We start from the raw sequence: 121,896 nt of genomic DNA, 5'->3' as shown, positions 1-121,896 counted from the left end.
AACATTTGTTTTCCCAAAAAGTCCCTACTAATGTCTCTTGGTGGATAGTTAGCAGTCTCTTTGAAGTCTGGTCTCCAGTGTCTTTTCTCCCATTTCTTCCTCCTCCCACCTTTCCTTTGGTCTTTTATTCCCTTCTATTCTTCCTTGCTTCATCACCTAATCCACAGTCTCATTTCTGTCCTGGAGAGGAGCTCCATCTTAGATGGTAGGTTTTACTTTCCACCTAGGAGTAGATTCAAGTGTTCAAAGTCTTAAGGGAGGAACATCTATAAGAAAAGCAACTCTTGCTAAATTAATTATACTTCCATAGCAGAGTTTCCATAGCATATTATGCTAGTGAAGTCTCTATTGCTTTCGTTTTCCTGTCATAGATGAGGAAGACAAGGGAAAAAAGACAAGGCTAGAAACTAGTGCAGAAAATTCCATTGTGCAACAAGAGCTCACCTTATGGAGATGGCAACTCAAGAACTCTACAAAGTTTTCTAAAACTGCTTCTCAAAGTTTAATGCACACAACAATTACCTGAGATCTTGTTAGCAAATTTTGTTTCAGTAGTTCTGGGGTGAAGCTTCAAGTTCTGCATTTCTAATAAACAACCAGGTGGTCCATGGGTCCACACCTTGAGTAGTCAATCTCTAAAAGAAAACGTTTCATTTTGGACCTCTACTTTACAGTCTACTGAAAGTAGTCTACTTTGCATTATGGTCTACTGAAAATACACTGTGTAAGGGAAAGAGCAAGAGGATTTGGGTTCATCTAGGACTGGGTTTGAAATCTGGCTCCGCTATTCCTTAAGAGACACTGGGCAAGGATTATTTTTAAAAATATAAATTTCCTAAGCTTCAGTATCATCTGGAATATGGGTATAATAATATCTGTCTTATAGGATTGCTATAAAAATTAACTTCTTTTAAGGAACTTTAGCATGGGGCAAAGCTTGATCCCTTCCCCTTTCTTTTCCCATTTCAAATTCTTCAAAATGGCCCGATTCAGCTTCAAATTCTGTTTCAAATTTTGTCTATTTCTATTCTTGAAAACTGAAAGCATATACACCCAGACAGCTTACTGTCTATATTAACACAATTTAACTTTTCAACCTGTGCATTAACCTGACTTAATTATTCCAGGAAATCCTTGCCCAGGAAGATGGAGTTGCAAATAACTGCTTATTTCAGAATCTTCAAAATTTATTTATCTGAAAAATCAATTCATTCTCTTTAAGTAAATAGCCTCTTCTCGAAACAATAGATTATTAAGCTGGGCCCAACAAATGATTATTTACTCTTAAAGACTCTTCAGTGTACTCCCTTTACTGTGTCCATTAATTATACATTATTATATTATAACATCTTTCAGTACCAATCAGACCACTTCACTGAAAGACATGCCTTAAAGTAGACTCTAAATCTTTACAAATGCCAGTTTTGATTCTTCCCTTGCAAAACACCACTAAGACTCCACCAAGGTAGTCAGTGGATTCCCTTACTACAGTAAGAAATAAACTTCTCTTTGCTTGATCAAACATGTGATTTTGCTGGTGTCTTGAGAGTTGGCAGTTGACAATCTCTTCTAATAAAACTATCATCCAGACAAACATACTTAATTACTTATTTCCTGGAGGTGGCATGCTTTTTAATATTCCATGCTTTTGCACAATCAATTTCTTTTTTCCTGGAATATCATCTTTTATTTAACCTTCAAGACTCATACTAAATGTTAGTCTCTCTGTGAAATATTTATTGAAACCCTTTAGCAATATAGATTTTTTCATGCTTCTGTTCTCCCATAGCATTGAGTAGGCCTTTTCCATCATACCCTATTATTTCCTGATTGCTTGGTTACACATTTTTCTTTCCCAAACACAATGTGCTCTTTAAAAATAGGGACTATGCCTTATCCACCTTTGTCACCAATGTCTTAAAGAATTTTAAAAAAAACTATTAGTTGATCAATAAATATTTGTTGAATGTTGAATGAAACACAGTTAGCCTGGATATTTAGAGGAAGAAAAATGGGTAAATAAATATTTGTTAAGAGAAACTTGAGCTTCTTTTCATAAGGATTTCCTTTGCATCTTCTTACCCTTTTTGTTTTAGGTAATCCTGAGAAATGTTACCTCTGAAGTCTACTACCCCTGAAATAGTAGCTCTCTGAGCCAGCAAAATAGGACCTTTTTGATGTCTCAAATCCTGTCAAAAAGGTGATTTCTCATTTCTTTCTCATCTAGTAATTATTGATGGCAAGTATGAGCATGCAGTTGGGTCAGTCCTTCTATCAGGGTAGCAGATAACTTTTATTCCCCCTTCAGGGAAATTTTACCTCCTCTGGCATCAGTCTGGATATAAATGTTGCTGGTTTCATGATCTGAAATTAAGAGTGAACATTTTGTTTAGCCCAATCAAGGCTGGTAGAAGGACAAACTTTTATAATGTGAAATTTATGACCCTGTGATGGCTGATAAAAACAATCCCTGGCATAGTTATGCTTCTATTTAAGTGTTAATTATCCCCTATGCACAGTGTGTACTCTTTTTGATAGCCACAATTCAACACTTAGGCTATTAAAGGCAGATTTATGCTATAGCAATAGAATATTTTTTATTTCCATCTAAACTGAAATCTAGAAGTTCCATAAAAGTGTAAGAGCTCATGTCATGGCTAACAGGTTTTGACAAGAGCTAAGTTAATATTTGTAGCAGTAAACCATCTCCTGGTTGACAGTTTGTTGAGACATCAGAGAAGTCTCTGAGGAGAAAAATTAAGTAAATCTAAATGGTACATTTGACCAACTATAAGCCTGGACTGACATTTTGCTCTAGCAAAAGTAAGCTGTTTGGAAAAGAGTGCAAAATTATATGTATCATATCTCAGTTTCTGATCATTTTAGATCATTTGAGGTATAAATATTTAATAAATATGTTTAATGTTCAGCAGTATGTGAACACTACTTTCATATCTCTCTCTTTTTGGCTGTCATCAAAAAATGAAAGAAATAACCTTCATTATAACATAAGCTAGTTAGCCCTCTGAGTACTCCATGTAACATTCGCTTCATACCATAATAACAATAAGCATTGTAACATATTTGTGTGAAGTCCCAATGATCTTGATATCTGGGAGGCTTGTGTTAATCAGATTTTTTCAGGAATGTAGGTAGCAACCATAATATTTCATTGTAAGTTTATTGTAATTTTTGCCATTATCATGCTTGACGTGTGTGATCCTTAAGTACTCCTGTGAAGTATTAATGTACCCATCTTACAGAGGAGAAGGGGACTCAAACAGAAGACGTGCCTTTTCGTAGGTCACACAGAACATGGCAGAGCTAGAGCCAGAACTCAGAACTCCTGTCTCCCAGAAACAGTCCCCTTTGTTCTACAATACACAGATCTCTGTTAATATATTTTAAAATGATTATAGAAGAGATGTTACAGACCCTTCACATAGAATTTGATCAATGTTTATTTTGAGGCAAGTGAACTAAGACAGCATTAATTTTAATTGCATTCTCCATTTGAGAACAGTAATCATGAAAAGAAATTAAAAGGCTGAGTTCAAGATCGATTTTCCAGTCTTTGTAGCAATCCCTGAAGCTTCAAAAAGCTTGCAGAAAGACTTTTTCCAGAGACTGTTTTGACTTCCTCATATTAGACTATTAACGACCATACTTAGTACTCAGTAGAATATTAATAATACTGTGCTTGAACTGAGACAATTTTTCTGTGGGTACTTCTACATTTTGAAGAGTATCAGGACAAATATGTGCCCATGCAGGGCATAACACAAATTGATGAAGTTGATTGGTAGTTTTCAAGCACTAGTATGTGCCAGGAACTATGCTGGACACTTATTTTATATATAATTTTTCAATTAATGTTCATAACAATCCTACATCCATTTCATGGGTATAAAAACAGACTCAGTGGAGTTAAGGAACCTGTCAAAATTCACAAGATGTTACATAACTGAGTCAACATTTGAACCTGGGTCTATCCAATTTCAATAATTCCACTTCAGTATGATGTTTAGTTCTTTTCAAACTCACAACAAAGGAAAAAATCTTTGCCTAGTCAGGTGGGGCCTACATTTAACCCGGATAACCTACATTTGGAACGTGGGAGAAATGCAATTTCTGTTTCCCCGTTCTCTCTTCCACATCTCTTTCTACACTTGCTGGCTACTATTTCTCACTCTTTCACCCCTTCCAGAGACTGACCAGAAGAAAGAAGCCATTAGAGAAAAAGAACACCATTGTACATGCCCAACACAATTGCAATCCAGTATAAGAGGCTCCCCTGGATTTGAATGATGTCCAGAGCTGACCTGTTCTACCATGAGACTCTTTAGTTGTTCTTTGTAGATCTGTCCAGTGGGGGTCTTTTCTATACCATCCTAGATACAGAAAATGTCTCCCTGCTGCCGGCCACTTACCCTGCCCCACCATCAGCCCTTAGGTTTTCAGTGGTCCAGAAGCTAATGGATCTTCTTTGACTCTCCAGCCAGTCCTCTTAAAAGCTTCTATTCTTGGAGTCCTCTTTTGATTTCCAAGAAACACATTAGCTCCCAGTTTGCTCTGCCTGGTGAAAATGCAGCTCACTCTCAATGCAACCATTTTTATCCTGTTGTCAGCAGACACAGCTGCAGCCACAGCCTCTTGTCTTTCATTTTCCTCTCAGGCTTCAGATGTTATTGAATTGGTTTTGTAGCTTTCTTCCTTTGACCTATTGTTAAATACATTACATAAGTAGAATTCATAATACTAATTTTTTTGTATATGAGGAATAAATTCTACCTGTTTTTCATGTAGTTTTTTTTAAGAATCTATTTGCTAATATCTCCTTTTGTAGCTTTGTGTCTCTGCTCATAATTAGAGAATAATTGATTAGTACTATTTTTTGGTTAGATTTTGCTAACTTTCTAAAATTATGTAGAAATGATCCCATCTGATTCCATGCTCTGGAAAATTTCTATAAAATGGAAGGCAACATCTCCTTGGATATTTTAAACACTTTCTCATAAAACTCACTATGTTAAGTGTGATCAATAGTCATTAATAGTATAATTCTTAGTGTTTCTCTTTGTATTATTATATTTAATTTCTATTGCTTGATTTATCAGTTTTTAAAGATACATGTGATTCCCAGTTATTGCAACAGATGAGGCAACAATAACAATAATGGAGTGTAATCTATTGTTATGTACTCTGATAATGCAATAATGTCAAACTAACAAGTAAATGGAAGCAGAGGGGGGAGACAAAAGGAAAAGTAGAGAAAATAGGAATTAGCCAAACACACACAAAAAAAAACATGTCCAACATCATTAGTAATCTGAAAAGTACAAAACAAACTCACAATGAGATAGTATTTTATATGCACCAAATTGGAAAATCTGAAAATATCTGATAATATTATGTTAGGCCAGGCACAGTGGCATGCACCTGTAGTTCCAGCTGCTTCAGAGGCTAAAGCAAGAAAATCATTTGAGCCCAGGAGTTCAAGGCTATTGTGCACTATGATCATGTGTATGAGTAGTCACTGCACTCTAGCCTGGACAACATAATGAGACTGTCTCTAAAAAAAATTAAAAATAAAAATAAAAATACTCAGTGTTGGCATGGATATGAAACAACTAGACATCTATGTCTTTGGGTAAAAATGTAAATTGGTACGCTTTGTAACAATACTTAAGTCTTTTTATGGGGATGTAAATCAATATAAAATGATAACAACAACTTATTTTTTAAATCACAAATGCACTCATTCTATGACACAGGGATTAAGCTCCCACAACTATTCCATAGAGAAACCCTTGCACATATAAATGGATAGAAATGCCATACAAAATACTCAAAGCAACATACTTTGTAATATCACAAAACTAGTGATATAGTTTGGATGTCTGTCTCCTCCAAATCACACGTTGAAATGTGACTCCTAATGTTGAAGGTGGGGCCCAGTAGGAGGTGTTTGGGTGATGGGAGTGGATCCCTCATGAATTGCTTAGTGCCCTCCCTGCAGTAATGTGTGAGTTTTCACTCTATTCACAAGAGCTGGTTGTTTAAAATGAGACTGGCACCTCCTCCTCTCTCTCGTGCTTTCTTTCTTGCCATGTGACACACCTGCTCCCCCTTCACCTTCTGCTATGATTGGAAGCTTCCTGAGGCTCTTATCAGAAGCAGATTCTGGGGCCATGTTTCTTGTACAGTCTGCAGAACCATGAGCCAAATAAACATATTTTCTTTAGAAATTACCCAGCCTCAGGTATTCCTGTATAGCAATGCAAAATGGACTAATATAACTAGAAACAACTCAAATGTTAATTAATGGAAGAAAGACTAAAAAATATTGTATATAACACTATATATTATACGTTGTACTTTAACAGTGAAAATGAATGAAATACAACCATATGAAAAAACAGGCTTACATCTCTTAATGTTGAGTACAAAGGAGATTTGGGGTATGTGTGAAAGTTTGTGTACAGTATGAGACCACTCATACCGCTTTTTAAAATACAAAAATAAGCACTATGTCATTTGACATAGAAATGTATGTGGTAAAATGCTAAAGTAAGAAAATTATAAACTCGGCTGGGGGCAGTGACTCACGCCCGTAATCCCAGTGCTCTGGGAGGTCGAGGTGGGCAGATCACCTGAAGTTGGGAGTTCAAGACCAGCCTGGCCAACATGGTGAAACCCTGTCCCTACTAAAAAATACAAAATTAGCTGGGCATGGTGGTGGGTGCCTGTAATCCCAGCTACTCAGGGGACTGGGGCAGGTGAATCATTTGAACCTGGGAGGGGGAGGCTGCAGTGAGCTGCGATTGTGCCACTGCACTCCAGCCTGGGTGACAGACTGAGACTCCATCACAAAAAAAAAAAAAAAAAAGAAAAGAAAATGATAAACTCAAAGTTGAGAATAGTACTTTCTTTGGAGGGGGAAGGATATACTAAAGTGTACAGAGGTTTGAAAGGTAATAAAAGTATTTATTTTCTTAAGATGGGTGATGGGCATTTGGAGCTTATTTTCTCTTTATTCTTTATAAATATTTTATACATTATTTAAATTTACTTAACTGTCTTAGTCCTTTGAGCTGCTATAACAGAGTACCATAGATTGGGTGGTTTATAAGCAACAGCAATTTATTTTCACATTTCTGGAGGCTAGGAAGTTCAAGACCAAGGTGCCAGCAGATTCAGTGTCTGCTGAGAACCTGTACCCTGGTTCATAGACAGTGTCTTCTTGCTGCATCCTCACATGGTGGAAGGGACAAGGGCACATCTGTCATCTCTTTTATAAAGGTGCTAATGCCATTTATGAGGGCTTCACTTTCATGACCTAATCACCTTCCAAAAGCCTCAACTTCAAATACCATCACACTGGGGATTAGGTCACAACACATGAATTTGGTGGGATATAAACTTTCAGTCTACATTCAACTTTAAATGTAAATGATATACTAATTCACTAAAAACACAAAAATTTTCAATCTTATTGGTAAAAAAAATGCAAATTAAATATATGTGTTTTAACTTTCATCAGCACAGATTAACCAAAAATATGATGTTTGTAAGTGCAGTTGAAAATAATTCTTTTCTACACTGCTAATGAAAAAGTATATCAATCATTTGGGAGGAAGCAATTTCAGAATATCTTTTGACTCAGAAAGTCTACTTTAAGAATATTAACTAAACAAATAATCAGAGCCACACATACAAATTTATATTAAAGATATTCAGTATAGTAGAAAGATAGTGAACCCAACCTAAATGTCCTATAGTAGAGAATTGCATCAATTACAGGACTGCCTAAAGGAGCATCTGGAACATAATAGGTGCTTAGTAAACGATTACTGAATGAACCAGTGAATAAACATATGTACATATTTATATGTATGTGCACAAAATATTAACAGTGATTATCTTTGGGAGAAGAGCTTATGAGTGATTTTTAAAATTTTACTTTTCTACATTTTTCAAAAATTTTTGCTATGAAGATATATTACTCTAAGAAGCCGAAAAAAAAATGTTAAGCTCTTGCTTACTTCAAAGCAAAATTTGCCCCTATATCTTCTATCTTCTGGAAATGTACCACATCTAACACCACCCTTCTGACATAAATTTATTTTAATACATTGAATAGCTATTCTTTCTCTTCCTGACATTCTCTTCCCCACCATAGTCCCAACACCATTGCTTGAATATTTAAAATTCATGTTTCTTCACTATCTTGATTGCTTTTGTTAATCTCTTTTGTTTCTATGATGAAGTTAAGGTCACTAGGCAATGGTTCTCTCATCTTAATAGCAAGTTCAAAACCAGGGAACAACTTAGTTCTTTCCATTTCAAACTACTTAGTATCAGTTAAACGGGATCTTCATAAGTTAAATCCTTCCTGGATTCAAAATATCTTTTCTAATGAAAGAAATGCGGTTGGGGTGGGAGACAGGGTTTATATATCCTTTCTACATATGAATTTATATCTCTATAGATGTTTCCTATGAATTCTGTATTTATATGTCCATCTACATACTTAACATATTTTCTTCGATGTCTCAGGCATCACACACTCATATATTCAAAACCAAATTCATGATTTCCACCCAAAACCACTTGGTTCCTCCTCTTGTGCTTAGTACAAATTGAGAAATAGAATAAAGAAAGGATAGATGGAAACCAAATACGGCTGCTTGGCATTCTGAGGAATCCAAGCTGCCAGTCTTCCATATCTTGTTATGGTGCCGTCTGTGTCCTTCTCAGCTGCCTAGCAGAAAACAGCCTGCAGAATCTTGTGTGTTTGGTGCTTCTACTAAGAGGTAAAAAGCATCACTTCTGCTCACATGTTATTGTCCAAAGTGAAGTCCCATGGCCATGCCTAATTTCAGGGAGCCATATGCCCAGAAAGAAGGATGAATGGGGACTCTTGATGATCACTTCCATAAGCAGCAACTTAGATAATCTCATTCTGTTTACTTGGTTTGGTCCAACGTACTTTCATTCTCCCCACACTTACTATCTTCTTCCTGATTCCCACTCTGAGTCAAGGCCTAGGAGATGATGTATGTTGAGGCAAGACGAGGCCCAGGTAGCATCTTCACCTGGTTTTACCCTTTTTCAATCTTTCTCCAGTTCCTCACACAGCACTGAAAGGACTTTTTTGTCTTCTTCATGGGGCTGGAACTTCAGTGATTCCATTGAGGAATACAGTCCTCCCTGTTCTATAGTTTATGCTCTCGTCAATCCTCTAAGCTTTAGTGTCTGATATTTAAAGGAATATTTTTAGGATTCAGAAAATCTATTTCTTAAGTAAAACTAGCTTTCAGGACTACTGCTCTAAATGTACTTAAAAGTCTAATTTGAAACCCAAACTCAAGTAATATCCCTTTCTTCTAGGCAAGAACTGCATTCTTTCTGAATAAAATGAATGTAATTCGTTTAATGTGTGAGAAGTTTTAGGACAACAAAATTTAGAGAGAATTGAGAAGACAACAGATACTGTTTTTTTTTAAATGATATTTCTGCTGCCCCTGTGTCTGCTACTGAGCTACAAGATTCATGAGGGCAGAAATCAAATTGTTTGGCTTGAAATTGTTTAGCCAAAATATTATTTGAATAAATAGAGCGATGAATGAACAAAACAGTAGATCCAGAAGATTGTTACTTACATAAGTACGTAATTTTGGATAAAACAGAGAAGAAAACACTTAAACTTACAATATAATCTAAGGTTCTAAAGTGAGTCACAATATATAAAAGACTGACAAAGTTCCCTGGATAAGTAGGAAACTCACTGTAGTGAAGAAAAGAATGGAGATGCACAGAAGCACAGTTGGGACACTGGGTGCAAGATCAGAGGAGAGGGATTCTTTTCAATGAGACACAGTAAGAACCATTGAAATATTTTCTGACCCAGCACGGGGGATTCGTCGCAGGCTCCTTGAGAGGGATGCTGCAAAATATAAAACAGCAGCTTGCTTACCAGGATCCACCTAGAGAGATGCACTCTCTGCAACCAATCATGCGGACCCTGGCTTAGAGATGCTTCCTCAGTTTTAGGGCCGTGAGTCATTGGCAGCAGAGCACAACAGTCATGGATGGAGAATGGTGATGACCAAGACCACAGCCATATTGTTCCTACCACACTTTTGAGGTCAAGAATTGAGTCTTACTCGTTTTGAATCAATGAGTAAGTCCCACTAGGGACTGCACAGGAAATGCAGAGAGATTTGGAATCTTTCTGTGGGGAGTTTAGGGGCCAGAGATCATCAAGATTATTATCTACACTTTAAATTGTCCCCAAGGCTTGAGAGACCTCAGCAAGCAAAGGTCACATGTTGAAGCGAATTGCTACATCTTAGCAAATCTTCTCTCACACACTGCATAATTCAGATGAACAAATAGTTCCCCTTGTGAGAGGGAAATTTTATAGAACTTTTTCAGACTGTCCTGAGAAAGGGCCGTATGACTGCTCACTGGGATTTGGAATGAATTTCTCAGGTTTCATCTCTTATCAGCTACCCGAAGATCATCTGGTAAGATAAGTATTAAAACTTTAATAGTATAAATCTGGCACTGTCTAAAATCAGCATGGGTGAAATTTCAAATTTCGATCTATCCCTACATGATAAAGATTTCATTTGAAGCCCCAAATATTAGTACTCTGTTGTGACATCATTGGTAAAAACTGTCCAGGATTTGAAATTGGAAGATTCTTTGTGTCTAAATGGTCATGGCCATTAAAATTTTTAAAAATGTCCAGCTGGTTCCAATCATGAAGTTAGAATTTCTCTCTCTGGTTCCCAGAAGCCTATACTGGCATATTTATTTCATGCTTGCCTATGAAGAATTCAGCTTTATTTTTATGCAAGTTAATTTTCTCCTTATGGAGTCATCATTAATATAAATAGCAATATAAATGGCAATTTATGTTAATGATGACTCCATAAGGAGAGAAAGTATACATTCAGTAACTTTCTAATCTACAAATTTGTCATCTCTTTAAAATAATAACAAGTACCAGAAGATATCTGAAAGGTGTCCCAGAATATAATTTTTTAAAGGGTAATTAAGTATGACAAGTAACTATAAAGGCGATTATAATTCAGTTCATTTGGATTTGAGTTGCCAGATTTAACAAATAAAAATATACGATGTCCAGTTAAATGTGTATGTTGTACATGTACATCCAACATGGAGCCTGGTCATTGGAGGTGCCCTGGCAATTTTTCTAAGTCCACCTACAAGGGTCAAGACTGACTAAGAACATCCTTTCACTTAAAAAAAATTATAGTTTATCTTAAAATCACATTTAACTGAGTATCTTCTACTTTTATCTGGCATTTCTAATTTGGAGGAACTGGCTGCTTGCCATGATGCTAAAAATATTACTGTAATTTTTCCATCTTGAATTATCTTTATGTCATTCAGCTTATTTATAAGAGAAAAAAGTAAATTTACTTGTACCAGAAAATATCAGTTGAATAAGATCACCCTGGATTTTACTCTCCTGGCATTTTCCTTCACATAATTTTGAAATCAGTGTTGGTTGGAGAAGAGGATTTGTTTTGGAGTATTTTGGGGTGGGAGAGTTCAGGATGCAGTCAATGGAACCATTTAGGAAAAATTTCCCAGCATATTACAGGGCCATATTCTTGCCAGCACACAGCTCTTCACTCTAGTCATCGAATGTTCCCAGCAAGAGGAGTCATAATTTAGGTTCACTGACTTACTTCCACTTACATCCTGGAAATTCAGAGCTTTGTGTCTTTACAGTGGCCTAGGCCTGTACTTGATTGAGGACAGGATTAAATGTTTTCATTTCATCAATAGGTTCAGAGGGTTAGATCAATTTAATAATATGTCACATAGTTATAGGGGAGATATGAACAAATTGCAAACCTGTTGAATTCTTAAAGAGCAGGGAGTACTGTTTAGAGAATGTGGTGCCTTCAGTTAGTTTCATTATTTGTAATAATAAAAGCCACAGTTTATTCAGCTATTAGTATGTTATGGGCACAGGATAAATGATCTAGAGTAATTATTTCCCTTACCCACACAACATTCTCCTCAGATAGGTCTTATCATCTCCATTTTATAAGTGAGGATTAATCTGTCATCCCTGAGTCATGCAATTGTCAAAAACATAACTGAATTTTAAACCAAGCTCTGATGCTAAAGCTTATATCTTAACCACTATGTTGTATTTCTCACCAATTATGTTTGTGCGTTGATTTTGTCTTAAAGAATGAGATGTCTGCTAGCAAAGCTCTCATAATAAATCCCTCTACCTTCACTCCAAGTTACAACTTCTTCCCCAAAATGGCAGACACATTGAAGGTTTGCTCACTTGAAACTCAAAACACATTTGTCCAAGGAGCTAGGGAAAATGAAACAGAGTAAATATTTTTCTGCCTGAAATAAATCACATTTCATATCAATTGATGGGTCCGACACAAGACAGGTGAGCCCCAGCATTGGGGCTTAGCCCAGAAGCGTTCTTGGTTTCACTCAGAAAAGAATTCCAGGGAAAACTGGTGTTGTTATATAGCAATCTTTTATTAAAGGGTACTGCTCCTTGTGAAGTAGGGCTAACTCATAGGCAGTGCACCCAGGGGCTGCAATGTATGGGTTGTTGGCAACTGTATGGTTACTCACCTCTACTCGCTTTCAATTACATGCAAATTAAGGGGCAGGTTAATGCAAATTGAGGGACGGGTTATTTAGAACTTTCTAGGAAAGGGGCAGTAATTTCCAGGCCATTGCTATGGAATAAAGTCATAGCTTCTGGGTCACTGTCATGGCATTTTTTATTTATTTATTTATTTATTTATTTATTTATTTATTTATTTTTTGAGATGGAGTCTCACTCTGTCGCCCAGGCTGGAGTGCAGTGGTGCAGTGCCGGCTCAGTGCAACCTCTGCCTCCTGGGTTCAAGCGATTGTCCTGCCTCAGCCTTCTGAGTAGCTGGGACTACAGGCGCATGCCATCACACCCAGCTAATTTTTGCATTTTTAGTAGGGACAGGGTTTCACCGTGTTAGCCAGGATGGTCTCGATCTCCTGACCTCATGATCCACCCACCTCGGCCTCCCAAAGTGCTGGGATTACAGGTGTGAGCCACCACCTCCGGCCTGTCATGGCATTTATAAACCGTCATGGTGCTGGTGGGAATGTCTTATGCTAACGAGCAATGAGGGCAGCTAGGGATTGCTTTTATCGCCATCTGCTCGTTCCTGCCACTTTTTTCACTTCATCCTTTATGGGTGAGATCCTGTTTTGGTCAGCAGGGTTGTGACCAGAAAACAAGTCCTGCTGGTCTCCTTCATTCTTCTCTCAGAGATTAGAGACTCCTTAATCTTAAGGGGACCGCAGAAGGGAAGACGTCCGTCTTCTGTAACTGCTTCTTGCTGATTCTATGGGCATAGACTCTTACTCCTTCTATTGGAGGAGTAAAAAATCTCTGGATACCTGATGTAAGGGGCCCAACACCAGGATGTTTTTGTTTTCTGGGTAAGAAGACAGAATGGGTTGGAAGCTTTGTGCCAGCATCATCTTCATGTGGAATTGTTGTAGTCTAGAAGATACAAACTTAACTGAGAGGTTAAACAAGCAAGGGCCAAAAATTAGTAATAATAAAGTAGTTATCAAAGGTCTTAGGAAAGATAAAAACCAGATGAGAATAATAGATGTGGTTTATTGTTGCATATGCTCTTCCTTGTCATGTTATTTATTTGTGTGTTTGCAAAACAATAGCTTTAAGTCTTCTAGGGGTTCACAAATGTAGGGTGTGGGGTCTTCCTCTTATACCTGTGGGGAGTCACAAGAAACAGGTTTAATCCTGGACAGGTGTCCCCAGCTAGTGATTTGCTGAAGCTTAACAGCAGTGGGGGTATTTAACAATAGCTGATAGGGGTGTTTTGGTTGTAATTGATTTTCAAGGGTTTCTTTTTTTTTTTTTAATGAAGTCTTGCTCTGTCGCGCAGGCTGGAGTGCAGTGGCACCATCTCGGCTCACTACAGCCTTCGCCTCCTGGGTTCAAGTGATTCTCCTGCCTCAGCCTCCTGAGTAGCTGGGACTACAGGCATTCACCACCACGCCTGGCTAATTTTTTTGTATTTTTAGTAGAGATGAGGTTTCACCATATTGTTCAGGCTGGTATCGAACTCCTGACCTCGTGATTCACCTGCCTCAGCCTCCCAAAGTGCTGGGATTACAGGCGTGAGCCACCGTGCCAGGCCTGGAATTTTTTTTTTTTTAAGTCTTTAGTAAGACTAAGTCTTCCAGTTAAACAAGGGAGTTTTTTGTTTTTGTTTTTGTTTTTCATTTGGAAGAAAGGGCAATATTTTATTTTAATTTCGAAAGGCCTTTTGATCCTGGCCTAAATTTAAATTTGGGGAGTAAGCATGGCGAAGCATGTCTGACCCCCTATTTCCTGTCATGGTTTGAGTTAGTTTTTCAGGTTTCTTTGGGATTTCCTTTGGCCACGGGACTTAGAGCCAAAAGACTGATAGCCAATTAAACTTTTTTAGACCATATGGAAATGGACGTGGGCAGGCACTCATTAGCCCTTAAAATTTGTTATGCAATATAAGAGTCAAAAACTAAAAGCCAAAAATAAGGTTCTATATTAAGAAAAACGAATAGGCGGGTGGCCAAGATAGCCAAGTAGAAGCAGCTAGTGTGCATGTCTCTCATGGAAAGGTACAAAGGGGTAAACAGCACCTTCAACTGAAACATCCAAATATTCACATTGGGACTAATCAAGGAAACAACTTGACCCACGGAGAATGAAGAAAAGCAAGACAGGATGATGCCCCATTTGGGAGCAACACGAAACCAGAGGACCCTCCCCACTCCCAGGGAAGCAGTGAGTGAATGTACTACCTCAGGAAACCATGCTTCTCCCATGGATCTTTGCAACACTCAGGTCAGGAGATCTCCCTGTGAACCCACTCCACCAGGGCCTTCCGACTGAGAGACTTACATGGAGTCTCAGCATAGCAGCCGCTCAGGTATACATGGAGACTCAGGAGCCTTAGACACTCAGGCTTTCCAGCAAAGTAGCTGCAGCCCAGCCAAGTGGGCTCCCATACATACCCCTAGGAAAGATGCTGAATCCGGGGGGCTGAGCAGCGACAGTCTGCAGACCCCACTTCCATGGCACCTCACAGGATAAGACCCACTGGCTTGGAATTCCAGCCAGCCACCAGTAGGCAGGGTTACTCCTCCCTGAGATGGAACTCCCAGGAGAAGGAGTGGACTGCCCTCTTTGCCATTTGGGTGACTTAGCTCTCTAGTTTTTGGGCTTTGGAGAGTCTGAGCTGACCAGGGGCAGAAGTGGTCCTCCAGCACAGCACAACTGCTCTACCAAAATGTGGCCAGACTGCTTTGTTAAGCAGGTCCCTGATCCCATTCCTCCTCACTGGGTGGGCCCTCTAGTCACCCCTGCCTGTGTTCTCCAGCCAAGAGAGATTTGAAAACTCTCTGGGACAGAGCTCCCAGAGGAATGGGCAGGCCGCCATCTTTGCTGTTTGGGTGACTTAGCTGTTCTAGCCTTTGAGCTTTGGAGTGTTCGAGGTGACCAGGGATTGAGGCAGACTCCAGCACAGCAGAACTGCTCTACCAAAATGTGACCAGACTTCTCTTTGGGTGGGTCTCCGATCTCATTCCTCCTCACTGGATGGGACTTCCCAACCAGTCTTCAGCCACATCCTACAGGTGTGTTTGGCTGGCAACAGACCTGTACCTCCCTAGGATGAAGCTCCCAGAGGGAGAAGCAGGCTGCCCTCTTTTCTATTTCTCAGCCTTTACAGGTGAACCCTCCAGGAACTGGAAAATATGAGATGACTAGAGACTGCAACAGGCCCCAAGCATACTGCAGCAGCCCTATAGAAAAGGGGCCAGGGTGTTACATGGGTGCCTGTTCCCTTATCTCCTCAATAGGCAGGTGTTCCAGGCCTAGGCCTCCAGCCACATGCTGTCAGAGCTATCAAGCCAGTGGTAACTCAGCAACTCCCTGGACAGAGCCTCCAGGGGCAACTGAATGCCTTTCTACCACTGTCTCCGCAGTGGAACTGCCCTTGCCACCATCAGACTAATGAAGGAGAAAAGACCCTAAGTGCCTTATCCACACCTCCAACAAGCTGCAGCTGACCCAAGGAGATGAGGCCAATCTGTCTCCCCTGGGTCCCAAACACCTCCCACTGCTCATCACCGGACAGGAAACCTGTGACTTGGGCCCACAGCACAGACCCTCCATTCTGGGCTGATTGCACTGAGTGATTGCCGACCTGCATCTCTCTGGGGTGGAGCCTCCAAGAAACAAGCAAATGACCCTTGGTTATAGCCACTACTAAGGTCCCTTCCTCTGCTGCCTCAGAGTTGAGGAAGAAACACTGAGATCACCCCAGAGCTGCAGTGGGCAGCACAGGAGTCCCAAGCCACAATCTACAGCCAGCACTCAAGGGGGAAAGAAACCCACACTTTCAGAGCATTGAGAGAGAACATGGCTGCAACTGTCAGGAAACATAGAGGAGCTACACAACTGAGCTAGAGTCTACCAACTGACCAGTCAGCCTAAGTGCCACCTGCTGGATCATTCCCCAAAGCTTCAATACCAAAAATACCTTGCTAACGTACCAGCCTCTGAAACCAGAGACAAGAAGTCAGTTTCAAGTGAAGACCCTGCACAAAGCCTCAGCCCAGTGAAAACATTTAGAACAGAAGTCTGTTGACAGTACTCAATCTACACTGCACTTAAAGGAACACCCACATGCAGAGATTAGAAAAAAAAAAAAAAAAAAAAACCTCAAAAGACCAGAGTGTTTTATATGTTCTCCAACTGATTGCATCCATTCTCTAGGAGTTCTTAACCAGGCTGAACTAGCTGGAATGACAGAAGTAAAATTCAGAATATGAATAGAAACAAAGATCATTGAGATAGAGGAAGATGGCAAAACCCAATCCAGAAAAAAATAAGAATTTCAATAAAGCTATACAGGAGCTGAAGGATGAAATAGCCAGTATAAACGAAAACCTAACAGGTCTGACAGAGCTAGCTAACACAATACAAAAATTTCACAATGCAATCACAAGCATTAACAGCAGAATAAACCAAGCTGAGGAAAGAATCTCAGAACTTGAAGACTGGGTCTCAAAATAAGATAGTCAGGCAAAAATAAAAACACAATAAAAAGAAATGAACAAAACCTCCAAGATGTATGGGTTTACGTAAAGAGGCAAATTCTATGAATCACTGGCATCCCTGAAAGGGACAGGGAGAAAGCAAACAACTTGGAAAACATATTTCAGGATATCATTCATAAAAACTTCCCCAACCTTGCTAGAGAGGCCAAGAGTCAAATTCAGGAAATACAGAGAACTCCTGCAAGATTCTACACAAGATTATCCCAAGACACATAATCATCAGATTTTCCAAGGTCAAAATGCAAGAAAGAATGTTAAAGGCAACTAGAGAGAAAGAGCAAGTCACCTACAAGGGGACCCCATCAGGCTAACAGTGGGCCTCTCTGATGAAACCCTATAAGCTAGAAGGGACTGGGGGCCTATATCAAACATTCTTTAAAAAAAAAAAAGTTTAACCAAGAATTTCATATCCATCTACACTAAGCTTCCTAAGTGAAGGAGAAATAAGATCCTTTTCAGATGAGCAAATATTGAGGGAATTCATTACCACTGGACCTGCTGTACAAGAGATCTTGAAAGGAGCACTAAATGTAGAAAAAAAAGACTGCTACCAGTGAGACAGGAAAATAGGGTTTGGAGGCAGAGAACATAAGGCTGATTCACACTTCAGCTATGATATGAAATATCCTCTCCATAGGGCATAGACCAAGTAAATGACTTTGTAATTTTACTTCATCCTCTCCATTTACATAGGGCATATCCCAAGTAGAGGGCGTTTAAACTCACAAAAACTGTAACAGGGCCTTTGTGCTCCCATGCTTGGGTCCACTCCCACACTGTGGAGTGTACTTTCATTTTTTATAAATCCCTTCATCTCTTCCTTGCTTTGTTTGTGTGTTTTGTGCAATTCTTTGTTCAAGACACCAAGAACCTGGAGACCCTCCACCATTAACACCAGCTAATACAAACACACACTTAAACACACAGACCAATGTCACTAGAAAGCAACCATACAAACAAGCCAGCATAATAACCAGCTAACAGCACAATGACAGGATCAAATCCACATATAAATACTAACCTTGAATATAAATAGGATAAATGCCCCACTTAAAAGGCACAGAGTGACAAACTGGATTCAAACAAAAGCAAGACCCAATGGTATGCTGTCTTCAAGAGACCTATCTCACACATAATGAAACCTATAGGCTCAAAATAAAGGAATGAAGGAAAATCTACCAAGCACATGGAAAAAAGCAAAAAGCAGAGGTTGCAATTCTAATTTCAGACAAAACAGATTTCAAACCAACAAAGATAAAAAAAGACCAGGACATTACATAATGGTAAAGGGTTCAATTCAACAAGAAGACCTAACTATCCTAAATATATATATGCGCCCAACACAGGAGCACCCAGTTTCATAAAGAAAGATCTTAGAGAATTACAAAGAGACACAGACTCCCACACAGTAGTAGTGGGAAACTTCAACACTCCACTGACAGTATTAGAGAGGTCATCAAGGCAGAAAATTAACACAGATATTCAGGACCTGAACTCAAAATTGGATCAAATGAATCTGATAAACCTTTACAGAACTCTCCACTCAAAACCAACAGAATTTACATTTTTCTCATTATCACATGACACATACTCTAAAATTGGCCACATAATTGAACATAAAACAATCTTCAACAAATGCAAAAGAACCGAAATCATACCAAACACACTCTTGAACCACAGCACAATAAAAACAGAAGTTAAGACTATGAAAATCACTCAAAACCATGCAATTACATGGTAATTAAATAACATGCTCCTGAATGACTTTTGGGTAAATAGTGAAATTAAGGCAGAAATCAAGAAGTCCTTTAAAAATAATGAGAACAAAGATACAACATACCAGTATCTCTGGGACACCACTAAGGCAGTGTTAAGAGGGATATTCGTAGCACTAAATGCCCACATCGAAAAGTTAGAAATCTCTCATATTAACAACACAACTGAAAGAATTAGAGAAGCTAGAATAAATGAACCCCAAAGCTAAAAGAAGACAAGAAATAACCAAAATCAGAGCTGAACTGAAGGAGGTTGAGACACAAAAAACCATTCAAAAGATCAACGAATTCAGGAGTTTGTTTTATGAAAAAATTAATAAGATATATTAATTTCTTTCTAATAAAGAAAATATAGAAGATTCAAATAAACACAATTAGAAATGATGAAGGGAATGTTACTGCTGACCCCACAGAAATAAAAACAACCATCAGAAATTACCATGAACACCTCTATGCACAAAAACTAGAAAACCTAGAAGAGATAGATATATCTCTGGACACATACACCCTCCCAAGACTGAGCCAGGAAGAAATTGATGCCCTGAACAGACATATAATAAGCTCTGAAATCGAATCAGTAACAAATAGCCTACCAACCAAAAAAAAAGCCCAGGACCTAATGGATTCACAGCCGAATTCTATCATATGTACAAAGAAGAGCTGGTACCATTCCTCCCAAAAAGTTTAGAAGGGATTTCTTGCCAACTCCTTCTATGAGCCTAGTGTCATCTTGATACCAAAACCTGACAGAGACACAACAGAAATAGTAAACTTCAGGCAATATCCTTGATAAACACTGATGCAAAAATCCTCAACAAAATACTAGCAAAAATTCAGCAGCACATCAAAAAGCTAATCCACCATGATTAAGTGGGCTTCATCCCCAGGATGCAAGGTTTGTTCAACATATATAAATCAAGAAATACGATTCATCATATAAAAGGAACTAAAGACAAAATAGACATGATTATCTCAATAGATGCAGGAAAGGCTTTTGATAAAATTCAACATCACTTCATGCTAAAAGCTCTCAATAAAGTAGGTATTGAAGGAATATACCTCAAAATAACAAGAGCCATCTATGACAAATCCACAGTCAACCTTATACTAAAGGGGCAAAATCTGGAAGCATTCCCCTTGAAAACCAGCACAAGACAAGGATGCTGTCTCTCACCACTTCTATTCAACATAGTATTAGAAGTCTTAGCCAGAACATTCAGGCAAGAGAAAGAAATAAAGGGACTCCAAATAGGAAAAGAGGCATCCAAATTTGCAGGACACATGATTCTATATCTAGAAAGCCCCACAGTCTCAGGCCAAAAGCTCCTTTAGCTGATAAACAACTTCAGCAAAGTTGCAGGATGGCACTCTTATACACCAACAACACCCAAACTGAGAGCCAAATCAGAAAGGCAATCTTATTCACAAATGCCACAAAAAGAACAAAGTACTTAGGAATACAGCTAACAAATGAGATGAAAGATCTCTACAACAAGAATTACAAAACACTGCTAGAAGAAATCAGAGAAGACACAAACAAATGGAAATACAGCCCATGCTCATGGACAGGAAGAACCAATATTGTTAAAATGGCCATTCTGCCCAAAGAAATTTACAGATTCAATAAAAACAACCATTATGAGTTATTCCTATCAAACTACCAATGACATTCTCACACAACTAGAAGAAACTATTTTAAAATTCATATGAAACCAAAAAGTAGCCTAAATAGGCAAGGCAACCCTAAGCAAAAAGAACAAAGCTGGAGGCATCACGTTTCCCAACTTCAAACTATGCTACAGGACTACAGTAGCTAAAACAGCCTGGTACTGGGACAAAAATAGACACAATGGAACAGAATAAAGAGCCCAGAAATAATGCCACAGAGCTACAACCATCTGATTTTCAATAAGGTCAACAAAAAAAAAAAAGCGAGGAAAAAAGACTCCCTATTCAATAAATGGTGCTGGGATAACTGGCTAACCACACGCAGAAGATTGAAGCTGGACACCTTCGTTACATCATATACAAAAATCAGCTCAAGTTGGACTAAAGATTTAAATGTAAAACCCAAAACTATAAAAACCCTGGAAGACAACCTAGGCAATACCATCCTGGACATAGGAATAGACAAAGATTTCATGACAAAGACATCAAAAGCAATCACAACAAAAGCAAAAATTGAGAAGTGTCGCCTAATTAAACTTAAGAGCTTCTACACAGTAAAAGAAACCATAAACAAAGTAAACATACAACCTACAGAATGGGAGAAAATATTTGCAAACTATGCATCCAACAGAGGTCTAATATCCAGCATCTATAAGGAACTTAAACAAATTTACAAGAGAAAAACAAAAAAAAAGTTAAAAAATGGGCAAAGGACATGAACAGACAGACACTTCTCAAAAGAAGATACACATGCAGCCCAGAAGCATACAAAAAAAAAAGCTCAATATCACTGATCACTAGAGGAATGAAAGTCAAAACCACAATGAGATGCCATCTCACACCAGTCAGAATGGCTACTATTAAAAAGTCAAATAATAGCATGCTGACGAGGTTGCAGAGGAAAGGGAACACTTACATACTGTTGGTGGGAGTGTAAATTAGTTTAACCATTGTGGAAAGCAGTATGCTGATTCCTCAAAGAGCTAAAAGCAGAATTACCATTTGACCCAGCAATCCAATTACTGAGTATATACCCAGAAGAATATAAATAATTCTACCATAAAGACACATGCATGTGAATGTTTATTGCAGCACTATTCACAATAGCAAAGACATGAAATCAATCTAAATGCCATCAGTGACAGACTGGATAAAGAAAATGTGGTACATATGCACCATGGAATACTATGCAGCCATTAAAAAAGAAAAAATTCATGTCCTTTGCAGGAACATGGATGGAGCTGGGGGCTATTATCCTTAGCAAACCAATTCAGCAACAGAAAACCAAATACTGCATGTTCTCACTTATAAGTGGGAGCTAAATGATAAGAACTTATGAACACAAAGAAGGAAACAACGGACCCTGCTGTCTACTTGAGGGTGGGGGGTGGGAGGATGGAGAGAAGCAGAAAAGATAACTATTGGGTACTGGACTTAATACCTGGGTAATGAAATAATCTGTACAATAAACCCCTGTGACATGAGTTTACCTATGTAACAAACTTTCACATGTACCCCCAAACCTAAAATAAAAGTTAAAAAAAAAGAACAGCCAAAAGTATGTAATCAAGTTATATTGGTTAAGCATGTCATAATTGACTGGCTTAACCACACACTTTTTATAGACCTCTAAGATAAAATATTTTAGCATGAGGTCATAACAACAGTTAGAACTGGAGGAGAAAATATTATAGGAGCTGACTAAAAACCTAAAGCAGAGTTATTATCTCAAGTCTTCTCAAAGGGAGTGAGTCACAATAACAGCTGAATATCTATGATATGAATCTGAGAAGTTTTAAAAGAAACCAGTTATAGCATTAAAAGAAACCAGTTATAGCATTAAAAGAAAAATTTCCTGTAACACAAATCAATATCTTAAGAAAACCCAGTTCCAATATGGAGATTATTTTCTAGAAAGTCTATCACAAAGAATTTTTCTTCAATCACAGCCAGCTTAATAATATACAAAATCCCCCTGACAACTTTCCCTTTACAAACCCCATCACTCTTTTGCAATGCTTGGACTCTCTGACCTATCCTATGCCACCTCTCTTCCAAATAACCTGTCACTTTATTCTAGGAAAAGAATCTACCACACAAAATCCCTCCTCATACAAAATCACTCTTTCTTTATATCCCTCCCCACATAAAAAAAATGTATCTTCTATCCATAACTCTCCTCATATCTTTCTTTTTATTCACTTGTTCCTTCATGTGTTGAACCAGCCTTTTAATAAGTTCCAGATCGGAAAAAAAAAAATTCTTTTTTCCAATTAAAACTATGTTTCCCCTGGCACATTTCATATAAACTTAGGAGGCAGAAAATTCTGAACTGCCTACCAGATATTGGGATTTTATAGATGAGAACCATTCTATAATTTTTAAGAATTTAAACCATACAAAAAGCTACCCATTCAAAGCTTTTTAAAATATTCTAAAGCCTAAAAACATCAGTGGTTTACCTAGGTAAAAATCTTGAAGTTAAATTTTAGAAGACACAACATTCTCTTCCAACTATCAAGTTTAGCCTATTCTTGTTTAATTCATGAGCACTCTTTTATTTATAAGCCAATTTGATAGCATGCTGGACACAACACACATCACACAAATGAAGTGACCTATATACAAGACAGCTGGATCCAAGTTATTTACAAAATTGGAACGTATCCACCTGACCAAATTGTGTTTGCCCCAATAGGTATGGAAGACAGGCTGAGGCAGGGAAGGGGACGCTATAGAAGGGAATGGATGAACCACATTGCTCCAGAGGAGACCTCAGAGTCCCCAGTCCACCAGAAAACTTACCCAGATGTGGAGACATCAAAGAATAATGTTCAGATGCCTGCTTCACTGCCACTGTGGGAAGCTGCCCATCAGAAGAAGGGTCCAGGACCCCCAGTAGTTTTACTTAAGCAAGGCAGCTTGCTGCAACTAGTGCAAGAAAGCTAGTTCTAGTATCAGAAAGCCTATGAGTCTCCTTCCCACAGCAATTATTACCCAGAATTTTTAGAACATGGAGGAAGCCCTGGGTTTCATTTCTGGCTGGACAGATTGATGAAGAGTCTTTTTTTCCATGCACCAGGGACAGTTAGAACATTCTCATGACCAATGGCCCTCATTCCTGAAGAAGGCACAGTGATTTTGTCTCAGGGGCTGGCAAGTCAAGGGCTGTCATCTGGGCATCCCAGATGCTGATCTCATGACACTTTCTTGGGATGGGTAATTCTGAGTTGACAGAAGGCCTAAGACAACTGCTAACAATTACACTTTTTTACTATTTATTTTGGTTCTCTCTCTCTCTCTTTTGCCCTGTGCCTATTGTTGTAAACCTTAAAGGTCATGTTTAAGAGCTGGCTCGTAGGGGTTTAAAGTCCCACTGCTGCTTTTTGTAGCTTCCTCCTAATGTCAGGGGCATATTGAGTAATAATATTCATACCCAGGAGAGTTTGCCTTTCTGGGGAGTCTGGTCTGCATTAGTATATGTCTTAAGTGCCTCAACCAAACAAACTGAAACAGAGTGGCTGTTTTGTCTTTTCCCCGAGTTACTTTTCTAACCATGTCATAATTGACTGGCTTAACCACACACTTCTTCCTCCACTTCTCCATGGCACAGCAAATAGATGATAATACTTTCAAGTCATGCCAAGTTAAATCAAAGAACATGATCAACTTAACAAATTCCTGGATTCTCTGAAAACTAGCCACATTTCTCCTTGCATAAAGCCAAAACAGACATAGAAAATGGCACATGTACCCTAAGAGTTCCCCTATTTCCGACAACTATTTCCCACAATGGACACAGGTTTGACTTTAGGGGCTGATATGTATTTCTTTGAAGAAGTTTATTAGGTAAATCAGTGTTATTTTTTCTTCATTATTCAAATGCAAAGCTAATTATATTAATAATCTCTCAAAGTAGAGTCCAATATTTTGAGAGAAACGCACAAAATGAGGAGCAGAATGCTGAGAGAGAACGCACAATGCTGAGAGAAATGCTGAGAGAGAATGCAAATGAGAGAAATGCACAAAATAAGGAGTCAGAACATTTCTTAGAGTTTAAACTCTGCTATTTCATGCCTATATAAGCTTGGAACTTATTGACCTTACTGAGCTTCTATTACTTCCTTTGCAAAATCAGGAAGCTAGATTAGCCATCCAGTCCAGATGTAGCATCTGATGATTCTTATATAAGAGATAGTCATTTGTTTAATTCCTTTAACGAACAATGAGCACTTGCTGAATGCCAGGCACCAACACTTTCTGCTCTTAGAGGAGAGCCAATGTTGCTGCAGGAGCAGGGGCCACCAGACTTCTGATTCAGGAAATGACTAAGGCCTCTAGCTCACCGTTTGCACTGCTGTTTTAGTAACCTTCCTCTGTCATTTTAAAAGTGTTGATTCTTACCAGTGAATTTATAAGAGCTTTGTATAAAAAGATTTTGAAAACTTTGCAGGATCCTGGACTTAACTGAAGACACTGAGGTGTCTGAACACAGGGGCTGTGTCTTGAATATGCATATGGTAGGAGTTAATCAATATTAAATGAATGAATGACCTTGGAACTTACTGATTATCAGTGGAATAACGGTTTCACCTTTGATTAAATTCCTGAAAATTGAAGCATCTTCTTCATGTTTGGCAATATCACCTATGCTCTATAAAAATTTGAGAAATAATAATATTAACATACTTGTATAATATGTATAGTTTGTATCTCTCTTTCATTTACATTGTCTTATTTGCTCCTCACTAAAACAATGTGAAGTTGGTAAGGCAATTATTATTATATTCTTTCATGTTTTTAGGAGAAAACTAAGGTTCTTAGAGTCTTAATTAGCTGCCCAAGACTCTGCAGCAGTAAGTAGCAAGAGAGTATAAAAGCACAATTATTTATCCTTTCCTACCATATGATTATGCTTCTATCAAAGTTTCAGTCTGTCACTAAATAAGATAATGTATACAGATTGCAAGGCACAACAGGGAGTGCACCATACAATTTATTTCTACCCCTCTCCTTCTCTGCTTATCATGTGGTAAGGCAGAAAAGGTGCCTCGTTGAGTGGCATGATTTGTTTTTCCATGAACATTGGTTGAAAGCCTACCAAAGGCCAAGCACTGTGCCAGGCTTGGAGATACAAATGTAGTAAGACACAATCTTTGCCTTCAAGTTGCTTATTCTATAGTACAGAAGACAGACTAGTAAAGAGGAAATACTTTGAAAAATGTAATGCCTACTAGACAAAGTACCTCCTGAGAACTAACAAGAGATACCAATCCAGTTTTAAGACAGCCTCAAAAACTAACCAAGGAAGTAACCATTCAGGCTGAAACTTGGTTTAGCAAGGCTATGGCCATTTAAAATGTGTCCACAAATTTCTTGAAATTCCTTTAAAGAGGTGAAGCTTAATTTGCTTCCTTTTGGGTGTAGGCTGGACTTAATAAATAAGATATAGCCAAAGTGATGGTATTTTACATCCAAGACTAGGTCATAAAAAAATGTGTTGCTTCTGCCTTGCTCTTTCTTTGGTCACTTCCTTTGGAAAACATCAACTGTCATGTTGTCAAGACAGACAGACATATGAAAAGGCCCACATGATGATAAGCCAGGGTCTTTGTCAATAGGTGTCGAGGAACTGAGACCCACTGCCTACAGCCGTAGAAGTGAGCCATCTTGGAAGTAGAATCTCCATCTCCAGGCAAGCCTTCAGATGACAGCAGCCCTGTCCTATGGCTTGATTGTAACCACATGAGAGAACCTGAGCCAGATCTCTCAGCTAAGCTGCTTCCAGATTTCTGGTCAGCTAAGCTGCTTCCAGATTTCTGGTCAGCTAAGCTGCTTCCAGATTTCTGGTCCACAAAAATTGTGAAATGATAAATATTTGTTTTTTTCAAGCTGCCAAGTTTGATTAACTTGTTATTCAGCATAGATAACTAATACATGGAGAATGGAAGAAGTGGTTGTGAAAACATTGTAGAGATGTAAAAGGAAAAAGAGTCAAATTAAAATGCTAGGGGGAAGAATCATAGTAATGGAGATGAAGAATACCTTTAACTTGTCTATCAGTAGACTTGAGACAGCCAAGGAAAGAATAAGTGACCTGAAGAAAGGTCCATAGAAATAATCCAAACTAAAACTTGGGTAGTGGGTGGGGGAGACATCATTGAAGAAATATTTGAAGAGAGTGGCTAAAAAGTCTCCAAAAATACTAAAAACATAAAATCACAGGTCCTAGAGGCTCAGAGAAGCTCAAACAGGACAAAATAGCCAGGTGTGTGGCTCACACCTGTAATCCCAACTCAGAAGACTGAGGCGGAAGAACTGTTTGAGGCTAGGAGTTCCAGACCAGCCTGGGATGTAAAATGAGATTCCATCTCCAAAAATGAAAATACAAAAATTAGCCAGGCATGGTGGTGCACACCTGTGGTCCTGGCTACTTGAGAGGCTGAAATGGGAGGATCACTTAAGCCCAGAAGTTCGAGGCTGCAGTGAGGTATGATCCCACCACTATACTCCAGCATCTGCAATAGAGTGAAACCCTATTTTTCCAAAATAATAATAATGATAATAAATATCTAGAAACATGATATTCAAAATGCTGACCACAAAAGATAAAAAGAAAATCTCAAAGTCATCCAGAGAAAGAGTCACATTACATAGAAAAAAAACACAGAGAACAAATACAGCAGACTTCTTGCCAGAAATTGTGCATGCTAGAAAAAATAGAGTGACATTTTCAAAGTGCCGAAAGAAAAATACTATTGACACTATACATAATAAAGATATCATTTAAAACTGAGAGATAAATACTTTTTCTAACAAAGAAAAACTAGGAGCATTCTTTAACAGCAGATATGAACTATAAGAAATGTGAAAGGACGTTCTTTAGGAAAAAAGATTATGACATCACACAGAAACTTGAATATACATAAAGAAATGAGGATTCCTAGAAATGGTTAAAAAAATAAAAGAATTATTTTTCTTATTTTTAATATCTCTAAAAAATCATTTTCTACTTTTTTTTTTTTTTTTTTTGAGTCGGAGTCTCTCTGTCGCCCAGGCTGGAGTGCAGTGGCGTGATCTCGGCTCACTGCAGGCTCTGCCCCCTAGGGTTCACGCCATTCTCCTGCCTCGGCCTCCCGAGTAGCTGGGACTACAGGCGCCCGCCACCTTGCCCGGCTAATTTTTTGTATTTTTAGTGGAGAGGGGGTTTCACCGTGTTAGCCAGGATGGTCTTGATCTCCTGACCTCGTGATCTGCCCGCCTCAGCCTCCCAAAGTGCTGGGATTACAGGCGTGAGCTACTGTGCCCGGCCCATTTTCTACTCTTAAAATAAGCAATGATTTGTGGGTTGGGCACATAAGTGAAACTAAAACATAAAACAATAGCCAAAAAACATAGACTAGAGATATTGTTGAGTACACAGTCATAAATTCCCATACCATGTTTGAAGTGGAATAATACTATTTGAAGATAGGCTTTGATTAATTAAAGATGTATATTGCAAGCCCAAGGTCAAGAATTAAAATAAATTAAAATGAGGGTAGAAATAATAAGCCAATAATAGAGATAAAATATAATAAAAAATACTCGTTAAGATGTAATCTAAAACAGAAGGAAAAAAACAGAAAAAGAAAAACTACCAAGATGATAGATATTAACCAAGCCATAAAAATACTTACTGTCTATGTATATTATCAAAACACAAAAATTAAAGCCATACTTCATCAGATCATATTAAAATGAATAACCATAATCATGTCTATAAGAAACATACTTTTAAATATAAACATTTAGATTGGTTTACAAGTAAAAATGTATTAAAAGACAAAGCATGCATACATTAATTAAGAGACATAGCATGCATACATTAATTAAAAGAAAAGAGTAACTATGTTAATACCTAATAATTCAAAATTCAAAACAAAGAATAGTACTAGAGATAAAGAAGGGTGTTACCTATTGATAAAGGGCTCAATTCACCAAAAAGACATGCTTATGTTCCTAACAGTAGGGCTTCAAAATACATGATGCAGACTAAAAGAAGGGAAGGAGAAATAGGTAAGTCTACACTTAAAGTTGAGGACTTCAGCATTTTTCTCTAAATAAATTGATAAAACAGAAAGATGGAAAAATCAGAAAGGATATGGAACATCTGAATAACATTAAAAACTACTCTGACTTAATTGCCACCCAAAAGCATCAGAGTACACAGTTTTGCAAGTACACATAGACTATTCACCATGGTAGATCATATTTTGGGGGAAAAAATCAAAGCTTAACAAAATAGAAGGATTTAAATCTTATAAAATATGACCTATGATCATAATGGAATTAAACTAGAAATCAATAAAAGAAAGATAGCTGGAAAACTTTCAGATAATTATAAATTAAATAACACTCTTTTAAATAAGACACACCATGTTTCAAGGAGGAATTAGAAAGAAAACTGGAAAACATTTTGAAACAAATGAGAATAAAACTCAGTAATAACAATCTATGAGAGACGGCCAAAGCAGTACTGGAGGCAGTTATAGCATTCAATTATGAAATTAAAAATAGGAAGGGTCTCATCTCAATGATATGTGCTTCCACTAAGAAATCATAAAAGGAGTTAGTATAAACCCCAAGTAAACAGAAGAAAATAAGCAATGAAGAGCAAAAGTGAATAAAACTGAAAATGAAAACAATGAAGAAAATTAAAGTAACCAGACTCTGATTCCTAAAAAAGTGAATAAATTAATATACATCTAACCAGACCAACAAAGAAAAATATAAAACGTAAATCTTACTTGCATTTGATGCCTTCTATTTTTGTTTAATTTGACTTGAGTTGTTTCCCATTCCTTGTAACCAAATATCCGTAAGGCTAGACACATAAGACAACCAACTCTGGAAAGACAGAATCCCACAGGAATGTCAGATCTCATGCTTAGTTGAAATGATGCAGCAAGAATACATATTCAGTCAATTTATCTCATTTAAAACAATATTTATCCTCACTGGGAAAATGTGCATAGAAGAATATACTTCTTAATGACTTTATATTACATTTTAAATCAATCTTGCTTAAGGTAATGTTACTAGAGATTTGATTCTATTAACATCATTCGAATTCATTTTCATTTTCACTGAGGATTTTTATTCCTCTCCATCTATAACTCTTGATAATAATTGAAATGGAAGAAGCCATTATCTTTATTTTATAAACTCTTTAAGTGAAATTATTTGTATACAAAATATGTATTTATTTAATTTGGAGTATTACAATCTTTTAAATTATTTAACTGTTTAAGGAGAGAAATGCCCAGAGACATGAAAATAAAATGAGTCTGTTGCTTTGAAACATGACAGAGAAAACTAAAATAATTCTAATACTAATCAGGCATTAAGGTGTGGCAGTCATTGTACCATGTCTTAGCAAGGCATATGAACAAGTTTAAAAAACAGTTTCTTCAAATCTAGAGATTCCAGTGCAATTAAGAAGACAAAAATGTTTCATGCATGTAAAACCAGAGTGTAAGACAGAAAAAATTTTTTCAGAGAACAGAGACAATTTTAGTAGTGTTTTTTGGAGAAAAAAAAAGCATAGAGAAAAACTTGCTTGCAGAGAATGAGAATCAATATTCAAGAGAAATTACAGAAACTTTTCCAAATTTATAGTAGACATAAATTCTCAGGTTGAAAATGCACATTAGATCAGGCAGGATAAATAAAATGAAATCCAGACTGAGACACAGTGTAGTGAAACTGAAAAACATTAAAGAAAAAAACAGACATCATCCACAAATGAGCAATAACTAAAACTGATAGCCAACTTTACAACAGCTACAGAAGAAGACAAAAGATAATGTTAAATATGTAATAAGTAGAATGTTAGATATAGCTTAATGTGAACTTTTTTCATATTAGAAAATCCAGCGTTCCACAATGGCTAACATTGGTTAATTCCTCAACAAAGCCATAATGTCTCAGGGTCTTAGTTTTCCTACTCTTTCATTTTCATGTTTGGATTTCATGCCTGGAAAATGGGTTACTGCAGTTTCCAAGATCTAGTTCATGATTTGTATCTCATGTCTGAAAAATGGTTATTGCAGCTCCAGACATCTAATCAATGTTCAAGGCAGGAAGAAGAAGGAAGGGGAATGTCTGTCTAATTTTAAAAGAAAACCTTTCCCATAAATGCCCCTTCAAAGAATTCTACTTATATAGAATGTAGAGTAAATAGGATTACTACAATAACCCTTCTTATTTAAAAAAAAAAAAAAGAATTAAGAAAACCAATCGTCTACAGGGCATATTAAGTCCCAAGGTACAATAATCATAAGGATTCTTTATCCAAGCAGAGGAAATACTTCCACTTTAGTCAACTTGATATATGCATAGGGTGATGCTTTCTGCCAAGACTCTGTCTTCCTCACTTCTCTCTGGTTTTGTACTCTGGAAGATTCTTCTGTCTATTTGATCACAGCTGAGATGAATGTTAAAGAGGATGTATTAATACCTAGGTGTTGCATGTTTTCCAATAAACTTGATGTTGACGTGAGTTTGGAGGTGGGCCAAGGGGATTGTTTTAGAAGTTAAACAGTCACAGGCTGTGTCTAGATGGGCATGTTATTTTTGACATAGAGAAATTTCTCAAAGCTTTCCCATCTATTGGTTTCTAGTCACGTCAGTGAGCAAGTAATGACAGCCAAAGATCTTATCTAGAGACGTACAGTCTTCAGAGCAGTGCTACTCAGTGTGGCCCAAGGACCAGTGACAGCCAGTGAACAGTTTTTTAATTGTTCCATGACAAGAACAGAAATAGATAATAAAATTGAGAAATTGTTATAGCATTTTGAAAGAGTAATTCTATCTGTTACATATGATAATTAAAAATGTGTTTATTTTTATGTCTTTATTTTTCTTTTATATGTCGTTTTCATAGTAATTTATTTTCATTGTATTTTACAAAGAATTGGTCTGCAATGAAGCGGTGGGGGAGATGAGTCCTTCACACAGATAGTTTGAGAAGCACTCTTTTAGACTAAAAGTTTTAGTCATTTAGTCATTTATTTGTGGGCCTCTTTGCCCCATTTGCTTCATCTTTTTTTTTTTTTTTTTTGAGACGGAGTCTCACTTTGTCGCCCAGGCTGGAGTGCAGCAGCGCAATCTAGGCTCACTGCAAGCTCCACCTCCCAGGTTCACTCCATTCTCCTGCCTCAGCCTCCTGAGTAGCTGGGACTACAGGCGCCCGCCACCACGCCTAGGTAATTTTTTTTTTTTTTTGTATTTTTAGTAGAGACGGGGTTTCACTGTGTTAGCCAGGATGGTCTCGATCTCCTGACCTCGTGATCCGCCCGCCTCGACCTCCCAAAGTGCTGGCATTTGCTTCATCTTAATGGTTGCTCCTTTGAGTAAATTTGAAACAATAGCCTCAGGAGGAAATAAACTACCTCTTAATCCAGTTTTTTCTGAGGTTCACTTCTATGACTAAGAGAGAACATTTAAATAAGATTTCTTGGAAAGACCTAGCACTTCAATATTCTCAGCTTCAAGGCTGTATCTTAAATTGTCCTGGCTTCAAGTTGGATTCTGAAATAAGTCAACATTTCCATTTCATCAAGGCTCCAAATTATGAGGTTCAATTCATTTAAATTTCAGGCCTACTGGCAGAGAGCACCTCTCTTAGCAAAACTGTATATGGAGTAGACAGAATGCAAAAAAATGCATCTCATATATTCGTGAATTTCTTTATTATAAGGCTAATGAATATTTGGTTTGAGCCTATGGAGCTAGTCAGCTGGAAGTTCTAGGACCCAGCTGCATGATACAGATCTGTCTCAGTCCTGGAGATGATCTGGTGTCTTGGTTCAGTGGCCAGTTGTGATTTCTACAACAGCAGTGGTCTGGTAAGAGTAGGCTTGGAGAATACCAAGATGTGGGGATCCACTTTCCAGCTCTCTGTTTCCCAAAGAAGAGCTATTCACTAATATTCCATTTTTCTTTGCCCTCTTTTCTATGCCACTCATTCCTTAATGAAGACAAGTACTTTGTTCCACCATCGTTTGAAAACATTTGTGAAAGACAGGAGCCAATTGCCAAAAGTCTTATTTCTGAATTTGTGTCATGTGACATATAAATCATGATATATGCATCACACGCAGGGTGGATTTAACCCAGTAATACAAGAATGGTTTAATATTGGGGAAAAAACCTGGTAACATACTTATTACATTAACAGTTTAAAATAAAATAAAACACGTGATGTAAAATGCCAAAGGCCTTCAATAAAATTAAATACTTACTCATGATAAAACTCATGTTAAACTTGGAATAGAAGTATCTTTCATTACCTGAGAAAAAGAATTCCAAAAATACAGAACAAACATCGTATTTTATTTTAAAATTTGAAAGAATACTCCTTAGTAATAGTAGCAAGAGTGGTATTTGTCCCACCACTATTAAAGATTGAATAGGATCTAAGAAAATACCTGTAATTTATTAATGGAGAAAGTTATAAAGATTTTATGGAGTATATAAAAGTCACCATAAATAAATGGTGATCTATATGCATAGGTACAAAAAAATTGATATGTTAAAAAAGTCAAATCTTTCTAAAATCACAATATTTTTAGCAAAATTATCATGCTGATAATAAAATGATAAGACGAGAGAAAGACAAAAACAGACAAAAAATTTTGAACAAGACAATGAACAGGGAGGAGGTAGCAGAATTATAAAATATCAAGAAATATAATTACTATGGTAATTACACCATAATTATAATTACTTGGTATAATTACCATAATTATACCAAGTTGCCTTGGTAAAAGGATAGAAATACAGAATAGAGATACTCAAACAGAATCAAGTTTCTATGAACACTTGTAAGAGATACAAGATTACAATTAAGAGGAGGGAAAGATGCATATATGCGGGGGGGGGAATGTCATAAATGGGAAAAATAAGGTCAAAGCATTACTTAATATCTTACTTGAAAATAAAAGTCAGCTGGAATAAATAATTACATACAGAAAGGCAAATCTTTAAAATTATTAGGAAGAAATGTAGGGAAGAGTTCAAAGAAATATTTTAGAATGCAGCACAGTTTTTGACTTTTCCAATTTCCCCTACAAAACAGGCAATGCAACTGGAATACAAAACATGCTGCCAAAATCTACAACAAAAGTGAACAACAAAGTATCTCCATGAACTCTAAAATGTGAGAAATTGAGGTCAAACTAACTAGAATAAATTTCACATAGTAATGGTAACTGTGAAGGGTGAAGCAGGGAGTAGGTAAAAGGATTACTGATAGCTGGGAAAGCTGCAGGACCCTAAAATTGAATTGCTCAAGGACTTAAAATGGAGACATCTATTTTGGAAAGTTCAGTGAGCCATTCTTAAAACAGCACCAAAACTGGAACTGGTTTCATGGGCTGTAATTTGCAAGTGCAAAAGTACAGCAAAAGTCAGATGGTGCAAGTCAGTTTGTATCATATGAAAACTTGAAATATGATAGTTCCTTTTTAGGTCAAAGACCAGAATTGAGAAGAATCTACTATGAGTAGAATTTAAATTTAGCAGGATAGAGACATGTAGGACCAAAGAAAAGATCCAGATAAAAGTAGGGGAAGAGAACAGAGAAAGTAGGTCACAGAAAGAAGGAGATATATATAATTTTTATTTTTTTTTTTGAGACGGAGTCTCACTCTGTCACCCAGGCTGGAGTGCAGTGGCACGAGGAGATCATATATCTAACCACTTCACAACAATAAGAAAAGAGACCTCTACATCTGTGAAGCAATGTGAACCCCAGATATTTGAGACAAGTCTCGGTTAATTTAGAAAGTTTATTTTGCTAAGGTTGAGAATGTGCACCCATAGCCTTAGGAGGTCTTGACAACATGTGCCCAAGGTTGTCAGAGCACAGCTTGCTTTCATACATTTTAGGGATACATGAGACATTAATCAACATATGTAAAATGAACACTGGTTTGGTCCAAAAGGTGGGACAACTCCAAGTGGGGAGGGGGCTTCCGGGTCATAGATAGATAAGAGACAAATGGTTGTATTCTTTCGAATTTCTGATTAGCCTCTCCAAAGGAGGCAATCACATATGCATTTATCTCAGTGAGCAGAGGGGTGACTTTGAATAGAATGGGGGGCAAGTTTGCCTTAAGGGATTCCAAGCTTGACTTTTCTTTTTAGTCTAGTGATTTGGGGGCCCCAGGATTTATTTTATTTCACAGCAGGAATGCTCTGAAGGCCTACACTCCTCTTCTGAAACTGTGAAAAACCCATCTCACTGAAACAAGAACAAAAGACTGTGGTCAATACACATACAAAGTTGTTGTAAGATAAAAGAAAATAATGGGAGGAGACAAGATAGCCTGCCAGATGCAGATGGGAAGCACTTCGCCGACTGAGAGATACCAAAATATCAAGTAAACTATCACACTTCAAACAGATCTTTTGAGAAAAAAAATATACTGGAAGTCTACTGTGGTAGAACAGGGCAAAAGCCTGGAACCCTGCACAGAGTTGCTGAGTGCCGGCGCAGCTCCTGGCCTTGAAGGGAACCTAAGGAAGGGATGAGAAAAGAAACTGCAGGGAAACATGCTCCTGCCGTGGACCTCTGGGATCCTAGCTACAAGAGATCCCATGACCCCATAGACATCTGAATTTGCAAGAGAAACTGCCTGAAGAGTAGGCAAACCCAAAGCTCAAGCCTGCTTGGAGCTCAGAAGGTTTTGCATGCAGGGAAGCTACAGCAAAATGCGACCATAGATGCCTATTCCCCAAGGCTTTCCATCTTGCTCCCAGTTGCTCTAGCTCCTGCTGACGGCCAGGCTGGGAGAGAGAAGGGTGGTCTTTCCTGATGGACTTGGGCATGTCTGATCTGCACACCCCGCTGTCTGCTGGCCCCTCCCAAGACCCCTGCCTGGCCACTCCCATGAGAGCATGCACACTGCACAGCCTCCACTGCCCCACCTGGGTACTTTGCCAGTGGCCTAGGACACTATGGTCACCTCAGCACAGCCAGGGCTCAACTCTGAGGGGCCAGAGGACAAAGCCAATCCCAACCTCCCAGGGTTCAAGCACACAGCTCAGGAATATCAAGCTGAGATCTGTAGCCAGAGCATGAGTTGGATAGGAGCCCCCACTCTCTGAACACTGAGTAGGGTGAGATGTGGGTTTCAGGGATGGCACAGGAGCTGCGAGTACCTCCCTCCACAAGACTGGTCCAGGAAGGGTGTAGCCTGTTTGCCAGCTGCAGCTTCTACTTGAAGGAGCCCCATGGCCAACAGTAACTAACAGTCCAGTGACCTGGGTGCAGAGAGGTTGAGACAAAATTAACTGGCTTGGAAACTGAGATGGGGGGGCAAGAAGACTGACTAGATGCAGACAAGTGGAGTGGCTCCCACAGAGGGATTGAGAATACTGGCGTGCTTTTAACAGATCTTCAGAGGGAAGGCGCTGAGAGTGGAGAGAGGGAAGACACAGAAGTTGATCTGAAGGGTAAAAAACTGAGAACCTTGAAAGGGCTACTGCACACTGGGGCTCATTATTGAACCACAACAGCTCTGGGGGAATGGGTTAGTTGAACTGGCAAGGAGCAACCCACTCTTGTCATGGGCCTCTGGATTCCTGACAGGAGGGAACCCTTCGACCACCATGGACAATTGAGGTGGCAGGAGGAGCTGCTTAGAGAAGTGGTGGGGCAGCAGGCGAGCTGATGTGAAGCGCAGAGTGGCTGCGGTGTGGTGGTGGGAGTGGCTGTAGTGGAGAAGGGCCAGGGAAGAACATCCCTCTAGGCTCAACTTGCTGCCATAGGAGACTTTAGCCCTAAGGGAACTGACAGATTTGACCTCTGAAGGGCGGTGGAGCACCTCAGATGGGGCTGGTTCAACCTGAGCACTCCTTGGTCTGCTGACCTCTCTAGGGGCCCCAGCCTGGCCATGACTTCTTATAGGGCAGTCTTGGGTTCCCTGAGAATCCACACCATGGCTTCTGTGCCAGCAGACCATCCCTGAGCAGTGAAGAGCTCCAGAGAGGCAGCTTCTAAGGCTGCATACCAACCCACATGCACCCTCCCCATAGTGCAGCTTCCCCTAATCCCATGGCAACTCCCCACATCACTTTACTGATGCATGTCTGCATGGGCAGGTTTTGCTTTACTTGCTCCACCAGCATGTGTGAGTGCAGTACACCTCTCAACCCCACCAGACTGCCACTGCAGAGGGAGCCTTGATGGGAACAGAGCCAGCAAACCCCACCTCAGCCAGTGCCCTGCTCTTGCTCTAACACTGGGAAGAGAACAAGGTATCCTCCCTGAGCCATCACTCCAGCTTGCAGAGCACAGAGAAGGTACCCAGACCTGCACTGGCCAGCACCTTGTCCAAGCCAACTCCACTTCCATGCAACAGCACACACAGTCTTCAGCAGGCCCCCCCGACCTCCGCTTTCCTCCTAAGCTGCCTTGCCTCCCTCACTGTGATTAACATCCACAGGGAGCCAGCCACCACTGCATCCACTAGCACTCTGCTGCAGCTACTGCATCTTGCCACCACCCCCACCCCGAGTGGTGGACTCCAAACCTCAAGGAGCCAGACAACAAAGTCAGGACCCAATACAAGTCCTCCAGAGTTACAGCATGTAGCCCAGGAGTTGGGGGCTGAGCATTGGCCACTTAAAATTTCCCAGAAATGAAGCCAGACAACTGAATCCACCTTATACTACAATCACACCCTCAAGGTCATCAAATAGGATAAAAGAAAAAACATTCAAAGATTAGTAACTATTGCAGGATCTGGCCAGCAGCCCACAATGCAACAGGGCTCTTTCTTTGTTCCCAGGCGGATCGGCAGGTCAAGAAATAATAGACACACACAAGATAGTGAAAGCTGGGTCCAGGGGGGTCACCGCCTTCTAGTCCCGTGATGCCGCCAATGCACTGGATATACCAGCATTTATTATTGAGTTTAGTGAGGGCAGGGGTAGGTTAGTGAGGGATTTAGGGTTGTTTGATTATGAGGTGAGATGGTCACATGAGGATGAAGAAATTCTTTAACATAACATCTGTATGCAGAAGTACAGTATACAGAGATAAGAATTTACAATATAGTGTGTGCATCAGTAATTTCTAACAGAGTCTTAAAATAGAAACACAGTCTTCTCGTAACCTATGACTAGCAAGATATTAATCAGCAGTAACAGTTGCAGCAAAAGCTGGTTACAAACAATCCATAGAAACAGGATGTGAAGCTAGACAACCGGTTAGACCAGAAATTCTCAGAAGGGAGTATGCCTTAACCCTAAAGAGGCCTCGAAGAGCCATGGCAAGATGAGGGCGTTTATAGCCTTATCTTATCCATATGAACAGGCGCCCCTCATGCATCCAATTCTAGGCTCTCCACAAGGGTCACTTTCCATCCCCAGAGCTACAAACATCTGCTTTTCTGGGATAGGAATCTTGGTGATGTGAAACCTCCCTGACTGCAAGTCCGTTCATAGGCTCTCTGCAGGGGGAAGCACATCACATGCTGTTGGCTCATTCTGGCAGTCCAACCTGGCATTGTCTTAACACAATCTTGCATGCGATTTTGTATTTACAATAATCAGGAGCATTTCCTCTTTTATTCCATAGCAATAGTTTCAGGGGGTCTCCCTACAAGTTACCTCAAAGATTGAAGGTAGATAAACCCACAAAGATGAGAAAGAATCAGCAAAAAATTGCTCAAAAAGCCAGAGTGCCTTCTTTCCTCCAAATGACCACATTACCTCTCCAGCAAGTGTTTGGAACTATGCAGAGGCTGAGATGGCTGAAATGACGGAAATAAAATTCAGAATATGGATAGGAATGAAGTTCATTGAGCTCCATGAGTACATTGAAACCCAATGCAAGGAAACTAAAAATCATGATAAAACGTTGCAGGAGTTGACAGACAAAATATCCAGTAAAGAAAAGACAAAATATCCAGTAAAGCTCTGTAACTGACCTGACAGAGCTGAAAAAACACACTACAGGAATATAATAATGTTATCACAAGAATTAATAGCAGAATAGACCAAGCAGAGGAAATAATCTCAGAACTTGAAGACTGGCTTTCTGAAACAAAAGACAGGGAACAAGAATAGAGGAAAAAAGAATGGAAAGGAATGAACAAAATCTCTGAGAAATAACAGGATTATGTACAAAGATTGAATCTATGACCGAATAGACCAAGCAGAGGAAATAATATCAGAGCTTGAAGCCTGGCTTTCTGAAATAAAAGGCAACAATAATAGAGGATAAAAGAATGAAAAGGAATGAACAAAATCTCTGAGAAATAAAGGATTATGTACAAAGATTGAATCTATGACTGATTGGTGTACCTGGAAGAAATGTTGAGAATGGAACCAACTTGGAAAATATATTTCAGGATATCATCCATGAAAACTTCCCCAGCCTAACTAGAGAGGCCAACATTCAAATTCAGGAAATGCCAAGAACCCTGGTCAGATACTTCAAAAGATCATTCTCAAGACACATAATCATCAGATTCTCCAAGGTCTAAATGAAAGAAAAAATTTTAAGGCACCTAGGGAGAATGGTCAGGTCACCTACAAGAGAAGCCCATCAGACTAACAGTGGAACACTTAGCTGAAACCTACAAGCCAGAAGAGACTGGGCACCAGTATTCAACATTCTTAAAGGATGGAAATTCTAAGCCAGAATTTAATGTCTGGCCAAACTAAGCTTCATAAGCAAAGGAGAAATAAAATCCTTTTCAGACAAGCAAATGCTGAGGGAATATGGGAATTTGTTACTTCTAGACCTGCCTTACAAGAGCTCCTGAGGAAGCACTAAATATGGAAAGGAAAAACTGTTACCAGGCATAACAGAAACACACTGAAGTACACAGACCAGTGACACTATAAAGCAACCACACTAAAAAGTCTGCAAAATAACCAGCTAACATCATGATGACAGAATCAAATCCACACATATCAATACTAATCTAAAATATACATGGGCTTAATGACCCAATTAAAAGACACAGAATGGCAGCCTGGGTAAAAAACCAAGACCCACTTGTATGCTGTTGGATTAGTCCATTCTCACACTGGTATAAAGACATATATGAGACTGGGTAATTTATGGAGAAAATAGGCCTAATTTACTCACAGTTCTGCATGTTGTACAGGAGGCATGGCTGGGGAAGCCTTGGAAAACTTACAATCATGGCAGAAGACAAAGGGGAAGTAAGGAACGTCTTCACATGGTGGCAGGAGAGAGAGCAAAGGAAGAAGTGCTACACACTTTTAAACAACCAGATCTCATGAGAACTCACTCATTATCATGAGAACAACAAGAGAACAACCCCCATGATCCCATCACTTCCTACCAGGTCCCTCCTCCAACATTGGAAATTACAATTTGACATGAGATTTGGGTGGGGACACAGAGACAAACCATATCAGCTGTCTTCAAGAGACCCATCTCACATGTAATGACAAATATATGGTAAAAACAAACGGATGGAGAAATAATGTACAAAGCAAATGGAAATCAGAATCAGGAATTGCAATCCTAGTTTCTGGCAAAACAGACTTCAAACAAACAAAGATCAAAAAAGACAAACAGGGCATTATATAATGGTAAAGGGTTCAATTCAACAAGAAGATCTAACTATCCTAAATATATGAGCACCCAATACAGGAGTACCCAGATTCATAAAGCAAGTTTTTAGAGACCTGCAAAGAAACTTAGATTCCCACACAATAATAGTGAGAGACTTAAACACCCCACTAACAATATTAGACAGATCACTGAGACAGAAAATTAACAAACGTATTTAGGACCTTAACTCAGCACAGGCTCAAATGGGCCTGATAGATATCTACAGAACTCTCCACCTAAAAACAACAGAATATAGATTCTTCTCCTCATCGTATGGCACATACTCTAAAATTGATCACATACTTGGAAGTAAAAAACTCCTCAACAAATGCAAAAGAAATGAAATTATAACAAACATTCTCTTGGACTGCAGCACAATCAAATTAGAAATCAAGACTAAGAAATCCACTCAAAATCGTATGATTACATGGAAGTGGAATAGCCTGCACCTGAAAGACTTTTGGGTAAATAATGAAATTAAGGCAGAAATCAAGAAGTTCTTTGAAAAATGAGAACAGAGAGACAGTGTACCAAAATCTCTGGGATGTAACTAAAGCAGTGTTAAGAGGGAAATTTATATCACTAAATGCCCACATCAAAAAGCTAGGAAGATCTCAAATTAAGAAGCTAACAACAAAACTAAATAACTAGAGAACCAATAGCAAACAAACACCATAGCTAGAATAAGACAAAAGATAACCAAGATCAGAGTGGAACTAAAGGAGATAGAGAGACAAAAAAAAAAAAAAACAAACAAAAAAAAAACCCTTCAAAACAATCAACAAATCTGGGGTTGTTTTTTTTTTGAAAAAATTAAGAAAGTAGACTACTAGCTAGACTAATAAAAAAGACAACAGAGAACAATCAAATAGCAATAATCAGAAATGATAAGGGGTATATTACCACTGACCCCACAGAAATACAAACAACCATCAGAGAGTACTATACACACCTCTATGCACATATACTAGAAAATCTACAGAAATAAATAAATTCCTGGACACACACTCTCTCCCAAGACTGAACCAGGAAGAAATTGAATTCCTGAACCGACCAATAATGAGCCCTGAAATTGAGGCAATATTAAATAGCCTACTGACCCAAAAAAGCCCAGGAACCAGATGGGTTCACAGCTGAATTCTACCAAGTGTACAAAAAAGAGCTGGTACTTTTCCTACTGAAACTATTCAAAAAAATAAAAATGGACCCCTCCCTAACTCAGCATCATCCTAATATCAAAATCTGGGAGAGATACAACATAAAAAGAAAACTTCAGGTCCATATTTTTTATGAACATCAATGTAAAAATTCTCAACAAAATATTGGCAAACCAAATCCAGCAGCACATCAAAAGGCTTATCCATCATGATCAAGTAGGCTTTAACTCTGGGATGCAAGGTCATCACATAAACAGAACTAAAGACAAAACCAAATTATTATCTCAATGGATGCAGAAAAGGCTTTTGATAAAATTAAACATCAATTCATGTTAAAAACTCTCAATAAACTAGGTATTGAAGGAACATACCTCAAAATAATAAGAGCCATCTATGAAAAACCCAGAGCCAACATCATATGGAGTGGGCAAAAACTGAAACAACTTCAACAAAATTTCAGGATTCAAAATCAATTCATGAGGTCAGGAGATCGAGACCATTCTGGCTAATATGGTGAAACCCTGTCTCTACTAAAAATACAAAAAAATTAGCCAGGCGTGGTGTCGGGTGCCTCTAGCCCCAGATACTAGGGAGGCTGAGGCGGGAGAATGGCATGAACCTGGGAGGCAGAGCTTGCAGTGAGCTGAGATTGCACCACTGCATTCCAGCCTAGGCGACAGAGCGAGACTCCATCAATAAAAAAAAAGAAAAAAGTCATTCGCATTCCTATACACCAACAACAGTTAAGCTAAGAGTAAAATCAAGAATGTACTCCCATTTACAATTGCCACAAAAAGAATAAAATACCTAGGAACATAACTTACTAGGGAAGTGAAAGATCTCTACAAGGGAAACTACAAACCACTGCTCAAATAAATCAGAGATGACACAAAAAAATGCAAAAACATCCATGCTCATGAACAAAAAGAATCAATATTAAAATGGCCTTACTGTCCAAAGCAATTTACAAATTCAATGCTATTTCTATTAACTACCATGGAAATTCTTCATAGAACTAGAAAAACACTATTTTAAAATTCATATGGAACCAAAAAAGGGTCAAATAGCCAAAACAATCCTAAGCAAAAAGAACAAAGCTGGAGGTATCATGCTACCCGACTTCAAACTATATTACAGAGCTACAGTAACTAAAACAGCATGGTACTGGTACAAAAACAGGCACATAGACCCATGAAACAGAATAGAGAACCCAGAAGTAAGGCAACATACCTACAACTAACTATCTGATCTCAACAAGCCTGACAAAAGCAAGCAATGGGGAAAGGATTCCCTATTTAATAAATGATGCTGGGATAACTGGCTAGCCATATGCAGAAGATAAAAACTGGATACCCTCCTTATTCCTTATACAAAAATCAACTCATGGTGAATTTAAAGACTTAAATGTAATATCCAAAACGATAGCAATTCTGGAAGACAACCTAGGTAATACCATTCAGGACATAGACATGGGCAAAGATTTTATAATGAAGACGCCAAAAGCAATTGCAACAAAAGCAAAAATTGATAAATGGGATCTAATTAAATTAAAGAGCTTCTGCACAGCAAGAGAAATTATCATCTTACTCAAAAGACAACCTACAGAATGGGAGAAAAATTTTTGCAGACTATGCATCTGACAAAGGTCTAATATCCAGCATCTATAAGGAACTTAAACAAATTTACAAGAAAAAAACAAGCAGCCCCCCCAAAAAAGTGGGCAAAGGACATGAACAGACACTTTTCAAAAGAAGACATACATGTAGCCAACAAGCATATGAAAAAAAGTTCCACATCACTGATTATTAGAGAAATGCAAGTCAAAACCACAATATGATACAATCTCACACCAGTCAAAATGGCTACTATTAAAAAGTCAAAAAAAAAAAAAAAAAAACAGGTGCTGGTGAGGTTGTGGAGAAAGCAGAATGCTTATACACTGTTGTTGGGAGTGCAAATTATTTCAGCTATTGTGAAAGATAGTGTGGTGATTCCTCAAAGATCTAAATTTAGAAATACCATTTGACCCAGCAATCCCATTACTGGGTATATACCCAAAAGAATAAATCATTCTGTTATAAAGACACATGCACACATATGTTCACTGCAGCACTATTCACAATAGCAAAGTCATGGAATCAACCTAAATGCCTATAAATGATAGATTGTATAAAGAAAATGTGGTACGTATATGCCATGGAATATTATGCAGTCATAAAAAAAGAATGAGATCATGTTCTTTGCAGGAACATGGATGGACCTGGAGGCCATTATCCTTAGCAAACTAGCACAGGAACAAACAACTAAATACTGCCTGTTTTCTCTTATAGGCAAGAGCTAAGTATTGAGAACACATAAACACATAGAGGGGAACAATACACACTGGGGCCTATTGGAGGGTGGAGGATGGGAGTAGGGAGAGAATCAGGAAAAATAACTAATGGGTACTAGGCTTAATACCTGGGTGATGAAGTAATCTGTACAACAAACTCCCATGGTACATGTGTACCTATATAACAAACCTTCATATGCACCCCTGAACTTAAAAAAGTTAAAAACAACAACAACAACAAAAAAAAACTACCTGGTTGGGCCAGCTACTGGGGCAGACACTAGAAGGAGCCCAGTCAGTGGACTGTGCACTGGGCAGTTCCCACAGCCATCAGCTGTGCAAAAAACCATGTGCCACAGATACCACACCAGTTGCACATCCATGACAACACTGCCCTGCCTGATGATCCCCATCCTCGACCTACTGCATCAACAGAAGCCCACAGCCACACCCTACAACACACCTGGTCTCTGCCAAACACAGAGGGACAGTGGGCACCCAGGGAGCTGTAGGTCACCAGGCGACCAACCTGGCCTAACCTTTGTCTCATGCCACCCCTAAGAGAGGAGAAAGTGTGGCCTGCCAGGCTCCCCTGTGGGGCTAAGGAAACACAAGCCCGATATCAGTGATTGGAAGGGGCTGCCTCAAGACATGGGAATGGATCTGGCAAGGGGGTTTTCTCTCACCCTCCACCTCCCCCAACCCCAGAGCACAGCTGCAAACATGCTGAAATACCAAGAGAGGCACATGGCTGAGCAAAAGCCTATCTGCAAGCCATCTACTGGATGATAGCCTGAATTACACCACCAAACAAAAATTCGTTCGGCACATATTGTCAGTGAAACCCAATGCAGGAATCAAGCCACAAAAAAAATAAATAAATAAATCCCGCACACAGCTTTGGCCCTCAGAAAGAACCAGAAATGAAGCCAATCAACTATATTCAACATGAAGAATATAAATACAAAAAGTCCCATCCAAATGATAGCAACTTCAAAAATATAAAGAAATACCAGCCCTCTCAGTTGATAAATAATTAGCTCAACAACTCTGGCAATTCAAAAAGTCAGGGTGTCCCCTTACCCCTAAATGATCACACTCATTCCCCAGCAATGGCTTCCAACAAGATTGAAATGACAGACATAGAATTCAGAATCTGGATGACAAGAAAGCTCAATGAGATTCAGGAGGAAGTTGAAGCCCAATCCAAAAAAGCCACTAAAATAATCCAAGAGTTGAAAGCTGACATAGCCATTTTAAGAAAGAACCAAATGGAACTTCTAGAATTAAAAAATTCACTACATGAATTTCATAATACGGTAGAAAGCATTAATAACAGAATAGATCAAGCTGGGGAAATAATCTCAGAACTCAAAGACCAGTCCTTTAAATCAACCCAGTCAGGCAAAAATAAAGTAAAAAGAATTTTTAAAAATGAACAAAATATCAGAGAAATACGGATTATGTAAAGAGACCAAACCAACAACTCTTTGGCATTCCTGAGAGAGAAGGCAAGAGAGTAAACAACTTGAAAATCATCTGCGTGGATATAGTCTATGAGAATTTCTTCACCTCACTAGAAAGTCAACATGCAAATTCAAGAAATTCAGAAAACTTTTGAGAGAACCCCATATACAAGATGACTATGCACAAGGCACATAGTAATCAGATTCATCAAGGTCAACACAAAAGCAAAAATATTAAAGGCAGTTAGAGAAAAGGGTTAGGTCACTACAAAGAAAGTCCCACCAGGCTAACAGCATATCTCTCAGCAGAAACCTTACAAGCCAGAAAAGTTAGAAAGCTATTTTTAACATCCTTAAAGAAAATAAATGTCAACCAAGAATTTCATATCCCACCAAACTAAGCATCATAAACAAAAGAGAAATAAAATCCTTTCCAGACAAGCTGAGGTCCTTAAGATCCAGAGAGGTCTTTAAGAGGGTTCTAAACATGGAAATGAAAGAATAGTAACTACTACCACAACAAAAACTTAAGCACATAGCCCAAAGACCCTATAAAGCAATGACACAATTGAGTTTACAAAACAACTAACAACATGATAACAGTATCAAAACCCCACATGTCAATATTAATCTTAAAAATAAATGGTCTAAATGCCCCACTTAAAAGGCATAGAGTAGTTAATTAGATTTTAGAAAAAAGACCCAACCATCTGCTGTCTTCAAGAGACCCATCTCACATGTAACAGCAACCTCAGGCTCAAAATAAAAGGATAAAGAAAGATATATCATGCAAATAGAAAACAAAAAAAAAAAGTGTGGGGCACTATTCTTATATCAGATTAAAGAGATGTTAAGCCAGCAGCAGTCAAAAAGCACAAAGAAGGGCGTTACATAATGATAAAAGGTGTAATTCAACAAGAAGACTTAACTATCCTAAATGTTTATGCACCCAACATTGTAGCACCTAAATGCGTAAAAACAAGTGCTTCTAGAGCTACAAGTACTTCTAGAACTAGTGCTATTGTGTGGTCTTAGGCAGTCACACAATAACAGCAGGGAACTTCAACACTCCACTGACAAAATTAGACAGATCATCAAGGCAGAAAACTAACAAAGAAGTTCTGGACTTAAATTAAACACTTGACCAAAGTAATAGACATCTACAGATACTCCACCCAACAACCATAGAATATACATTCTTCTCATCTCTACATGGAAAATACTCTAAGATTAACCATGTGTTTGGCCATTAAGCAAGTCTCAATAAATTCAAAAAATCAGAATCATACCAACCATACTCTTGGTCCACAGTGCAATAAAAAATAGAAATCCATACCAAGAAGATCTTGCAAAACTACACAGTTACATGGATATCAAATAACTTACTTCTGAATGACTTTTGGATAAACAATGAAATTAAAGCAGAAATAAGAAAATTCTTTGAAATGAATAGAGACGCAACACACCAAAATCTCTGAAACTGAGTGAAAGCCGTGTTAAAAGGAAAGTTTATAGCGCTAATTGCCTTCATCAAGAAGGTAGAAAGATCTCAAACTAACAATCTAACATTATACCTACAGAAACTAGAAAAAAAAAGAACAAACTAACCCCAAAGTTAGCAGGAGAAATGAAGTAACTAAAATAATAGCAGAACTAAATGAAATTAAGATGCAAAACTCCACACAAAATATCAACAAAAGCAGAGATTGGTTCTTTGAAAGGATAAACAAGATTGATAAACTGCTGGTTAGATTAACAAAGAAAAAAAAAAGAGATCCAAATAAGCACAATCAGAAATGACAAAGATGATATTGCAACCAATCCCAGAAATATAAAAGATCCTCAGAGACTATTGTGAACATTCCTATGCATATAAACTAGGAAATCTAAAGTAAGTGAATCAATTCTTGGTCACATACAACTTCTCAAAATTCATTCAGGGAGAAATTGAAACCCTGAATCAACCAATAATGAGTTCCAAAATCAAAGCAGTAGTAAAAATCCTGCCAGCTGAAAAAGCTTGCAACCAGATGGATTCACAGCCAAATTCTACCAGACATACAAAGAAGAGCTAGTACCAATCCTATGAAACTATTCCAAAAAATTGAGAAGGAGGGAATCCTCCTGAACTCATTCTACAAAGCCAACATCATTCTGATACTAAAACCTGGCAGAGACACAGTGAAAAAAGAAAAATTCAGGCCACTATCCCTGATGAGCATAGACACAAAACTCCTCAACCATATTAGCAAATTGAATTCAGCAGCACATAAAAAAGTTAATACAGCATCATCAAGTAGGCTTTATTGCTGGGATGCAAGGTTGGTTCAACATAAGCAGATTAATAAATGCGATTCACCACATAAACATAATTATTTTTTAAACCATATGATTATCTTAGTAGAAGCAGAAAAAGCCTTCAATAAAACTCAACATCGCTGTATGATAAAAACCCTCAACAGATTAGGCACCAAAGAAACATACCTCAAAATAATAACAACCATCTCTAACAAACCCCCAGCCAACATCATACTGAATGGGCAAAACCTAGAACCATTCGCCTGGAGAAATGGAATAAGAAAAGTATACCCAATCTCACCCCTCTTATTCAACCTAGTACTGGAAATCCTAGCCAGAGCAATCAGACAGGTGAAAGAAATGAAAGGCATACAATAGGAAAAAAAGAAATCAAACTATTTCTCTTTGCTAATGATACTCTATATCTAGAAAACCCTAAAGACTCTGCCAAAAGGCTCCTAAAACTGATAATTTTAGTAAAGTTTCAGGACACAAAATCAATGTACAAAAATCAGTAGCATTTCTATATACCAATAATGTGCAGACTGAGAGTCAAATCAAGAATGCAAAGCCATTTTCAATAGCCACAAAGTAAATAAAATACCTCAGAATAAATCCAGCCCAGGAATGAAAGACCTCTATAAGGAGAGCTGCAAAATATTTGTGAAAAAATATCAGAGGTGATGCAAACAAATGAAAAAACATACTATGCTCATGGATTGGAAGAATCAATATCATTACAATGGTCATACTGCCCAAAGCAGTCTACAGATTTAATGCTAGTTCTATCAAACTACCAACATCTTGTTTTTACAGAATTGGAAAAAAACTCTTCTAAAATTCACATGGAACCAAAAAAGATTCTGAATAGCCAAGACAGTACTAAACAAAATGAACAAAGCAAGAAGCATCACATTACCTGACTTTAAACTATACTACAAGGCTACAGTAACCAAAACAGTATGGTACTCACGCAAAAACAGACACATAGACCAATGGAATAGAATAGGTAACTCAGAAATAAAGCCACACAACTGCAACCATCTTATCTTTGACAACGCCAACAAAAACAAGCAATGAGGAAAGGAGTCCCTATTCAATAAATGGTGTTGGGATAACTGACTAACTCTATGCAGAAGATTGAAGCTGGACCCATACCTTTCAGCATATATAAAAATTAATTTGAGATAGATTAAAGATTTAAATATATGACCTCAAACTATAAAAATCCTATAAGAAAATCTAGAAAATACCCTTCTCAACATCAACCCAAATATGTGAAAGAATTTATGGCTAAGTCCCCAAAAGCAATTACAACAAAGACAAAAATTGACAAGTTGGACCTAATTAAACCTAAGAGGTTCTACACAGCAAGGGAAACTATCAACATAATAAACAAAACCTATAGAACAGGAGAAAATAGTCACAAACTATGCACCTGACAAAGGCCTAATATCCATCATCTATAAGGAACTTAAATCAACAAGCAAAAAACAACCTCATTAAAAAGTGGGCAAAGGACATGAACAAATACTTCTGAAAAGAATACATGTAAGCAGCCAACAAATATATGAAAAAAAAAGCTCAACATCACTAATCATCAGAGAAATGCAAATCAAAACCACAGTGAGATACCATCTCACACCAGTCAGAATGGCTATTATTAAAAAGTCAAAAAATAATACATGCTGGTGAGGTTGTGGAGAAAAAGGAATGCTTATACACTGTTGGTTGGAGTGTAAATTAGGTCAGCCATTGTGGAAGACAGTGTGATGATTCCTCAAAGACTTAAAGAGAGAAATACCATTCCACCTAGCAATCCTATTACTGGGTATATACCCAAAGGAATAGACATTGTTCTATTATAAAGACACATGCGTGTGCATGTTCACTGAAGCACTATTCACAATAGCAAAGAGACATGGAGCAAATCCAGGTGCCCATCAGTGGTGAAGTGGTTCCTCCATGTATACATCACAGAATACTACACAGCCATAAAAAAGAACAAAATCATTTCATTTGCAGTAAAATGAATGCAGCTGGAGGCCATTTACCTAGGCAAACTAAACAAAAAATGAAATATTCCATGTTCACACTTACAAATGGGAGCTACACATTGGGTACACATGGACATATTTATAAAAATAGGAACAATAGACACTGGAAAATTCAAGAGTAGGGGAAGACAAAGTTTGAAAAACTACTTATTGGATACTATGCCTACTTCCTGAGTGATAAGTTCAATCGTACTCCAAACTCCAGCATCATGCAACATATCTTCATAACAAAACTACATATGTACCCCTGGAATCTAAAATAAAAGTTGAAAATTAAAATAAAAATTTACAGAACCATGTAGTACAATATATTTAATATTATGAGCAAGTTATAACTAAATAGCATGGCATTCACATGTGAATAGGCAGAATAATTAAATAATCTAAAATAGACCCAATTTTATATGAAAATGTAGTATATGCTAAGGCAGCACCTCAAATAAGTGAAAAAGTTGTAGACTTTTTAATAAGTGATGTGAGAATAACTAGAGATATCTATGTGGCAAAAAATAATGTTATCATTCTTCTTGCTTACCCAAGGATAAATTCCAAATGAAAAAGAGATTTTAATTTTAGAAAATGAAACGACACAAATACTAAAGGAAATTATGAGAGGAGCATGCAAACTTTAAAAACTTTGAAAACCTCCAGATAGCTGAGTCATATTAAACTAAATTACATACAACTTTATTATTAAAATGATCTAAAATTTGTTTTGTACTATGTTGGGAACAGGCCCCCCAAAATCTGGCCATAAACTGGCCCCAAAACTGGCCATAAACAAAATCTCTGCAGCACTGTGACATGTTCATGTTGGCCATAACACCCACGCTGGAAGGTTGTCGGTTTACCGGAATGAGGGCAAGAAACACCTGGCCCGTCAACAAGTCCTGTTCCATCACTAAAGTGTCTAGGAAGGTAACAACCAGAGCAAGCTTTTTGTGCATTCTCCACATCACCTTCACACTTCCAAAATCCGTCCAGAAATTCTGGTCAGAGAAGAAAATAGCATTTTGCAAACAATAACGATATTACATTATGGCTGTTGGCTTTGTTGGAAAACATAAAATAACAATACTTATTTTTTATTATTCTATGTCTGCTGTTCTTTGTTATAGTCAAACTGTCACAGTTAATGAAGCATGACTCTGGCCCCCCACTTGACAAGAGGCTGGGATGATTTGCTAGCTGGGGTGTGAACTGTAGATAATTGTTTCTGGCAATGCCATGTTATTGACCATTTACTGCCCAAAGTGATTTGCCATTTGCTGGAGTTTCCAGGAATGATTTGTTCTCACTAACAAATTTTGTGAAACATTGTGATTCTTTGGTCTTGGCCTCTTCAGATAATATGTTTTATCTGTTGTTATTACAAGGATCATTTTGAAAAACTCATTGAGAGCTTCACACACAATTTCAATAACCATCAAAGTTGGCAGAATGCCTGTGCCTGCCAGCCTGATAATCCCACACCTATTTCCTGTGGCCTGCCGGGGAAGAAGATGGCCTTTATTCACTCAAATTATCAAAAATTACCTCTGTTAATCACATTTTGAGTCATTAACAGATGCTGATTATCATTGCAGAGCAGTTATTTCTCTGCATAATTGCCAAATTACCGTTTCTCCAATACTGAGGATAAAATATGACCTCCAGCCAGCATTGTTAAGATTCGTCTATGCCACTGGAAAGCTGAGACAGTTCCTTTATAAAGTGACTCTCCGAGTTTGTGGATAGCCTCAGTCATTCATCAGTCAAATTTTACCAAGTTTATACTACTGTAATACTATGAAGAGGGGGTCAGAATACTGAGCTCTAATTTTTATGCTCCTATATTGTGGAAGTATCTAAACAATGAAGTAAAGCTAAATAGCTAAAAAAATTTATCTGTCAAAAGAGTGAAGAAACACCAGATTTCTTTTCACCCATGAACAAAACTTCAGACTGAAAGTAAATAGGGTAATTTTCAGCAAACTTTATTTCTTTTATCGCTTAAACCCACAATGACTAGGAGAATTTGAAAATAAATAGAGGAAAATTCATAGTACACAGCATCTAGAATTTCAATAGTTTTTGTTAGATAATGCAAAAACATTTTTATAGAGGAAAAAAATAGCTTTTATAAGCCTCAGCATCAGTCACTGGCTATTAACTCTAACCCTGATACTAGTCATATATTATTTCTTTTATTGATAAATGTGCAGAAATTTTATTATTAATCAGTTAGTTGGTCAGTAAGTCAGTCATTTAGGCAGTCTGTGATCCTCACAATTGCAAAATAAGATGGACGGCTGGAGCTTAAAATAACGTTATATTTCCTTTATCTCATAAATGTGTTTGGATTACCAAAGATCCTTTTAAAATACTATATTCTCTGGGAGTTCTACTTCTGGGAAAATAGACTGTCTATACTTTTCCCTATTCCTCCCACTGAGCACAACTGGACATTATATGTAAAATGAAGATTGTAAGACTGAAAAGCAAAAAGAAGGCTAAGGACATCTGGACCCAAGAAAGAGTGTCTTGGTGAATTCCTTGAGTGTTGTTTTTGCCTCATATGTCCCAGACCTGGAGGTGAAAAAGACCACAACCTGGAAATGCCAATGTGTCATAACAACAATCAAAAAAAGTCCCAACAAAAATCTTCTCCCTCAAGCCAAGGGACCAGAAAAGAAGCAACCAAGTAAGACAGAAAACTTTCAGACAATAACTTTTCTACTCTAGCCAAACACCACAGGAAATTGTGATCCCATCTATACCCACACCAGCAAAAGGTGAAAGGAAAGCCTAAACTTCCATCCTCACTAGGGTATAATGAGATGTCCCACCATTTCCACAGCAGTGGTGTCAAAGAGGACCAAGTAGGAACCAGAAACTTTATTTCTACTGACCAGTAATAAGCATGTTTCTTTTTCCCTCCTCCTGCAGTGTCATTAGGAACCATGTGGGGAGCCAGAACTCCTACCTCTACCCAGCAGTCATGAGAAGCTCCACTTTTGGTTTAATTTGAGGCCAGTGGGGAACTTCCATGTGATAGTAATGAGGAAGCACGCTCCCTTCCATTGTTGGAGCAATGCCAGAGAAAGCATGCTAAAACTAAAGGTTTAAATAAGATCCAGAGTCTTGGAGCAAAATACAAAAATATTCAGTTTCCAATAAAAAAAATCACACCAAAAAAAAAAAAAAAAGAAAAGAAAGAAAAGGAAGCAGATCTTTTTTCTTTTTTTTTTAATTATACTTTAAGTTTTAGGGTACATGTGCACAACCTTACATATGTATACATGTGCCATGTTGGTGCACTGCACCCATTAACCCGTCATTTAACATTAGGTATATCTCCTAATGCTATCCCTCCCCGCTCCCTCCACCCCACAACAGGCCCCGGTGTGTGATGTTCCCCTTCCTGTGTCCATGTGTTCTCATTGTTCAATTCCCACCTATGAGTGAGAACATGCAGTGTTTGGTTTTTTGTCCTTGCGATAGTTTGCTGAAAATGATGGTTCCCAGCTTCATCCATGTCCCTACAAAGGACATGAACTCATCCTTTTTTATGGCTGCATAGTATTCCATGGTGTATATGTGCCACATTTCCTTAATCCAGTCTATCATTGTTGGACATTTGGCTTGGTTCCAAGTCTTTGCTATTGTGAATAGTGCCGCAATAAACATACGTGTGCATGTGTCTTTATAGCAGCATGATTTATAGTCCTTTGGGTATATACCCAGCAATGGGATGGCTGGGTCAAACGGTATTTCTAGTTCTAGATCCCTGAGGAATCGCCACACTGACTTCCACAATGGTTGAACTAGTTTACAGTCCCACCAACAGTGTAAAAGTGTTCCTATTTCTCCACATCCTCTCCAGCACCTGTTGTTTCCTGACTTTTTAATGATGGCCATTCTAACTGGTGTGAGATGGTAGCTCATTGTGGTTTTGATTTGCATTTCTCTGATGGCCAGTGATGATGAGCATTTTTTCATGTGTCTTTTGGCTGCATAAATGTCTTCTTTTGAGAAGTGTCTGTTTATATCCTTTGCCCACTTGTTGATCGGGTTGTTTGTTTTTTTCTTGTAAATTTGTTTGAGTTCTTTGTAGATTCTGGATATTAGCCCTTTGTCAGATGAGTAGATTGCAAAGATTTTCTCCCATTCTGTAGGTTGCCTGTTCACTCTGACGGTAGTTTCTTTTGCTGTGCAGAAGCTCTTTAGTTTAATTACATCCCATTTGTCAATTTTGGCTTTTGTTGCCATTACTTTTGGTGTTTCTGACATGAAGTCCTTGCCCATGCCTATGTCCTGAATGGTATTGCCTAGGTTTTCTTCTAGGGTTTTTATGGTTTTAGGTCTAACATTTAAGTCTTTAATCCATCTTGAATGAATTTTTGTATAAGGTGTAAGGAAGGGATCCAGTTTTAGCTTTCTATATATGGCTAGCCAGTTTTCCCAGCATCCTTTATTAAATAGGGAATCCTTTCCCCATTGCTTGTTTTTGTCAGGTTTGTCAAAGATCAGACAGTTGTAGATATGCAGCATTATTTCTGAGGGCTCTGTTCTGTTCCATTGGTCTGTATCTCTGTTTTGGTACAAGTACCATGCTGTTTTGGTTATGGTAGCCTTGTAGTATAGTTTGAAGTCAGGTAGTGTGATGCCTCCAGCTTTGTTCTTTTGGCTTAGGATTGACTTGGCAATGCGGGCTCTTTTCTGGTTCCACATGAACTTTAAAGTAGTTTTTTCCAATTCTGTGAAGAAAGTCATTGGTAGCTTGATGGGCATGGCACTGAATCTATAAATTACCTTGGGCAGTATGGCCATTTTCATGATATTGATCCTTCCTACCCATGAGCATGGAATGTTCTTCCATTTGTTTGTATCCTCTTTTATTTCATTGAGCAGTGGTTTGTAGTTCTCCTTGAAGAGGTCCTTCACATCCCTTGTAAGTTGTATTCCTAGGTATTTTATTCTCTTTGAAGCAATTGTAAATGGGAGTTCACTCATGATTTTAAACTGAATGAAAAAAGGTCATCCCTAAATGCCAACACCAAGATGACAGAGAAGGTAGAATTATCTGACAAAGGATTTAAAGCAGAATGATAAAAACATATTAGTAAGTATGAACAAATTTGAAATGAATGAAAAAAAATAGCCACATCAAAGAAATAAAAGATGTAAAGAAGAACCAAATGGAAATTTTAGAACTGAAAAATACAATAGCTAAAATACAAAGCTGGACAGGCACGGTGGCTCACACCTATAATTCCAGCATTTTGGGAGGCTGAGAAGGGCAGATTACCTGAGGTCAGGAGTTTAAGACCACCCTGGCCAACATGGTGAAACCCCATCTCTACTAAAAATACAAAAATTAGCCAGGCATGGTGGTGCACGCCTTTAATTCCAGCTGTTTGGGAGGCTGAGGCAGGAGAATTGCTTGAACCTGGGAGGCAAAGGTTACAGTAAGCCAAGATCACACCACTGCACTCCAGCCTGGGCAACAGATCGAGATTATGTCAAAAAAAAAAAAAAAATACAAACTCAGTGGATGCAATCAACAACAGAATGGAGAGAACAGAGGATCTGTAAACTAAATCTGTAAACTGAAAGATAAAACAATAGAAATTGTGCAATTTGAACAAGAGAAAAAATACTTTATTTTTTTTAAAGTAGCAGAGCCAAGAGACTAGTAGGACTATAAGATCCAACATTTGTGTTATTGGAATCCTGAAAGGAGAGAAGAAAGAGTACAACAGGGCTGAAAAGCATTTGAAGAAATAGTAGCTAAAAGCATGCCAAATTTAGTAAGGAACATAAACGTATCCACTCAAGAAGCAGAATAAATCCAAATAGGATAAATTCAAAGAAGTTAAAGCCAAGACACAACATAATCAAATTTCTGAATACTAAGCAAAGGAAAAAAAAAAAAACCTTGAAAGCAGCCAGAAAAAAAAAAATGATACCTTCCCTGTAAGAGAAAACCAATTAGAATGACAATTAATTTTTCATTAGAAACCAGAGTGGTGAAAGCAAAAGTATCAACCCAGAATTCTAAATCTAAGGAGACTGTCCTTCAGGAATGAAGGAGAAATCAAGACATTCTCTGGTGAAAGAAAACTAAGAATTTGTCATGAGCAAATATGCACTGAAAGAATGCCTAAAAGAAATTCTCTAAACAGAAAGGAGGTAATAAAAGAAATTTGGGATTCAGGGGAAAAAAGGAACACAGTAAGCAAAAATGTGGGCTAAAATAGTAGGTTTTTCTTCTTTTCTTGAGTTTAGTTCTAAAGTATTTTTGACAATTGGAGAAAAAATTGCAACACTATCTGATATGGTTCTAAATATGTAAAAAATAAATATGTTAGACAACTATACATGGGAGAGGGTAAAAGAATATGAGAGGTATGGTTTCCATACTTCAAACTGATAAAATGATAACATCAGTAAACTGTGTTAAGTTGTGTATATATAATGTAATAAACAGGCAAAACACTAAAATAAAAGCTTTACAATGAGATACACTCAAAGATACTATAGACAAATCAAAATGGAATTCTAAAAATGTCCAAATAATACACTGTAGACAAGAAAAAGAAAACAGAGAAATGGAAAACAGAGAGGACAAAGAGAAAACAAAAACTAAAATGGCAGACTTAGCCCTAGCATAACAATCATTACATCATACATAAATTATTAAAATACACCAATTAAAAAACAGGATGGATTTTTTAAAATCACCTAACTGTATGCTGTCTATAAGAAACATTCTTTGAATATAGCAATATAGTCAAGTTGAAAGTAAAATGATGGGGAAATCAAAGAAAAAGAAGAGCAGCTATATTAACATCAGATAGGGTAGACTTTGGAGCAAAGAAAATTACCAGAAGCAAAGAATGATATAACATATTAATAAAATAATCAATCTATCAAGAAGAGCAAACTGACAGAACTTAAAGGAGAAATAGGCAAATCCACAATTACAGGTGTAAACTTCAGTAACTAAACAACTGACAGAACAACTGGACAGAAAATCAACAAGGATCTTCAACAACGTTGAATTACTACAACAACTATAGAATTTTATCAGCACTTATAGAACACTTCACCCAACATCAGAATGTGCATTCTTTTCAAATGCCCATGGAACATATTCCAAAGTAGATCATACCCTCAGCCATAAAATAAACCCCACAAATTTAAAATAATTGAAATGATACAGAGTGCATTCTCTGATAACAGTGGCATCAAACTATAAATCAGTGACAGAAAGATGGTGAAAAAATTTACCAAACATTTGTAAACCAAACAACACATGCCTAAATAATTCGTGGGTCAAATAGGAAATCTCAAAGAAAATTTTTGATGAAATACAACATATAAAAACTTTTGAGTGACAGCCAAACCACACTGAGAGGGTAATTTATAGCACTAAATGCATACATTAGAAAAAAAGAGAATTTCTAAAAAAAAAAAAATGTAAACTCCGTCTCAAGATCCTAAAAAACAAATATGAAATAAACTCAAAGCAAGCAGAAGCAAGGAAAAATCAAAAATAAGAGCAGAAATCACTGAAACTGAAGATAGAAAAATAATAAAGAAAATTAAATGAAACAAAGGGATGGTTTTTGACAAAGGTCAATTAAATTGACAAACTTCTAGGAAGTCTGCAGAAAAAAAAGAGAGAAGGCAAAAACTACAAATATCAGGAAGGAAACTGAGGATATCAACTACAGGGCTTACAGAATCAAAAGGATAATATGGAATACTACAGAGTTCTACATCCATACATTTGAGAACTTTGATTGAATATACCACTTCCTTAAAGAACACAACCACCACAACCTACTCAATATGAAATACAATTATGCATTGCTTAAAAACTGGACAGAAAATCAACAAGGATCTTCAACAACATTGAATTACTACAACGTTCTTGTAATGCATCCTTAGGTGATGATAGATATGTTACAGGATACAAGATATATATACCAACATCAATATTTCTATATATTTCTATATGGACACAAAAACTTAAAATACCAGTTATAATTCCAGAAAAATGTTAGACATAAGTCTAACAAAATGTATACAGAAATTCTATGCTGAAAAAAACTACACAATTTCAATTAAAGAAATGAAAGATTTAAACAAGTACAGAAATATATCATGTTCACGGATTGGAAGACTCAACATAGTAAAGTTGTCAATTCTCCTCAAATAGAGTATACAACATTCTTGAAATGAAAAGAAAAAAAAACTGTTATAAGCCAGGCATGGTGGCTTATGCCTGTAATCCCAACACTTTGGGAGGCTGAGGTGGGCAGATCACCTGAGATCAGGAGTTCAAAACCAGCCTGGCCAACATGGTGAAACCCCGTCTCTACTAAAAATACAACAATTAGACAGGTATAGTGGCACATGCCTGTAATCCCAGCTACTGGGGAGGCTGAGGCAGGAGAATCATTGAACCCAGGAGGCGGAGGTTGCAGTGAGCCGAGATTGCGCCATTGTACTCTAGCCTGGGCAACAGAGTGAGACTCTGTTTCAAAAAAAAAAAAGAAAAAAACTATTATAGTGCAGAATAGACTAGTAGTTGCTAGGGGCTAAAGAGTAGGTGATGATAGGAGAGAAGTGGGTATGTTTAAATAACGGCAACAAGAGAGATCCCTGTGGAAATGGGAATATTTTGTTTTCCAATTTAATTAATCAAACACATTTCTAAGTTGGAACAGTTTATTCCAATGTCAATGTCAAAGAGTGGAAGAAACTGTGAACTAGAAAAGTCATGTGGTTTGATCAAATGTAACACCTTTGTTACAGAGTTATGACAGGAGTCTACAGAGTCTACAATGCCCAACTCATACTTTCCGCCAAAGTATTAGGTTGAACTATTTGAAATTACCAATATTGAACCATTGTTACCTATTAAAAAGGTAGGTTCAACTGAGTATATAATCTGCCATTGAGGAAAGACTTCAAAAACTGTTATATTTTCCTAATAAGCATTTATTTAGCACCTACTACATACTTAATTAAATATTTAATGTGTAATTCTAAGGAATGTGTCATTTAATTCTCCTTTGATATATAGTTATTAGCATTGTTCCTAGGACTTGGACTCCCTCAGGAGCTTCCTAAAATCTTATTTATTCTATCCCAGACTGAGGCCATCCCATATTTCTTGTGCTCTATGACATTTACAGATTGGATGTCACCAGATGGATTCTCAAAGCACCATGGAAAAAAGCTGGAGGACAAGCACTTGACGGAAGCTCATCCAGAGGCTTGGCCTCTGGTTTAATCCCAAAGATTCCTCTCACAGAACCACCATCTGTTAGAGATAAAAATTTCTAAATAGGTGTAGGCTATCCTCAGGACCTCCAAATGGCTTCCAGGCTGGAAATTATTTCTAGCCCTACTATGGGTTTCAGAACAGAATTGAATTTAAGTGGCCAAGGATGGGTGGATGTGAGGATGGAGACCCCAATATCAAGCTGTATTCCCAGAGATCTTTCTCACTGAGGGTCATCTAGGATATTTAAATAGCCTGGGGCCTCTTTATCTAGCCAGGTCCCAATGCCACCACCCTGCTCCCTGGTCACACTGGGAGCACACTTCTACCAACCCCGCTTTAGGTTTTGTCTTTTCAGGGCCCTACTTAGCAATTGCCTTCTTTTGGGCTATAATAAATACCAGATTAGAGCACACAACCTGGGTATTTGTCCTAACTTTTTCTGTGAGCAATAGTGTGACCTTAAGCACCAACTTAATTTCCCCTAGCTTTGCTTGCCTGACTTATAAAACAATGAAAATATGTATATATCAATCTAAAGAAATAATGCAATCTTTTCCAAACCATAGTATGTGTATTACTCATAATATATGAGATGATTTATACGGTTTATGGTCAATATCTTTGTCTTGACTACTTTTATCTTCTTTTTAAGAGAAGGCAAATGGTTTTTTATTTATATAATGTTACCTTTGAAAAAAGTATATGTTTTCTAAGATCTAAATTGATTTAAATAAAAATATTAATAAAATTACAAGGAGTACACGGATATGGCAAAACAACTTGTAAAGGAAGTTGATGTATTAGAAACACTGAATTAACATATGTTGTACTTGTCGATATAAGAAAACTTATCAGCTATTCATGGGGGGGCATCTGGCCATTCCAGCACTACATTAGAAAAGGAGGTACATACCTGAATTATCCATATGTCCACTTATATTTTTGAAATTTACCAGTTAAATGCTTCACTTCCCTTTTCCCTTTGCCAGTGTATATAGTCCCAGAGCATGCAAAGTACTGCTACTGCAAACTTTCTTAGACTTCACAAATCACATCCCATCACTGCCTTCCTGTGGCTTTTAGTCCCCAACATTTTCCAGCATAAACTCTTTTCCTTCATCATCACCTGAGCTATAATCACCTCATCTCACCTTCCTCTAACCACTCAGGATTCATGTCAGCCTAGTTAGCACTTGGCTCACCCAACCTTGTCTGTTCTGCCACTGCTACCTTGCACACAACCAATTGTTTCTTCAAGATCTATTTCAAAGCCCACTTATGTCCTGAAATCTAGCTAACTACATGACTTCCAGATGTATTTATCTACCTTCTAAGTCTTTGGCATTGAATATAGTGTGTTTTGTCTAGGCTTGCATAGAAGAAAAGAAGATTAGAAATTACAGTGATGGATAATGAATACTGTGATAAAGATGTTATGCATTGTTGTGGAAGAAGTAGAACAGAAAGGTCTTAAGAGTACAGACTCTGAAGTCAGACTGTCTGGGTTTCATTCTGGCATGCCACTTGCCACTTGAAGAAATTATTCAGCCTCTCTGAGTCTCCTGGTCTCATTTGAAACTGCAGCTACTAATAGTTGCTACTTCATAAGGTTATTGTGAAGATTAAATGAGCTAGTATAGGGAAGCGCTTGGGCCAATGCCTGAAATATTGGTTATTGTTACATGCAGAGGGTACAAATGGCAACATATAAGAGGTGTCCCCAAACAGAGTTCTAACCAAGAGGCAGTCTGGAGAAAATGGTGTTTGAGTTTATTATTGCAGGACAGGTAGGAGTTAGTCAAGTGTGTGTGCTTGTGTGGGCCTGGGGTATTACAGTGAGGGTGGATTAGGCAGTGAGTACCGCAGTCACACAATCATACCATCATAAAAGTGGGGATGGAAACAAGGAGTAAAAGAGCATGGCATATTATAGAAGTGCAGGGGACATTTCTAGTGCAAGGGTCCAGGGGTAGGCAGTAATGAAACACAAGGCCACACATTTGAGGCAAGTCATAGGAAGGCTTTGCACACCGCACTAAGAAAAAAAAAGTATTTGAGTGCCTGCTATGTGCCAGATGCTGTTTTATTTTGGAGACTGGGTACCACAGTGAAAAATGCATAGCCTCTATATTTGGCATGGCCTAACTGAAAAGATAAATACATAATTAAATGATAACATGATAAATGCTTAATTGAAGATGTAACAAGCACTATGAAAGCACAATGCCTAAGTTTGTTTTTCCCAGAGACATAAGCAACATCTTAACAGATAGGTAAATGTTCACCAAACAACAGGCAAGCAATCAGAAAGGTTATGTCATTTACCAAACAACCGTTAATTATATAGCACTATGTGCCAGACCCTTTAAAAATATTATATGAGGGCCGATTAGAAACAGCTGTGGTCCATGGCTCTCATGGAGAGAAATGAAAACAACAAGTGAATTCAGCACCTTCAACTGACAAATCCAGGTTCTCTAACTGGAACTGACTAGGCAATCAACTCAACCCACAGAAAATAAAGAAAAGTAGGGTGAGGCAACAGCATCCAGGAGCTGTGTGGAGCCAAAGGAACCCTCACCCCCAGCCAAGGGAAGCAGAGAGTGATTGTGCAGCCCCACCCAGGAAATCACACTTCTCCCATGGATCTTTGCAACCCACAGATCTGGAGATCCCCTCATGAGCTCACACCACCAGGGCCTTGGGTTTGATACACAGCACTGTGCAGAGTCTCAGCAGAGCAGTCACTCAAGCACACACAGAGACCCAGGAGTTTTACAGTCTCCGGCTCCTGAAATCCCAGCAAGGCGGGAGTTCCATCTGTACATTCGCATATGAAGGGAGCTGAATCCAGGGAGCCAAGCAGCATTTTTCTGTTGGCCCCACTTCCACGGCACCTCACAAGTAAAAACCCGCTGGCTTGGAATTCCAGCTAGCCACTGCAGCAGGCTGAAGACTGCCTGAGATGGATGAGTTCCAAGAGGGAGGGGTAGCTGCCATTTCTGTGGTTAGGTCAACTCAGCCATTCTAGCCTGCCAGCTCCAGGCAGTCCAGGTGATTTCGATGAGGAGGAGTCCCCCATAACACAATACAGCTACTGTGCCAGATCATAGACAGACTGCCTCTTTAAGTGGGACCCCAATCCATCCCTCCTTCCTGGGTGGGGCCTCCCTGCAGGAATTTCAGCAACTCCAACTAGAGTTATATGGACAGAACTCTGATCTCTCCCTGGGACAGAGCTCCTGAGGGGAGGGGTGGCCAACATCTCTGCAGTTCAGTCAGCTCAACCTTTCCAGCCTGCTGGTTCTAGAGAGTCCAGGTGGTCTGGATGAAGAAGGGTTCCCCTCATTGCAGCACACCTGCTCTCCCCAAAGCAACCAGGCTGATTCTTTAAGCAGGTTCCTGATCCCATTCCTCCTGACTGAGTGAAACCTCCCAACAGGAGTCTCCAGACACCTCCCACAGGAGCGTCCAGGCCAGCAACAAGTCAGTACCCCCGGGACAGAGCTTTCAGAGGAAGGAGCAGGCTGCCATCTTTGCTGTTTCACAGCCTTCACTGGTAATACATCCAGGTAAGGGAAAAACCAAGGCAACTAGGGTCTGGAGCTATCTCCCAGCAAACAACAGGAGCCCTACAGAAGAGTGACCAGACTGTTATTAAAAAAAAAAAAAAAAAAAAAAAAAAAAAACAGAAAGCAATAACAATGTCATCAACGAAAAGAGATCCCACAAAAAAACCCATTCAAAGGTCAGAAACCTCAAAAATTGAAGGTACATAAGCCCCCAAAATGAGAAAGAATCCATACAAAAATGATAAAAACTTAAAACGCAAGAGTGCCTCTTCTCCTTCAGATGACCTCAACACCTCTCCAGCACAAAACTGAGCTGAGACTGAGATGGCTAAATTGACAGAAGTAGGCTTCAGAAAGTGGGTAATAATGAGCTACGCTGAACTAAAGGAGCATGTTGTAACCCAATGCAAAGAAGCTAAGAATAAAGATAAAACAATATAGGAAGTGATAACCAGAATAGTCAGTTTAGAGAGGAGCAAAGCTGACCTGATGGAGCTGAAAAACAGAACACAAGAAATTCACAATGTAATCACAAGTATTAATAGCAGAATAGACCAAGCAGAGGAAAGAATCTCAGAGGTTGAAAACTGTCTTTCTGAAATAAGATAGGCAGACAAGAATAGAGAAAAAAAGAATGAAAAGGAATAAACAAAACCTCCAAGAAATATGGCGCTACATAAAAAGACCAAACCTATGATTGATTGGGGTACTTGAAAGAGATGAGGAGAATGGAACCAAGTTAGAAAACATACTTCAGGATATCATCCAAAAGAACTTCCCCAACCTAGAAAGGCAGGCCAAAATTCAAATTCAGGAAATCCAGAGAACCCCAGTAAGATACTCCATGAGAAGTTCAACCTCAAAACACATAAGCATGAGATTCCCCAAGATCAAAATGAAAGAAAAAATATTAAAGCTGCCAGAGAGAAAGGTCAGGTGACATACAAAGGAAAGCCCATCAGACTAACAGTAGACCTCTCAGCAGAGACCCTACAAACTAGAAGATTTGGGGAGCCAATATTCAACATTCTTAAAGAAAAGAATTTTCAACCCAGAATTTCATATTCAGCAAACTAAGCTTCACAAGCAAAGGAGAAATAAGATCTTTTTCAGATAAGCAAATTCTGAGGGAATTCATTACCAACAGACCTGCATTGCAAGAGCTCCTGAAGGAAGCACTAAATATAGAAAAGAAAAACCATTACCAGTCACTACAAAAATGCACTGAAGTACCCAGATCAGTGACACTATGGAAGCAATCACATAAATAAGTCTGTAAAATAACCAGTTAGCATCATGATGACAGATTCGAATTTACACGTAACAATGTTAACTTTATATTGTAAATGGGCTAAATGCCCCAATCAAAAGACACAGAATGGCAAGCTGGATAAAGAGTCAAGACCCATCAGTATGCTGTCTTCAAGAGACCCATCTCACATGCAAAGACAGACATAGGCTCAAAATAAAGGGACAGAGGAAAATTTACCAAGTAAATGGAAAAAAAAAGCAGGGGTCACAATCCTAGTTTTTGACAAAACAGACTTTAAACCAACAAAGGTCAAAAAAGACAAAAAGGGGCATTATATAATGGTAAAGAATTCAATTCAACAAGAATACCTAATTATCCTAAATATATGAGCACTCAATACAGGAGTACCCAGATTCATAAAGCAAGTTTTTAGAGAACTATAAAGAGACCTATACTCCCACACAATAATAGTGTGAGACCTCTACACCTCACTGACAATATTAGACAGATCATTGAAACAGAAAATTAATACACATATCTGAGACCTTAGCTCTGGATCCAATGGACCTGATAGATATCTACAGAACTCTCCATCCAAAAACAAGAGAATATACATTCTTCTCATCACCACATAACACATACAGAAAAACTGATCACGTAATTGGAAGTAAAACACTCCTCAACAAATGCAAAAGAACTGAAATCATAACAGTCTCTCAGACCACAGTGCAATCAAATTAGAACTCAAGACTAAGAAATTTACTCAAAAACATGCAACTACATGGAAATTGAACAACCCATTCCTAAATGACTCCAGAGTAAATGATGAAATTAAGGCAGAAATTAAGAAGTTCTTTGAAACTAATGAGAACAGAGAGTCAGCATACCAGAATCTCTGGGATGCAGCTAAAGCAGTGTTAAGAGGGAAATTTATAGCACTAAATGCCCACATCGAAAAGCTAGAAAGATCTCAAATTAAGAACCTAACAACACAACTAAAAGAGGTAGAGAACCAATAGCAAGCAAACTCCATAGCCTAGCATAAGACAAAAGATAACCAAGGTCAGAGTGGAACTGAAGGAGATAGAGACACAAAAAACCCTTCAAAAAAATCAGTGAATCTGAGAGGTGTTTTTTGGAAAAAATTAATAAAATAGACAGACTGCTAGCTAGAGTAATAAAGAAGACAACCGAGAAGAATCAAATAGCAAAACTCAGAATTGATAAGGGGGATATTACCACTGACCCCACAGAAATACAAAAAACCATCAGAGAGTAATATAAACACCTCTATGCACATAAACTAGACAATCTACAAGAAGTGAATAAATTCTGGACACATACACCCTCCCAAGACTGAACCAGGAAGAAATTGAATCCCTGAGTAGACCAATAACAAGTTCTGAAATTGAGGCAGTAATAAATAGCCTACCAACTAAAAAAAGTCTGGGACCAGAGGGATTTATAGCTGAATTCTACCACAGGTACAAAGAAGATCTAGTACTATTCTTACTGAAACTACCCAAAACATGAGGAGAAGGGACTCCTCCTTAACTCATTTTATGAGGCCAGCATCATCCTGACACCAAAACCTAGCAGAGATACAACAAAATGAGAAAATTCAGGCCAATATTCCTGATGAATATTGATGCAAAAATCCTCAATAAAATACTAGCAAACTGAATCCAGCAGCACATCAAAAAGCTTATCCACCATGATCAAGTCAGCTTCATCCCTTGTATGCAAAGTTGATTCAACATACACAAATCAATAAATGTAATCCATCACATAAACAGGACTAAAGACAAAAACCCTGTGACTATCTCAATAGATGCAGAAAGGGCCTTCAATAAAATTCAACAACCCTACATGTTAAAAACTCAATAAACTAGGTATTGATGAAACATACCTCAAAATAATGAGACCCATTTATGACATACCCACAGCCAATATCATACCAAATGGGCTAGCTGGAAGTATTTCCCTTGAAAACCACCACAAGACAAGGATGCCCTCTCTGACCACTTCTATTCAACATAGTATTGGAAGTTCTGGCCAGAGCAATCAGACAAAAGAAAGAAATAAAGGTATTCAAATAGGAAGAGAGGAAGTCAAACTGTTTCTATTTGCAGATGACATGATCCTGTATATCTAAAAAACCCCATTATCTCAGCCCCAAAGCTCCTTAAGCTGATAAGCAACTTCAACAAAGTCTCAGGATACAAAATCAATGTGCAAAAATTGCTAGCATTCCTATAATCCAAAACAGGAAAGCAGACAGCCAAATCATGAATGAACTCCCATTAACAATTGCTACATACAGTATAAAATACCTAGGAATACAGCTAACAAAAAAAAGTGAAGAACCTCTTCAAGGAGAACTACAAGCCACTGCTCAAGGAAATCAGAGAGGACAAAAACAAATGGAAAAACATTCAATGCTCATGGATAGGAAGAATCAATATCATGAAAATGGCCATACTGCCCAAAGTAATTTATAGATTCAATGTTATTCCCATTAAACTACCACTAACATTCTTCACAGAATTAGAAAAAAACTATTTTATACTTCATATGGAACCAAAAAAGAGCTCAAATACCCAAGACAATTCTAAGCAAAAAGAAGAAAGTTGGAGACATCACACTACCCGACTTCAAACTATACTACAAGGATACAGCAGCCAAAACAGCATGTTACTGTTACAGAAACAGACACACAGACCGGTGGAACAGAATAGAGAACTCAGAAAAAAGACTGCACACCTACAACTATCTGATCTTCAGCAAACCTGATAAAAACAAGCAATTGGGAAAGGATTCCCTATTTAATAAATGCTGCTGGGAAAACTGGCTAGCCATATGCAGAAAATTGAAGCTAGACCCCTTCTTTACACTTTATACAAAAGTTAACACAAGATGGATTAAAGACTTAAATGTAAAACCCAAAACTATAAAAACCCTAGAAGAAAATCTAGGCAATACCATTCAGGACATAGGGACAGGAAAGGATTTCGTGATGAAAACACCAAAAAGCAATTGCGACAAGAGCAAAAATTGACAAATGGGATCTAATTAAACTAAAGAGCTACTGCACGGCAAAAGAAACTCATGAGAGTGAATACACAACCTACTGAATGGGAGAAATTTTTGCAATCTATCCATCTGACAAAGGTCTAATATCCAGAGTCTACAAGGAACTTGAACAAATTTACAAGAAAAAGCAAAAAACCGCATCAAAAAAGTGGGCATAAACAGACGCTTCTCCAAGAAAGACATTTATGGGGCCAACAAACATATGAAAAAGGCTCAACATTGCTGATCATTAGAGAAACGCAAATCAAAACCAAAATGAGACCATCTCACACCAGTCAGAATGGTAATTATTAAAAAGTCCAGAAACACAAGGTGCTGGTGAGGTTGCAGAGAAAAAGGAACACTTTTACTTCCTGGGTATATACCCAAAGGAATACAAATCATTCTATTGTAAAGATTCATGCACATGTATATTCATTGCAGCACTATTCACAATAGCAAAGACATGGAATCAACCCAAATGCCCATCAATGATAGATTGTAAAAAGAAAATGTGGTACACATACACCATGGAATACTATGCAGCTATAAAAAGGAATGATATCATGTCCTTTGCAGGAACATGGACGGTGCTGGAAGCCATTCTCTTCAGCAAACTCACAGGAACAGAAAACCAAGCACCACATGTTCTCACTTATAAGTGGGAGCTGAACAATGAGAACACATGGACATATGCAGGGGAAAAACACACATTGGAGCCTGTTGGGAGTGAGGGTGGAGGGAGGGAGAGCATCAGGAAGAATATCTAAAGGATACTGGGCTTAATACCTGGGTGATGGGTTGATCTGTGTAGCAAATCACCATGGCACACGTTTACCTATGTAACAAACCTACACATCCTGCACATGTACCACTGAACTTAAAATAAAAGTTGAAGGAAAAAATATATATACATGCCGATAGACTTCTGCTCGCTTATCTCCTGGCAAAAAAAAAAATATATATATATATATATAATTAAACTTTATAATAACTCTTTGAGGCAATTTTTATTATTCTCTTTTTAGAGATGAGGATCCCTAAGATCACACAGTAAATCCATTTTCTTGACTCTAACTACATACAACTATATATAGTTTTCTTGAGAATACAGGACTCTCCATAAAGTAAATATTATATAAGTACCGTATTTGTCAACTAGATTAAAGGAGGTTCAATTCTTGTCTGTATGTGAAGTTTCAAGTTTATAATAGTTTCCCTAAAAAATAATTTTTATTTTAAAATTTCAATGAAGAAATTCCATGGAAAGAATTCCATGGAAGGATTTGGAAGTTGCTATGATAGACAGCTGTGAAACACAACCATGTCAATACCCATACATTTAAAACTTCAGAGAATCTCTACATTATAAATTTCATAGCTGGTAAGACTGTTTCTTTCCAACACCAGTAGTCACACCATGATCACACTGCTCTTGCCCTGATAGTGAAGACAATAAGCTGTATTTAATCAGAGGGTTAACTGAGGACCACACTGATCATAATAATCTCCCACATTCTGTTGCTGGCAGGTGAGGGATAAAGTTGAAGATCATGGTAGAAAGATACAGACAAAGAGGAACATCTTTTCTTTCTCTCGTTTTTCTCCAAAGGTGTGGAGTCTCTCTGCACATCTTGTCAGACAGAAGAAAGCAGTGCTGTAAACATCAGAAGGGAGAAACCCCTTGTTCACAATAATGATGAAAAAAATATTTATTGACTGACTGACTTCAATTACTCACAATGTCCACTTACAAACTGCTTTCTTGTTTGTTGTCTTCTTCAGCCCTCATAAAATCCCTGGGATAGTTCACATCATCCCCCTCTTAGAAGGAAAAGGAAGCTTAAACAAGTTCAATAACAGAGCTAATTATAATTAGGGGATGGACTTGCACCTGGAGAGTCATTCCCAGTCCAACACATTTTACACTCCATCCCATATCTCTAGTTGATAGGTCTCTGAAATTAGTCATGGCCACAGGAAGATATTAGACTCATCATTAAATGAGCCTCTTGAGGCAATGAGGTTGATCTAATGCGCTGACTGATGGATAAGACGGCCAGGGTCATCTGGCTCCTCTTGATCCTCATCCTGTGTCTTTGCCCCCTTGCTCACTATTCTCAGCCACATCAGCCTTCTTGTTGTTCCTCGAGCAGCCCAAGTCCAAGCATGCTCCCCATTTGCCGCTGCCCCATCTGGAATTCTCTTCATGGCCACTTCCTCACAAGAAACTTGAAATAACATCACTCTCTCCTCCTGTTCTCCTTATCACTCTTCTCTGCTGTATTTTTCTCCATACCTCTTAGCACCATCTGGCATAGTAGATATTTTACTGGTGTATTTGTTTGCTATGTGTTTCTTCCCATTAGAATGTAAACTCCATCATAGCAACGATTTTTTTTAAATGTGTTTGCTGTATTTCCAGTACCCAGTGACTGGCAAATTATAGACACTGAAAAATAAATGGCAAGAGAGAGGGAAGGAGGGAGGGAGGGAAGACAGGGAGGGAGGGAGGGAGGGAGGGAGGAAGGAAGGAAGGAAGGAAGGAAGGAAGGAAGGAAGGAAGGAAGGAAGGAAGGAAGGAAGGAAGGAAGGGGAGGGAGGGAAAAGACTTGAGAAAGGCTTGAATTCTGACTCCACTACCTTCTTCCTGGCTGGGTAACTTTGAGTTACTTTATTCCTTGATCAGTTTCTACCTCCCTACAATGTAGGGTTTAGATTTAAACACTTCTACGAGCCCAACACTAAAGTTCTATCATTCTGTGCTTTGTGATTCTATGTTTCCCTTGGCTACTGACACAAAGAAGGAGGTAAACAGTTGGTCTCAAGGGAAAAGGGCTGTACATATCTGTGGGCTCTTCCTCCTGCTCCTGTCACCACAACAACTAGTGTGTGGAGCACAACTAGCCTGACCCTCTAGTGAGTAAAAAACTTATCTATTTGGTTTTATTTAAGAAACATCAGGAAAGCTACCACTTGAACAAGAATATCTTTCCCTAGAGGTTTTTGTTAATACTCAAAATTCTACAGTAGACAGAATTCTTGTGGGCACTATTCCTTATCAAATCAAAAATGTCCTTTGAAACCTCTTATTGGTCACCAATAAAGAAGAGGACTTTGGAGTCCAGGAGACCTGGATGGGAAGCTTGATGGCTCCAAGAACTTGAGCAATTGACTTACCTCTCTTAATCTTCTATTTGCAATCTGTAAAATGGGGGAAATTTATGGTAATTGCTTTACAGGGCTTTTGTGAGTATTAAATGCAATGAGCCCTTTAAAGCAACTCAGTAAGTGATCAGTAAATTGTAGCTATTTTCATCCTTTTGGATAGTGTAGGAATGATTTTATCTGATACAAATGATCAGCCTCTAGAACGGGTGCTGGACTTGTTAATAGGCACATTCTGGGTAAGAGAAGAAAATACAGCGTTAGAACACAAGAGTAAATACCTAGTTAGAAAGCCAGAAAATTGTGTGAGGAGACTGGGGCTACTGGGCAGTCTGGAGTCACAGGGCTGCATCAGGAAGAAAGGCATCAAAGACCCAAACTTGGTCTGCAGTCATTTCAGCCACAATCCTCTTTCCCAATGATGTTTTAAATCTTTGAAATGCACTTACTGACTTTTTGGTTAGCCAAGGCCACAGATCATTGTAACTCAGAAGATATCATACATCACCTCACATTAAATCAGTGCATTCCTAGCAGACACTCAGTTCTCTCTGCAGAAGAAATGGCCATTATGTAGTGGCTCTCAGTTCTTGGATCAGCCAGGAAAATTATCAGCAGAGGTCAAAGTTGTTTGAGAAAAGCAAGGAAAGTACTGAAATCTAAGGCGATTCCCAGTCATTAATCAAGACTAAATGAAAACATTGTTTCTGTGCCTAACGCACTGACATCTTGTGTATAAACTAGAGATTTCTTTTCTTGTGTACAAAATTTTCATTTCAGTGATTACATCATGTTTCAAAACATGGAATGTTTTGAATGCCAAGGAAAAGGAGTGGGAAGTAATCCAGAAAAATAGCTTTGTATCAAAAATAAAAAGGAATAAGTGCAAGTGAAATTGAGGATCATTATGAGTGTCTGCCTCCTAATTAAGCCAGCTCCTGTTTTACCAAATATCATTAAGTGTTTTTTTCATATTCTCACCATCTTTTGCATCAAGTATCTGAATTGTGTAATACTCCATATTAGGCAATAATCACCATACTCAGTAAGAAAAATTAAAACTAAATTTTTAGGGCAATAGAAATAGGAAATGGCATTCTCTTAAATGTATTTTTTACCGCCTGATAAACTACACATTTATGATGTGGCCTCTTCCTAAATAATTCAAATTTGGGTTAGTGCAATATCTGATTCAATATTTGACTTCGATAAGTATTGGCAAATTTGAGGACATTTTTCTTGACTCTGAAATAATTGTTTGCTCCAAATAACTAAGTAATATGCAAATATCAGCCATTTGGCATTTCTTAAAGACTGCTCACAATGCTAATGTCAGACTTAGGAACTCCTCCCTTGCAGGTCACACTGCACCTTATATATGTGGTAGCACAATTCACATTGAAGTGCTGTTTTCTGTCTCTCCAGTTAGGCTGCCAGCCCTTGAGGGCGAAAACATTCTAATTCCATCACTATCGTGGTGGCCTGGCACACACTAAGCATTCTTTTTAATATATTTAAAAATAATAAGCAAATATTTGATGAATTGGTCACCACTGGGAATGTGAGATTATGTTAGATTCAACTGAGCTTACAAGTTAGTTGGATACATAACATATGCAAAGGTAAATGACCATTCAAGAGTTGAAATACCATCAGAGGCTAAACTTTTATAGGGAAGAGTACCTGGACTATCACTTTTATGGAATGAGGATAAACAGTACCTCATGCTGAGTAGGAGTTTAGGCTCTGAAATCAGATGGAACTGGGATAGTCACTTGACTTTACCATTTGCCAGCTGTGTAAACTTGGGTAAGTTGCTGTCAAAGAACAATGAGACCATTACATGATACCTGAAATAAAAAGACAAAGCTGAATGCGTTGCTACTACAGAAAAAAAAAAGTGGATGCTTTAGATCAGTCACAGGCTCTGTTGGTCTTCAGTGGGTTTTAAGGGAAGCATGCAGTTCAAGGAGACTTGGAGAGGTGAAGATAAGTTAACATTATTTTTAGAAGTTTGATTACTGGGGATAGGGACTGTGGTGGATTGGTTGAAACTCTGGGATATGTTTATTGGAGTGAATCCTGATTGGCTAACTTTCAGAAGCAAAGAGCTGGCCCTGATTAGTTGGTTTATAAAAGCGTGTTCACTGCAGCAGATGTTGAACAAGTAACTGGGTTTAAAACCAGTTCTGTTGACTACTTGTTGCCAGGGCTACAGAACAATTAGTTTTCTCTTATGTTTGCAAAAATTTATTTAACCTTTCAAAATTTTGTTTTTTCAGTCTGTAAACCCCACAGGATTTTTATGAGGATTTTAAGAGATAATGCTCACAAAGAACATACACTAACTTGCCACAAAGTATTTAATAAAAGTTACATTTATACATTTAACATGCACACAAAACATTTTGTCTATAAGGTAAATAGAGTTTTTATGAAATGTGACCTGAATACTTTTGCCAAACATCATAACACATTGTCATCCACTTCCTCTCTTCTTCAAGACCGAGTGTAAATACACATATTAACTAGGAGTCTGCCTTCTTTCTGTTCTCCCTTAACCTGCCTTGTATTCTGATGGCATGCAATAAATAAAAGAGATGTCGTACAGTGCACTGAGAGAAAATGGGAGGTGTGGTAGACTAGATTATTTTCTCTAATCCTTCACTCTCACCTTTTAATAAAATTGTACATCCATGCCCTTGCCACATGACCTACAATATCTCCCACCAGGTTAAGTAGAGTACATGTCTCACCTCACTGTTCCCACTCTTGGCCATGAAAATTGCTTTGGCCAATGGATTGTAGCACATGTGGTGCAAACAGTTTTAGGTTTGCTTGCAGTATTTGGCTTGACATTCTGCATGGCTCCATTCTACATAGACGTATGTGGGAAGTAAAAGCATAGAGGATCTCTGATGCACAACTAAGACAATATGGATGAGTAACAATTAGATGAGACATATCTAATGTGTATGAGTGTCAAGGCTTGTCGGTTAAGAGCAAGCATAATTCTCTGGCAGAAACGATGAAGAGAACTTAATACCACATTATCAATATTATAAAAAGATTTTCCTAGAAACAGATTCCAAGACTTCTGAGAATGAATGATGTCACACTTTCAGAGGTTCTTTCAGTTAGGGTTCTTTGCTTGAAAGAAATACAATCTGACATTTGTCAACCAAAGCAAAAAGGAAAATTATTATAGAATGTGGTCTACCTTATGGAATCAGATGATCAAGGTGGAAGTTAGAGCAGCTTTGAGCATGAACTAATGGACACTGGGTTAAATGAGCTACAATTGGTTTTGTCCATGTGTCCTTCCCCACAAGTTTCCAAATTCCAGAATAGTGAGTCTGATTGTCTGGGTTTATGTCACATCCCTCTGCACAACTAGGTTACAAATAATGGACGAGAGATAAGTTATTCAGGAAGAGGTTTTCAATTGACAAAAAATGAATACTGGATACCGGGTGGCAAAAATAACAACTGCACAGATGCACAGCTCTTGTTTGGGTTATTTCACAGACTTGTATTGTGGAGTGTTTTGCTCAGTTCTTGGCCCATAGTAAACACTCAATAAATATTTGTTAAGTGAATATTGAATTAATGAGCATTGAACGAATGATCTCAAGTTCATTGACAATCTCCAATTTTCATCTTCTGTATTGGCCAGGCATGGCTGCTCACATCTGTAATCCCAGCACTTTGGGAGGCCAAGGTGGGAGCACTGCTTGAGCCCAGGAGTTTGAGGATTGACGCCAGCCTGGGAAAAAAGGCAAGAACTCCATCTCTAGAAATATATATATATATATATAAAATGCATATATGAGCCAGGCATGATGTTGCATGCCTATAGTGCCAACTACTCAGGAGGCTGAGGTGGGAGAATCCCTTGAGCCCAGAAGTGTGCAGCTGCAGTGAGCCATGATTACTCCACTGCACTTTAGCCTGAGCAACACTGTAAGACCCTATTTCAAAAAAATAAAAATAAAATAAAATAAAATAATAACACCAAAATCTGTCTTATCATCCACTCATTTGCCTCAAAATACATTTGGATGCTATGATAGAAATTATTTAGAAAATTTAGTGCTCTACATAATTATAAGGGAGTTGAGTTTCTTATATACAATAACTTGAATTTGTTGGACGCTTCTAATAGGCCATCCACCCTGCTACGTATCTTACATAAATCATTTCATTTCATTTGATCTTCAAACTCTATAAGGTAATAATGTTAGTAAGCAACCTTCTCCTGCTTCCATTTTACAGATGGAGAAACTAAGGCTGGGGTGGGTGATGCTGTATGATTTGTTTAAGATGTCATCGTAAGTGACAGAGTAGGGATTTGAATACAGAATTGCATTACTTCAAAGGCTACACTCTTAACCACTAAACCTAACAGCCTCTCTGACTTTTCTGATCTAGAAGGATCTTGCAGATTTCAGGATCATTACTGTTAGCAAAAGTTATCTTTGAAATATTAATATACAATGTTGGGAAAATGGCACACCATGTTATTTGAGCCCTCTAGTTTAGATTATGAATAATTCAAATATTATAAAGTCAAATATCATGTGTCTTAGAAAGTGTTACCTTTGATTAAACTAATATTAAAAGTCTGTGTAAAATTTCAGAACAGCTTTGATTCCCTAGGTTAGATCCATTTCCATAAGAATTATATTAATTTATGAATGTCTAGTTAATTTCTTTCATGAAAGGATTATAATTTCAGATACCAAGGGTTTGGCCAAAATAAAGATGTCTCTTCAAAACTAAAATATAAACTTAAAAGTTTAAATTACATATTCCAGATTATTTCTCATAAACGTAGAACTCTCATTTCAAAAGACTAGAATGCAATAAACTGTTTATATTTTAAATTTCTAAACTTTCAGAAGAGAAGCTAACTGGTGCCCGTCAGCTCATCACTATTTTAAACAATTCATTTGCATTTCATGGCTATGAGGTTTGTCTTTTCTCTCTTTGTAAGGTGTTCCTAATAGGAACAACTTTGAAAAAAAGTATACTTTGTTTTCACTTTTGCGTTTATTTTTATAACATTTTCAACTTATCTACACAATGAAAGGAAAAACAAGTTCAGGAAGTTTAGGGCCCTGACTTTTTTCCACTCACACTACTATTACTAAAAGACTTGGAAGCCTAAATTATTTATATGTAATCTACATTGTCTGAATTCAATAACGAATAATTCAAACTTTCATTTTGGCTCAGCAAAATAGCTTTGAGGGACAAGTAAATATGGTTTTTGAAGCGGTGGAACTACTTTGACCCGGTAATTATTTATCAACTAGAATGCCTCCAGGTACTGTTAACCAAAAATACGAGTAAAATCTTCTCAAATAATAAGAACCTTTGAAATTCTTTTAACAAGAAATTCAAAGGTGGGGAAGGCCCAGAGTTGGTTAATTTGGCAGTTCATATCACAGCTCTGCATCTTCTATTCATTGATTTTTGCCCTTGGGCTTGTGCCTTCTTCATTGCAAGAGGACTTCTGCAGCCATGGGCAGCAGATCCCCACAATACAACCTCCACAGGCTGAAAACAGGAATGTTCCTGATTGGTGCCCTCTCTGTTTTCCCAAAAGTCAACAGATCATCCCTGACCTCTCCTGGCCAGAAGTGATTCGCTTGCCTATTTTTAAACCCATCACAGGCAGGCAGAATGGAATAAATTGCCCTAGGACTATTAAGACGTATTCCCTGTGCTGAGGAGAAACCCAGGTACCCATGAAGCACATAGCCCCAGTAGATAAAATTGAATTTAATACATAAATGGAATGAGGGATGAATTATTGTTGGACAGACAACTGAGAGTATCTGCCATGGATTTTTAGCTACTTTTTTATAACACTTAAAATTTTTCACACTCTTTTAGATATGTGTTTTCATTCTTCAAACAATCTGGAAAAGGGGAATGGAAACCTGATTATTTCTACCCTACAAATGAGAAAAATGAGGTCAGAGAAGCTATGTGGCTTGCCTAAGACCATGAAACTAATAATAGCATCCTAAATCTACATTGTATTCATTTTTTAAATAATCACAATATGTTAGGAACTCCTAAACAACAGGAAGTTATATTTATCAATTTTCCTTTTAAAACATGCAGGCCTTTATATATTATTTTTTAATGGCAGAAAAATAGGAATCTCTCTGACATTTCTCCTTCTGATATGCATTTCTGTTTGGTAGGCACATTAACCTACTGTGAATCTGTGTAACACCCTCATACAAAGAAAAAAAAAGTCTTTATAATTTAATGTGGCAAAAAGTTGAAAACTATTTCAAAAGAAAAATGAACTAATTTTGCTATGGTTTGCCAACATCCAACCTGTGTGACGATGACACTGAATTTTACTGATGCAGAATTACAGAGAATGTCACTATCCTTAAGATCATTTAGTGCAATAAAAGACAGAGAGGGAACCTAGTGGAGTCAGCTAGCCCAAATTTTGCCTCTGTGCTGGACAAATAGTTAGATTCTATCTCACTTTAAAATATCTGCAGGGAAAGATAATTTTTAACCAGCAGTGATGTTTTTCTAAATTGATGTAAAATGCTCCAGATTATAGGTAACTGAACTCATCTCAGTTGTACTCACAAAAGGACCTTTCCTTACCTTTCTGTGAGCAAAGAAGATGCGCTGCTATGAGGGTATCATTCTCTTCAGTAAGGTCAGGTTTAACCTTCTTGTAAATTCTGCTACCTCTCCTCTTTTTTAGAAGGTTTTATTACATAGTAAACTCTAATTTATTCATTCTTCTCACCATTATTTTTAGAATGCAGCAGTCCAATCCCCTAAAAAAGTAAGTAGTCATGAAGGATTCTTTAACATTACCTTTTATGGTTTTCAAAAGCATGTTACTTCTACCAATCTATTCTATAGGAATATGTCAAAATAATGAAAATTTGGGAAGAAAATAAATGACTATCCATAGAAGCACAGTTAAATACATTGTTGTACAATTGGTCCTTGAACAACATGGGGGTTAGGAGAGCTGCCCCACCCCATGCAGTCAAAAATCCAAGTATAACTTTTGACTCCTCCAAAACTTACTTACTAATAGCCTATTGTTAACTGGAAGCCTTACTGATAACATAAACAGTTGATTAACATTTTTTTGCATGTTATAGGTATTTGTGATGGTTAATACTGAATGTCGACTTGATTGGATTGAAAGACACAAAGTATTGATCCTGGGTGTGTCTGTGAGGGTGTTGCCAAAGAATATTAACATTTGAGTCAGTGGGCTGGAATAGGCAGACCCACCCTTAATCTGAGTGGGCACAATCTAATCAGCTGCCAGTGCGGCTAGAATATAAGCAGGCAGAAAAACGTGAAAAGAGAGACTGGCCTAGCCTCCTAGCCTACATCTTCCTCCCATGTGGGATGCTTCCTGCCCTGGAACATCAGACTCCAAGTTCTTCAGTTTTGGAACTCCAACTGGCTCTCCTTGCTCTTCAGCCTGCAGGCGGCCTATTGTGGGACCTTGTGATTGTGTGAGTTAGTACTTAATAAACTCATATATATAATACTTAATAAACTCATATACATATATATGAGTTTATTAATATATATGAGTTTATTAAGTATATATATGAATTTATTAAGTATATATAGATACTTAATAAATATATATATATTCTGTTAGTTCTGTCCCTCTAGAGAACCCTGACTAATACAGTATTATATACTGTATTCTTACAATGAAGTAATCTAGAGAAAAAAATTATTAAGAAAATCATAAGAAGAAAAATTATTAAGAAAATCATAAGCAAGAGAAAATATATTTACGATTCACTAAGTGAAAGTGGATTATCATAAAGGTCTTCATCCTCATCACGTTCACGTTGAGGCTGAACATGTAGGCTGAGGAAGAGGAAGAGGAGAAGTATTAATGTCTCAGGAATGGCAGAGATGGAAGAAGTGAAGGAGCTAGAAGGGCAGGCAGGAGAGGTAGGCATACATGGTGTAACTCTAAGGAAATACATTGTAATTTCTGACTTTTTTGATTTTTCATTTATCTAAAAATGTTCCTATAAAGTAACAACCCTTCTTCCACCATTTGCTTTAGTTTCGGTGCCTATATCACAGAGGAGTCCATGTTGTAAAAGAAGTCAAAAGCAGTCTTGAATAATGGCAACCCTCCTGCCAGCTAATGACAATGTGTTTTTGGGTGCTGTTTTTTTCTGTCTTCCTCTTTATCTGGCACTGGTTCAGAAGCACCCATCCCCATCAACCCATCTTCTGTTAATTCCTCTGGTGCAGTGTCCATTAACTCTTGCATTTTTCCAAGATCCATATCCTGAAATCCTTCAACCCTCACATTTTTTTTTGTTTTTTTGTTTTTGCCATATCCACAATCCAGTTCATACTTTCTTTGACTGGCTCCATTGTAAATCCTGTGAATGCATGCACAACCTCTGGACACAGTTTTCTCAAGCACAAATTTATTATTTTGGGTCTGGTGTCTTTCACAGCTTTTTCTATAACAATAATGGCATCTCAAATGCTGTAATACTTCCAGACTTTCATGATGTTCTCTCTTTCAGGCTTGTCTTGCATAGCATTGACAATCCTTTCTGTAGAGTACTATGTGTAATAAGCCTTAAAGGGCTTTATGACCCTCTGATCTAGAGGCTGATTTTAGGACATTGTGTGGAGGGGGAAGGTAGATGCCTTCAGTGTTGAACTCAGGGTTTTGCATGGCCAGGGAAATTGTCCAATAACAAAAGAACTTTAAAAGGCAGTCCCTACTGTCAAGGTACTTCTTGACTTCAGGGACAAAGCGTTGATGGGGAAAAGGTTCTCATTGTCCAGGCCTTCTTGTTGTACAACCAAAAGACTGGGAGCCGGTGTTTGTCTTTTCCTTTCAAGGCTTGAGAGTTAGCAGCTTTATACATAACAGCAGTCTTGCTCATAACTTGGCTGCATTTGCACAAAACAGTAGTTAACCTATCCCTTCCTGCCTTAAATCTTGGTGTTCACTTCTCTTCCTTACTAAAGTCCTTTACCAATTTTTTTCCAGAATAGGGCACTTTCATGGACATTAAAAATCTGTTCAGGCAGATCTTTTTTCTTCTTAATGACTTTTTGGGAATTTGCTGAATCTTGGTCAGTAGAAGCTGGTTCTCCTGTTATCTTGACATTGTTTAAGCCAAACCTCATCCTAAAATTATCAAACCATCCTTTGCTGGCATTAAATTATCCAGCTTTAAACTTCCTTCACCTTCCTCTTGCTTTAAGTTGTCATATAATGACTTTGCTTTTTCTCAAATCATATTAGAGTCTATCTGCATGCCTTTCACATATTCACGAATTTCTTTTTTTCACAATGGACTTTATGTTGAATTTCTTTATCTTGAAATGACAGGCAATCATAGCTGCAGACCTCAATCTACAGTACATATCAAGCAATTTAACTTTTTCTTGTAAAAGTCCTGACTTTTTTTTGCTTCTTGGAAGCACTTACAGCATCATTAGTGGCACTCTGTATGAGTACCATGGTGTTATTCAGGGTTTACAATATTGCACTAAACACAATGAAAAATACATGAGAACTGTGAGAGGTCACTTTTTATTGCAATATGCAATTTATGTGAGAGTTGAACTTATCATACACTCATAATTAGCATCACACAGTGCTTTAAGTGGATACTCACAAAAATAGCTTGAGCTAACTGTAATAGCAGCAGGAAATGCCTAAGAAATTATTACAGTAGTACAATATACTACGGTTAATTTTGTGCAATTACAATTTAATACTGCATCTTTGTGTTTGTTTAAATTTCTCTCAACTGCAAATCGCACTATGTATGGTATGTAAACATGTAAGTTTTTTTTTTTTTTTTTGAGGTGGAGTCTCACTCTGTCGCCCAGGCTGGAGTGCAATGGCGCGATCTTAGCTCACTGCAAGCTCCGCCTCCCAGGTTCACGCCATTCTCCTGCCTCAGCCTCCGGAGCAGTTGGGACTACAGGAGCCCGCTACCACGCCCGGCTAATTGTTTTTGTATTTTTAGTAGAAACGGGGTTTCACCGTGTTAGCCAGGATGGTCTCAATCTCCTGACCTCGTGATGCGCCCGCCTCGGCCTCCCAAAGTGCTGGGATTACAGGCGTGAGCCACCGCGGCCGGCCAGCATGTAAGTTTTTATAAATTTTAAGTTTCAATAATAATTTCTGTGCATTTTGTGGTAGCAAATGATACAATAGACTAGTATCTGCGTAAGTTTTATGCATGATTGGCATATGTAACTTTTTCTTAATTAAAAAAATTCCTAGATTACACAGTTTATCTGTGAGTTGTTTTACAAATTGTAGGGAATTTCCAAAATATTTTCCAATATATTTATTGGGAGCTAAATGATGACAACACATGGACACATAGAGTGGAACAACAGACACCGGGGCCTTTTGGAGGGTGGAGGGTGGGAGGAGGGAGAGGATCAGGAAAAATAACTAATAACAGATAACTAGGCTTAATACCTGGGTGATGAAATAATCTGTACAACAAACCCCCATGACACAAGTTTTTGTGCTTATGTATTTATCCAGCTTTGGATGTCCTTCACCTTCCTTTTGTTTTAAGTTGTCATATAATGACTTCACTTTTTCTCAAATCATATGAGAGTCAATCTGTATGCCTTTCACAGCTTCATGAGTTTCTTTTTTTAACAATGGTCTTTATGTTGAATTTCTTTTTACTTTGAAATGACAGGCAATCATAGCTGCAGACCTCAATCTACAGTACATATCAAGCAATTTAACTTTTTCTTGTAATGTCCTGACTTCTGCCCCTGAACTTAAAATAAAAGTTAGAAAAAAAGTAAAAAATCCACGTATAAGTGCACCCACACAGTTCAAACCCATGTTGTTCAGGGTAAACTGCATATACATAAAATGGAACATTAGGCAGTTCCTCTTAAAATGTGGTAAATTTATAAAGATACTGTGAAAAGAAGAGAAAAATAAACTTAAATCAAGGAGAAAGAAGTATTAGAGAGGAGATAAATGAAACAAAATAGAAAGACAATAGAGAAAACCAATAGAATCAAAGTATGGCTCTCTAAAAAATGTGGTAAATTTATACATAATGATGTAGAAGACATATATCATAAATTGTTATATTTACAAAGCAAGATGTGGAACAATACTTACCCTATATTTCACTTTTTCTTTCAAAAATGTTATATGAGTATAGAAAATCTCTGGAAGGATACACAGCACTGTGTTAACAGTCATTACTTGTCTGACAATAGTACTAAAGAATAAAGTACAATTGTTAGGCATTGCATAACCATGGGGACACATCCTGAGTAATTTGTCATTAGGTGATTTTGTCATTGGTGAACATCATAGAATGTAGTTACACAAACCTAGGTCGTACAGCTTAATACAACATAGGCTATATGGTATAGGCTACAAGCCTAAACAACATGTTACTGTAATAATACTGTAGGCAATTGTAACACAATGGTAAGTATTTTTGTATCTAAACATATCTAAACATAGAAAAAATATGGTATGATAATCTGTGGGACTGTCATTGTATATGAGGTCCATCATTGCCCATAGCATCATTATGTAGATCATGACTATCTTACTTTTAACTTTATATATTTCTATGTAGTTGGCTAAGTATTATATTTATAATTTTTAAATAACCTAAAGATGAAAAAGTAAAAATTAAAGTCTTGGAATATTTTAACCCATTGGTCTTTTAGTAGAGTGATTTGATTAAAGGTATTGTAAGGAGGCAGTGTGGTGCAATGATGAGCACACTGCCCAGGTTTGAATACCGGCTCCGCTGCTTACTAACTATGCATGCTTGGGCAAATTACTTCATTTATTTGTGCCTCCATTTCCTCATCTATGAAATGAAAATAATCAGAATGCCAATTTAGATTGTTGTAAAAATAAAAGGAAATAGCATGTGAAAAATCCTACCTTAAAACAGTACCTGGAACACTGTAAAGGTTCATTCAATGTTAGCAACTGGTAGATGAAGTAGTGCAGAAAGAAAAGATGCCTGAATGAAAATAATCTAACCAGTTGATCCCAGAGCTGGGATTTTAACGCGGGCTGCCTGTTTCCTGGTTCAGTAGCCTTTGAACGATAGACTTTGTTTTTTCTCTTTTACATAACTATTCTCGAGTTTCAGAGATCATTTCAATTTTCTTCATTCTTTATTCTAGAGGAAGCTGTTTCCCGCATTAAAACATGGTATGTATAGAAAACTCAAACAGGAAGACAAAACATCAAGAAAATTTTTAAGATACAGGGGTAATAATTCATTCAATAAATCCGGTAATATCCTAAAAACTTATTTTCTTAAATTTAATCTCCTGTGGTTATCAGCAAGATGTATGCACTGTTAACAATGAAAACATAGAAATCTGCTGGCAAAATTTAACCTGAAAATAAGTTATGAAAAAGAAATCCTCCAGAGTATGACCAGCATGTCATGACAGTTTTATAGACATGCATAACAGCTGCAGCAATTCTTCATTATGTGTTAAGTATTACACACATTATGTTCTCAAAAATATGTCACAGTAAGCTGTCAACTGCACTCCTTCTTTACTTATCTCACAAAGTAAAACAAATAGGGAATTTTTAATTTAACACCATCTGAATCAACTACCAGTGTTCCATTTTCTACTGACAGAAACACTAAACATTGAAAAATATTATTTCCTAACATAAACAAGGTCTGCTAATTATTTTCTGCAAAATTTTATGGATATTTAAAAGAGAAAGAAAAATGATCTGCAGTGTGGCTACTCTAGCTCTGGTTCTCAGGTCTGAAAACATCATTCTTCCTATTTCTTCTAACATCATGTGTGGTTTAGTTTCCTTGGTGGATCGCTGACTTCCACAGTCCCTTTAATAGGGACAGGAAACAGGAAAATATTGGGTAGAAGAGGGCTGTTTCCCGGCAAAGGCCCCACCCTCAAGCCTGGATACCCGTGGCCCTAAATAAGAACAGGCATTCCTGTTTTCACGCCCAAAAATTTGCCTTTTGGCCCACCACGCCCCCTATACCCATATGAACTCAGAATTCCAGGCTCCAGAGCCGATGAGCAGGCAAGGAGATGAGGAGACAAGCAGATAAACGGCAGAACGACATGACAAAGAGAGAAGAGGAGCGACGTCTGAACGCCCAGAGGAGTTCCGCTGGGGGCGATTGGAGAGGAGTTCAGCCGCTGAATGGCGAGGCTCCGGGGGAAGATCATCTTCCCACTCCATCCCCCACTCCGGCTCCCTATCCATTCCGCTGAGAGCCACCCCCACTACTCAACAAAACTCTCGCATTCATCCTTGAGTCCCTCTGTGCGACCCGATTTTTCCGGGACGCTGGACAAGAGCTCAGGATACAGAAAGTTGTTACACTGACCCGCTGCCCTCGCAGAAAGGCAAACGGTCCACCGAGCTGGTTAACACTCAAGCCGTCCGCGGATGGCAAAGCTAAAATGGCGCACTGTAACACACGCCCACTTGGGCTCCTTCACCTGCCTGCGCGCTCCCCATCCTGTAAGGGGTTTTGAGCAGTAACGGGGACAGAACAGGCGAGCACCCCTGTCGCACGCCCTATGAAGGGGATCAGAGAACTCTCCCATTTCACCTTCACATCACTTTTCTTCCCATTCAAAATACCTCTACCTGGCATTGCTTTTTCTCTACCCAATCAAGGCCTGGGAGAATATGCCTTCTTTGACTCATACTAAAAACAGGAAGCAAAGGGTTGGGGTTGCTTTGAAAGACTGGCCTTCTCATCTTCTCTTATTAACCTGAGCATAGAACAGAGTGCACATTTAAAAAAAAAAAAAGGAAACTTATTTCCACCAAACTCTACCATTTTTGCTGCATCTACTAGAAAATGTCTATGGAATTTCCACACAACCATAAGGGATGGGTTGAAATTCCAGAGAAGAAACATAGCTAATACATACAGATCCCTTCTTGGCAGAGTATTAGGATTTGAAATTAAGGAGAGAAAAAGGGAAAACTATAAATACAATAATACTGGAAGATACTATTTCTATAGTTATTTGGCTTTGCAAATGCACTAGTCAAGAATGTTCAATTCCTTGACCTAGGGATTTTGGTGATCTACAGTGCTTTCTTTTGTTCTGTCAAAAAATAATTTGATGTAGTCAATCATTGCCACAGGGTTATTTTATCATAATGCTTTCATGTATAAAATTACCATTTCAATATTTTTATATGTTTTATTTATACTACCAAGTTCTTCTATCTTTATTCTCTTTTATACTTTATAGCTCATTTAAACCACTACTATATTCTAGCTTTTTTCTGAGTGTTTCACAACCATCTTGGTTAAAAGCATTAAGGACTCAGTTTATTATGAACTGTGTTTCCTGTCTTTCTGGATAGGAACAAGGCTCTTCAGAATCTTGGTGGCAATATCCATAGCTCTTGACAGATTTACCTGCTTCCTTCACATTTTATCCAAACAAGGTGACTTTGTTACTTGCCCTCTTGTTTTATTTAAAAGATAAGTACTTTTGTTTACTACAAACACTCTAGACAAATATTTAATAATAAATACATCCTAGATGTACATCAGGACTCTTTCCCAAAAACCATGGCTGGAGAGGACAGGGATATGAAGCCAAAAACATTGTAGCACAGCAAGCCATTTAGGTTGCTTTCTCAATTAAAACTCTGCTTCAAACCTACAGTGTCATCAAATAAACGAACATTACAGCAAAGTATGGACCATTACAGACCCATCACTACTTCTGTAAACTAGTATTTTATTTACAAATAGTATGTAGTTTAGAGGTGAAGAACATGAACTCTTGAGTCAGACAAACCTGAACCCGTTTGCCACCGATTGGCTATGTGAACTTGGGCAAGGATTTTAGTCTCTCTTATGCCCAGTTTTTCAATATATGAAGTAGAGACGCCCATAACAAATGCTTCATGGACTTATTGGGAAGAGTAAGTAAAATGATCTTTATAAAAATAGCCAATATGGTGCCTGAGACTCATTAGATGCTTGACAAAAAATAAGTAAGATGATTCATTCATTTCTTCATTTATTTGTGCTTTCAGTAAATATCTGGCACTAAGAATACACAGTGAAGAAAAGGGATAAAAATCTCTACTTTCATAAGTTTGCAGTCTAGTAATAGAGACAATAAACAAGATCAATAAATATAATACATGATGTGTTTGTGCAATTCTAGGAAGACGAATGAAGCAGGGGATAAATATTGAAAGGGTATACTAGTGGTAGTGGGTGTATTTTTAAATTGAGTGGTGAGAAGGGCTCTATTCTGAAGGTGATGATTATATAAAATCATGAAAACTTCTACAATTTTGTATGCCTAACTGGGATTATATATAAAATAAAAATTTCAGAACGTAAGCTCCCTGAGGTCAAGAATTATGTTTATTACCATACCCTTCATGATAGTGCTTGACATGTAGGTGCTCAATAAATATTTAATGAATATTGAGGAATAAATGTTAACAGTTAACACTATGGAAGGTATTATGTGGAGTAAATTTTAAAATTCTTTGCTTACACAAAACAGTAACACCATTTTAGGCAAACAAGTATAGAAAACAAATGATAGTATACAATCAGTGTTAAGTTGTTAGGAGTAGTAAACATTTGACTAGAAATCCTCGAAATATTTTGTGGTACCTCCCCATTCTTCCCCCCATCACTGGCTCTTCTCTTAGGGAATCTGCTTCATTCCTTGCTCTTGTCATAAATAGCAGAGTACAAAGACCCCAGTTTCCAGGTAACAAACAAGTGGAAAGGGGCTCGGGCCCTGCAAGGGTGGTTTAATCTAGGCTGGCCAGCAATTTTTGTGGTCTCACTTGAAGAGAGACCAAGCCAATCAGATCCTCTCCTTAAGGAATTTGAACCAAAAGGACAAGGAAGAAAGTTACGTGTGATTTGGGTGCTTGCACTAAAGATTCACTTAGAGTTTGAGCTGGAGTGGCCATTTCAGAGGTATATCTTATGAGGAAAATAAATGGAGAGAAAGTTGGCTGGGAGAGATCAGAGTAGCTACGCAGAGAGGAAAGGGGAAGCCATGGGTTACAGAGACAAAGATGGGAGGGCAGCTAGCACTCTGGATTACCTCAGTTTCCACTGTCTCTGCAGCTCAATTGTTCAGTCTTCCCAGGATTCCTTGTAAACATCCTTGTATCCTTAGGATAACCTCCTTTTAACTTTAATGTGAGCAAGTTTCTTTCCTTCTAACCAAGAGAGCACAGACTCTAAGTCATCAACTATTTGCTAAGCATTTCAAATACATAACCTTATTTAATTATTAACACAATCCTATTACCAATTTACTTTTCCAAAAAAAAAAAAAAGGAAAGTTCATAAAAATTAACCCATTCATCCAAACTTGAATGACTATCAGAAGAAAGATCTGAAATTTGAACCTGGATCTGTCCAAGTTGAAAGTCTGTGATTTTCATCTTATTCTGCTGGAACAGAATGTGAATGTTATGGGAGATCATGAAAAAACAGACTCCTTTTGATTAGAGTACACAGAGAAAGCTTCATTCCAAGAGGAAGAACTTGAGCAGATCTTAAAAGATAGGCAGAATTGAGAAGCATATAAAATATTTTGGAGTGGCAATGAAATGCTATTCCAGGTATAAGTACAACTTCTCCAAAATCATGATGATGACAATGAGAACATCTGGCAAGACCAGGGAAAAACTAAAGTTTCCATAAGTAAGAAAAGGCTCTATCTTGGAGGCTTGTAGAAACTCAAGTTAGTCCATTAACTTTTATAAACCCTGAATTCTTGCCCTTGTGTATTTAATATTGCTAAATGATTACTAAATATTTTTTGAACCTTAGTACAATGTGTATGAAAGTGGTCTTATTCCTGCAATTTAGGAGTTGGGAATCTAGAAAAAGATATTATTTTAGAAGGAAACAAAACCTACCCCCAATGCTTTTATATCTTTTCCCATGCTTACTCCCCACTCTGCCCTCCAAAAATAGAAATCTTCCTGACTCTAGGGAAATCATGACATTTTCAACTTTGGAACTGCCGATAATATCACTATAAAAGAAAATGCCTTGGTTTACCCTGCAGTTACATGATACATTTGGCTATAATAATCAAGAAGAGGTAAGGCAGTTTTCCCATATAGTTGAGATACTTTTTAAATTCTTTTATTATAAAAACGAATTTAAGAGACTAGAAAATGAAAAACTCTAAAAGTCATTGAGAAAAAAACTACACTCACAGTAATCAAATCCTCTGGGGAAAAAGACATGGTACATTATTATCTTCTTATAAATCCACTAATTTTCCAATTGCTTCTATTTTCTCCCCACCACTCATTATTAACCCACTGTATTCTGGCTTAGCTACTCTCTTGGAATGTAACGGTGTGTATTGGTTTGCTAGGGCTGCCATAACAAAGTACTGCAGACTGGGTGGTATAAATAACAGTAATTTATTTTTTCACAGTTCTGGAGGCTGGAATTTCAAGAATAAAGTGCTGGTCAACTTCGTTTCTTCTAAGGCCTCTCTCCTTGGCCTCAGATGGCTTCCTCACTGTGTCTCACACATCTTTCCTCTGTGCAGGCACATGCCTGGTGTCTGTTTTTGCTTGTCCAAATTTTCTTTTCTTATAAGAACACTAGTCAGATTGGATTTGGTCCCACCCTAATGGCCTTATTTTAACTTAGTCACCTCTTAAAAGGCCTCATCCCCAGATACAGTCACATTCTGAGGTATTTGGGATTAGGGCTTCAACATATGAATTTGTTGGGTGTAAGGAATGTACACAGAGACTTTCTAATTAATAAATCCAAAGGTCTTTCTCTGTTTTCAGCATCCTTACATTCTTTGTAAGATTTAGTCCTGTTGCCCACTTCTTCCTTATAATCTTTCTCCCTTGTCTTAAGAGATACAATACAGCCTCTCTTGCCTTTGGACCTTTTCCTTTTTTTAATTTTTTTAAAAGACAATATCTCACTCTGCTGCCAAAACTGGAGGGTAGTGACACAATCATGACTTAATGCAGTCTCAAACTCCTGGACACAAGTGATCCTCCTGCCTCAGCCTCCTGAGTAGCTGGGACTACAGACATGCACCACCATGCCCAGCTAATTTTTTTTAATTTTTAGTTTGTGTAGAGATGGGGCCTTAGTATATTGCCCAGGCTGGTCTTGGACTCCTGGCCACAAGAAATCCTCCCACCTCAGCCTCACAAAGTGCTGGGATTACAGTAGTGAGCCACCATGCCCACCCTACTGGACCTTTTCATAAACTACTTTTTTCTAATTGAAGCAATTTTCATTTCCTCTTTGCTTTCATTCTCAGTTGAACACTAATCCTTCAAGATGCCTTCCATGACCACCCTAGTCACTTTATATGCACCTTATATTTCTCTTATCATAGCAATAATAAGATGTCAAAAATAATAAAAGGAGAAGGGAGAGCTAACATTGATTGAGTAGTTTCTGTGTGCCTGGAAGTGCCTTACATGTATTACCTCTTTACAACAATCCAATACAATAGATACTACTAATATTCTTACGTTATAGATAATATTGAGGCATAGAAAGGTAAGGACACATGGCTCTAATAATCAACGGAGCGTTTTCCATGCTGTATTGTAATTACAATTGTAATTGTCTTTTTCTCCTACTAGACAATAACATACATGAAGGCAAGAAAGTATTTGGCTTATTTATTGTAGTTTTCCCAGTACCTAATATGTTATCTTATCGGTAACTGCCTGATGAATAGTTTTTGTTCCACTGAATTGACTGAAGTTGAACTGTAACTCTGTACTGTACTTGGTCTCCTCCTTTCTGTTTCACAACTTCTCTGAGTGCTTTGTTGAGGCTTTTTCCTCTCTGAACTCTGTAAATGTAGATTTTTCCCTTAGAAGCTCTAATATTCTTACCTTTCTCTCTACACACTCTCTTTAAAAAGGATTTCATTTACTGGCAGTGTCAAGCAACCATCATATCCATCCAGATGAGTCCCAAATGTATATTTATAGTTCTGACCACTCTCCTAAAAGCAGCTGTCTTTCCACCTATCTACATGCTAACTCTTGTGGTATGTCCTATTGGAATTTCACCTTAATCCTAATGTCCACGCTGAAATAATAATACTCTCCTAAGCAGCTTCTTGCATTTACTCCCTGTTCATCTCAAGAGCAGCAGCTCTCTCTCACTCACACAATCGATACCTGAAAATTAATCCTGATTCTTCCCAATTACCTCCTGCTCTAGCCCATCAGCTGCTAAGTCATGTATGTTCTTCCTCTGCAACACCTCTTCTCTTCATTACCATTGCTACTCTATCGGTGTAAGAGCTCATTACCTCAAGTCCAGACTTTCATATTGGCTTTCTAAATGGGTTTCCCTTTTTCAATTCACCCTTGAAAATGCTGCCAGATTCATCTTCCTAAGTTGTCACTCTGATAAAGCCTTTAGTGACTCCCCACCCTAATGAATTGTATCTGCCTCAACTTGGCATCCAAAGCTTCCCCATCAAATTTTCATTTCCTCTATTCCTGCTCACTTTAACCTTTTGCATTCCCTATACTCCAGCCACACAGACCCAGTTTGATCCAGAAGACCCTACACTTTCTCATTTCTGCTTCCCTTGCAGCCTAGAATAACCTCTACCCCTCATCTTCTCTGGTCAAATTTTATCATGCCTTCAAATCTCAAATGCCAGTTCCTCAGTGTGATCAGCTAAATGTTATCCCTTTTTTGAAATTTTGAATCAAGGACCCCTGGGTCCCTTTCATGGGAAGAGATACTAAACTTTCTTTGTACTGTATTAGGTGTTCTTACGTACGTTATCTCCCTAGTGTAGTCTCCTTAGGACAAGAGGAGCTTTATCTTGTTCAACTAACTGTAAGACTGAGGACAATGCCTTGTATGTGGGAGATAATAAAAAAATTGTTAAATTTAGTTTTCATAAAGCTAATATAAGAAGCAAGAATCATCAGCTTTTCCAAAGGAGCTGACTAATGTCCTCCCATTCTACTAATGTTAATATTTATTAAAAGAAGCATAGGCAATTAACCTATGATTTCTCTGGATCTTTCACTTGCAGGATTGATTTGGTATTGTTCATTGCCCTTTATGTATGTAATGGGGCAAGGACAGGGGAAGGGTACTTTTTGAAGATGAAATATTTTTTGAAAAGATTGCCTCACATAAAGAGAGTTCATATTTTAACTTCCACCATAGTGTTCAGAATTAAATACTCAAAAGTGAGCAGAAAGTAGAACATTTTCTGGAAGAACCAAGGATTCATGTCTCTGGAGCATCCTGGTGTTTTGATTGAGTTCTATTTCTGCAAAATTGTCAAAGATCTCTGATATGACTGACTCCGCAGATATAATGAGATATAACATTTTTCTGCCTGGTAATGATGAAATGACTAAAGCTAAGCTTCAACTAACTTTTCCTTTAAAAAAGAAAACAGAAGTGACTATTAAATGGAAATGTTCTATCTGAAGGGCCCGTTTGGGTAGCACTTATGAAACACTGTCCTGAAGCAACTCTCTGGCCCCCTCACTCAAGACCTAACCTTAATCCCACTTCAAATCTTTCCATTGGTTGTGCAATGGGTCTGAAATCTTCTGACATACCTGAAAATTAATCTTGATTCTTCCCAGTTGCGTCCTGCTCAAGCCCATCAGCTGCTAAGTTATGTGTGTTCTTCCTCTGCAACGCCTCTTCTCTTCATTACCATTGATGAGGATGAGGGCAGATGGGAAGGGAACATGCTACTTACACCATCCCAGAAGACTCATAGCCTAAACCACCAGACATCCCCCATTCCATTTAACTTTTTCCTCAAAAATGTGGACTTAGAAAAGGCTTGCTTTATTCATAGCCTAAGTTATAAGCCATTTGTCCTGATGTAATTCTCCTGTGAATTTTACTGCTGCAAAATAAAAGTATGCCCAATGATCTTGCTTTAATTGATTAGCCAACAATCCTTTCTTCTTTGGTATGGACTCTAGATGAAAGTCTTTGAAAAGCCAACTCCCTTGAAATTGTTCTGGCCAGGTGCAGTGACTCACACCTATATTCCCAGCACTTTGGGAGGACCAAAGGAGGGAGGATTGATTGAGGCCAGGAGTTCGAGACCAGCCTGGACAAAATAGTGAGACTCTGTCTCGAAAGAAGGAAGGAAAGGAAAGGAAAGGGAAAGGGAAAGGGAAAGAAAGGAAGGAAGAAAGAATCACTGAACCACTGTCCTAAGAATATAATAACAATTATTTAAAAAGAAAAAACAACATACACACAAGGCTTTAATTGATAGAAGAGAAAAAATGCTGAGATTGCTTGTGCTGGTTAACTGCATTTGCCATCTTCCCTCCACAGATTCATTCTCTGCCCTTCTGTGCCCTGCTCTGTGCCCAGGAAGGATGGCCTCTGTGAACTAATCCCTTAGTCTCCTGTGTCCTCTGGCTTGTGGTTTGATTTGATCATTGGGAGGTACTGGCAGGAGATCAGAAGGTGAGAAGAGAGAGAAGCTGGAGTATTTGTTCACTCTATGTCATCTCTGCCTGGCCTGGATTATGGCCATGGCTGCATTCAATGGTTATAGCTCCCCTCATCCATGACCTAAAATTGTCTCTGGGTTCTATAATCTCATATATTTCCCTATCCTTTTCAGGCCTAGCAGTGGTAAATCACTTCTGCTAGTCTCTGCCATTTCACCACCCTTTGTGGGCTCTCTCGCCTCCATCCCCTCTATAAGCAGTTGCTTCATTGACCTCTTTTAAGCTCATCCCTCTGAGTGCACATTTTTCTCATGGACTCCGGAAGAGACACTACTAATCTACTTGCCTTGATGAATATAATTTTAGATTGTTTTTAAAAATAAAAGACACTCACCAATGTCACCAAGGCATTAAACAAACATCAATATCATAGGATAGTCCCATTGTATCCTGTTCTAAAACATCTTTAGAAAGAATGTTATTGGATTCATGGTATAAGAAACTTTGAGGCAGGAAGATCACCTCATCCCAGGAAGTCAAGGCTGTAGTGAACTGTGATTGTGCCACTGCACTCTAGACTGGCTGCTGGATAACAGAGTGAGACCCTGTCAAAAAAAAAAGAAAGAAAAAGAAAGAAAGAAAGAGAAAGAAAGAAAGAAAGAAAAAGAAAGAAGGAAAGAAAGAGAAGGAAGGAATGAAGGAAAAGAAAAGGAAATAAAGAAAAAGAAAGAAAGAGAAAGAAGGAAAGAAAAAAGAGAAAGAAAGAGAAGGAAGGAAGGAAGGAAAAGAAAAGGAAAGAAAGAGAAAGAAGAAAGAAAATTTATGAATTAATATAAAATGTCAAAATGGTATCTACAATATTTTATCTTTCCAATAAGGTTTAAAACATCATCCATATACATAAAGAAAGTGTCTGCTGTGAGTTATTTTAATAATGGTTACAAAAAGATCTGAATTCATTTGGTAAAGTTCAAGTCATTCTGTTCATTCCTTGAATTAATTGTACATTTTGGAGCCATCCTGATCTATTTGCACTGGCCCACAACAACCTGTAATTCCTCTGAAACCTGCAACCAACTTATCTGATCTCTCTCTTTCTTTGCATTATCTGTGTGAAAGTACTTCGTCTCCTCTAGACCACAATGAAGTAATTTCCACTTCTCTTTTCATCAAAATGCTTTACCATGAACGGTTCTGACGACAAGGACAAAGAAAAGCAGCAATGGCAGATAGAGAACATAGATGGATAATCTCACAAAAGGAGAAGAGATATAATGGAGAAGAGAAAAAATTTCCTGGGCTGGTGGCAGCAAAAATGGAAAAGCAGGCAAAATTGTTGCAAACATTACCTCCCATATCCTTCATGTTCTTTTCATCCCTCTACCTGATCCCACAGCTTCACCCCAACTCTTTCTACCAGGTGCTCTCAGCTCTATACACCCTTGCTGTCTGTCGATCACTTGTCATGAGATAACCTCATCTGAGTTATTCATTCAAAGTAAGGTACTGAATATTATGTAAACAATATTAGCATTTTAAAGACAGAAGATAATGCTAAAATAAAAAATAAATTTCTAAGTAGGAAATTTCAGGCATCTGTGGGCATAATATTTTTTCATGAACGTATATCAATATTTCTTCATTAACTGGAATTTGGGCTCCTAATTTACCTACTTCAAAAATGCATTAAAATCAATTAACACAATGGTAAACATTGAAACTGAAATAGAGCAGGGAAGAAAATCTTTATCAAGAATCTGTGGCTTAGAAAAACTATACAAAACGGAAAACAAAACTCAACTCTGATAAATGATGGAAGAATAAACACCAGTGATATTAAAAGTTATCTGTGGATAGCAGAGTTTTTTTTCCTTTTCTTTTGATGATTTTCTTTTTTTCTCAAATGTTTTGTAATAAATAATTTTATAGAAGAAATGGGATGAGAACATGGGGAGGCTTCTGGAGTTCTAAATGTTCTGTTTCTTGATCTGGGTCCCAGTTACATTCAGTTTATGAAAGCATATCAAGCTGTATATTTATTACAGGTGCTTTTTTTGTATTTATGTTACACTACAGGTTACTGTTTTCTTAAAAAGGAATGGTCCCATGTTTTCTAAATTCACTACTTTATGATTGAAATAAAATCATGCAATTTAAGTTTGAAAGTACTTCACATGAGAGATATACTGTTATTAGTTGTTGACAATCTAGCATCTCTGAAGTGAACAAAAAAAAAAAACTAATACATTTCAGTTCAGTGTAGGTTTAAATGGCCTTGCAGTGATATATTTTTTCCCAGTCAGAACTAATTACTAGTTCCTACTATAACTGATAAGGAAGTAGGTCCACTTTTTATTTTCTTGGTATCATAACGGTAAATCCATTTTGAGAAGATCAAAATCACATTTTAAATGACATACTGTCACCTTCCTTCCTGGAACAAGAGCTGCTGTCATTGATGCAATTAAAGGCAGGTCCTCATTGAAGATGGGAAGAAGAAATATTGAAACTGGCCCAATTGTCTCATAGAACTGATGCTTATGGATTCTCTTGAATAAACATAGAAATTGACCCTCTCGGTCTTAAAACTTAAGAAAGTTACATTTGTCTTATCTGAGTTTCTTTCTCTGAAAACCAACCATCAGGCCTCCCAGATAATATAAAGGAACCACAACATACCAGATCACCAAACCTGGACAATGAGACACCAGACCCTTCACTTGTCATGATTGCCTAACCCACCGCTTGCTTCTTGTTGAGCAGTTTCTCTTCCTTACCCCCGCGATTCCTGTTTTCACACACATGTTACATTTTTCCCTCCTATATAAACCCATAATTTTAGTTGGTTGAGGAGATGGAGTTGAGACTGACTGATCTATCTTATTGGCTGAAACACCCAAATAAAGTCTTCTTCCCTGGTAATACCCATTGTCTCAGTGATTGGCTTTCTGTGTGGCAAGCAACGGGACCTAAACCAAACCCCTGGTGTTTCAGTAACAATATATTATAGGAAAAGAGAATGGGACATATAATAATGTGACTAACAATCCAGGGGCATCTACAGGTGATGCTGAATTCAGGCAAATATGAAGAACTGGCACAAGTTTGGACCCTTCACTTAATTGCCTGGCATAAGCCCTTTCCCACCATGTTTTCAATATTCTCATCAGACCTAAGTGTCATCAGCAGTTGAGGGAAAGGACACAGCACTTTCTTTAGCCAAACATCTCCTTACATTTTGGATTTTAGTTGACATTTTGAGTAGCGGGTGTTGTTTGTAATGTGTACACATTTTAGTGATTGATAATTGTTAATGAGAGAAGTTGAGCAAAATGGATTGAATTGAGCTTTAAAATGTTTCAGGGAGGAGGAGATCTATTTATAGGCAGAAATCCCTGTCTCTGATTTTATAGAAAACGTCTTTTTAAAAAAAAAAGTTAACAAAATTTTTGTTATATACAAATGTTTAGTTATAAAGCATAAAACTTCTTATGTAAGTTGGAAAGTGTTAAAATAAACACTCATGACTACAACACATAAACAGAAACAGAGCATTGCGAGTCACACTGCATCTATGTGTTTCTCACCTCTTTCTTTCCCTCATCTTTCCCCAGAAGTAAACACAATCTGAAATTTTCTATTTATTATTTCTTTGCTTTATTTTTAATACTTTTAAGGTTTACATATCTCTCTAAATAATACATGATTTCATTTTGCCTGCTTTTGTTCTTCAGAAAATGTTAGCATACTGTAAATAGTCTTACGCAGCTTACATTTTTACTCAGTTATATTTCTCTGATCCAGCTATATTATTATAAGCAATTATAGTTTATGTATTTTCATAGTTATATATGATTAAGTGTTCTTTTTAATACATTTTTATTATCCTTTCAGTAGTGATTATATTTGTAATTTTGTACCTCTTTTTCTTTCTGATCTGATTCATCATTTCTTCTTTTTCAAAGCCCTCTAACCAGAAATTTGTCCATTTTATTAGTTTTATTTTAAAAAATACTTTTGGCTTTTGTCAATTCTTTTTTATTTTGGATTTTTCATATCATAAATGTCTGTTCTTATCTTATTCTTTGCTTATTTACAGCTTTATTATTTCTCAATCTACTTGTGAAAAGTAACTTCCTATGTAAGATGTAGTTAATAGCAGTAAATACCATATAGGTTTGCTCTCTATACTAAAAACACAAATAAAGTACCTGAACAAATTAAGTTATTTGTATGTGTTTACTATTATTGCAATTATAAATATCATTTTCTTCTAAAGTGTACATTTGTATATCTTTTCATTTTTTAGTAATTAATTTTATTGTATTTTATAAAGTATTAGTCTGCCATGTATTAGGGAAAAGTAAAAACTTCTACTTCACAGATGATTTAAGAACTGCCTTATAACACTTTTTTCTTAGAGAAGGGTCTCACTGTATTGCTCAGGCTGGCCTCAAACTGCTGGCCTCAAGCATCCTCCCACCTCAGCCTCCAAGTAGCTAACAGTATAGGCACACAACACCACACTCAGCTTGCATTAGAACACTTTACCACTATTTATTCTCATCCCCAGTAATTTTTATTTTTGTCAAAAAACTTTTTTCTACTTTTTCCAGTCCCCTAAAGCATTGCTAATGTTGACTTACATAGTCAATATTGGTTTACATTTAGTCACATTTTTAGCACTCCCTGTGCTCTTCATTTTTTCTTGTGTTTCAGAACTTCCATCGCAGATCGCTTTTCTTCTACAGGAAATACATTCTTTAAAACTTCTTAGTGAAAACATGCTAGTGGCAAAGTCTCTTAGTTTTTGTTTCTCTACACATTTCTTATATTGTTCACATTATTTAAAGGTATTTTTTCTGGGTGTAGAATTCTAGATTGTTAGTCTTCTGCACCTTCACTTAGCTATCATTTTTTTCTTCATTGCCTTCTGGCTTGAATTTGCTGTTGAGAAGTCAGCTATTAGTCTACCACACCTATATAAGTAACTCATTCTTTCTCTGCTTAAAAAATATTCTGTGATTTTAGTGTTCTGAAATTTAATTCAAATGCGACTGAGTATGGTGATGTTGGGTTTTTTGTTGTTGTTTCTGTTTATCTTTCTTCAATTTATTTTCTTTTTCTTTTCTTGAGACAGGGTCTTGTTCTGTTGCCCAGGCTGGAATGCAGTGCAATCATGGTTCACTGTAGCCTCTACATTTCAGGCTCAAGCAATTCTCCCACCTCAGCCTCCCAAGTAGCTGAGATTACAGGCATATGCCACCACACCTGTCTAATATTTTTTCTTATTTTTTGTAGAGATGAGGTCTCACTATGTTCCCCAGCCTGGTCTTGAAGTCCTGGGCTCAGGTGATTCTCCCATCTTGGCCTCACAAAGTGCTGGGATTACAGGTGTGAGCCACTGCACCCTGCCTCTTTCTTCAATTTCATTTGGCCCTCTGAATCCAGATTTTAGTATATCATTAGTTCTGGAAAAATTTAAATATTTGTTTTAGGATGTTTCTCCAATTTTTTTTTCTCCTTATAGAACAACAATCATATGTTTTTTGGTCCATTTCTCATTTCTTTGTCAGACAAATTCTTAAGGTGGCTTCCATGGTCTCTGCCTCCTGGTGATCATGCCCTTATATTTGCCCTCCACTTGAGTGTGGGTGGGTCCTGTGAGTTGCTTATGTAGTAATCTTTATTCATTTGTGTTTAGTCTTCTTGGTGAGATCATGAGTTTTTAATTTCAATTTATATATATGTGTATATACACACACACACACGTGGTCTAAGCATTTCTTGATACTTTATTTGCTTTCTTTGTCTACTCGGAATGTTATTCATTATAGTTTCTTGCTTGCCTCACATATATTAATTTTTTTAATAAAATCATTTTAACCTATGTCTAATAATTTCCTTATCTGAAGTCCTTTTCTTGCCTGTTTCTGAGGCCTATTGTTTTGCTGAGTTTTGCTGCGTTTTCCTTGGATGCTTTCTTATTCTTTATTTAGAACTGCTTTTTTTGCAGGGGACGGAATTTATTTTTGGGGTTTTTTGAAGGCTGGAATAAGAATAATAGTGGATTCTTCCTGAGAGGACTTGTATTTGATTCTGCCAAGCTGCTGGGACACTACAAGTTTATAATCATTTTAAATTTAATTTTGACATTTTCTGGAAGCCTAATGTGATTTTGTGCTAGCCTCATTTGTCCAGCTGTTGAAATATTATGTTATTATAATAACATAATAATTATGTAATGTCCTTGACATCTCTATTTGAGTATCTCAGATAACCTGTGCAAAACTGAATTCCTGAACCCAAAACTTGCTCTTCTTCCACTCTTCCCTTAGTTAGTGTTCATTTTCCAGGTGCCAAAACTTCTGTCATCAGGGTTCACACCTCTCTTTCTCCAGCAATGCAAATCAAATCTACCAAAAAACGCCATCATTTCTACCTTTAAAGTGTATCCAGAATAAAACCACGTTCCTCCTTCTCAAGTGATTCAACTCCAGTATGAGCCACGGACATCAGCTTTTTCCTTGCTTACTGCAATAGCTTCCCATTAATCTCCAAGCTTCCATGCTTACTTGAAGATTACAAGTAATTCCCTTTATAGCAAACAGGTCATTCTGTTCAAACAAAATCCACATAGATCACATCACTCTCCAAGCTCTTCACTGGCTTCCCATCTCCTTACAGTGACTTATCAGATCCTATACTCCCCATTTCCTCTGTGATTTCACTTCCTTCCAATTTTTCCCTTGCTCAGTCAACTCTAACCACACGGATACCCTTCCAGTTCTTAAGCTCCCCACTCAGGGTCTTTTACTTGCTGTCCCTCTGTGTGGAGTGCTCTTCTCCTCAGATATCTGTCTGGCTGACTCACTTAAGTCTATCAAGCCTTTGCTTAAATATTATGCTCTCAATAAGACCTGCCTGGCCACCCTAACTATAATTAAACCTCTGCCTCCTGTACTCCCAATTTTAATTTCCTGCTTGATTTCTTTCCCATGGTGTTTATCATCAAACTTAATATTTCATTTACTTATTTATTTTAGTTTCCTCTTTCTTTGATTATAATGTATTCCAGAAGAGAGGAAAAATTTGTCTGTTTTATTCACTGTTACATCTCCAATGCTTAGGAAAGTCCTGGAACATAAAAAATATTTTAAAAATATTTGTGAATGAATGTATGTTTTTCTTCTTAGCATAAAACTCATAAAGGTAATGTTTCATTGTGGGCATTTTAAAAATCTGACATACATACATCCTCTGAAACCTAGGCGGAGGTTCCCAAACCTCAATTCTTGACTTCTGGGCACTCATAAGCCCAACATCACATGTAAGCAGCCAAGGCTTGGAGCTTGCACCCTCTGAAGCCATGGCTTGGGCTGTACCTTGATCCCTTTTAGCCACAGCTAGACAGGCTGGAATGCAGGACATCAAGTTCCATGGTTGCGCACAGCAGGAGGACCCTTGATCTGGCCCAGGAAACAATTTTTCCCTCCTAGGCCTCCAGTCCTGTGATGGGAGGGGCCGTCATGAAGGTCTCTGACATGCCCTGGAAACATTTTCTCCATTGTCTTGGTGAATAACATTTGGTTCCTTGTTACTTATGCAAATTTCTTCAGCAAGCTTGACTTTCTCTCCAGAGAATGGGGTTTTCTTTTCTATCACATCATCAGGTTGCAAATTTTCCAAACTTTTATGCTCTGCATCCTCTTGAATCCTTCACCACTTAGAAGTTTCTTTGGCCAGAGACCCTAAATCATCACTCTCAAGTTCAAGTTTCACAGACCTCTGGGGCCGGGGCAAAATGCTGCCAGTCTCTTTGCATAGCAAGAGTGACCTTTACTCCAGTTCCCAACAAGTTCCTCATCTTCATCTGAGACCACCTCAGCTTGGACTTTATTGTCCATATCACTATCAGCATTTTGGTCAAAGCCATTCAACAGGTCTCTAGGAAGTTCCAAATTTTCCCACACCTTCCTGTCTTCTGAGCCCTCCAAGTCTCTGGGAAGTTCCAAACTTTCCCACATTTTTCTGTCTTCTTCTGGGCCCTCCAAACTGTTCCAACCTCTATCTGTTACTCAGTTCCAAAGTCACTTCCACATTTTCTGGTATCTTTACAGCAGCACCCCACTACCTGGTACCAATTTACTGTATTAGTCTGTGCTCATGCTCCTAATAAAGACATACCTGAGACTGGGTAATTTATCATGGAAAGAGGTATAATTGACTCACAGTTCCACATGGCTAAGGAAGCCTCACAATCATGGTGGAAGGCAAAGAGGAGCAAAGTCCTGTCTTACGTGGTGGCAGGCAAGAGAGACTGCTTTTTGTTTCAGCTATTCTTCTATAGAGACCTAGCACATAGGGTAATTGTCTTTATAAACCAAGTCATCTATAATTAGAATTATATATCTTAGAAATTCCAAATCCAGGCATTTAAGTTACCTGTTATCATTAAATCTGCCAAAGGCAGAGGGGTGATTAGTTTCAAAAGGCCAACAAAGAAGGAAAGAAATTAATGTCTGTTGCTTGCCTACTTTGTATCAGTCACTAGCTGGGCAATAGCATACGTTTGTGTGGTGCGTGTTTGTGTGTGTGTGCATATCCTTATAACAGTTCCATGAGAGGGGCAATATTTTCTCCATTCCCACAGGTGAGATAATTTGACAAAGATACCATAGCTAGTAAATGAAAAAAGATTATAGGCAGCTCCGTCTAATTCTAAAGCCTGTCATCCCTTCTTGTTGTGCTGTTTTCACCTAAGATTTATGGGAAGAAACTTTTGAGTGGCAAATAGGTACATGACAAACTCTGTCAATAACCTTAAGCTGAATCTTTGATTTCATGTCTCATGAACTCAGAAGAATCCATAGTAGTACATGACATGGGTGGATCTGTGTCTTCCCTAAGCCCACTGCTCAGCTGCCAACTTCCCTGAAACTTACAGAACTTAATAACCATATAGAGTTTAGACAAGGAGACTTCACTATAGATTATATTCTCTTATGAGCACAGGATCCACAGTCATCTTTTTTTAATGTTATAAAGTAGATTCTGTAGCTTCTCCATTCAAAACTTCCAGGGGCTTCTTGGGTAAAAGCTGTGGCCCCTTCAGTGTTATCCAAGGTCCTATGTCATATGTGAATTCCCCAAACCAGGCTCCTATCATTCTACTCCTTGCTCACATTTATCTAGCCAAACTGCTCTTACCATGCACAATCCCACCTCTTGTTTTTTCTCTGCCTGGAATGTTCTTCCCCCAAACAATCACATGGCTCACTCTATTTCTTTCTTCAGGTATTACTCAAGTATCATCTTCTTGGGAGGGCCTCTTTGACCACTCTAGCCTGGCCATGTCCAGCATCCCTCCATGTATCCATACCCAGCACTTCACCACACACCCAGCACTTCCTATTCTCCTTCTTTGCTTTATGTTACATAAACATGCCATATATTTTATGTATTTATATTGATTAGTATCTGTTCCAACTACCCTCACATTAGAAAGTGAGATTCACAAGGACAGGGATTGTGTGCATTTTGTTAACTGCTATGTAGGCAATGTCTGTACCAGTACTTCTCTATACAGTTTATGTTTAATAAATATTGATTTAGTAAATCAACAAATTTGAAAATTGAGGATTCAGCACTTTTACACCTTCTAAGTAGTAAAATAAACAATTTTGTTCTAGGTAGTCCAGTTAAAAAAGTTCGGATAGCACCTACTGAATTTTCACTTAGAAAACATAACATGTTGAACAGAAAGTAATTTTTAACTCTTAAGAAAGCCTTTAAAATTTTACAACAAAGATTCTGCACCATCACCCTTCCAGGAAAGGTGCATCAGACATAATGTTATTCATATTTAATTCTTTACCACTTTCTTTCTGAACCCTTGAGATTTCAACCTCTGAGCCAAGATTCCCTGATTGTTGGCCTATTACTAAGTGCAGAAGCGAGAATTTCCCAGACATTCTTAAACAAAATCCAATTTGACAAGATGACAACAGCTATGTGAATATTAGAATCTTCAATTGCTATAATGACACAGAAATTAGGCCTAGAAATCTCTAAAGTTATCAGAGTGTGATTTGTTTGAAATAGGTCAAAATACATTTTTTAAACATACTAATGCAGTTCAATATGTCCATATGTGTGTGTGTGTTTCTTAAACCTTTATACCATTGTCTCTTCTACTTTTTCTTAAAATATGTTTTTATTTAATTCCACTTAATGGGGTCCTTACATCAAAAACTTCAAAATGAGAAGTCGTTGGGAGGCGGAGGTGGGAGGATTGCTTGAGCTCAGGAGCTTGAGACCAGCCAGGGCAATATAGAGAAACCTCATCTCTACAAAATTAAAATTAAAAAATAAAATGGGAAGAGTTGCTTTGATTTTGCACCCAGCTTCCTGGTGTTCCGGTACACTCCTGCAGAAAAAAAAAAAAAAAGAAAAGAAAAGAAAAGAGGATGTGAGCCAATCTCTGAAGCCTGCATGGTGTTACAGAATGAAGAGAAGGTTCACAATCCTGAGGCTTCTCCTTGATGAGGAAGAAAAAGAAGTAAGTCTGGCACTCAATGTCCCATCGTTTCATCACACTGCCCTAGAGAAAAAGGTGGGAGTTTTACTGTGTCCCAAATAGCTTTGTGGGATTGCAAAAAAACACACAATCCTCAGACTTCTCTCCCAGGAAAGAAAAAGAAGAATGGAGTATGCACACCCAAAGAAAATGTTTGAGAGGCTCCCAGAATCTCTAGCAAGTCTGACTGGTGAAGACTGCTGAAGACGGAAGAGGCATATGCTTTCTCAAAGGCAGAAACACCAATGCAGAGCTACAATTCCTTGAAGAATTGGGAAAATATAAATATAATAGGAATAAAACAATTCCCTAGATTTGATTTTAAAGGAAGAGAAAAGAACAACACTATCCTACTAGTTCTTCACCTTATATCTCTGAATTTAAAAATGTAAGAATACAGGAGAATCTCAGAGTCTAACTCTTATTTAGCCCCAAATCCAACAAGAATGACTCTTGAACTACACAAAAGCATTGTAAGTCTTCAAATGGAAGAATGTACAAGCTACCATCCTTGCTTACAAAGACACCATTTCTGAGGGAGAATAAAGTGAAGGAATAACTACAGATGAAAGTTCTATTATAAAAAATAGAATACTTTGTCTAATGAAGAACATTTACCTGTTTCTATCTCTTTCTAAAATTAATCACTGCCAGTCATAGAGTCAGTCACACCATAATACCAATTTCAGTTTCAGACATTGAGGCAATTTTCCTGCTTTTCTATTTCCTGGTGTGTAGTAGATACACAATCTTCTTTGTTTTCTTCCCCTTCAATCCCATGTGAGAGTTGATCCAAGTCACTGTATATACTGGGCTGCATTCATCCAATTACAGGCCTTTATATTCCTCGAAAGAGATGTGAAACAAGAGTTTTGTCCTAATTTCCAGTGCCTACCTAATATGGAAGGAGTGTATACAAAAGAAAGCCTTTTTGAGCATGGAAGAGAATAGCATTGATTATATATTTCGAGGTCAAGATCATCTAAGTAAATTTTAAAAGGCAGCAGCTCTCAGACCCAGGGAAGGGCTAAGTGAGAGACCCATGGGGCTCCACATTCTCTCCACGGCCGCTACAGGAGAGCCCATCGACCCTCCTGCCTCCAGACTGGCATAGAAAGCTGCCTGGAGATTGTGCAGAGGCATTGCTCAAACTCACGTGGTGGAGCCCACGGGCTTCTGAGTACTGGGTAGCTGCAGCACAGCGCCATTGTAGGAGCCCATTCCCCAAGGCTCAGTATGTGTACTAGGGCTGCTATTGCCCCTGCTGGCTGCTGGGCCAGGGAGTGAGAAGAGATGCTGGGCACTCTCACATGCACCAAGGACAAATACTCCTGCCACTGCTGTGAACCCACACAATCAACACCTGCCTGCCTTCCACAAAGCTGCTTGCCTGGCTGTTCTGTAGAAAGGGGCCTGCCTTTCCTGGTGGCAAGGCTGCAGCAACCACCATTGCCAGGACTGCGTATTCTGCTGGAAATCTGGGACCAGCTGGCCCTTCCCTATCTCAGCCAGCACCTGAATCCAGGAGGCCTGAGGACGAGTTCACTGGCCTGATTACATCCCCCCACTCCAGGACTCAAGCTGTCCAGGGGCCAAGGGATGATATTGTCAATCTAATCTTGAGTGGAGGAGGAGATCCCACCATCAGAATTAAGAAGAGAGTGTGGCATGTGTTCATGCCGCGGTGCAGGAGCTGGGCACCTCATCCTATGTGAGACTGATCCAGGAAGGGTGTGCCATGGGGTGCATCTTCTGTCTTGGGCAGGGAACCTCAGGGCCTGGGGAAGCTTTGCAATCTGAACGGCAGACTGCTTGGGACAGGACTGGCTGTCGCGGCCTGCTGCCAGTGGCCAAATGCTAGTGGGAGAACTGCTGGATTAGGCTGTGAGAGCTGGATGGGTGCTACCACCCACTAGTGAGCTGTGGAATCCCAGCTGTCCCTTTCCCCCCAAATCCCCCCTCTCCTCAGCAGGTGCTTTCGCGTGGTAGAGGTGCCTCCACCAGCCTGAAAAATTGTCCCAGTTGCAAGACAGCTGCCACCTAACCCCTGTTGGAGCCAGCACTTGTGCCTGTCACAGGGAGCCTGGACACGGGCTTGCCCAACACAGCCCCATCTGGCTTTGCTCCTCCCATCTGCCTAGTGGTAGAACACCGGACAGACAGCCCACCCATTGCCTGAGACATCCGAATACTTCTCCTGGTTTGAACAAAGGCCAAACATAAATCCTATTGCCACCGCCATAGCTGCTTCTCTCCTGTAAGTGCCACCTACAACCCCAGAGGTCAACCTGCAGAGCCCATTACAACATCTGCTGGCACAATTACAAGTGCTCAGCCAGCTTTTACCCCCAAGCACCACCTACTGGCCTAGAGGTTGAACTGCATGACCCAATACAATAAGTGCTGACAGAAGTGCATGGCACTGGGGAACGAAGTAAGCCTACAAAGACCTCTGCCTCGTTGTCTCTGCAGGAGGCAGTGAGCCTGCTCACATGCCCAGTACACCACTACTACAACCAGAATCTTGGAAAACCACCACACTAAGGCTATCTATAACTAAGGAATTCAAACAGATCCTTGGCCCCATGAAAGCACCCAGAAGCAAAGCCAAATGACCCTACTCAATATACATTACAATCACACTCTCAAGGGGGAAAAAAGTCCCATCCAAATGAAAGTAAATTCAAAAGTAAGAAATGAAAGATTCCACAAATGAGAAAGAACCAGTGTAAGAATTCTGGCAATATGAAAACACAGGGTGTTACAACAACCCCTACAGATCACACTAGCTCTATAGCAATGGATCCTAATCAAATGAATATTCTGAAATGCCAAATACAGAATTTAAAATATGAATTATAAGGATGCTCAATGAGATCCAAAAAAAAGTTGGAAACCAACACAAAGAAACCAGAAAAACAATTCAGGATATGAATAAAAATTTACTAAAGAGATACATATTTTTTAATAACAGAACTTCTAAAAGTGAAAAATTTATTGAAGGAATTACAAGATATAGTTGAAAGTTTAACAAAAGACCAGATCAAGCAGAATAAAAAACTTCGGAGCTTGAAAACAGGTCTCTCAAATTAACCCAGTCAAACAAAAATGAAAAAGAATTTTAAACAATAAAAAAAACCTTCAAGAAATATGAGGTTATGCAAAGCATACAAACCTATGAGTCACAAGTATTCCTGAGGGAAAAGAGAAAAACCTGAAAAACCTATTTGAGGAAATAATTGAAAACTTTTTTGGTTTTGCTAGAGATTTAGATATCCAGATACAAGAAACTCGGAGAGCTCCTGGGAGATACATTAGTTCTTTGAATAGATAAACAAAATCAATAGACTGCTAGCTAGATTAGCCAAGAAAAAAAGAGAAAATATTTAAATAAGCACAATCAGAAATGATAAAGGAAACATTACAACTCATACCAAGAAATACAAAAGATCATCAGAGACTACTATGAGTATCTCAATGCACACAAACTAGAAAACCTAGAGGAAATAGATAAATTCCTGGAAACATAAAACCTCTCAAGACTGAACCAAAAAGAAATATTAATAGATATCCTGAAATAATCAATAATGAGTAGTGAGATTGAATTGATAATAAAAAATATCCCAATGAAAAGAAGCCTAAAACAGACAGATTCACAGTTAAATTCTACCAGATGTACAAAGACTAACAGGTGCCATTCCTACTAAAACTCTTTCAAAAAATCAAGGAGGAAGGAATCCTCCTTAACTCATACTATAAAGCCAGTATCACCCTGATACCAAAACCAGGCAAGGACACACACAAAAAAAGAAAATTACAGGCCAATATGCCTGATGAACATAGATGTAAAAGTTCTCAACAAAATACTAGCAAATCTAACCCAACAGCAAATTAAAAAGATAATATGCCATGATCAAACGAGTTTTATTCCAGGGATACAAGTATGGTTCAACATATGCAAATCAAAAATGTGATTCACCACATAAACAGAATTAAAAACAAAAACCATTTGATCATCTTAATAGATTAAGAAAAGTATTTGGTAAAATTTTTCATTTCTTTATGATTAAAACTCAACAAACTAGGCATAGAAGGACCATACCTCAACATAATAAACGCCATATATGACAAACCCACAGCCAACATAATACCAAATGGGGAAGAGTTGAAAGTGTTCTCCATGAAAACTGAAAGAAGATGAGGATGTTTGCTTTCATCACTCTTGTTCAACATTGTACTGAGAGTCCTATCTAAAGCAATCAGACAGGAGAAAAAAAAAGTATCCAAATCAGAAAAGAAGAGGTTGAATTATCCCTGTTTGCTGATGACATGATCTTTTACCTAGAAAACTCTAAAAACTATTCCGAAATACTTCTAGATTTGAGAAATGACTTCTGTAAAGTTTCAGGATACAAAACCAATGTGTAAAAACCAGTAGCATTTCTATATACCAAAAATAATCAAGCTGAGAACTAAATCAAGAACTCAATCCCATTTACAATAGCTACAAAAAATAAACTAGCTAGAAATATATTTAACCAAGAAGAAAGATCTTTACAAGGAGAACTACAAAACACTGATGAAAGAAATTGTAAATGACACAAACAAATGGAAAAACATTCCATGCTCATGGATTGAAAGAATCAATATTGTTAAAAGGACCATAATGCCCAAAGTAATCTACGGATTCAGTACAATTCCTATGAAATTACCAATGTCATTTTTTTCAGAATTAGAAAAAAAAATCCTAAAATTCACATGGAACCAAAAGAGTCCAAATAGCCAAAGAAATCCAAAGCAAAAGGAGCAAAGCTTGAGGCATCACATTACGTGACTTCAAATTATACAAGGCTATACTAAGCAAAACAGCATGGCACTGGTATTAAAATAGACACATAGATCAATGGAACAGAATAGAGAAACCAGAAAAAAAGCCACATACCTACAAGCAACTTATCGTCAACAAAGTTGTCAAAAATGTACACTGGGGAAAGAATACCCTTTTTAATAAACGGGGCTGAGAAAATTGGATTGCCATAGGTAGAAGAATAAAACTGAATCCCAGCACTTTGGAAGGCCGAGGCGGGTGGATCACGAGGTGAGGAGATAGAGAACATCCTGGCTAACATGGTGAAACCCCATCTCTACTAAAATTACAAAAAATTAGCCAGGTGTGGTGGCTGGTGCCTGTAATCCCAGCTACTCAGGAGGCTGAGGCAGGAGAATGGTGTGAACCCGGGAGGCAGAACTTGCAGTGAGCCAAGATCGCGCCACTGCATGAGCGAGACTCCGTCTCAAAAAATAAGTAAATAAATAAATAAATAAAACTGGACCCTTATCTCACACCACATACAAAAACCAACTCAAGGTAGATTACACGCTTAAATTTATGACCTAAAACTATAAAAATTCTAGAAGAAACTTCTTCTGGATGAAGGTCTAGGCAAAGAATTTATGACTAAGACCTCAAAAGCAAATGCAACAAAAACAAAAACAGAGAAATTTGATTTAATTAAACTAAAAAGCTCTGCACAGCAAAGAAGCAACCAATAGAGGAAACAGACTACCCAAAGAATGGGAGAAAATATCTGCAAACTACGCATCCAACAAAGAGCCTATATCCAAAATCTACAAAGAGCTCAAACAACTAAACGAGAGGAAAATAAAAATGTAACTTTGCTCCCCTCTCTATGTGAAAAGAAAAAAAGAAAAAAACAAGCCCAGGAAAAAGGACATAAATGAACATTTTTCAAAAGAAGACATACAAATGGCCAATAAACATTAAAAAAAATTAACATCCCTAATCATCAGAGGAATGCAAATTAGAACCACAATGAGATACCATTTTACATCAGTCAGAATGGCTATTATTAAAAATTAAAAAACAACAGTTGTTGGTGAGGATACAGAAAAAAGGAAAAACTTAAATACTGTTGGTCAAAATGTAAATTAGTACAATCTTTATGGAAAACAGTATGAAGATTTCGCAAAGAACTAAAAATAGAACTACCATTTTATTCAGCAATCCCACTTCTAAAAATCTACTCAAAGGAAAAGAAATCATCGTATTAAAAAAGACCCATGCACTTGTATGCTTATTGCAGCACTATTCCCAATAGCAAAGTCAAGGAATTAACCTCAGTGGCCATCAATAGATGGTTGGATAAACAAAATACGGTATATATGCACCATGGAATACTACACAGTCATAAAAAAGAATGAAATCATGTCTTTTGCAGCAACATGGATGGAACTGGAGGCCATTATCTTAAGTGAAATAACTCAGAAACGGAAAGTCAAATACCATATGTTCTCACTTGCAAGTGGAAACTAAACAACTTTTACACGTGGAAAAACAGAGTGGCATTATAGACATTGGAAACCAAAATGTGAGAAGTTGGGAGGGGAGTGAGGGGCGAGAAATTACCCATTGGGTACAATGTATATCATTCAGGTGATGGTTGCACTAAGAGCCCAGACTTCACCACTACACAATAAGTCTACATTTTTTTAAAAAGTACTTTTACTCCCTAAATCTATTTTTTTTTAATTTAGAGAGGTAAACTTTCTTACTCAAAAGACAAGTATCTCTGTAGCCTAGACATTGTGCTGTTCACCTTCATCACCTGGCAGTGTACATCTTGAAGAACGTTACTCTGCAATGGTAATATCAATGGAGACATGTTTTTCTTGATGAACATTTTCTTCATCTGTCCATTTATGCAAATCAGTTTTCATCACCTAAATAGTTTTTGTTTTCTTCTGAATTGCTGTAGATTTTCTGATAATTTTCTGTTGCTATTTGCCTAGATTGAAGATGATCAGAATCATTTTCATATTGAAAATGATCAGAGTCATAAAAAGAAGAACTATTCTCTTTTCTTAAGACAGAATAATTCTACATATACAGAGAAATATACTGGGGATCCTTGCGGGAATACTGAATTGCCATACAGTAGCCAATTTATTGCTAATATATGGCCTTACAATCTATTTTTACTGTGTCTCAAAATTTTCATCACCTCAATGTCTTCATTTCTATTTATTTTCTGAGATGTATTGGCTTTTATTTTTACAAAAGGGATTTATTTTTGCCTCATTTACAGTCACATAGTGTTTTCAGTGCCTCAACATTAATTTGTAGCCCTAAAGCAAATATGGTGTTGGGAGGGGATTGTTGTGTAAAGGTGGAAAATTCATTATCAATCTTAGATATATTTCTATATGCATGACTCTGATAACCACAAAATATTAGGTAAGTAGGTAACTGGATTTGAACCAGCATGAGAATATAAAATAATTTAAATAGATGTCAGAGAAATCCAATCCTATGATAAAATATTTTCATCAAGAATGTAAATCACAAGAAGTTTGTGGACCAAGCAATAAATGTTTCCAGGCAGAAAAGCAGTCTCTTGGGCAATTAGAACTTTATTCTCTTTAGAGAACTTAGCTTAGTGTGGCCAAGCGATATTTGCCAATGTCCTGAATATTTTCTTCCTCATCCTTGATTGTAATGACTCATTTTCTTTAGCTCCATTTCCCGTACACATGACAAATTTACTTTTGCACATAAAATTCCATAAAAAGATGCCTAAGTGCAAGTTAAAATAAATGGCATTTGCCTCATCTTGCCCCAACAAGTAAGATAATTTACTACTAATTATGCTGAACTGGTCAGATTTTTATACTGTAGGTTTTATGGGTATTTAAAGCTTATTTGAATTCTAATTAATAATGTGATCAAGTTAACAAGTGTAGCATTCTAATATTTTCTTACATAAAATATTGAAGCACACTAATTTTTAAAGCACTTTTTTCATTCCCATATTTTTAAATCCTTAGGAAAGTTTCGGTGTTCATGATTCATGTAAAAACAAAAGACTATGAGAGGATTACCGAAATGATTTTTCTAATTATTGCACCTGGTCTTAAAACAGTAATTGCAACTTAATTAGAAGAGCTACTATTGAGCAAGAGTTCACACACACTGGGGGCTTTTAACACACTTTCTAATGTTAGTCATGATCTTGGAAAGTAAGTATGAATTACAGCCCATTTTACAAGTGGAGAAACTGAGGCATAGAGAAATTAAATAACTTGCCAAAGGTGACACAGCTAAAAAAAAGATGGCAATGCAGGAATGTTTACCTAATTCTTTGTGTCTACTTCCAATTACCCCAAAGTATAACTCTTGCAAAGTGTGTCCCAGATGATAAGTATAATCAATTATTTCTGCACTAGTAAAGCCTCACCTTCAATTTGTGCCCAGGTGAATTCCTAGTTTTTCTAGAATTTCAAAATATGGTCAGTGTCTGATTTCCCAGCAGCATCCCTTTGCCTCCAAATGTCCTCTGGCATAATTGTTACTTTAAATAAATTTACTGTTTATATTTTTTAAGATTTTCCCAAATATCTCATTTGGAAAGTGAAGACACTATGTTATGTTGTAAACAATGACTGGAATTGCTGATGTATAGAAATTCTTGTTTTTAAAATTTAGTCTGTTTTATTTCAGAAATCAACATTTGGATTGCATATACTTTTTGACTTATTAATAAAACAGTTTATCCCTCCCTCAATAATTTTTTCCTCCTCTCAGATAACAATGTCTTTTTTTAGCAAATCAAGGTAATTATCATTTTAATTAATGTTGTGCTTTGCTTATAAAATATATTTATAATGGCCAGGCCTGGTGGCTCATTCCTATAATCTCAGCATTTTGGGAGGCTAAGGTTGGAGGATCATTTGAGCCCAGGAGTTCAAGACCAGCCTTGGCAACACAGAGACCCCTGTCTCTACAAAAAAAAAAAAAATTGATTAGCCAGGCACAGTAGTACATGCCTGTAGTCCCAGCAGCTTGGGAGACTGAGGTGGAAGGATCTCTTGAGCCAGGAAGGTCAAGGCTGCAGTGAACCATGATCATGCCACTGCACTCCAGCCTGGTCAATAGAGCAAGACCCTGTCTAAAAAAAAAAAAAAAAGAATGCATTGGTTAACAGTGTTCATAAGTAATTGTTGAAAAATAAATGAATTGTATCCATTATCATATTTTCATTTTTCAGGCTATAACTGATATTATAATATAATATGCTTTCCTTTGTATCTTTCTAATTTTATTTAGATGCTTTTCCTGGAAGAGAAAATCCTTTAGATTATGGTGGTATTTTATCCTCTAACAAAGTCTTCTATGGGAAAATGTGATCGTTTTTATGGTTTGTTGAGTACCTAAAATGAGCTCTAGAAAATTCATCCTGATCCATGACCTTTGTGAGTTTACAATAGAAAGTAACATATCTCACTTTTTATTCAACATACATACGTCACTGTAATACATAATCAAGAGGTCACTTATCTCGACACCATAACTATCTGAAACACAGTTAAAAACAAAAAACAAAAAATGTAATAAAAACAGCAACAACAGCAAAGGAACCATAGAGTATAATCTCTTCAGGGAAGCCAGAATCAATGCTGCAAGCCTTTGGTCCAGGCTCTGGGTCGTTGTTTTCTAATTACGGAGAATCTCAGACATTAGAGTTCATTTCATTTAACAGTAAGCACAATTCTAACTAGCTTCCCTTAGCCCTGTCACTGTCCTGTTTCCCTCTTCCTCCTCAGTGTATCTACTTGGGGTCTTTCAATTTTGCCTGCCTGCATATCTTTGCATCTGTGGTGACGCTGATGGAGCCCAGGTGTTTATTCTGTTTCTCTTGATCATGGTAACTACCTCCCCAGTAGCTCCGCTCTTCCATCCCCTCTAACATACTCTTCACTACGGTGGTCCCGCCGTAAAGCTATTGGAAGCACTGCCATAAAGCTATTGGAAGCACCACCGTCCAGCTTAAAAATCCTTAATGGATTCCCGATTACATGCAGAACTGAGAGGTCCTTAGCATGGTATACAAGACCCTTCATTCATTGGCCACTGCTATTCAGATGCCAAGTGAAGAAGAGCAGCCAAGGGGGCTGAGAGCCACGTGTAAGACTTGGTCACAGGTAGCGTGGGGATAACTTCTGGCTTTGTGCAGATATCTAATGTGGTGAGTGGCCCTCGGAGGCTGTGGACGTCTGGTCTTCTTGAGCCTTTGAGAAGGTAAAGAGTCAATAGAATTAGGAAAAGCTGTTCTTTCTTGGCCTACCAGAGTTCTAGCATCAAAAATTGAACGGTTTTATCATTTTACAATCATTTTATTTTTTATCAAAAAAGTATAAAATTTTTATTAAATATAAATTCATGAGAGTTTTTTCAATCCCCAAAACCCAGTAACTTTTATTGCTTTACTAGAAAAAGTATTATATTGGGATTATTTTGAAAATTGCATGCCAATACCTAACACTGTTGTCTTGTTAGTTTCCTTGAGGTTTATTGAGAATATATTGGAATAATTTTAAATATTTTATTACAGAAGTTTTTATATATATAGGCAAATTTCAAAACAACATCATGGAACATTTAAAAGCTCAGAAATAATTTGAGGCAAGGTTTAAGCAAATAAAATCACTTCGTAATATCATTTTAACAAAATTATTCAACTTTTCTCCAAAAGAAAAGTGCAATATCATTTCCTTTGTCTTTTTTTACCTTTTAATTTAGGTTCAGGGGTACATGTCCAGGATGTTCAGGTTTGTTACATAAGTAATGTGTGTCAAGGGGGTTTATTGTACAGATTATTTCATCATCTAGGTATTAAGCCTAGTATTCATTAGTTATTTTTTCCTGATCCTCCTTTTTCTTTTTGTTGTTGATTTTTGTTAAGTATATAGAGGCAAAGAAGATAGAAATCAGAACATGATATCTTGAATATTCTCCATTATTCTATAACATGGTCCTTATTTTATTTTGGCTTATCTTGTCATGTTTCTAAGGCAGATACTTCATGTTAATTGTAGATTTTCCATAGATGGCAAAATGGATTTTTTTTAAATGATACATGGTAGCTCCATCTTCCTGCAGGTCACAAGGCAACCTGAGGGTATTGGGTAACCTGTGGCTATAATATAAAGTATATGAATTTAAATTATAAACTTATACTTTAGGGATTGACGAATTAGCATTGGCTTAAATTTTGTTAAAATTATGCTTAAGAGTAATATAAAAGTAATATTCTCTTTGTAAGGCAGGAAAGCAGGCCAAGGGACTCAACAGCCTCTCATTGGAGTTTTCTCTCTGATTATCCCAGTACTTCACTCTCGCTCAAAACGGTTACACCAACCACTCTTATAGCATAACCATAACTTAATGTAATATGAATAACCATATTAGCCACAGGAAAGACATTACACATATAAAATTACAGGAAAGCTGTTCCCTTACCAATAGTAAGAACATCTAGCCTTCCCCATCAGGATGCTTCAGCTACAACTGGAAGAATAACAGACTAAAAGTAGTTCAACAATAGGAGTTTAGTAAGTCATATAAACCAAGTCTGGTAGTAGAAAGTTTTAGGGAAATCCAGCCCTTCAAAGAACAATCGGGGACCTAGGCTTGTTCTTTCTTTTTTCTCTACTCTCTTTGGAATGCTTGCAAAGTGTCTCTTCATAGTTGCAAAATTGATGTTATGCTTCTAACTATAATCATCATGTTCACACAAGATGATAGCCAAAGAGAAAAGAAAAGTCCGTTTTCTCTCTCTCTCCACCTTCCCCCTTTCCTCGACTCTCAGTATAATGGAAGGTGTAAGGACTAAAATAAAGGCCAAATATTATGTATTGGTTTGACATCTCATGAAAATGTTAGAGCCTCCTATGGCCCAACTAAAATTCTTCCTCCCCACTCTGCTCCCACAGATAAGGTCCCCTAGCGAAAAGACCCTCCTTATCAAGGTGACCAGACACAGCTCCTATTCACGCTTGAGTATCAGGTTTCAGTTCCCTGACAGCCCACAGGATTATTCAAACAAGCCCGTCACATACCCCCTCAGGAACCAGGGGAGAACCACATCCTGTTGATATGACAAAGCCTGCCCCCTACTACCCCTAGCTGTTCGCCGTGGTCCCAAATGCAACACCTTCCCATGTGGCCATGTGTGGCATGGGCTCCCCTCCACTCCCCTCCTCCTCCCCTAGAGCTATGAGTATATGTGGCCAATAAACTGCTGCAAATCTCACCTGCCCAGCTGTCTTTATATCCCTAGAGAGGGAATTCCTCACTCTCTTGCCAAGGGAGTGAATTGAAGCCAATTTTAAAAATCCTGGAAGGAAATCATTCCCTGAATTTCCTCAGAAAACTTCTATTTTCTTATGTCTCATCTACCAGAAAAAAATCAGAGTCAGCCCAGAGCTAGTCACCAGCAAAGAGGACTGTAATGATTATGACTGGCTTAGACTAGTCAGGCAGCACCCTCTGCAAGGTGCACAGAGCTGCCTGCCATCAGGACACAATTGGGGCTCTGTTAGGGAAGAAGAGGGGAGGCCCTCACACTCACCTTTTAGTATTACTAGGATTGTCTCTGCAAAGGCACAGTTAGAAGCACTGTCAGGTCTGCTTCTAACACGGGAAGTCTGGATCTTTTCATTCTGCCTGTCCCTGTAGTGGGTGTAGTAGTAAATCAAAGGTGAATGGCTGCCAAGGGGATGCAAAGAGGGATAGGCGATATCAGTATAAACACTCTGTTTGCATTTAATCCAGTCAACCTCTATGTGTGAAAGATATTAGCCTCACTCTGCTGATGGAGAATTAAAGCTTTGCACTAAGTTCAAGGGCACCACATACTAAGTAGTGGATTTGGGATTCAAATGTGGGTCTGTCTGACCACAGAGCTTAAGCTCTCTTGTCACTACACAGATCAGGTGGGCTGAGGCATGAATCTCAATGTCACAGGAGGCTGCTGAAGGCGAGGAAATAAGCTGCTGACACTAGAAAACTTGCTTTAGTAGCATGAAATCTAACCAAATGAGGCCCTGGGGGTTTCTTTGGGACAAGGAAATAAGAACCCACTGGAGCAAAGTGAGTTTTCTACATAGATATATCGAACTTACAAGCCAGCTCTCAGTCATCTGGGAACTGATTACACAATCTGAAGATTAAAATTCACCTCTGCTTCCTCTTCTACCTGAGCCCTACATTTTGGTCATTCTCCTAAACAGAAAAGAAGTACATAAATATGCTACTCAAATCAGTCACCTTGGTAATCGATTAATAGATTTGATAAATTTTCTCTAAGGGAGAAGAGTTCATGTAAATCGCTTTGAGGATATCTATGGATTCTGAGTCATAGCTTTTTTAAAGCGGATATAATGTGTTTATTTTAATTCAATAATTCTAGTCTTTGTTCCAGTATTTTAAATCATTTCTTTTCAAAGCTCTCATTTGAATCTACTTCATAACAGAATTAGTAAAGTAAACGAGAAGATAAAGAAGTAAGCATATTTGTGTAATCAAATTAAATTATGTATGATTTTAAAATAAAAAAGACAAAGCTAAGTGTAGTAGGCTGAATAATGGCTCCTATAGAGACCCACATTGTAATCCCTGGAACCTGTGAATGTTGCCTTATAGAGCAAATGAGATTTTGCAGATGTGATTAATTTAAGGATCTTGAGTTGGGGAGAGCAGCCCAGATTATCCAGGTGAGCCTTAAATGTAATCACAAAAGTCCTTATAAGAGGGGCGCAGAAGGAGATGACTTTCTGACTACAGAAGACAGGCCAGGTGCTACGGGAAGCAAAGATCGGAACGGTACGCTTTGAAGATGGAGACAGAAGTCACAAGCAGAGGGACACAGGCAGCCACAAGAAGCTGAGAAGGGCAAGGAAACAAATCCTCCCCCTCAGAGCCTTAAAAAGCCCTGCTGACACTTTGACTTTAGCCCAGTGAAACTGATTTCAGACTTCTGAGCTCTAGAACTGCAGGAGGTAAAGAATAATTTCTAACAAGGCAGAAAAAGAAAGACTTGAAGACAAGTAAACTGATTTTGAGTATCAGGTCCTCCAGTCATTAGCTGTGTCACCTTGGATAGTTCAGCAGTTTCGAAGGCAAGTATTAAACCTCTCTGAACCTGTCTATTAATCCATAAAAGGGGTGATGACAATAACTGTTGTATTAGAGTTCACCAGAGAAAGAGAACCAATAGGATGGATATACAGAGAGAGATTTATTTTAAGGAATTATCTCCTGCAATTTTAGAAGCTTGACAAGTCTAAAATCTGCAGGGTAGGCCGGCAGGCTGGAGAGTCGGGGAAGAGTTTCAGTGTGGGTCCACAGGCAAACAGCTGGCAGAATTCCTTCTTATTAGTGGGAGTCGATCTTTTTCTCTTAAGGCCTTCATCTGATTGGATGAGGCCCATTCACATTATGGAGGGTAATCTGCTTTACTCAAAATCTACCAATTTAAATATTAATCTCATCTAAAAATACTTTCATGGAAACATCTAGAATAATGTTTGACTAAATATCTGTGTACCATAGCCTAGCCAAATTGACACACAAAATTTACTGTCACAAGCACCTGATGGGATTATTATGAAAATAAATGAGAGAATATATGCAAAACACAAAGCAGGATAAAAACATCTGATACTATTAACATTACTGCTCATGAAAGGAAACATGATATACTACCAAAGGGCATCAGTTCTGTGATGAGACAACTCTGAATTCAGATTCTAACTTGATCACTCACTGCATCCATCACTTTATGATCTTAACCTCTCTGCCTATCAGCTTCCTCCTTTATAAAACATGATTTTTGAAACCTAGCTTATTTTGGTATGTGAGGGTTAAATAAAATATTAATTCAATGAAAAAAAAGTATTTTGCTAATTGAAAACATGTGAATGTTCCTCTTTCCCCTCCATCCTCCCCAGTTGTGCCCCTCTTAGCTTCACTAGACTTTGCACCCCTGTGGCTTCCCGTGATGCTATTGCCCAACTGAAAGGACCTGAGGAGAAGGAGAATAGAGAGGAGAGTAAGGTCTAAATATTTACCATTGAGTGTCTTCACTAAAAACATAACCCTCTGGGAAAAACATATTTCAATAAACACTATTTTAACATAAGATTTCATTTTATGAAGTGACTCCCACATCCTGGCTGATGGCCCATGCTAGCTAGCGAGGATTTGCCAATCTGTTTTCAAAAAATTCTGTTAAGAAAAAATGTTATAGACAGATGCATTCCCAAGACTGTATATGCTGGAGTCAGCCAATTTGGCAATTACATTGTAATTTTCATTCCATATTTATTCTTTCTACTGTAACGGTATCCAACAAGATTTCAGTGAAGGGTAAAGAACTAGAGAAGTGGAAAGAACACTGGCTCCGGGGTCATTTTGAGCCTGGTTTGGATCCAAGTTCAGCCACTTTTGAACTGTGTAACTCCAAATAAGGCTCCAGGGCTTGATTTCCTCTTCTAAAAATGGAGATGATAATAGTGCTACTGTTCCAGATGGTTGCAAGAGTTAGAAATAATAACTGCGAGGTATCTGGCATGTAAAAAATAAATGTTCTGACAATACACTAGTGTCATCATAGGGAGTTTTCTAGAGTCTGGAAAGGACTCTAAGAGATAGGTTTTAGTATAAGGGATATCAGAAAATCTCAGCAAACTGTGGAGTAAAGAATAATAGGTTGAGCTCAGTGGACAGAACTGGCAAATGAAAATAAAACAAGTAATGTCTCTCCTGCTGAGAAAGGTTCATTTAACTAAAAACCAAAGTTAATGAAGCATTCGTGAGACTCTTAAGTTTGTTATAATACAAAGTCCCTAATATCTAAAGAACTGAAATAAAATTTCAACAATTCCTGGCTTTTCTACTCTGGCTAGAAAAGAACTTCTTTCCTTGGCATCCACAGAATCTATGTGATGAAGTAGAAGCGGACCCACGCTGGGATTGAAGGCCAATGGCTTCTAGTTTAAGCTCCGGCAGTGAGTTACTGCACGGTAGAACAGAAAATTTCCCAAGAAAAGAGTAAACAAAAGAAATTTGGAATCACTCACCCAAGGATACATATATCAGAATCAGTTTTATTATAAATAAAAGGGAACCCAAAGGAATTCTGGCTTAAGCAAGATAGGATAGAGAGGAGATAGTTGGTCCAGAACTTGTTTGGTGACTCCACAATCATTATCCATTCTAATTTTGCACTCTCTGTCTATATTTCATTCTCTAGATTGCTCATGGATATCTACTAGGATATCTACTGGATATATTGTTAGGATATAGATATATTGGCAGATACCTACTAGGATATCTACTGGATATATTGCTAAGATATATTACTAATACCAATAGCTAAAATATCTAGAGGACAAAAGAAATCCTGTCATGTTTAGCACATTTTTCTAGTCATCAAGTATTTACTGAGCACCTGCTATGAACTGGGTACTGTTCTAGGTACTAGGGACACATTCTAGTAGATAATAAGCAAACAATCAAATAAATAATATGTGGAATGCCATGAGAAAAACATAAATGCATGAATGCATGTTGTACCACTCAGAGTCCTACATGCAGATGGCTGTATCCAGTAGTTGTCTCAGCAGGAAGGGATCCAAGAGCTGATGGAGAACTCACAGAAAACCTCCAGAACTATACTATAAAACTGATCTGAAAGGAAGCTGCAGCTGCTGCTGCCACCACTGACCTTTACACCACACTGCCTTTGACACAGGCAAAGGCTGCTTTTGCTCCAGCCAGCACGGAAGCTTGGGGCTCCTGCTGACACTTACATTAGCAAAAGGAGTGCCCATGTTCAGCCTGCTTGTCACACAGCTGCCTTCCAAATCAAAGCCTTCCATCTGATCAGTGGTATCCGCACTCCTCTGGTGAGGGGGGCTGGAAATTCCAGATTTTTTTTAAATTCTGCATTCGAAAAATTGGAGTTTACATTGGATTCGCAATATGGGAAACTACTAAAATGAGAAGGGGGTATGCAAAATATTTGGGAAAATCATACATGACAGATATCCACTGTTGAGTAAAGTAAGCTGGAGAGTAAGCGGGTGTTAATTTAGATGGTGTGGTCAGGGAAGACTTCCTTGAGAAGGCAGTATTTGAACACAGACCTGGAGGAAATAAAAAAGCAAATGCAAAGGCCTTGAGAAAATAGCATATTTGGTATACCTGAGCAACAGAAAACAGATCAGTGTACCCAGAGCAGAGTTATTGAGGGGGCTAGAGAGAGGAGACAAAGTCAGAGGATAATGAAGGAGGCGGTCAATCAGGAAGTAGTAGCATTTTGTTGGCTATGATAAGGAGGCATTTAAAGCCAGTTTCTCCATCCTATTTGTTTAAGTACAGGCTAACTAAATATAAGTTGGAGGCAGGGGAAATAATTCAATATTCCTTCTATCATGCCTAACATCGGTGGCTTTCAGGACCCTTGTCCTTTGCCAGCTCCCTCCTCCAATCCGCCCTCCCCCAGGCCAAGGTAAATATGCTTTTATATTGTCTACATTGATTTGATTCCCAGTTTTCTTTCTTTCAAGGTCTTCTTTCTTATTTTCTGTATCATAACCTGTGCTCCAGTAAGGAACTAGTTGAAATGGGACAGGACACCAGAGAGTTATTTATAGAAGGTGAGGCTGTATTAGTCCATTCTCGCACTGCTATGAAGAACTACTTGAGACTGGGTAATTTATAAAGGAAAGAGGTTTAATAGGTTCATGGTTCTGCAGGCTGTACAGGAAGCATGGATTGGGAGGCCTCAGAAAACTTACAATCATGGCAGAAGGCAAAGGGAAAGCAGGCACATCTTACATTGGCTGGAACAGGAGAAAGAGAGTGAGGTGGCAGGTGCTACACACTTTTAAACAACCAGATCTCTCAAGAATGCACTTATTGTTATGAGGACAGCACCAAAGGGGAAATCCACTCCCATAATTCAATCACTTCCCACCAGGCCCCACGTCCAACACTGGGGATTACAATTTGGCAAGAGATTTGGGCAGGGACACAGAGCAAACCAGGAAAAGAATTCATCCTAAGGAAAGTGAGAGTCAAGTCACACTAATTAGATTCAGAGAAAAGTGGGTAAGGTAGGAGCGAAGGGATGATTTAGGTACCACCATTTCTGGAATGAAGATTCTTCTTAGATTAATCCACCCAGGACAGGACTCACTTGTGCCCTAAGGCGTACAACTATAATTTTAAAAGAGTGAAATACTCTAAGATCTGCACTGGTGCAAGATGGCAGGACACTGATCCCAGCCATTTGTGCAGTGGTGAGCAAGGACAAGAATGACCTCTGAAGAGATAAATGACTTATAGAATAGATATTGGCAGTAACCAAGAACAGGGTTTATATTTAGCACACTATGTTAGAGCTGCCTCTTTGGACATCATTAAAAACAGAAAATATTGGCTGGACACAGTGGCTCATGCCTGTAATCCCAGCCCTTTGGGAGGCCAACGCGGGTGGATCACCTGAGGTCAGGAGTTCGAGACCAGCCTGGCCAACATGGTGAAACCCCATCTCTACTAAAAATACAAAAATTAGCTGGGTGTGGAGGGGGACACCTGTAATCCCAGCTACTTGGAAGGCTGAGGCAGGAGATTCACTTGAACCCGGAAGGCAGAGGTTGCAGTGAGCTGAAATTGCACCATTGCACTCCAGCCTGGGTGACAGAGTAACACTCTGTCTCAAAAAAAAAAAAAAAAAAAAAAAAAAAACAGAAAATAATCATAGAAACCTAGTGCAGGAAATGAAAAACTTGGCTAACGTGAGGCAGCAAAAAGGACCAGTTTATGAGTCAGTGAAATTAGATTTGCGGAAATCCAGCTCTACTTGGAACAAATATAAAAGCTTTTAGTCTCCTTTGAATGGGAAGGACTGAAGCCAGAAAAATGACAATGACCCTCTGACATTATACAGGTTATATGAAAATCATGCCTAAATATTAGAAGTTAGGGCAATTCCTTCATGATTTAACAATATGTTTCGGACATCTTGAGGAAAGAAGAGACTTGTGCAAAAAAAAGTCTAGGGCTTGGGATGGAGATTGGAGGTAGTTATTGATATCCTATAGTTAATCTCAGTTGCTCTGCTTCTTCCTCAAAACAAAATTATTTAGATCACAAATCTATTAACAACTAGGTAGAAATTCAAAGCCTTTGACTAGTTGTTCAGGCTGTGCATTGAATAAAGACACTACATCCAAGGGATATATTTCACACCAGTGCCAGAATTAAAAATTTGCTTTTGTAACTCTTCTTGCTATAGTTAACAGTTGCTTCAGGGTAAAAGTCATTTTTTTCCTATGTCTAGGAATTTGGTTTGTATATGAGATAAATAAGTATAAACCAAAGCCAAATAGCCTTCAGGCTACCTTTATTCTGAGAAATAACCCTTCAGGGCTTGCTTTGCTCCAAATTAAAGAATGTATTTGGTTCAATTTTCCTTCTTCAAGTCAAGAAAGCAAATGGCAACCAAATGTCCCAGCAGTGGAGAGCTTATTTAAGTGACCTCTTTATTCTATCCAGCAGGCTACCATCAGAAAGCCCTCCTTTTCCAGACCTTGTCATCTTTACTACTCAGAGTACCAGGATTTCTAGGCAACCCACACTGCTGGGACAGCATTGGAGCTAGGCAAGCAAGGATCTAGCCAATCCCAGGATCACAGAGGGAAAACTCTGACAACTGCCACTTGTTCCCAAATGTTCCATATTTCTTCTGATTCCCTGTGAAGCCTTGACCTCCTAGAATCCTCAAGCTTCTGTGAGTACATTGGACATGGGGTGCTGGAACACTCATTATATAGGCCCCTAATACTTAGAGCTTCAAGCCTCTGTGTCAGCTGCTCAGGGCCATACCACTTAAACACTGAGCAAACATGCAGTTTATTGACTTCATCAAGCCTCTGACACTACTTGGACCTCAGCCTGCCAAGGCCCT

General features: G+C 37.9%; 1 long non-coding RNA gene across 1 annotated transcript, besides 5 other annotated features; it reads right to left on the bottom strand.

The window, feature by feature from the left end:
• Window positions 1–3,437: 3,437 nt before the first annotated feature.
• On the bottom strand, window positions 3,438–83,453 carry LINC01788 (long intergenic non-protein coding RNA 1788). The gene is made up of 7 exons (NR_125938.1): window positions 83,375–83,453; window positions 81,925–82,178; window positions 81,136–81,185; window positions 77,775–77,849; window positions 76,599–76,777; window positions 12,211–12,376; window positions 3,438–4,720 (listed from the first exon to the last, which is right to left on the bottom strand). It is a non-coding gene; the product is annotated as a long intergenic non-protein coding RNA 1788 (long non-coding RNA).
• Window positions 26,374–26,574: a silencer, noted in NCBI's record as "peak284 fragment used in MPRA reporter construct". NCBI's record gives its function as "represses an SCP1 promoter by STARR-seq MPRAs in K562 erythroleukemia cells {active_cell/tissue: K562}" and the evidence as "EXISTENCE:reporter gene assay evidence [ECO:0000049][PMID:32103011]".
• Window positions 82,847–83,346: an enhancer, noted in NCBI's record as "H3K4me1 hESC enhancer chr1:71172243-71172742 (GRCh37/hg19 assembly coordinates)". NCBI's record gives its function as "activates a minimal SCP1, AML or CMV promoter by ChIP-STARR-seq in naive H9 embryonic stem cells {active_cell/tissue: H9 hESC(naive)}" and the evidence as "EXISTENCE:reporter gene assay evidence [ECO:0000049][PMID:30033119]".
• Window positions 104,199–104,258: an enhancer, noted in NCBI's record as "active region_1197". NCBI's record gives its function as "activates an Ori minimal core promoter by ATAC-STARR-seq in GM12878 lymphoblastoid cells {active_cell/tissue: GM12878}" and the evidence as "EXISTENCE:reporter gene assay evidence [ECO:0000049][PMID:35858748]".
• Window positions 104,459–104,508: a silencer, noted in NCBI's record as "silent region_990". NCBI's record gives its function as "represses an Ori minimal core promoter by ATAC-STARR-seq in GM12878 lymphoblastoid cells {active_cell/tissue: GM12878}" and the evidence as "EXISTENCE:reporter gene assay evidence [ECO:0000049][PMID:35858748]".
• Window positions 113,592–115,008: a transcriptional cis regulatory region, noted in NCBI's record as "candidate enhancer chr1.6877 targeted for multiplex CRISPR interference". NCBI's record gives its function as "positively regulates PTGER3 gene expression with high confidence in K562 cells {active_cell/tissue: K562}" and the evidence as "EXISTENCE:mutant phenotype evidence [ECO:0000015][PMID:30612741]".

This window comes from Homo sapiens, chromosome 1 (assembly GCF_000001405.40).
Source record: "Homo sapiens chromosome 1, GRCh38.p14 Primary Assembly".
Classification (NCBI taxonomy): domain Eukaryota; kingdom Metazoa; phylum Chordata; class Mammalia; order Primates; family Hominidae; genus Homo; species Homo sapiens.
The sequence above is the reverse complement of the archived record's forward strand: the minus strand, read 5'-3'. Positions and strand labels throughout refer to the sequence as shown.